This window comes from Bicyclus anynana, chromosome 11, assembly GCF_947172395.1.
Source record: "Bicyclus anynana chromosome 11, ilBicAnyn1.1, whole genome shotgun sequence".
In the NCBI taxonomy this organism is placed as follows: domain Eukaryota; kingdom Metazoa; phylum Arthropoda; class Insecta; order Lepidoptera; family Nymphalidae; genus Bicyclus; species Bicyclus anynana.
The window spans coordinates 15,774,662-15,918,840 of NC_069093.1; the positions used below are offsets into that span (position 1 = coordinate 15,774,662).

Below are 144,179 nucleotides of genomic sequence, written 5' to 3' on the forward strand. Positions count from 1 at the left end.
AGCTTGGCGACTGGACTGCACAGGAACTCCTCATTTCTGTTTCGATCACGCGGAGAAACTCCAAGCATAATTCGCTCCATCGACCACTCTAAGCATCGACTTTGAACCTTCTTATGAGGTCCAAGATAGCGGCCAGGTCTCAGATCCGTAGATTATCATTGGCAACACGATCTGTTCTAAGACTTTCGTCTACAGTACAGTAATAAGTTCATAATGTGCGCAGGCGTGGGCGGACGCGTCGATGCGACGCAAGAGATGCTGACGCTGGGCGTGTGCAACATGGTGGGCGCGCTGGTGCGAGCGATGCCCACGTGCGGCGCCTTCACGCGCTCCGCCGTGTCGCACTCGTCGGGCGTGCGATCTCCCGCCGCCGGCCTCTACTCCGGTCAGTACAGTCGCTCATTGGCGTAGCGAGGTACAGGGTGTGGGGGGGGGGCAGGGTGCACGGTCGGTTATTAAAGAAATTATTGTTTTGACTAAAAAGCGGAAAGCTGAAATTGGGTTTCGATTTCGACAGGAAAAACTATAGTTTGGTCCTACAGTATCAATTAGTAATGTGAGATACTCAATTTAAGTATATCTGCCCCCCCTTCCCCCTAGATACAATGCTGGGTACGCCCATGCAGTCAGTCGCTGTGTCAGATAAAGACGCGTGTGCGACGTGGTGGGCGCGCTGGTGCGAGCGATGCCCACGTATCCAACATCTCTATAATATAATCGCTAATTTGTTCGGTAAAGTTTAATAGGAGTAGAGCATTTTTGACAGAGTTTGTCCGGCGCAATAACCACAACCTCCATGCTTATTTCTGTTGCCTTACAGCATTGCTCTGAAAAATATGGTTGCTAATTGCAGTGAGAGAAGAAAAGGCTCATTGTTAGGGTAAAAATGTAAAAAGACAGGCGAGTTTATCGCCTGTCTTTTTATATTTTTGCCATTTACGAGCGATCGTTTTGTTCAATTTTTGTTTTTTGTTTAATTATGCGAATAAATTATATTTTATTGATTAAATAATGTCTCTATTTCAGGCATTATCACGCTGCTGGCTCTCAACTACCTCACGCAGTACTTCTTCTTCATCCCCAAGGCTTGCCTGTCGTCCGTGCTCATCTGTGCCGTTATATTCATGGTGGGTGAAATAACAGGCAAAAAGTGCCGTCGAGGGGTCAAACGTTTTAGAGTCAAACATTCGCATAATAGGTATTTGCCTCTGCAACAATTATTGCCAGATGTCAATGTATCCTAACCGGGATCGACGATTAATTAACAGACTTTCCGAAGCACATGGGAGTAAAACCAGCTTGGATATGACTGGATGGATTAACATAGACATCCTTTACAAGCCTCATTAGTCCATTGGATTCTAAATCGGGCTACAAAATTATAAGGTTTATCTTTTCAGGAAATTCTCAGTAATAGCCCGATGTTGAAAAATGTATCTATGTAGCCAGTTTTGTGATCAGATCGACGTGAGCGGGCTGCTGGAGCTGTGGCGCGCGAGCCGGCGCGAGGCGGGCGTGGCGCTGCTGACGCTGGCGGCGGGCGTGGCGCTGGGCGTGGAGGCGGCCGTGCTGGGCGGCGCGCTGCTCAGCCTGGCGGCGCTGCTGCGCGAGCTGCTGCGGCCGCCGCGCCTGCTGCTCGCCAGGGACAAGGTACCGTCAGCTGCGGAGCTGCAAATGTGTCTCATAGATAGGGAAAATGCTGTTTTGTAGTTATTGAACTAATTTGCCTCTTACTTCATTCTAAAACAACTAGTATACTGGATAGAAGCAACCGTTACTTTGCGGAAGTTCATCATGAATATATATAATAATTTATTTATCTATTATCCGCAACGTTGCTTTGCAATTGCACGTTGTGGAGTCATTTCCTGAGGATGCTCCGGTTTCGGGGTGAAACGTACGTAGAGAGTATTTTGTTGGACCTGGGTGACGTTGTCGCATGGGTGCGTCGGCGTTTCGCGGTTGATAGTAAGATAAATAAATTATTATATATTAACTAGTGTACTAACATAAAAAAACAGAAAAGCATGGCCATTGGGAAATGTCGAGCGGCGACAAATATTTTCTATGCTTAAAGTGCATTACTAGTATTTTGTCATTACGATTTTTGTGGAAGTATGCATCAAGGCAGCGATGCTTGTTGCAGGCGAGCGAGTGCAGCGTGCTGCGCGTGCGCGTGCGGCGCGCGCTGGTGTACCTCAACGTGGAGCGCGCCGCCGCCGCCGTGCGCGCCGCGCTCGCCGCGCCGCCACGCGCGCTTCACCGCGCCGTGCTGCTGGACTGCGGCTCGCTGGCGCTGCTCGACCACACCGCCGCACAGGTGAGCACGTCACGCGACAGCGCCATCTATGAGCAACAGCCGTAACTACACCGCAACTACAACCACAAAATGGTTTGTTTCAAAATTCTCTGAGAACGCCATCTACTGGTAGTTTAAAATAGCAAATATTGTTTCATTGTGCCTGTAGATGGCAACATTTACAACCCAATTACATATTGGATAGAAGCAGGCGTTACTTTGCGGAAGTTCATCATGATTATATAATGATTTATTTATTTTGCTATCATCCGCGAAAAGTCGACGAACCCATGCGACCTGGACGGACCTGGGTGACGTTGTCGCATGGGTTCGTCGACTTTTCGCGGATGATAGCAAAATAAATAAATCGTTATATAACCCAATTACACTTTTAGTAACGAATTCTTCAGACTCCCCAAGTCAAGCGTGAGTAAAGACGTGTTTTGCATCATGAAAAATTTGAAATTTCTACTTTATTAAACTGTACTTAAAGGTGGTAACTAGTTTCGCACATTGAGTACGTCATCACTCGTAACACATTTCTCTTTATTCATGTTGTGGCTTGTGTTTGTACACTTCCAAAATTAACACGTAGGCATAATTAAGGGAATAATAAAAAAAACAGTAAATATTTTTTTTAAGTCCACTTCCACTCACAGCATGCGCTTGTTACGTACTAAGATAAGATGTGCGTGCACGTCTTTGGGTAATGACATAAAATTGCGCGTTCTTTAGTATGGCGGGGCCCATCTAACGATTTATATCAAGCTTATACCAATACCATAACTCGCAGGTGCTGGAACGTCTGGCCAAGGAGCTGGAGGGGCGCGGCCACTACCTGGTGTGCTACAACGCGGGCGGCGAGGCGCTCAAGGCGCTGCAGCGAGTCCCGCGGTTGGACGCCCGCGCACTCGGCGCCCGCTCGCTGGCCGGCGCGCTGGCGGCGGCAGCTGATCCCCCTCCACCCACCATACCCGCCCCACCCGAGCATTTGCCGCTACTGGAGAAGACTCCTCAAACAGAGGAAGTGTAAAGACTAGAGCAAAGGCCTAACCTTAAGAATAACTAGATGTGTGCCTAGCATAGCTTCGAAGGGCGCTCGCACGGAGTGTTTAAACAAAGAGAAAATTTTTAGCTTAAAATATAAGTAAAATACACTTGCCAATACAAGTGACGCCAAATATACTAAAACCAAACTGGTTGCGCAATGTTTATCAACAAGCAAATTAAAAATGAAGGTAGAAAACGCATGCAATTTCATAGCTAATTTATTTAAACTTGCGGACGCCTGCGACTTCGTCCGCGTGGAATTCAGTTTTTCACAAATCCCTCGGGAACCATGGATTTTTCCGGCATGAAAAGTAGCCTATATGTTAATCCAGAGTATAAAATATTTCCATTCCAAATTTCAGCCAAATCGCTTCAGTAACCGCAGCGTAAAAGAGGAACAAACATACTTACACACTTTCACACTTACACACAAACTTTCGCCTTTATAATATTAGTGTGATAGTGTGAAGTGTGACTAGCGACCCGCCCTGGTTTCGCACGGGTGCTATATTCAGTCCGTTAGATCTGCCTCTGTACTAAAGGCATATACCTACAAGGTGCTATTTCCCATAACTCTAGGGTTATATTCTTTAAGGAAAATTACCTATAATGTGTAAGGAACATGTGTTTTAAAATGAATATTTTCGGAGTAAAAAATATTTCTTTTGTAAATAGATCTTCATTCATTGATTAATTTTAAATATCATGAAGTAGCTTACTAGTGAAGTGCGGAGTGCCAGTTGGAATATCTCGTTCACCTCAACCAGAGGAGATGTAGCGTGCTAATACAGACCAGCTGGCCTATTCACTAATTTCGTCTTTATTGACAACCTATTAAAATAAACATCAAATCCTGCGAAATGTACCTACTGTATGATATAAGGGTGGTCACAAGGATTAGCACCGATTGTTACATAGAATTGACATTTGTTACATAGAATCTCAATTTTGTATATTTCAATTAACATACGTCAAAGTGAATTAGCCTGCAGTTATGAAGTACCTACAGTTCGTTTGATGGAGAATGGTGCGGGTGACAGCTCGTTTCACTCTTAAAAGTTTGCCGCGGTTCACAATAATAGTACGTAGGTATTATGAACGTCATACAGGCGACTGTCACCGTACCTATGCTATCTGAAAAATACTTTTTCACTACTCTTGCTCAAAAACACTGTCATATTACCACTCCACAGCGGGGCTAAACAAGCATTTTAGCCTCTAGGGGCTAAAGTAATTTTGTTTTTTTAATTCTTGTCTGTTACGAGCACTAGCCAAACACTAGCCTACTATAAAACGGAGGAGGTTTTATTCAAAAATAGAATCATTGTAGGTAAGGCCCTGATTGTTTTGAAAAATAAATAAAAAAACTTTAAATTAGAATGAAATGCAGCGTTCTTGTCTGTGGAATGCGTTCATTTTTTTATTTAATTTTTGTTTGAGTTGCGAATAGAGCGAGATTTGAAGACATGGGACATCCTATACGGTGTAATACCTTTGCCTTTTTCTCGTGAAAGAAAAATAAAATTAAAAAGCGAGAATTTTAAAAACAATATTGCCGTGAATAATCCATACTTGATTTTTTTAATGAAATTTATTGTAAATTTGTGACCGTAACATACATATTGTTCAACGTTAATTGTTATTGTTGTCTTCATCTAGTGATAATGGTGATCCTAATTTGGAGATGGATGAAATTTTCAATCTGTTACCATCAAAGTCGAGACGCATTTACTTAAATACCTACCTAGGTAAAGTGGAGAACACAACAACGAATGGATTCACTTACGAAAGGAGTTTTTTAATCTATTATCTCCCACGTTTACTTCAAATAGTCATTATTCATCTTCACAGGAGTCGGAAATTATGTTGCCGGGTAAAAGCATCTCCCTTAATATCCAAAATTGTAGACTTTGTACAATTCATTTTCAATTAATTTAAATCATTGAATATAAACTATTTTATTTTCTCGCAATCGTAGTGAAAAGCAGAGTGTAACACGTGGGGCTAAACCCATTATAAACTCGGTTTCTATTTAGGCGGCCCTCGCCTTCGTCTCGGGCCCTAAAAATACCTCGTATATAATGGGTCTTTTTAGCCCCTTGTATAACAATCTACTATAGTGCAATGACAACAAAGTCAAAATTCATTTATTTTAATTAGGTACACTTACTTTACAAGCATTTTTGAAGCATCAAGTTATGTTATGAGATATGAAATAATAATGAAAGTCGTAAACTAAAAAAAAGTTACGAGGGTTACAAACGCCTTGGTCCGTGAAGAGCCCACAACAAATTGGAGAGATTTTTCAAAGCCTAGCATACGTCAGCGACATATCTCGTGAAGAAAAAAAGACCAAATTGTCAACCAATAGCGGCCGTCTATAAATATCGGTCTCTACAATGATTAAAATGTATATAGGTACCTAGTATTTATTGTATAGAATAAGCTTATCATAGTTAAATTTTAAATAGGTATTTCTATGTTATTGTTGTAATTTATACGAAGTTAGCGAAATAAATTGATGTATGATGTCTATATATAGTTTTATTATTTTTTTATATAATATAATGTATCATTGGATAAAAAAAAACAATACAAGAAATTAATTTGAAAGCATGTTTTGTGTTTGTCATGAATTCTCATTACCATTTTTAGTTAAGGTCAAAATATGTAAATTCACACTTTCATAGTGTCTCAGAGCTTTTTTCTTAAAAAAATATTTAATTTGTTTTAAAACACGTACCTCTTTTAATTTTGCCGCTATAATACGCCACAGACAAAACTAATAAAGGCACCAGCACTGTTGGCGCCATCTGCGTTTAGCCACAGAAAACATATCTTTCACCGGCCAACCCCATTTATTTTTTACATAGAGGAATTAGATATGGAGATGCATAGCACCCAAATTGTGAAACAAAATTTGTCTGTCGTTTTCTGAGGGGAACGAAGTAAACTCACATATCAAAAATATTTAACACCCATAAATATTACCTGTCTATGCACTACACACAACTATAAATTTGGTCAGAATACTGAAACGTTTAATTTTTACACAGACTAACAATTACATTACTACACAGGATTTTCGGTCACTTGATCGATGTTTAACTGTTCGGTCAGAAGAATCAATTCTTTTTAAATAAGGGCGTAGCTACCGTTGTATCAGCCGTATCAATGATACGGGACTTTGTGACTACAGGGGACACATACGTGTGAAAGTTAAAATGGTGTTTCCCGTCAGTGGTGGTCACTTCAGAAATGAAAATTCGGAAAAAGCACTCTCATTTTTCCCAAGTTAAACATGCGTCCAAAAGTGTAAACATCATACACAGGTTAAGTTACTGTCTTATAAACTCTATTCAAGCGTTTTTGTTTCTATTGTGAGAAATCTTTATCCTTTTTTGGGCCCCCCAACTAAGTCTGATACAGACTTCCTAAGCACGCCCGTCCAAGGCACGCTACGCCATTGTTTTAAAATGTTGTTATTACTTTAGTGCACTAAAAGTTTGACTGTGTTATATGCTATTCAACTACACAAAACGGCATTTTTATGCAGTTCTTTACACGACGAGTACGATTACAACTATGAAACATCGATATTATAGCAACAGTCTTGATTGATTCTTAATATTTGAGATGTGTTTAATCTGTGTGAAAATTTCTTGTGAATGATTTACGAATTAAAATAGTGGTGTGCAGTATAAGGTCACCAAATAGATTTATAGATGTTAAATATTTTCGATGCGTGAGTTTACCTCGTACCCATCAAAAATGACATTATTGATAAATTTTGGTGCGATACAAGTCCACATGTGTTTGGTCTGACAGTAGTCCATATTTCTGTTATTCTCTTGTCTTTCGTGCAGTTTATGGATCGAACGGTGAGCGAGAACATGTCTTAATAATCTGTGGCGAAGACCGGTCTGATAGCCGACCACGGTCGACTTCGCTTCGCTTCGTCTCGTCGATTAGCGATCGACCGTCGTCCTCGTCTGTCACCGACCGATCGGCGATCGCCGAGCGGACCGTCCGGTCGCGTTTATATGCGTATTTTTAAACATAAAAGACATTAAAATTATGACTTAAATTTTAAATTGAAAAGCAGATAAGTGTCAGTGAAACACTGTTTTTTTAACTAAAAGCTCAAAATAACACCCGATACAGAGTTAGCTGTGAGTGATCTATTGGTGTTTATTTATGTTTGGCAAGTGGGTATCTTTGTGCGTTTGTTTTGCAAACAAAAAGTTTACCCCGGTGGCTCGGAGTCGGGCGTGTACTGTGTAGTGTACGGTGCTGAGGGAGTTCTTTGTGTTATGCGGTGAGCGGTGAGCTGTGCGGTGAGGTGTTACAAGATGTGGGGAGTGCTGCTGTGGCTGGCGGCGGGCGGCTCGCTGGCGGCGGGGCAGGCGTGGCTCACCAACATCACTGACCACCTGCGCGAGGGCACCTCCAGTGTGCTGAAGATGTCGGAGGTGAATTACTCCAAGCCGCTAATCAACGCGACGTACGTGGCCAGCGTGGAGTTCGACATGCGAGCAATGGGACACCTGTACAACTCCACTCACGTCATCATCGACATCATCGCCAACAAGCAGGCATATCCTGAAGGTAAGTCAGTATAGTTTGAGTCAGTCAGTACTGCAATTGCCATCAGAAATTGGCTATTTTAATTTTAAGCGATTTTGTTACATCACTAGTTGAAGAGATTTCTGCATCATTTACCAGGTCTGGGTTCTTGCATGGCTTGTAAAATATGCTGCAGTATTTAATGTCGGTCCTGCAGCTGCTGTTTGTTCTGTCAATATAAATAACTAAATGTTCAAGATGGTCTTTGTTCATGTGTTGTTTGGTTAAAGACTTGTTTTAAATTTAGATTTAGAGCAATTATAGGTGTTCTATAGCTTGTCAGGTATCCAATGTATAAAAATCTTGTTTTGCTCTTACATTCCTCTGAAATGACTCAATCCATTTTAATTATTTTATGTATTTGGTATGGTATACTTACTTATGGTTGCAAAGTTGTTGTCACCCTCTTATTCCCAGAACTCATTTTTCAAATCACATTTTTAGTATTTTTGTATGAAAGTATGTAGATAAATATTTGTGGGGTTGGTTTGTATTTTATATACTTCATTAATAATTTCCTACTAAAACAAGCTTAATTAATTATATATAAGTATATACAACCAAATCACAGGATAAAATGTTTTAATAATCAAATTAAGTACTTAGTCTTATTAGTGTTTGAGGAAACCAATATTAATTATTATTTTCATTCACTCAAATACTTAGGTTATTGTATTTCCTTATGATACTTTATGTATAATATAAATCAAAAATAAAATATCTAGTTTGGACAAAAGCAATTGCAACTGTTGTTTTTGTGAAATGAATAATTTTGGAAAATTTGCTTATATTTTGTTGGAGGCCAAATCTTATACATAAGATTCTGGGAGCAGAGCCATGATAGCTGAGTGGGTATGACCTCTGCCTCCAATTCTGGAGAGTGTGGGTTTGAATCTGATCTGAGGAATGCACCTTCAACTTTTCACTTGTGTGCATTTTAATATCACGTGTCTCAAGTGATTAAGAAAAAACATTGTGAAGAAACCAGCATACCAGAGAATTAAGTGTGTGTGTGAAGTCTGCCAATCCGCATCAGGCCAGCGTGGTGGACTATTGGCCTAGCCCCTCTTATTCTGAGAAGAGACTTGAGCTCAGCAGTGAGCGGAATATGGGTTGATAATGATGATAAGCTTGAACATAGGCTTCTTTTTATCCTGAAATTCTCACAAGAATTTGATCTGTGTAGGTGAAACTGGGCCTTCATTCAAAGAGATCATTCCAAAAACATCAGTGCTGAGCTAATATAAAAATAATAGTACAAAACTAATGACCAACACTGTCAAATTGATTCTCAGTCGAGTACAACTATTAGAAAGTGAGCTGCAAGGTGAACAGGTAGGCGCAGAGTGTTTGTGTAATATCAAAATAGATCACCCACTTTCAATATTTGTTCACTGTTCTGCAAATATTGCAAATGCCTCATAGAAATTACAATGTAATTGATAAGTAATCAAAGTTTGTAAAGTGTGTTTGTAACCAAGTAACATCACTTGCTTAAATATCTATTGAAAATTAGGTTGTGAGGCTAGAAAAGATTGTCTAAAACCCTTAAACGCTTCAGGTATGACTTGAGAGCACTTATTGATAACCAGCTTTTCAAATACAGTCAATCTACTCCGGGAAGTCTAGACTCTGCGAAACGAAAAAAGTCCCGAAACCTGAACAAAAGTTCGCAGCGCCTTAATGACACTGCGACAGCCATTACCAAATGACAATGAGCATCAATAAGACATTAACGCCGCGTCTACGGGACTTGCTTCGTGACGCGGAGTCTACTTGACTTTGGATGTAGGTGTAAGCTTGACACACCAAGAGCATTTGCTTATGTAATTTACACATATTATAACCAGTTTCATACACCACCATGCCCATCAAATGCTTGTCTGTACCCCTTACTGCCACATCCTAACCCAAAGACTCTCAAGAACAGATTGAAAATAACTATAATATGTCTGCTATCAAATTATCACAAGTTCCTGAGGATGTGTTGAGCCTTGTAACTTTTGAAAATAGAACTGACACATTTTTATCTGACTACCCACAACTTATTTTGCTTTATGCTATACAAATTATAATAGTCTCTGACACTAAATAGGTACTATACATAACAAACAATCTCCAGTCTACTAAAAATTGCTATGGGTATGGACATAAATATAAAATTTAAAGGAATACAGAATTTATGCAACCTGCTTGTTTTTTTTTGCATAATCAATTGGTTTAATACAGATAGACCTTATTTTTAGTACTTTATATACCAGATACTTAAATGTATTCTTATTGAAATACACATTAATTTCCAACTTATGAAATTAAATAACAGAAATTAAATGTAAGATTACTATTGTGACAGAAAGGCAGTCAACAAGTCAAATGTTAGTAACCTCCAGCGTCGAGTTACAATGGCACAATCAAGACCAGATTAGCACACAATGGTGCAACACAACAATGCTTGTTGATGCAGTCTGATCAATATTGTTGCCAGAACAAAGCACACGGACATATCGCAGAGAGATGGAAGATATTATTCCAGATATCATTTTCTTGTGCTTTATAGTAAGGTTTAACCAGTGGTTCTGCAGTTAACAATGAAGCCTTGTGATCGCCACTGACTAGATATCCCCTCCAATACTGGTTGCTGCCAGGTACAGCAGCAGTTGAAGCCTTGTAGTTGTCTTGGTCTTCTGTCCACAGTATATCTCAGAGGCCATTGTTCAAATAGGCACTGCTCTGCCATTGTCAAATTTGAAGTACTATATTATTTGTTATAAGCAAGAGCTTGACTGTCTGATTGTAAGCAATACTAATGCAATTTAAGATGCAACTTGCTTATAGAAGACCTCATTTACCCTAGACTTGAAGATACTTGACTTTAGAAGTTAAGCCTTATATCCCATAATTTACTGTACCTGACTATAACCGGTGATTTACAGACGCATGATAAAAGTACTCGTATTATCCTTAACAATATTAAACTGACTGGCTGTCATTCAGCACACGTACGAGACTCAAAGAGTCGTCGAGTCAGTTACAGTTAGTTGTCAAGAAATGCAATACAAGGGAACCCGAGCGTGTGCAGTGCGACACGGCGCGGCCGTCGACCTTGCGTGCCGTGTCACGCATCCCAACTAGCCGCTTCACACCGCTACTTGACGAGACACCGTGACGAGACGTGACATTACATTATCCTAGACGTGACAGACCCGAAGTTACGCGAAACCGCATCTAGACCAAACGATTCACACCACTACTCCGCAGGTTGACGAGACACCACTGTCCGCATAATCGTAGGCGTGAAGTAAAACTTCTTTACAAACGCTTGACTTGGGGAGTAAGGTGGTGGGAGCTACGCAACGCATTACGAAAAATGTAATCGGGCGAGGTAAATTAACGTTGAGAGAGATAACTAAAGAAGATAGAGCAAATACTTCAGTCGTGTGGCCTAAAGTACACTTGTTTTTTTTTATTCAATGATAAGTTATCCCTTGACTGCTATCTCACCAGATGTTAAGTGATGAGTCTTAAGATAGCTCTGACGGTGTCAGAACGTTGAACGTCAGAACTATAGCTTGGCAAGTTCGTTGATTACATTCCCATGATATGCGGACCACGGGGGGAAAGACTACGCGACTGTGTAACGAATTGGGGAACTCTGTTGAGATGTATAGTACTATAAATTGTCAGAGAGGTCGTCAAAACTGATTCCAAATTACGCGACAATGCATCGTAACTAGTCTCTTCGCACCGATATTCCACGGATTGACGAGACAACGTGTCGTGACGTGACGTGACCTGAAGTGACCTAATCGCAGCCGTGACTGACCCCAAGTTACGCGAAAAGTGTCACCACGATGACTCGGCATTATTACTTTGTGAGATCATTTAGGACGTTTGCTAATTCGTTGATTTTCGATTTTACGTGTTTGTTTGTGAAATATTCATTTGAATTTTAATACAAGTTATCCCCAATCGAATGAGTTGAAATTTTGCATAACGTCATTTGGATTTGGATGACTATGTGTGGTTAGATGACATCATTTTTAAAACAATTTGGGTTTCCAAAGTCTGTGGTTGTTTTTGCAGGGTGCCAGCTCAATGAAAGGGTTTCTAAGTTAAGATTATCAGTCCGAAGTTGTTGAGTTGCTGGTGCTCATAACTCACATACTTACTCAGCCCGATAATTATCATTAACATATAGTCAAACATTATTATTAGTTTAAGTCCACAATGTAACTCCAAATCACTTCTATAAAGAGGGAGGTCACAGACTTTCTAGTACGCAATTGAAATTGGCTGATATTACTTGGCGTATCTAGGATTATTTCCTAGGGTGGGCCTGGCCCCGGACACCAAGTCTATTATTATTATCATAATATAATTCCATATCGGTAGCCCAGAATTCTAGGGTGGGCACAGGTCCATTATAGGGTCCGCTAGATATGTCTTTGCTGATATTGACTGTTTCTTGAACGGCATTCCGGAACGTTAAGTCACTAGGCGGTACGTCTTTACAAGTAGTACTTAAGTAAAGTGTTGTAGAAGACTTCTCGTCATCAACCCATATTCGGCTCACTGCTGAGCTCGAGTCTCCTCTCAGAATGAGAGGGGTTGGGCCAATAGTCTACCACGCTGGCCCAATGCGGATTGGCAGACTTCACACACGCAGAGAATTCAGATAATTCTCTAGTATGCAGGTTTCCTCACGATGTTTTCCTTCACCGATTGAGACACGTGATATTTAATTTCTTAAAAATGTACACAACTGAAAAGTTAGAGGTGCATGCCCCGGACCGGATTCGAACCCACACACTCCGGAATCGGAGGCAGAGGTCATATCCACTGGGCTATCACAGCTCTTGAAGACTTCTAACTATTGTCTGCATATGAACAGCGAGCTCTATTCCGATTGCATCTATAACAGCTCGCAGCCCCCAGCGAATGCCTGCACTCTCACCGCGCCTGCGCGGCTGACTGCACACTGCACATCCTGGCTCCCGCTGGGATATTGTGAATTCAACAGTTCATACGTCAACGTGGACTTGCAGCCTGCTGTAACCAGACATACCACATTTTAAAAAGGCCTGACCTAAAATGATTACCAGCTGAAAATCAATGTATGCTTCGTCGTGCTGCATACTACTGAGCTGGTACCTTTTTCAAAGTTGTGCCGAACATAATCAAGTGGTTGATGCTTCCACTAAGTACTTGGGTTATGGTCTTGACATGTTCTTGTTATGTGTGGCACAACTTTTTATTATAAACGTCTCTTCTTTCTTTCTTTCTTTCAAAAGGCTGAAAACTTGTTAGCCTTACCATGATCCTATATGTAGCCAATTGTTTGAAAGGTTACAAGGGGCCAGTTACAAAATAAGTCCGAGTTCAAAGCATATTGTTTTAATATTTTCCTCGATATGAAATGATAAATCATGTGTCCAGTCACCAGTTACTTAGCTTTGCGACAACCCTTCGAAAAATACCGTAATGTGGTCCAGGCCAACAAAAAATACATTACTTAATGGGATTTTTCTTGCAAGAAATATCTTAATAGCAGCCTTCAGCTAAGAAATTGGCGGTGTTGATATATTCCCGTGTCTCGGAGAGCCCGTAAAGCCGTCGGTCCTGCGCCTGATCTTTCACCGGACTATGAGAGTGAGGGAAAAGAGAGTGCACCTGTGCTTGCGCACACACTTGTGCACTATAATATCTCCTGAGTACATAGTTAATCTCAACATGAGATTGGCTACAATGGCTACCTAATAATCTGTCGTATCAAAAGTGCTTGTAAACTAAGCCTAATTTAAACAAATGAAATTGGTTTTGATGTATCCATCAACTTTGAGCCTTTGTAAAATGCGGAAGGTCTGGCTATAGCAGGCCCTCGTTCCAACAAATGAGAGTTTTTGTGCCACAGGCCAACGCGAATATTCATAAAGCAACAAAGCCGTGCTCCATTTAATGTTGAGACAATAGTTATTTGTGCCTGCATGCAGCAGGAGCTCTCGACTGGAGGAGCTGCTTCTCGCTAACAATACTATTATTTACTTGTGAATAAAAGAGTCATTATTAGCATTTGAGTCGAGTTTCCTTAGTACGAGTCGAGTTCTACTCGGAAGCTCTCTATTGAAAAAAGTCGTTCGAATTAGGTACTCAATCGTTCGAATAAATGTGCCGCGAGATGCAATTTCTCTTTGAGGTTTAATGATAAATTAGTCGTAAAAGATTATCCAGCCGTTTGGTTGACAACAATTAAACTTCAATATTTGTTGTGCGGATGTGACGTCACAACTTTTCAGTAAACCCTTACATTTTAATCCTAATACGCCATTTAGAATGATGTCATTTAGCTTACATATTGTATTGATATACAAACTGCCAAACCAAACTAAACGTAAACCCTAATTGAGCTCAGTACAAGTTTAGTTTGGAGACAATTGATGCTATAATTTATATTTCAGGGAAAAACAAACCACCTTCAAGTTCCATAAAAAAATACTTTTTAAAAATACATTTACCTAAGTGCAAACACGTAATATTCTGCTTTAACCATGTTAAGCTAACGGATTAACTATTGTTATCTCATAATGTTAACGATAGCAAGATGCATCGACTTGCGACGGGCGCGCACGACCGTTTGCATAATACAACCATAACGCGTACGTAATTGTCTACGCGAATGTACGCTCGTGTACGTTGTTACGTTAACAGCTTCCGTATGCTGAGGCTTGCCAAAGTCAATGCCAAGTTTGCTGTTTACTTACACTCGTATCACTGTTGGGGGAGTTCCAGTAGTGAACAAGGGAAGTTGGGAATGAGGGAAATGTTGGTTCAGGCCTTTTAAGGCAGGCGTCTACTGATCCGCATCAAACGCCTACCGTTAATCGTGGAATTATTGAGGAGTAATAGGTGTAGATCTCAGACCAATTATAGAATGACCTGTATCGCACTCATAGTCACGAACAAAATTGTCTGTCATTTTCTGAAGAAAACGACCTTAGATTTGGTATATATCTTATACTAAACTAGAAGTTTTTGCCCGTTTTTTAAACAATTCAATTACACAAAAAGGTATTTTTACGGAGCTCTTTAACCGACGAACAAGATTACAACTATTTAACATCGATTCTATAGAGACAGTTTTTATAATCGCATTAGATCGTCGATCATATACTTTGACAGAAAAGTAACGTCTAGCGAGGCAGGTCCTATACAATAATTGGTCTGAGGTGTGGATACAATAGGTAAAGCTGGTTTGCTTGATCTTACCATTATCTAATGCACAGAAAAGCACTTCATTGTATACATTCCAAGAACACTGGCTACAAGCGCTGCACTTCGCCCGTCAAGCTGAGACAGTGTTAAATTACTCGACTCAGGTTCCTGTGATTTGAGCAGCAATTATTGAGCATACGGCAATGCGGCTGTAATATCATGGTGGTAGTCTGGGTACATCAACGAAGGTACTAGGTATGTCACAAAAAGCATCTACTACCTGCTATTCTAAAAATAAATTGTTACACTTCTTAAATTTTCTGTCAACTGAATAATTTTGTGATGCACCTGTAATGTGGTATCGCTTATGATCACCTCACATAAAACACCAGGTTGTAAGGGAGAAGCTACCAAAAAAAAATCAAAATTTTTTTTTTTTAAGTAGGCTCAGTATACAAGCACTTTTGATACGTCAGTTGACTATTTGTAAAGATTCTACCACCGGTTCGGAAGGCAGATTCTGCTGAGAAGAAACCGGCAAGAAACTCAACAGTTGCTCTTTTTAAAAAAAATCATACAATAATTTTTTAACATTACAATTTATGACGACATTACAATTTCTTATACTTTTACTTCCTGTGTGAAGGTGGAAGCTGATCCAACGGCCTCCAAGCAACTTTGTCATTAAGGAACTCATCGATGGTGTAGTAACCTTGTCTAAGAAAATGTTTTTTAACACATTGCTTAAAGCTATGCATTGGCAGGTCCATCACAGTCTTGGGGATCTTGTTATAGAAGAGTACACCCAAACCTACAAAAGATTTTTTTACTCTTTGGAGACGATATGCAGAAATAACTAACTAATGCCCGTGTCTAGTAAGACGTGGGTTTAGAACTCCTTTTCGTTTGTACAAATACCAGTCAGCCTTCCCAACTGCCAACCTCACCTGCTCGTGGTGTGCCCTGCAGATGGACAGACGAGACTCTGGAGACCGATAAAAGGCGGTATAACCATTTCAATTAGGCTAGACTCCACAAATGTCACAGACCGATATAAGGTATCAGCGACACCGGTGCGTCTAGACCTGCGAATGACCAACCCGCATTCCCAGCGTGGCCATTTACGGGTACTTGTAGTGTATCATCAAGCGTCAAGCGAGTTGCAAGGAGCCGCTGGACGTTGGCGGCTCGAGACCGTGGTGTTTGGAAGAGGCCTGTGTCCAGCAGTGGACGTCGATCGGCTGTTAATGATAATAAATGACGATAAGACACTGATTATGAGAACAATCTACCTACTATAATATAAAGTGTCTTATTTTTTTATGTATGCCTCATATTTCTGGGGCATGAAGCATTACAGAAGGAAACACTAGTGCTGCTTGGCGGTAAAAATATAAATGATGGTGACTTAAATCAAAGAGGGACACCAACCATTGAGACTGAGCGAGCATATTCACAATTTTGTGTTTAATTACATTATACATTTATGTGTATATAATATGCATATATAGTTTTTTTACTTCCTGAACACACAACTCGACATTGTATACATTATTTAGGTATTATTATGTTTAAATAACTTTCGTTGTTAACTATGCGACTAAATGAAATTAAGACAATCAGTTTGTGTCGTTGGTGTCATATCTTATAGTTCAAAATATCGTTGATTGAGACGGAAAATAGGATTACTGAGATTCGACAATAGTTACTACTAAAACTCTGTAGATTACTCACTAATGTAAGCGATAACATTATGAAGGCTGTTCACCCGATACTGCGGTTTGTAAAATTGTACGTAAACGTTTGACTAACACGAACAGATCGAGAATCGCTTCCTATATTTAAACCTACATTTGAATGTACAAGGCCATCCGCCATTTCCGGATGTAATGAATGTAGGTTACAAAATACTATGTATTACACTTATTCAGCTAGTATATCTTTGCTAAGTACCATTGTGACTAAATACTTGCTTCGGTGGACTTCAATATTAATTACTTTCGTCACCTTCTCATATGTCGAACTTTAGTCTGGAATACAAGTATGTGTATGCTGCTTGATAGCAATGTATGCCGATGAACGTTGTAGTCCCAAGATGCTAGACTGGCGACCCCCCACCAGGTGGACTGACGACATCAAGCGAAGCGCAGGGATCGTGATGTTTGGAAGTCTCTACAAAAGGTATATACCCTGCAGTGAACATCCATTGACAGCTGATATGACGATGTAAGCTATTTGTTTCGGTACTTCCTAAATGTGTATCTATCTGCCCACTTATGTTACACGTACTGTTTGTTACAGTCTCTCTTCAACATTCTGTACGTGATGTTCGATGAATAAATTGTTATGATTGACCTTTTGCTGATGACTCACAATTGAAATTAAATATAGATGCGGTTCATTCAAAGGTCGATCCTTGACATTTGGTGAATCTCGCGGGACTCGGGCACGCCATCAATCAAATACTCGTAAGTTGTTGAATTTAATCACTAGCTTCAGAATCGTATGGAACTAGTCACTAGTAGATGTTTGTTATATTGTATTAGTTTATTTTGGCTAATTGGAAAAAAGTATCAAAATCGAAGCCAAACATGCTTTGGCTGGAACAAAGTTCATGAAATGGTGTTGTCTTTCCTCCATTTATTGGTTTTCCATACAACACGTATGTAAACTAATTTTATCGCGGTTTTCCTTATAATTTTATCATTAACTATAATTATAATTGACCTAAAAGAATTTCACGCGTTACCACTCGATATGAGGCGGTGTTAATCATGTTAAAAATTACATCATATCTCTAGGAAAAAGTATTTTCTATACTAATATTATAAAGCTGAAGAGTTTGTTTGTTTGAACGCACTAATATCAGGAACTACTGGTCCGATTTGAAAAATTCTTTCAGTATTAGATAGCCCATTTATCGAGGAAGGCTATAGGCTATATTTTATCCCCGTATTCCCACGGGAACGGGAACCACGCGGGTAGAACCGCGCGACGTCTACTAGTCTCTGGATACATTTTAACCAATATGCCGTGTTTTAGGCTTATAGTCAAGCGTTGCATAGCAATAGCCAAAGGTCAGCATAAATTGTAGGTACTTCTTTCTTGTATGTCCTATGGTTTTTCCACTTAACCACCCAACTTATCCAAACAGCTGTACAAATGTCCACGTGGGATGGTGGCAATAATACTGGTGGATATAGATAGGCGTTCACATATCCGCATCGTACGTATCGGACGTATCGCATTAAACGGAATTTTAATTTTACGGTAGATTACTACTAAGAAAACTACGATTTGATGCGATGCGGATATGTCGATGCCTACCATACTTTCGCTTTGGACAGGCGCTTATCCTTTGCGCAAAAACCGGCCCTTCTGTCACCAGTCGAGGCAACTGCTGAAGCCGCGGTGAAATCATTTAGAGAATTTTTTGGCACTGCGGCTCCATAGTCCTTAGTCTCATTTTACTTTCATACCACATGAAATATATAATGCTTGGCTTCGGAAAACCTAATTTTAATGCCTCTGAGGTCGTAAAAAGGTCAGGATCAGCATATCTGTAGAGGCTGTATTAAATGGGTCACCGCGTATTTAGGGCGCCGCGACGGGAAAAGTATAATTATTGTGTGAAGAGCTTTTGTGTTTTGACTTTTCTGGCTTGAATTCTGTATTTTTAACCGACTTGCGAAATGAAGGAGGTTCTATCGGCTGTATGTTAATTTAATAATTTAAATCAGTCACCTCTCGGAAGTTTTTAAACCATAGGTTTAGCAGCTAGTAAGGTCCTAAGAAAAAGTAATAATCTTTCATATCTGAATGACTTTGAGATTCTTATAAAGCCCGTAGTTAGCTACCTAGTAATCCATACAAGTAAGCCTTTTTACGGCTGAACCAAAGAACCGATTTGGATGGTCTATGGTACCTATAGAGATAATTCAATTAGACCTTACAGTAGACTTTACGGCTATTTTTAGTCCAAAAAAATCCATGGATCTCGTGGGATTTGTAAGCAATAGAATTTCATTCGAACGTACTTGTAGTCGCGGGCGTTTGCTTGAATAACAACTATAGAATGGTATCCAACGCTACCGTCAACGCCATGTCAGTGTAACGTGTCGGACGATGTCAGGGTCGGCCGCTCTTTCCATCCGCAGTGCTGAATCGTTGCGCAAACGCCTACGGGCTGCGTTACTGCTCGCTTACGCTGTGACCCCCACATCTTGGCTTGACATTACTCATTACAATTCTAGTAATTATTTATGTTATATCCTACACCAAATCTGCTTTCTTGGTCCATTGGTTATGTGTCTTCGATTTACAAAATCCTGTATGGGACTACAAAACACTCACTGTGCTTTATTTCTTCTAAGAAATCCTCTTTATCCATCAGTATTGTGTCGTGGCCCAATCGCCGCGTCTACAGGCCGCGTCGCTTACGCTGTGACCCCCACAGTTATCTTGTCTGGCTATAAAATACGGAGCTTTCTTTCTTCTACGAAATCTTCTCTGTCCATTCGTACTGTGTGGTTGTTCAAACGTCTACGGGTTATATTGGCTCGGCATGATGCATTACTTTTATTACAGTTATAGTTATTTGTGCTTAAGACATCTTACACCAAGACTGCCTTCTTGGTCCAGTGGTTAACCATGTATGTTACATATATGAAATTGAGTTTCTATGTAACAAATATCAATGCCTACTGATAGCCCCTCGTGGATATCCTACAGTGGGTAGATGGCATTTCTCAGTTGATTTGATGTTTGTTTTACTTTCGGGCTGCGTTGAACCAGCAGGGCGATACGGAGGCACAGAAAACATAATACGAGACAAAGTATTATTACCTACTTAAAAAGTTCATTTATCTCGCAAAAGTCTGTTATCTTTATTGGTTTGTTCATGGACTAACCGGTAAAGATAAGAAACATCATTGTGGGGCTTCTATTGAAAAACCCTGTAGCACATTTGTTAAACTTTTCTTATTCAATTCTAGTTTTTTCCCAAAATCTAAATGGATATACTGGTTATTCTCTACTATTCTTTGAACAAATAATAGTAAACAAGAGTCTGTTTCATGTCTTTTTGACTAATAAGACAAGACAAGAGTTTTCGTGTTGTGATGTCTGTAGTTCTGTCTGTGGCTACTGCACTAAGTGTCCCGCAAACGCCAGATGCACGCACCTCGTGTCGACGACCCGTGTCTCACCTCACTGTGCTAAATACATGTGAGACGAGGCCTAGCGCTTGGTAGATACTTCTTTATTCGTCGTGTGATGACACGTACAAATTATGCTAGATTGAGTAAAATGGTAGGGATTCGAAGCTAACCTCTATACAGTATAAATAATTTAAAAAAATTTGTCAAACAATTTAATTGTCTGCGGCATTTGTTTGCGGTATTATTTCACTAAAAGTTTGATTATTTCCAAGGCGCATATTCTAGTATTCAGAATCTTAGTAATGTCGGTTTTCAAATCATTCCAAATATGGTGATGGTGTACCGCTCTCCGCACCGCCTATACGTCCCTTAAGTTTTGTCCCTTCTTTACTTAATTTTGAACTAGCCGATGTACCGCGGATTCACGCGCCTAGTTCCCGTTCCCGTAAGAGTAAGGGGATAAAATATAGATATAAGTAAATTTAACATGGCTTTCTAGTGGTAAAAAAATTTCAAAACCGGTTGAGTAGATCAAGAGATTAACAAACTTTACCTCTAAAATAATAGTATAGATAGATGACAAAGACAAAACTTGTGAATAAGCTATCCGACACTTATCAGAAGATGGTAAAACCGGCTCTCAGAGTTCAGACGTCTCGTCGACTGAAATCTTTAGCCACTGTCGTGTGTTAGTTAATAAGCTGAAGCATCTCAAACGCTTTGTCTATATTCCGTGTTGGTAACTATTCAGCCACGGCCCAAGTGGTAAATCCCATCGCATCTAATCGATCGCCAGTCATTAACAAACTTCGTCGCTGCAGTGTTGCAAACTGTATCGATACTCGATCGTAACTCGTAAAGTGAACAACAACCGGTGAGCGGTCGATGCCCCGCGACGCGCTTATCGGTGCACTCTGCTCCCTTTGTGATGCGCGCTGCCTGTGCAGTTCACCAATACTGATAACATATATAAGTCAGCACCGTGTCATATTAGGGAGACAGAATCAAGACCGGGAGCCGCAGCAGAAAAAGCTGAAACCGGTAAGTGGCTCAAGTATGCCTCTCTGAGATAGAGTTACATATTTGTACCTTTTGCCGTGGAGACCCTAGGGCCGAGGGTAAATTTTCCGAATCATTTCACCGCGGCTAGTTGCCTTGACTGGTGACAGGAAGGGCTGGCAAATTTTTTGCGCAAAGGATCAGCTTGGCTGTCCTGCGAGGAAATGCAGCCAGTATTCTTGCCACCATTCCACGTGGGCACGATTTGTATAGTTATTAGGATAAGTTAGCTTATGTTCCTTAATGTATTCTTTCTCAATAAAAAAAAAGTTAGGCAGCGTTTCTGATAACCTTAGTGTGATTAGTCACATTTTTGGGGAATTCTACCAGAGAAAGATTAACTCGAAGTTGTAAACAATCGTTTTTAATTTAATTGCCTCTAAGTATACATGTCATGAACTAATGTACGTACTAATAAGGGAATTTAAATAGAACTTACCTACTTCAAATTGTCCATGTCCCGCCAATTGCGGATTTAGTTTTGTTTTCATGACAATGATTAGTTTCGCAGTCACTTTTATTAATTTTTAGGGGTTTTTTTTATAAAATTAATGTCAGCCCTATTGTAACATAATTGGAAATTAGTAAGCTATATCTCATGTGTGTGTACCTTCGAGTACTGTGTGTTTAATTTGTAAAGCATTCTAGGTTTTGTTAGACAAAGGATTGACGAACATGGGAACACAGTATGTATCCAACTCTAGCAAAATGATAACAAAATTAAATAAATGCTTTCCTTTTTTGCGTTTTGATCACTTTTCATAAGTTTTATCAACGCTTCAACGGCTTGAAAAAATTGTCGTAATGTCGTGCAGTCGACAATTGGATGGGAACAATGTTGGCTTTGTTCTTAGAAAAGAGAACAGTACGCAATTGCGTTAATTACGCATTGTCGGTTTCAATGAAACAATTAATGCGCACGTCATAAATCATCATAACTATACATCATAAACCCATAATCGGTGCGTCGTAGACAGAGAAAAAAATAGACAACTGTTTGACGTGTAAGTCAAAGATATTCGATTTTGACATCACAACTGACAAAATACTACGCTGAACCTCTTATTCACTAATATATTTTAAGCGGACTTGTTTCTTGTAATTTGTTGCTAGGTAAGGATGTAATTTTGAGCTAACAAAAGTATAAAAATCCGTTAGTAACTGACAATTGTCAAACTTGTTTTTTGTACCGTCGTTGTGCCTAAAAACTTACACTCTTGAAGACACCAAATATCCAATCGCCTTGTTTCATTTCTTTACAGAGTACAGATAGATTGTGATGGAATATTATTGATGATATCTATTAGTCTATTTACTTTGCTATCTACGCGGTGCGAATTCGCCAAGCTACAATGCATGACGTTTGGTTTCGCCTTTACCTATCTAGCGTCAAGGCTTGGCTTATGTTAGCCCACCAGTTTATTGGCTTCATAATTAAAATAATACTTAATTAAGTGATTGCCGTGAAGCAATTCACTGGCACAGGGCGTTCGATATTTTAGTGCTAAAACAGAATTGAATACAATGCAATAGCAAGTTGGTGAATATTCGTGTAAAATCAAGCGCAAAATTTACTTCCAATAAATGAAACTAACTCCAATAGCTAAAATGGTGCAGACATGATTTCATTTTTTATTGAAATCCACATGAGAAAGTAGAAGAGTCGAATGAAAGTTGTACTTTTAGTAAAATGTAGTGCACTATTTTACTAGGACGACATGAACGGTTAGAGAGTGGCGCAAACGATCGGCCGCGCCGCGTCGCTGATATCTTATCAATGTGTAACGTAGTCAAACACAGATACGGCGTCTACGTCACGCGCGTCCTCCGCCCCTGCCGCCGCCCCGCCTGTGCTGATAACAATGACTGCCATCGGCTCATGGTAGCCTAGTACTTTTTCAGCGAGCGCACCGTGAAAAACGATTTTCATTATCCTCACTTCCCTGAAAATGCCACTCCAGTAAATGAATTTTTCCAGCAAAATTGGACGCAACAATTTAATTTTGGTTTTAATCTAGAATAACACAATATATAACGAGTATTGAGAAATATTAAGTTATTTATCATGTAATGTGACCTATTTACAATAACTAAATATTATTATTATCTTAAAAAGTTACATTAACTTATTGTACGTTGACACTTATTATCTTTTCTGCCTTATTCAAAAAGTTATTATTTCTAGACGTCCACGTGCACTTTAACAAAGTTTTTTAAGCAATGTAATTTACGTTTAAAATGGTTTTTTCGAAGATATTTTATTCGGATTCCCTCAGCCGTAAAAAACAAATCATTCGCAATCAGTGCAACAGAACATAATAATCTGAAAACAGTTTCGTATTTTAAAAAGGTTTTAAAAAATCGTCGCGGCAATATTCCTCTGCATAGCAACTGCAACACGAATCAGAGGCGGTTAATCAGAAGTGGGATACGCGGTGCTGTGGCGGGGCCGTGGATCTGGGTCGCTCTGCATTGCGTCGGAGCTTTCCTAGCAGAGTTATATCATCGATGACACGTCCTAGCCCATTCCCTAGCAGTAGCAGGTGAACGCTGCCAAAAAGTTTGCATCGGTCGGTGAATAGGCCGAGGATTCAGGTCACGCTGCACTGCGACTCAGGGCGCCCTACATTGCACACTTGACTTAGTTTGTTGCGGTGATGTTTCTACAGGAACATTTAGAACATTCGCGGCTTTAACTTCGAGACAGCAGTTGATCATGATGCACTCGACTTACACGTAGTTTGTTGCGGTGATGTTTCTGTAGGAACGTTTGGGACCTTCGCTACTTTAACTTACAAGAGTATATATATATCTATAACGTTTCTCATTTATTTTTAGTTCATAACTTTTGTTTTTCAATATTCCCAGTTTTAAATAACATCCAACAACTCCTAATTTGAGTTGAAATATTTAAATTGAATTACTTAGTTTGTTATAATTTTGATGTATCAAAAGTTTTTGAATAAACAAAGCTTCTTGAAATTAACGCAAGTAATTGAATTTGAATATTCGTAAATAGTTATTAATTTTGATAAGTACCTACTTCGCTGACTTTTTGGTTTTTGACGGCAATATTTGGATTTTCATAGAGTGAAATACTGTTGCGTCATCTATTTAAAATTTCAGATGTTCATGTTACGTTTGATCTATCAAATGTCGATAGTTTCAACGGAATACATAACTTAGTTAGCCCAGTGGATCTCTCTGGCGATATCTCTGACGACGTAGTTGAGGGGAGCGTGGAGGTCGAATCAATTGCATTACGATGTAGACAACCCAGTTAGCATTGCAGCTTGATTTCCTATTCTAGCGTGAACGTGAAGGATTGATTTAGTTTATCGGTGTGACTAACAGGAGATTCAATAACCCACCCAATCTGCGTGTCCACTTAAGGTGTTTTAGTTGTGAAGACGAAGAGACAAGAATAATTTGAATGAGCGAATATGGGTAATCCGCGAGGAGTTTAACATCCGTTAAAAGATTTATTAAATCAGCCTAAACTTCACCAACGAAAGTGAAACAGGTAATGATTGCGAGCACTGACCTTGAATACAGAACATTAAAAAAAGTAAATATGTTCTTTAACAACGTAACATACCGTGTCTACTATGCAGCTACTATTGCAGCGTCTTCACAACACTTTATAGTACAAGATACTAGTAGCTACTCAAAGTGCATCTAAATGATAGAGCTTTCTTTAGCTTAATGGATTCATCAGTACTTTCGATTGGGAATTCATATGCCAGTCAATGATTACTTTAAATAAAATAAATAGTTAATATTTATTTTTCTTGGTTTACTGAATGTTTTTTTTGTTCTCAATTCCAAGAATTAATTGATGTTTCATAGCTCTTATCAGTTGACAATTTGTTACCGCGATAGCGGCCCAACTTATAAGTACCTACTTTAAACTAACTATATCGCTAAATGTATATTTAAATTATCATAACTATTCCAGTCAATTTATGATGTTTTTTCAGCCGTAGCAAATCTAATCGGAAACGTAGTTAATTTTAGAATAGTGATTATTTAATTAAGTCGAATCTGTTAGTCTAAGCGTTTTTTAAAGCAATTTACACAAAGGATCTACTACGTTGCATTGGTAACTATTGATTTTACGTGATCTTAAGTCGATGTTGCCGTTCCGAATGCCATGAATTGAACAGCGAGTTTCTAAAGCTAGATACCATTTCGCTGTGCCAAAATTAGACTCCAGCTGCGTTGGTTTGTGTATCTGTGTATGTTATCAGCAAGTAGTTCACCGGGCCACTGGCCACTGGACACTGCCTCTGCGCCAAAACGAGCATTTCCAGTTGCCAGCCTGCGCTTGCGAAACGCAACGGTCGCCATGCTGACTCACCAGACCGTTGCCATTAGATTAACGACCTTGGGATGCTGCGATACAGTCTAATGTAGCTTGTCTCGATGTTGCATATGAATTTGGTATTAACAGTTGACTTGACAGATCCTTATTGAGGTTGTAAATGTCACGCAAAATAGTAACGGACTTTTAGATTCTCTACTACTACTACTATTTATAACTCCTCTTTATAATGGCGTTATACTTCTTAAAGGTTTTATTATTAAGGATATCTCCTTAAAACATTTTCCTGTTTCTGTGGGTGGCATGGGTTCGTTATTCCAAGAAAGGGTATTGTTATTGAGGCACATATTGTAAGGGTTAGTCATCAAGTACGACTGCTGGTTTTCTTTGTTTATGGCAAGCTTTTACGACATTTAAAAGTTGCACGTTATTGCGTATAGTGAATTTTATTGTATCAAATTGTGAATATGAAGACACTATGAGTTATCGCCAAAAAATCAATTTCGCGTTAAACTAGGTTCAAAATCTACGAATAATAATGATCGAATCAGAAATGAAGAGATCCGCAGAAGAACCAATGTCACTGACATAGCACAGCGAGTCGCAAAACTGAAATGGCAATGGGCAGGGCACATAGTTCGAAGAGCTGATAGACGTTTGTGTCCCAAGGTGTTGAAATAGCGACCCGGCACCGGAACTTGGTGTTTTATTGATGGTTCATAGGAGAAACTTCAATTCTCTAATGTCAAATCTAAGGAAGAGCTTGTCTGTTTGACTTGTGACGTCATCAAGTTTAGAAACGAAGTGTGTTCATATCGTCCGCCAAGCGACCACGGACATACAGTCGAATGTGTGACAATGATAATATTATGACCAACGGCTGAGTCAACACCGAGTGCTGACCGATATTGGTTTCGTTCACGGTTAAGTATACTGAGATAAGCTCATACGTAATATTTTATCTTTAGTAAGGCTTTAGCTATACTTTTACAATGATTAAGAATCGAAAGGAACTATACAGCTGTATTTGAATTGTTCTAATTAGGTTTATAAGTAATCTAATTTACAGAATTTCGCAGTTTCATCTGCGTAGTTTTCGTTCCCGTGGGAATACAGGGATATAATATATACTTATTCCTTGTTACTGCAGGTTTACATTAGTGAAAGATTTTCTCAAATTGGCCCAGTAGTTTCAGAGCCTATTTAATCCAAACAAACAATCAAATATTTCCTCTTTATAATATTAGTAGATAAGTATTAGATAAAGGACTTGAAATCTGTCTGAATTTAAATGTAAATTATGTTTCTTGCGTATTTGGATAGCACTGCAGTGGGGCAAATATGGTACATTTGATGGCATGGACATAATCACTTCTGTCAATCATCTGATTCGTCTATTGTTGGAATGCCTTGTCTATTTAACAGACACAGTTAAAAAACTAAAGTAAATAAAGTTATAATACGAAAAAGAAACATTTGTCACATATTTTGAACTTCACTGAAAAATAAACATTCCTCCTTTTTTAACAGATAAGAGGCTTTTGCATTAATGGATATAATTTTATTGCGGTTATGTATACTTATTTATTGTACTTAACTATTTTATTAGTATACTTACTGCATATCGGTACAATCTATCGTATCAGACACATAAAGATAAAACTGACCTTGTTTGCCGAAAAAATATCGTTGCAAAGTGTATGTCACTTAGTCACGGCTATGTTTATCGTTCTAACGGATACTGACAGACTCGACGGTTGGCAGCCTACTCGAAAGATGATTAAATGATTTGACAGTAAAAGTTACAAATAAATATTGGATTTAAGTCACGTGACTATTTTTTTTGTATTCCTGACAGAAAACCCTTTCATTTGATATCCATATCGTGGGGGTGGATTTCAAACAGCCAGTCCGCCATCTTGGGAGGCCGCTTTGTTGGATTTGTAATGTCGTTTCTTAGCTAGTCATGTATTGTCATCAGAGCGTGTGCAAAATTTCATCCTAATCGAAGACCGGGAAGTGGGTCAAATTAAGATTCCAAAATAATTTGTAATACTTGCTACAAACAAAAATATATTACTATAGACTTTGCAAATGTTAATGAAAATTGAAGTACCAACTGAAATTCAGTCAATTGTATTGTTAATAGAACTACGCAACTACGAGTGTAATATCCGATTGCATCGTCACCTCACCTCATTAAAAAGATAATTTTGTCGTTGATCTAAAAAATAAATCTGTTTACGACCCTCGCTCGAGATCATTTTATTACACAATTGCTTATTTTCACTCGTGCCGTCCCATTGTTGTTTGTGTTCTGACGGCATACTTCGCATCCATAATTTATTTATGCTAACATGTTTCCTGTCGCTCCATTGCCTATACGACAGTCATCGCAACTTGATAACACAATTTACCTTTTTCATTATCTGTAAATAACTTTGATCTTCTTCTTCGAGTATATCTCGACTACAGAGGTTGGCGATATTTAGGGTTATTCATAGTTTGCCAAGTCGCATTGAAGTAGCGAAGTAGATATATGCCTCAGACTAATTCGAGGACGAGTATCGCACCCAAATTCACAAACAAAATTGTCTCTCGTTTTGTGAGGAAAACTAGAAGTTGATGACCGTTTTTATACTATTCAATTACACAAAAAGGTATTTTTACGGAGCTCTTTAACCGACGAACACGTTTACAACTATGAAACTTTGATTCTATAGAGACGGTTTTTATAATCGCATTATACTTTGACAGAAAATTGCGAGGTAGGTCCTCATGTTATTAGTCTGAGGTCTATGCTCCAAAAGCCCTCTAAACCCCTCTATTAAGAAGGAAGTTCTGGCTCTGCGATTGGCTATTAAAAGTTGGTTGACAATAATGACGGTTGTTCTAACTATTCCAAAGACCGTTTGGGACAATTTTGTGTTCATATATATACTATTTTGTGTTCATATTTGAGCCAGGGCGTCGTCAGCTAGGTCCTTGTTTTTCTTGCATCAAGATGCATTATGCATAAAGTGATAAATAATTTCTTCATTTGTATATCAATTGAAGTAGATGTTTATGAGTAAACAGAACGTTAACCACCGAAAGTTTAACGACCCGTGACTTCATTGCTGCACAGTTTGCAGTACAATCTCATTAATTTTGTCCTCTACAACGCAGTGATATCTAACATGGTCGACTGGAAACCGCGTTATTTATAGTAAGTAAATAAATATTTTTGAAAGCTAAATATTCTTTCTGTATTATTCGAACTTCAAACTAGTATATCCGAATCATCGATCTCCTATTTATTATGACAGGTCAATGTACCGAATATTTTAGGCTAAGTTATCTTCTAGGCTAAAAGGCTAAGTTATCCTGAGTTCATTTATTCGACTAGCATGGAACAAATAATATGTTAACAAATCCTTTTTAATTTAAAATTAAAAACAGAGTAAAATACTTTGTTACATGTGTTAAAATGATTCACCGTGATAGCTATCTTTCATATTCATGTAGCTACTACACCTACGGGTTTGCCGTTTAAATTAGCAGAGGTGCGGCGGCAAATTGGTCGATACTTCGCTCCGCAAATAGGCATTGTCGCTCCCGCGTCCGTGTCCCCCACTAGTCCCCACTGTGCTCTCCCCACTTGTCCCCACTCGCTACATTGCGATTATTGCCTTCCGGGCTGTGGAACAGTCATCTGGTCCATTGGCAATCACTAATGTAGTAACTACAAACAGCTAGAATTGAATTTTCAAAAGGCCTTGTAAACTAGGTCTACTTAAATAAACGAATTAAGTTTAGATTTTGCAGTTCTTGATTGATCATCATCATTATCAGCATTTATAACGATCCAAGACAGGGCTAGAACTCCCTCCTTATAAAAAGGAGGGAGTGGTGGGCTTAGGTTGATTATATTGAATTCTTTGACGACTACTATCAGTGACATTAATCTTCTGCGTTGTTCCCGGTTCCCGTGAGAATACCGGGATAAAATATAGCCATATAGCCTATGAAACTCACAAATGTGAAATAACGTGTCTACCTAGTTGTAAAAGAATTCTCCAAATCGATTTAGTACTTGTAGCCAAAGACCCACCATACTGTTGTAGGTCTGCTACAACAGTGTTAGTATAGACTATAGATAATGACCAGGATCGACGGCCTACAACTCATTTGTCATTATTACTAGACGTAATCTTGTTCTGGAGCGCGCCGTTAGGTTTGAGAAGCGCTGTTTAGCGCTGTGTTGATGTGTTCCCATCCAAGTTGGCGTAACTGTGATGTCGCTCCCAAGGTTTTTGTGCCCCATCCAACGGCTCTATATCATTCTAGCTGTTCTTAATTGTAGGCCTAATGACTTCCTTGTAATATGTAAGTTTGCTCACCACTTCTTGCTTTGATGTGTTTTCTGTGAGCTGACCTTTTCATGTTCACAGTTGCACAAAGAATTCTTAAATAAAAGATATCTTTTTTTTGTTTCTATCTGGAATTTTTGCGTTCAGTTTTTAATTTTCTTATTTAAGTACATTGTATTCTGAATCAAGTGACACATTATTATTTTATGTCTATGTGTCATTTTTCTGACTGCTCAAAAATTATTTACGATGCAAAGTACATGTTGAAATACAAATTTAAATGAGTATTCGTTTGGTTATAATTACTGTACTTTAGTAATTATAGCTGAACCTTCTCGATTATTCACCTATTAGTTTATAGAAAGCGATATGAAACTACAGGTGTGTAGTCTCGATGATATATCGGCCGGTGCTCCACCTGTTGACCACAGGCCGCTGCTACTAGAAAGTGGGTCGTCGTGCCATCAACTACACACCATCGGACAATGTACCCGACGATGCGTAACGGATTTCCTTCAAAAAACCTGATTTGTTCATAATTTTTGTCGAATTTTTGTTAGAGACAGTGTCAAGGTGACTTATTTATACGATGGAAAGGTACGATCAATAGATCTTAATGAAGCTACGAGTCTTCATCATCATTATTAACAGCCGATAGACGTTCAATGCTGAACATCTGCATGCCTCTTGCATGGACTTCCAAACTTCACAGTGTCGAGCCGCCAGCATGCAGCGGCTCCCTGTGACACGCTTAATGTCCTCTGTCCATCTTGTGGGTAAGCTTAGAGCTACGCAATCAAAACGACAAATACAATGTCCTTTATGATCCTGACCACATTAGCTTTAAGCGATCTCTGTTCCTGACGATGTCATAACGAACGACAATGCTTCCCAAGCAACACAAACACAATCTACTAATACGCCCAATACTTATTTGTGGAATTACCCGGAGGTGGGCTTTTTTAACTCACAATCTCGCGGGCATCTGGACTGATACACTCAAGCCAGAATAACCTTTCCGAACGGACCTCTAAGCCGAGGTTCGAATCTCAGAGGAGACGCACTTGGAGAGTCGTTCCGCCCATCTACTCAACGTCTGACTTCAGGCCCCATCAGGCGAGGCTTCGGCGCTGAGATCTTAAGGAGCTTATGGCACTTATGCAATCAAGAAAAAAAAAAGAAATCAAAATGTGTACCTATCTATTTCAACCTAGCCCTCTTTATAGAATCCACATTGTAAGATTTAACGTCTGGTGATTATATTTCATAGTCAAAGTTTCAAAGTCTAAATTGTTTGTACTTAAATAAAAAAAAATGTGCCGTGAAAAGCACGGAGTGTTTGACCTTCGTTACGCTTCATTTTAGGACAGAGGACAGGTTTGGAGTTACTTTCACCCGCGACTCGTTCTAGCCAGAGAGGCGTCAGATGTTAGTTACGAGTAACTACCTAACTATGTATCTTCTATCGCCGTGTATTGTTGAACCGATTTGGATGAAATTTGATGTAGAGAATAAATTACTTTTAATCCTGGAAAAATCCATGGTATTTAATACTTAATATGGATCTTCAAACTACTGCAATCAGTATTTTTTTCGTCCTTATACCATAATGAATATTTTTCACGGAGGGCATAATAAGCCACACTTTTTTTTAATGAGGTATTTTTTTTTAAAAAAATCTGGATAATACAAACTATACCTACTTACTCATAATATTTGTATTTCTATATTTGTTCTACCTACTGATTATGCAGGGAACACGTCCTCTATTAAACATAGGTATACCCGTATACGGTAGATATATAATAGGTGCTCTACCATGATAATTTTAGTACCTATGCATTTCCCATTTCTATCAGAAATATTTTCTTGTTTCGTCCTTTTAGACTACTTCTTTACGTAGTCGGATTAAAGTTTTTATTCAATTTAATAAAAAAGAAAATCTGAAAGGAAAACAAAATATATGTAGTATTAAAAACGTTTACTATTCGAAATTGGTGACCAGTTGCATATAGGTTGAGTGTAGCAGGTCATAGATCCATATAAGTGACTATGCCTTCTACAGTGTAATTAAAATTACATATAAGCGGCAGGAAGTACAAATCTATTACCATGTAGGTAGGTGATTAACTAACGACCTATTAATTATACATTACTTGATAATACGCACATTTATGTGTATGTGTATTAGAATTCCTTATCAGTTGCTGACTGGAATCGAGAAGTCGGTAAGCAAACGTGCCTTGAAGAGCAGTGGCGTCTGCTTACTTACTTCCGGTTCGACTTACAGACGGGAACAGAGTGTGCACTTGCGCTAACGCACACACTTGTGCACTATGTATGATTATCTGGGGGCACGGCAGTGCCCCCGCAAGTCGAGCAAAAAAAAAGGGCACGACCGTACTATACTTTTCTCGAAGCAATTCAAGCCATTTTCAACCCCCTGTAACTTCATTTTGGATGAAATCATAAGCCTGAATTTTGAGTACCCAAGCAGACATTGTATAGTCAATCTATTTATTTAAAATATAAAAGATTTTTAATATCGATATGGTCACTGTAAGATGTTTTTAGGTTAGCTAATTACGTACTTGAAACAGAAGATCCCTTAATTACAGACAGAATAAGGTAATCGACTTGGTATTACATGGATCTCACAACTTTTTGCGATAGAATAACTGATTGCGAGAACTGCTACATTTTACAAGTGTTGTTTTTTATGGTATATCATATTTGGTTATTCTAAAGATGAAATAGAGCACCGTGGCTGAAATTCACATGTGCAAATGTCATATTAAATCTATACTAATATTATAAAACTGAAGAGTTTGTTTGCTTGCTTGGTTTTACTTTGTTTAGCCCATTTATCGAGGAAGGCTATAGGCTACATATTATTCCCATATTCCTATGGGAACGGGAACCACACGGATGAAACCGCGCTGCGTCAGCTAGTGGTAATAAATGAAGGAATCCAGTTATAGTGATTTTATGTTTTTTTTTATTAGATGAAAATAAAATTAAAATCATCAAAGTCTATTTACTATAACTGGGCTTGGGTTCCGAGGTATTTGCCCCCATATCTGTTAATACTGAAAACATTTAGTATTGTACCTAATGTTGTATTGGATGGCGATGTAATTGAATTGAAATTAAGAAATGATTGTTTTAAATCTACACACAGAACACATCAGAACATTGTTTGATGTCGACATTTTAAAATCTACTTTAAGTTAAAAGGATTTTCACGTTAATGTGGGAAGCCCTCGGCTGCGGATTTTTTAACCCGATTTACGTTCCATTGCATTTTTCTTCATGGTTAAACTCTTTATGGCAAAAGGTTATTCTATAAATGACGCTGAGAATTTACTCGCCTACATAGGGCACCCCATATTAAGCAGTACGTTTTAAATGTCACAGTTTTTCTCATACGTTACACATAAAAGATGTAAAATGTGAAGTGTTTGATGGCGCTCTTCGTTCTCGCAACTTTGTTAAGGGCCTCTTGGTCTGTGACGTTGTAGGTCAATGGTATTTTAAACAACTGTGTCAGTCTGTGATGTTGGGAAGCCTGCTATTAATATTTTAAATTTATTTTATAAAATCCTTACAATTCGCTCTTATGAAGATTTTCAAATTCAAAAGTTATTTATTCGTATTTCAAGTAGATACGCTTGGTATTTTTTTTAATAACTTTTTAAACTAAAATTTAAGAAAGACTGAATCAGGAGTGGGTACGACAATAGACTAACGGGGCGGGGATCGAACCACCATCTCAGATTGATGAGTTCGACCGCTCTTACCGTAGAGCAATTGCGGCGTTATAGTTTGTTTGTTTAGATATGACTAGTTTTTCTACCACCAATACACATACACTAAATTTTACACACGGAATTTTTACACGGAAGGCAGAATTTATTCTGCTGAAGTGCCAGGTTGAACAAACGTCGGAGACAAATTTAGCAATCTGGGTTTTCGAAAGCCCTGAATAACGACAGAGCGTTTCAATTCAACGCGTGAGTTTTATCGAACTTGTTGACGTTATTCTCCTTCCTATGTACCTATTTCAGCCACGGACCTCTAGGAAATTGAGCACAGTTTTCACGGACAATCTTAATAAAATAAACAGTAAAAAAATACGATTAGGTATTTATTTTAGTTATTACAGATACAAAATAGGTACTCCTTTATACTTATTAGCTGTTTATTATGAAATTGATTTCAATGCTGAATCACATGATATTTTTATTAATTGGTTTTCCAGTGCCGCTGTCAAGCCAGTAGTATCAGAAAGATCCGTGTTGAAAGGTCAGACCCTTTCAATATTCAAATTAGTATTTCAAATACGAGACATTAGCATTTATGTATGGTCCAGAGATGACACCGCGGACCCCCATACATATACTCACAACACACTGGATCACAAGTTGGGAAACGATGATTTAGATGATGATCAAAGATACGCTGCTAATTCAAAATTTCTACTCGAACATCATGAAGTGATGGTTTTAATTTAGCTTCGTGGATTTGACCGACCACACAGTTAAATGAAAGCTTGTAATAAACATAAACCAGTCAATAGAGCTCGCACCACATTTTGTAGGTAGTTTAGTCTCGTGTTAACTGTTTGTTATCTTTTAACGGAGCAGTTAAGCGGCTGTTTGAGACAACGCATGACATCTGTTCCGTTTAATTCTCCGACTATAAAATGGAACATTGTTTGTCTCGGAACTGTAGGCTGCTGTTGAGGAGAACTAGAGGTAAAGTATCTGTAAGCGATAAAGTATATGGGTCACACTAATATTTTATAGGCGAAACTTTGTGTGTATGTGCCTCCTTTGCGCTGCGGCTATCGAAGCGATATGGCTGTTTGGAATGGAAATAGATTTTACTAGGGAATAACACATAGGCTACTTTTCATCCCGTAAAAATCTGTAGTTCTTGTGAAAAACTGAATTCCACGCTGACGAAGTTGCGGGCGTCCGCTAGTTTTACATAAAAGCTGAAGAGTTTGTTTGTTTGGTTGATCGAGCTAATCTCAAGAACTACTGTTTCGAATAAAAAGATTAGATGTATATTTAAGTATTATTGCTTAATAGTTACTTATACATATTATTATTTACTTACTAATGGATTGCTGATCCTTTGTTTATTACAATTTCTGTTCCGTAAAATGAGAATTATGGCAATATTCAAAGATTTTTCTTACTTATCTCCTTGGGACTTAATAATTTTATCTTTTAATTTGATACGCTTACGTAAGTAAGAATTTTCGTAAGTTACATAAGTAGGTACATGTTTTATATTTCTTCTGAAGATTTTGTTCCAATTTTTATTAAATTTCTGTAAGAAAAATGTAGATTAAGAATAGAAACTATTTTAGACCATAAATCGATAAAGAAAGTATAAGTTTTGATGTGAAATAATACAATGAATAATATTTTATTTCGGATATTTCCATGAGATTGTAAATAGCTTTGTGACACATTATATGTGACTTGTAAGATTATTTCGGGGAAAATTGAGATGATAACAGAAAGTCCGTCAACGTTTATTGCGTCATTGTCTTATTAAACATCCCACTTCTGATAACAGCTGTAAACATTTAGTAGCTGATTGTTTCAATTAATATGATTAACTTTGTAATATTATGTTATTTTTTATGTGTGGGTCAATTCTTGAATGTTGAATCAGCTCAATTCAGAGCCATTTCCTGGCGTCCAAACCGGTGGTAGTGCCATTGCAAATAATCAACCTTAACGTTGCAAAAGTGCTTGTAAACAAAGCCTCATCATCATCATCATCATATCAGCCGATGGACGTCCACTGCAGGATATAGGCATTTTGTAGGGACTCCCAAACATCACGATCTTGAGCTGTCTGTATGCAGCGAATACCTGCGACTCGCTTGATGTCGTCAGTCCACCTGATGGGGAGTCGCCTACTTGAAATAAATGAACTTCGAATTTGACGTTCCACTGGACTCAAGTTTGGTATACTTTATCTTTGTCAGCATATACGCTCACTACAAAACCAGACTTCTCATTATTATAGTAGAGGCGGTATGGGGAATATACCTCTATAGCTCCAATGGAAAGCTTAGGTAGTATGATAATGACTTTTTAATGATCATGCATCAGATGTTGATTCTAACGACCCGGACCGACGGCTTAACGTGATACACGTGGCACGGGGGTGTAATACCATTTTCTGAAATCTGGGCTGGCTTTTACTGAGAATTTCTCAAGAGAGATAAAGCTTAGTGCCACCCATTTCATAACCTGGAGGGCTATATGTGTTGTATATCTCGCAAGTGCGAATATCGAATTCACCTCTATCTTTCTCTTTCTATAGTATCGTATTAGACAGAGTGTTCTATCAAGGATTGGAATTATGAATCTCGTGATCTGACGCCACTCAGCCCAATGAAAATATATAGCATGAGATGTGTATAGTTTGCATGTGACAATACATAAATGTGTGGCAAATAATTTGCATGTACCAGGATATCATAACAATGTAGTACATAGCCGCTTGCACCTGAGAGGTGGCAGCTCGTTACGTACAGCGCAGGTTGTCAGACGCGCCGGGAGTCCTGGCGCGAGACGGGACCGCGGGCGGCGGCTATCGATCCGTGTACCGTTGCAACGCTATCTACACACTACACACACTGCCGACTCACACTACGATTTGAACGCACACAGTCGTCACAGTTCGATGCAAACTTTATATTAACTAAACATCGTGCGTGAAGATGGGCAATGCAAAATATTACATCAGCGTAGCAATGCAGGGACAGGACATCACCCCGCGCGCGCCTCTTCCTATTGGACTGTACCTATAAACGAAAGTATAGTTTTGTTAAACTGATAACGATGACTAAAGATAGAGTGTAATGTCATGGCACGGCAGCATGTAAAAATTGATTTGGATGCAAATTTTTGATTCGCAGTGCAAATACATACGAGAGAATACACTTCCAACCTACAACCTTTAATGTGGGTGCCTATTTTCAATTCGAGAAATAATAGAAGCTACCTATAATAATAATATATTCCTTCGTTGGGAAAAAATAACCTTCATAAATAATTGCAATTGGGTAAAAAATAAAGTAGCTGTTGGGAGTTGGTCTCGTGTGTAGTCATACAAGGGCTGCTGCTCCCTAATCCCCCTCCCACCGTCCTGTCCCCCCTGCCCCCGCGCCGCGCATCCAGCGACAGACGTGCATGCGATGCCGACATCCTCTCGGTGGCTTATTTATAAATTGAGATTTAAAAGTGTCTTCAGAACGTCTAGCGACGACGACGTGGACGTTTTGTCAAAGAGAGTCGTTTGAATAATTCAAACATCCATCACGAGGAAATGCTACATTTATTCACGGAATAACATTAATCTGAGGTCATGTTCATGATGACTATAAATCTTCTTCATTTCTTTAAGTACTTAAAAATTAATTGGTGTCTAGCTCGTTCGAATTCAAGAATTAACTGTAAAAGAAGCTGAAAAATTTGAAATCAATAAGTATGACAATTGTTTCTTTGAATCACACAGCTCTACTATACCTTTTATACTTACGTCATGACGAAGGTAGTACGAACTTGACAAGTCTGGTAGTAAATACAAAAAGTAAAAAATGAACTATTTTAACTTCGTCCGGTAAATTCGCTGATGACACTCCCATGACATGCGGTCGACGGGGGGAAAGACTGCGCGGGTGTGAAATCGTGCGTGCGGGGAACTGAAGTGAATCAGTCGTGGGTTTTTCATTCATCGCTACATGCCCCCGGCCCACGCGGACCATTGGGAGTGTTACGAACGAAGTTGCCAAGCTATAGCTATACTACAGAAAACGACAACTAAACACGATAAGAGATATTCTATGCTGATGCTTCGTAGAAAGGTTAAATAATAAATTATGTATCTTAGATACCGTACTATCTTATCTGACGGCACCAATAAACTGTAACCAAATATTTATTGCTCTTAAACACAGCTGTTAATATTTTATTGGGTTTTTGGGGCTTTCCGTCATGCGATAGTGAATTTATACGCGTGATACTATATCCCGTATGGTCTAGTGGCTAGGATACCTGGCTTTCACCCAGGAGGCTCGGGTTCGATTCCCGGTACGGGAAGATTATTTTTATATTAGGTTTTATTTTGATTTTATTTAATTTTCCTTTGTCCAAATTAAATAAACTTTAAAATAAGAGCCTCAATCTCGTCCAGTCACTTGTGCCACTTATCGTCAGGTGAATCATTGGGTTACTCCGTGAATCTTTGTAAGCACTAATCAGTTTATTAAAAAATCTGGACGCGTGGGAGTCGTACTCGCCCATCGAGGGTTCCGTACAAGTCATTGTATGTAATTAATCGAAAACTATACATGATTAAAATGACTATACAATATGATTAAAACGACTTACATTGCATTTTTAATTCATTCAATTTTTCTGGGTTTCACTTGTAACGCAGACGTGTGTTTGATTTTTTCTATCCGACTTCCCAAAGAGGGTTATGTTCTTGTCAATATATATTTCATACATACGTCATACATATTTGTATTGCATGGTTTTACAGTCTTAACCGTTTGACCGTGCGACGTGGGATTTACTATTTACGCAGTCAGCTTATACCGACGATGATACGGATGTGGTATATGCGTTTGCGATGAAAGGATGTAGGTGCAAACCAATGTCGCCTTTTATCTCCAAAACTACAAGTCTGATTTAGATGCGATTTTCAGTGATGTGTCCCGAATTTATTAGATTAGATTTGTACATGTTCTTATTGAATAATTTATTTCAGTCTCGTATTAAAGAATCCCTGACCAATTACAGTTAGTGGGTCGAGCAATTAACCCCGCAGTTGCGTGCGCTCAGAGCGGCTAATATCGTGATGTTGCTCTATTTCGCGTTCACCTCGCTCCGGTTCGGGCAACGCTCGCGATCGATGCGAACAATTGTCTTCACGCCTTATCGCGATGCGATGCACAGACGCTGCCGTTGGCAGTGGCGTGCACTAGGGCTTTGACTAGGGTTGGCATGTACGTACAAATTGTACAAGATGGAAATTCCTTTTACAAGTATGTACATGTTCGTAACTAGTCCTTAGGGTAGGCAAATGGGCAGTAAGTTTTCTATATTAAGTTCATGCAGTTTTCACGAAGTTTCAGTGTTTAGAATCTGTCGCATTTTATCATTGTCCGCCAAGCGATTTAGCGTTCCGGTACGATGTCGTGTAGAAACCGAAGAGTGTGGATTTTCATCCTCCTCCTATCCTCCTGATTACTTACCTTCAGGTGAGATTGTAGTCAAGGGCTAACTTGTAAAGAAAAAAATTTATCTTTGGGGAAGAAATATTTTGTCCCCAAAGTATCGAAATTACAAAATGTGTATCACTTTTGAAAACGATACCTCTGTAAGAAGTCGTGAAATTCGTGTGAAGTAAGAATGAACGCATCGCTTGCTGCGTGCGGCGTGATGCGGTAACGCAGGCCGACAGAGCGCGACGGCCAAGGTTTCCTCGCCTCACGCGCATATGCCCAATGATATATTATACTAGATATATGGCACTATCACATCAAAACTGAGGCGGACAAATGTGCGTAATTGTCTTTATTTCATTTAGACGCTTGTTAAACAACGAAAGTTTTTTTAATAACTATAATACGTAAATATTGTCTACAATGTCGAGTTGTGTATTTAGGAAGTGTAAAAACTATAAAATTGTGCATGTGTGCGCTCAGTGGAGTCGATATATTCGTATTACGTTTTGCGGTGATTTTGTAGGCGCGTAACATATCTTTAATATAAAATAATCATTGTATATACCATATTATTTAATTATACCTACATTTATGTTTATACACCGACTCAAGCGCATATACCACGTAATTTTAATTAGGTACGTTTATAGTATAATTATACACTTTAGTAATTGGTAGCTACTTTATTTCGTCTGTAATTTTGTATAATTTTGCAATTTTTATATTTGGTTTATTTTTATATATTTTTCAATGATTTCATTTATGGTATGGTAAAATATTATGTGTATTTTTTTATTTTATGTTTATTCTTAGTATGCTCATCATTATTCTCCTAAGACTTATTTGTTTAAATTAGAATTTGATTTCTCTTTAGATATGACCAATGATGTTTGTTAACAGATATGAACAGACTAGCTGACACCGTGCGGTTTTACTCGCGTGGTTCTCGTTCCCGTAGGAATACGGGGATAATATATAGCCTATAGCCTTCCCCGATAAATGGGCTATCTAGCACTGAAAGAATTTTTCAAATCGGACCAGTAGTTCCTAAGATTAGCGCGTTCAAACAAACAAACTCTTCCTCCACGGTTCCTCAATTGTCATAGTTCGATTGGTCGCAAAGACATCAGACACGGTTCCGAGGGCTTTATTTGCCCTTGTGCTCTATGTCATCATCAAAATTATCAGATGGACGTCCACTGCTGGACATAGGCCTTTTGTGAGGATTTCCGAATAAAACGATCTATAGCCGACTTCCAAAGCAATCCAATAACTTTGCTTAAAAGGCCTAACTCGACACTCGAATGCTAGACCTTGTGAACTAGTTTACTAATAGATCGACCAGTCAAAACGATTTATAACGAAATGAACGTCCAATTAAGGGCGATTGGTCTCATCTCAGCCACATTCTAATTTCATCCAATTAACAACAGTTAGTCCAACTTCAGACTATCTAGTTCTAGTGTTTTAGTGTAAGGCTAGTGTTCTAGTGAGAGGCAGAGCCATGACGTCACACGTTGGTATAGATGATAGTTACTAGGCACTATACTTACAAATTCCACAAAATGGAAAATTCCTACACCAATACACTACCGTAATTGTGTCCTCAGGATAGGCAGCGCATTTGTGCATATATGAAGTGCACTCTTATAGATAGTACTCATTCCTCAGTCTTTACGACTTATTAGAGGACGGGAACGGGAATATTGTTCAAAAATAAAAAAAAACGGGTTAAATTCTTTAAAAAATATCGTACCTACTTTTAAGCAATTTTCTTGTACGATACCGCGACTCAATGATTAAGCGGCATGCCTTACAAATTAGCACCGACATGTTAATACATTGTTAATTAACATTTGCAGATGGTTGCAGCAAGGCGCTAACTTTTACTTAACTGTACCCACAAGAAAGGATGTACTTACTCAATCTAATTTCCTAGTTAGTTATGATGACTAGTTATTAGTTACAAACTTAAACTATTTACCAGAAGTACTTATTATCTGCTATAGTCCGTTAAACTCTCCATGTCCAGTTTTATTGAATGCATTTTTAATACATTACATTGTTTTTTGAGCTGATCTTTTTTTGTTCGTATATTTTCTAACAAAATTCTCACCTATCATTTGTATCTATCTGTAATTTAATAACGCACCCAGTAATTTAAAAGAAAAAAAACAAAATTAAAAAGTCTTACAAAAAAGATTTGGGCTCGTCCGGGATTTGAACCCGGGACCTCTCGCACCCTAAGCGAAAATCATACCCCTAGACCAACGAGCCGGTTGGTATGACGGTCGAAATTATGGACGTAGTAATAGGTACTCTGTGTTGTATAAAACGTTACTTTCACTGTTTATAGCTGAACATAATTACGATATAAATAAAAAAATCGGATTAGACTAGTTGGAAAAAACATATAGTACAGTTTAATATAATAGTAGAACAATAGTTTAGTAGTCAATATTATTGTGGAGTAGGTAAATTGGCACATCATAGACTAATTATTCTGAATTAATATAATGTCTTAAAACTTTAACTAAAGTGTTTTTAAGTAATACGTACTATTATCGTGAATCGCGACAAACTTTCGAGTGTGAAACGAACTGTCACCCGCACCATCCTACATGAAACGAACTATAATTCACCAATTTCAATAAAAACTGATACTTATTGTACTGTACAACTTTTTTGTTGGGTCTGTAGGCTTATTCACTATCTTTGACGTATGCTAGTTGACAAAAACGAAATTGAGATTCTATTTAAAAATGTCATCCGGTGCTTACTTTATCACACAGTAGGTAAATGACATTTTGTCAATTGATTTGATGTTTATTTTAACAGGTTGATAGTAAAGACCAAAATAGTGAATATGCCAGCAGGACTAGGATAGGACTCCTAGACTCTGTGGTACGAAGCCGAAATATCCAACCACTCGACCAAGAAGGCAATTAACAAGTACATGACTACTAAGTTCACGACATCCGCTGAAGACGGACAGTTTTATTGGCTCAAACGGGCTATCGCTGGCCCATATACCTCTGCTAACGAATTATGGACCCTAATCCTATAGTTTAGGGTTCCAATTTGATAGTTTTCTTTCCGTTATCGTTTATTAGGGCAGGCATAATGAGAGGCAATTGAAGTCTTGTCTCGGGCCGGCGATAACTTGTCGTATTAAATAACTGAGTGGTAGCTCGTTAATGAAGGCGCAACTGTTGCTGTTTTAATGGCCAGATAACCGTTACATCACTTGATGGTCCGGTGGTTAGGATTATGTGGTTTCATGGTTCGACTCCTGTGTTGGAATAAATACTGAGCCTATCTTTCTTATTGGAAGTTTTTCGGTAAAAGTTGGCCGTGTTGTTAAGATGGTGATCTCGGGCATTATCTTTAACATCTAAAGCTTAAATAATTTAACCTTAACACTCTAAACCGGCCAACCCGCATTTGAGTAGTATGATGGGTTAAAGCCCTATATCCCCTTTCTTATAACGAGGGAGGTTTGGCCCTTTGAAATAGGAAGTTGGTTGTGTTGTAAATACGATAAGTTGGTTCCGGACAATATATTATCAATAACACTTAATAGTTAAAGAATTTAACTCTAAATCGACGCGTCATAGTCGATATGAAGGGTGGCCATTTTCGGCACTAATTTATTAAATAAAGTAAATAGACTGGTAATGAGGAAGATGTAGGTACTGTTTGTAACACTGAACATGAATTTTCTTTGTTATTTTTCTCATTCAATAATAACGACTATAGGCCTTAAGGCTCACACACACGCTTTGGAAAAGGTATAGGGCTTTATAGGTCCAGCAGTGAACATACCTTGATAATGATGATGGTTAATAACCGTTACATGTGCACTTGATAGCGTCTCCCGTAATCTTCCAGAGCTACTGCGAGACATACCATTGGTTGCAGCTATTTGGCCAACATTGGTTGATTTTGGGCTGGACACACCCGTCACCAAATCAGTCACCAGTCACTTAACTTCGTAGCAACTCTTCGCCTTAAACTTTAATCTTCCATTTTTACTTCTTAATGTATAAGTTTCGATGTGCCACATTTTATACTAATTACATCTCTTTGGGTGGTCTTTACCACCAATAAAGGAAGTAATTACCGAAATGATTTCGCTTTTGCGATCATTTTAAATAGTCATGCTTAATACATTAAGCACGTGTTAATTAGGTGGGTGTTAAAAATGTGGGTGTTTCCCGTAATAACAAAGAAACAAGTTTATCAATAGTAACGAGTACAAAGAAGTAGGTCGTTGAGAGTCAGCCTGACCTGATTTCGCATTTTCTTAGCATTCTCATATGCTAAAATGTACAGTTCGACAAAAACCAGTTTGACGAGATTTCGATGTCGTTTGTACGTATTCAGCAAATTTATTCGCTGATATTAACCCAAATGGTTACATTTATTTTTTGGAGGTACATGCTAATTGGTAATTTATTATCCCTTTTGAAGAAAGTTTATGTTTAGTTTCTTTTCGGCTCAACAGTTGGTGGTCAATCAGGACAATGTGATCCGTTCCATATGATTTACTTCTTTTCTTAACAACTACATTTCTATTTAATTAATGATTACATATTTCTTTTGTCATTTTGTTGTCACCATTTCTATGACAGAACTATTTACGTACTTAATTATTATGCAGAAGCGGTTGAAAGCTTTTCAACTTTCATTACTGATTATTTGAAAAGGAGGTAGCAATTGGAAAACTGAGGACATACCTTATATTCTTTGTTGGAGGCGAGAGGTTGTTGGTAAAATACATAGGTAGTAGGAGTCACGCATCTTGTCTTAACTACGATATTCCGGTTTGAGGGTTTTAACTGAACGAGTTGGAGCCGTTACCGTTACTGTCTAGGTATATCTGTGATATGTTATAATTTCTTGATTTTGATAAAAAAAATAGAATAATAAGGGTAAGCACTTATCAGAAGGTGGTCAAACCAGGCACCAGTGTTTTAAATATGACTATGAGCAATATTTCCAAGCTTCTCCAATTAGTCATAAATACTCTGTTAATAATACACAATAGTCCAGTGTATCGAATCCATGACCTCTCGAGAGTCTAGCGGGCCTCTTGATCAAGAAGCTTATAAAGCTTAAGAGTTCTTACAGTAGATTTGCGTGCCTTGGAAGCGCCCTGTATCAAAATTAGTTGGGGGGCCAAATTAAGGGTAAAGATTTTTCACTAAAGAAAAAAATATGCTCGCTTAAAATAAATATGACAGTGACTTTAACCTATTATGTGTGTAGAATATTTCCAACTTTTAGGCGCACGCTAAACCGGGGAAGAAAACTGTATTTTTTAGATTTTTTCCTTTCTGAAGTGAAAACTCTGTTTTTTTTTTTGGGAAGCACCAGATTTACATTTTACAAATTTTTGCTTGCGACTCCTATGGTCAGGAGGCTCCGTATCATTGGTACGGCGGTAGTTACGTTCCTGAGTTCTAATGTGATCATTGTTTCCAGGCGTGGTGACTGTGTCGGACGGGCATGTGGAGCTGGCGTCGGCGCGCGACGAGTGGCGCACGCTGCTGGCGCACTACGCGGGGCCCGTCGCCGTCATCGCGGTGGTCGCGCTGCTGGTCGCCGTGCTGCCGCTCGCTGGGTATGTGCTCATCCTACCATCATAGAGCGGGGGCAAAGATTTCATCGTGTCAGCGGGCACACGAGCGGTGCGGCGCCGCAACGTTGTTATGTCGCATAAACAGCTGAGCGGTGCCGCTCTGACGTCCCTGCCTCGTCTCGGTGCTTGCAAGTCCGGTGCGGTGCCGGAGTGCATCTTATTATTGTACATAAGCGCGAATAATTCCGATGCTGATACACCTTTTTACTGAGTAGAAGACTGCTTCCAAGTAATGACTGCCTTACTTTGCTTAAGTAATACATTTATCAGCCTATTTTAACGGCCCACTACAGGGCCACTCCCTTCTTAAACGAGAGGGGATATGGAGCTTGGACCCACCACGCTGCTCCATTGCAGGTTGGCGAGCTTAGGGTGATAATGTTAAATTAATTAACGAATGATATTTTAATGATAATGACCGGGACCGATGGCTTTTTAATTAAAAATTGAAAGAAAAAACAACTCAATGTCTCATAGTCAGGATTCGCACTTGATACCCCGTCATCGGAAACTACAGAGGCTAATCAGTGGACCTTCAAGGCAGTTTCGAGGGGCCTATCTATCATCATATTATTTCCGACGTTATCTTTTTACTGAGTAAAGGCTGATTCTAAGTGTTACTTTGGTATACAATCATGATATCATTATTTGTATGTTTCAGTTTATTCTGGTGCTGCTGTCAGTGGTGTCGTGTGGGGCGGCGGCGCAGGCCCTTCGACCGCAAGTATGACGCCTGCCTCAAGGGCATCCTCGCGATCCTGTTCATTGCTCTGCTCACTCTGTTCTTGTGAGTATATCATCGTTTTGGGTCAACATAAAATCAGGTTGTGTCTATAACCAAACTCAGTTTAGCCTCCGATTCTATCTTTAGCCGTAGGCCTTCATATAGGGTACATTCTAAGAAGCCTGTCCTCCTCGAAAAGTCCGCAATGGCATGCGTCCGAAAATTCAATTTGGTGCGGTGAGAATCCGCAAAGTTTATGACACGAAATGGAAGCTAGAAATGAATTTTATTATAAACCTGCTTATTATTCATCATCATCAGCCGCTGGACAGCAACTGTTGGAAATAAGCCTTTTGTAAAGATTTCCTAACAGCACGGCCTAGACCTGCTTGCATTCTGCCTTTAATGTTATTGTTGTACCTAGTGGTGATAGACCAACTCTGGTGGACCACTTTCCGGTGCGCGGTCGCCATTTACATCTTGGGACCCCAGCATCCATCAACTCTGTGATCCATGTGCCCGCTTCAGCTTTACAACCGGTTGAGCTATCATTAACTTTTGTTTTTTTTTCACTCTTAACAAGTCAGCCCTTGACTACATCAATCTTAATGGACAGTGATGGCTGATGATGCAATCTAAGATGGAAGCGGGCTAACTTGTTAGGAGTTGGATAAAAATTTACACCCCTTTCGGTGGCTACACGACATCGTAACGGAGCGCTTATAATCACAAATGGATAATCCGAACATAGGTAGTTTGCTCCAATGCTTTGATGTAAAGCCTCAAAATCATTGAGTCTTCTTGTGTAAGTCTATAAGAGCCGTGATAGCCCAGTGGATATGACGTGGAGGGTGTGAGTTCGAATCTAGTTGTGTGCATTTAAAAAAATCAAATATCATGTGTCTCAAACAGTGAATGTAAAACATCGTGAAAAAACCTTCATACTAGAGAATTTTCTTAATTCTCTGCGTGTGTCAAGTTTGCCAATCCGCATTGGGTGGTGGATTATTGGCCTAACCCCTCTCATTCTGAGAGGAGACTCAAGCTCAGCAGTGAGCCGAATATGAGTTGATAACGATAATAGCAGTATCGCTAATCTATTGTCTGTGGTTCCCAGGTTCGGCGTGGTGTGTGCCTTCGCCACCGACTCGCAAATGGAGAGCGGCTCGGCGGCTACCCCGGACGCTCTGCGGGCAGGAGTCAAAGACGCGTGCACCTTCCTCAACAGCACGCAGGCCCACGCGCGCCACCTCCTGGTGGACAACTACCGGGAGCTGGAGGCGCAGCTGGACGCCACGCTGACCACTAGCGGCCAGCTCGTGCTGCGCCAGCTGGACGAGTTCACCAGCGCCACCTCCGTGCAGAAGCTCAGCCACATGGTGGAGCAGTTGGAGCGCGTGCCCGCCAAGCTGCGTGACGTGCAGCGCGCTACTGTCGACCTGCGGACTAAGGCTGATGAGCTCAACACCGGTACTTAACTGTTCTATTGATCATATATTCTTTGCCAGTAAGTAGGCTTAGGGTGCGTCAACGACATTTTCCATGACAAGAGATATTGTCGTCCAATAGTTAGGTACAGCTTTTTTTATTTTTAATTTTTACAAGTTAGCCTTTGACCACAATTTCACCTGATGGTAAGTGAGTTCAATCTACGATGGAAACAGGCTAACTTGTTAGGAATATCCACACCCCTTTAGGTTTCGCTAAATCGCTTGGCGGTACGTCCGACCAGCTAGGCTATTCAGTAACGATATTTGTATAACGCGCAAGTGCGAGTTTCGAATTCACCTCTATCTCTCTCTGTTTAACACGATACTATAGAATGATTTACTATAGGTGAATTCACTTGCGAGTTATACAAAACATCGTTAGAGAATAGCCGTGCTGGATCAAAAAGAGAACCTAAGAAAACCTAATCAGCCCAGTTGGGGATCGAAACCAGGACTTCCTTGTAAATCCACCGCGCATACTAGCATACTACTGCGCCACAAAGGCCGTCAAAAATATATAGCTCACTCTTTCGCCGCTATTGGTCGACAATGTCTATATCGCTATTGGTCTCAAGTAATAATGTAATGGCTGGTATGCGCAGGTCTGCGGCAGGTGAAGACGCAGCTGCTGCGCACGCTGGCGCGCTGCCAGGAGCCGCAGTGCGTGCAGCTGCAGGAGAAGTACAAGATCGGCCAGCTCGACACCGACATACAGTACGACAAGGTAACTGCCTCTGACATTTACTGGTAAAGAGCGTACAGATGCTGTTTAATCTCCCATATTTCCTCATTTTCTCCATCACTATCGTATCTATCTCATGTTGTGTATTAAAATCGTTGATGTATGAGATGATCTAGTAATACCATCTCTAGTGATTGCATCTCTGATTTCCACTAAAAATGAACCGTTTGTACAACACTTGATGGTGAAATGAAGTAGAAATTCACAATTAATGATATAGCATAATATGACTACTGTTGTATGTATACATTTAGATAACAGACACAGATTTGACATAGCATTAGATTTTTTATGTTCAGATCAACCTAACAAAAAATTGTTGTTGATTTTCTCATACTTTATGGAATTAGCTCAGTAAATACATGTACACAGTAAAAATATTTCATTGATGTGATATTCTAGTTTTATATTACGTGTTTGTGTTTTCACGCTGCTATGGAACAGATGCTTGACAAATATTTCCCAACGGTAAGTTACATGTTTACATGCAATTTCACAGCTTTGCCAATCCAGAACCTTCGTAACAGACTGACTTTTCGAACTTTTCATGCGTTGACTTTAGAAGCGAATTTAATGGGCAAAGCACTATTATTGAATAAAACAAAAAAGGAATTCCCAACAAGAATGTTAACAATAAACCTTCGAATGGCAGAGAATAACCTTCAGTGAATTCCCGGACTTGTGACCGAAGGATGTAGGGTTAAAGACGTCTTTTAAAATTAGTTAACTTTCCCCGTCTCCATTGAAATCATTCTCCCCGTCTATACCAAAATAATCCACGAAGGGTTCCCCACCTAACTCACGGAACATTTCGTACTATCTCGGCTCATGACGACAGGAGTCGACTATCGAATGAAAAGCATGGAAAGTGCATGAAAATTATGGTTTTCTTTAGTGATATTGTTATATGTGGTTTTTCACACGTCTGTAGATCCCGGACGTGTCGGAGCTACTGAACAACGTGACGGCGCTGGTGGACGGCGCCATGCGCGCGGAGGTGTCGGCTGGCCTGCAGGTGTTCTCCGGCATCAAGCGCACCGTGGACCAGCACATCCCGCGCGTGCGCGACGCCATCACCGCCACAGGTAACTTGCTAGTGGCTAACTGAAGAACCCATACCTGTATACCAAGAACCAATACCCATACCATCTGGCCTGTTCGTCAACAGGCCAGATGGTTACCGCTATAGTACTGAGAATACGAGAACGAGGATCTACTGTTCGTTCGTGTAAAAATCATCATATCGTGTTATGATGATTTTTACAACGTCAAAGTTTTTACACGAAAAAGTTATGCAGTGTGTTATTTTGTGGTCAGTGAAAACGGTGCTGTATGTTGACGATTCAATCAGTTAGTTATCTAAACTAATATTATAAAGAGGAAAGATAAGGTTGTTTGTTTGTATGATTTGAATAGGCTCTGAAACTACTGAACCGATTTACCAGTGGACCCGGTCTAGCTTCGCTGTGACTTATGTGCGCTTGCCTACCCTATTCTAAACAAAACACCGTAAGAAATCGTAATTCAAGTAGTATTCTAAAAAAACTTGCGCAACTCGGTTCAGTCGTTCTCGAGATTTGCGCTGAGAAAGATTTAATATTTATTTTTATATTATAATTTAACGGACCCAGTCAAGCTTCGCTAGCAATCACAAGAGAGCTATTGGCGTTTATTCGCTTTTATATATAGGTTATAGTATATTTCATGTGAGAGCCGTGATAGCCCAGTGGATATGACCTCTGCCTCCGATTTCGAAGGGTGTGGTTTCGAATCCGGACCGGGGCATGCCTCCAACTTTTCAGTTGTGTGCATTTAATGAAATTAAATATCACGTTTCTCTATCGGTGAAGGAAAACATCGTGAGGAAACCTGCACACCAGATAATTTCTTAATTCTCTGCGTGTATGAAGTCTGCCAATCCGCATTGGGCCAGCGTGGTGGACTATTGGCCTAACCCCTCTCATTCTGAGAGGAGACTCGAGCTAAGCAGTGAGCCGTATAATGATGATGATGATGATGATGATGATGATGATATTTCATGTATGTATCCAGGTCAGAAGCTGTCGCGTGTGGCAGACAGCGTGACGTGGGCGGCGGGCAACGCAAGCGAGCGACTACGTACCAGCGGCGCGCCCGAGCAGCTGCAAGACGTGCTGCGGCGCTACGGGCCCTACCGCCGACACGTCACGCGCACCGCTGCCGCTGCGCTGTTGGCGGTGAGCGACACACACTTTGACTTATTAGTCAACTAGCTGACGCCGCGCGGTTTCACCCGCGTGATTCCCGTTCTCGAACGAAGAAGAGGATAATATATAGCCTATAGCCTTCCCCGATAAATGGGCTATCTAACACTGAAAGAATTTTCCAAATCGGACCAGTAGTAGTAGATTAGCGCGTTCAAATAAACAAACTTTTCAGCTTTATAGTATTAAGTATAGATTGTGTCTTGCATGAACGCAGTGTTGAAAAGAACTTTTGTGTTTGTGTGTGCAGATTGTGTGCTTGATGACGTGGGGTCTGCTGTGCGGCGTTTGCGGCAAGCGGCCAGACGCGTACGGCGCCAGTGACTGCTGCAACAAAGGCTCGGGCTCCTCCTGCCTCATGTGGTGAGTGTCCATTAGTCCTCAATGACCATTGGTTAATGGATGGATATTTCCAGTTTGGCGCTTATGGTTGATATGTCTTGGTGCGCTTGTTAGGCCAACAGGTATGAAGAAGAGTTAACTATTTTCTATTTGTATGACGTACGTGACATAATTACAAGTATGGGCAAATGTTGTAAAAAGTTGTATATGTCGACAGTGGCATGGGCGTGACCTTCCTGGTGGGCGGCGGCATCGCTCTGTTGCTGTTGCTGTACTTCGTGCTGGGCGTCGGGCTACAGCGCTTCGTTTGCGACCCGCTCACGTGAGTGAATTATGTGCTTATCCGGCTCGAAGGACCATTTTGATCAATACTTTTTATGTATGTTTGGCTTTGGTTGACGTATTTAGATGAAAGGACAAGCGCATTTGTGTCTATTAACTGAAGCGCTTCATATGCAACTCACTGTCGGAATGAACCGTGCGCTTATCCGGCTCGAAGGACCATTTTGAGCCATATCTTCCCTTCTATGAGGAAAGTGGCCTGGCCCTTTAGTGGGCGTTAAAGTAGACTGATGATGATGATGAATGTGTTTTAAAGTTATTTTTTCTGTATCATAATCGTGGCATGCGTTCGGTTCCGCAGCGAGCCGCGCGACAGCCGCGTGTTCGCCGACGTGGAGCGCTTCGTGGACCTGGAGCGGCTGCTATTCAACGAGCGCGCCGACCCCGACTTCAACCTCACCTACGTGCTCGTCAACTGCCACCGCAACCGCACCATTTACGAGGTATCTGAACAATGTCTCACTGACAGTGGATCCAGTCGAGCTTGTTTCGGCAGTTACGCTAGTAACCAGTCGCAAGGAAGCTATCATGGACAAACAGAGTTTTTGCTCGCTTATAATAAGAATAGCTTAACAGTAAAGGGGCTGGATTCAACAAAAAGAGGTTGGCTTCGATCTTTTGGCGTATCTTTTCCTTTCCTGACACAGTTTTTTTCCGACTAATTGGAGGGAAATGCAATTTTGGTCATATTTTTTTTTGTTATAAAAAGCAAAATAGCCTTTAAAAAAAACAAAAAAAGATTATATCATTTATGGCATAGTGATCGATACAGAGTCCATTTGAATCATTGAAGCAACGTTTTAAAATAAGCTAGTGATGTGAATGTGTTATGAGTTCCAAATAGTAACTGTGTGTTACTGTACATGCCCCTTGCGTGTGTGTGCGCAGGCGCTGCAGCTGCACCGGCTGTACGACCTGGAGGCGCTGCGCGGCGAGGTGGCGGGCGAGGTGCACACGCGCGTGGCCGCACTGCGCACCGACTACCCGCCGCGCGGCCGGCCGCTGCGCATCCTGCCGCCTGCGGCGCGCCGCAAGCTCGACCTGCTCGCCGAGACCGGCCTGTCCGACTTCAACTTCGACCGCATCCTTTACGCGGTGAGTTGTTACAAGAACCTTGATTATAGGTGGTACTAACATTCATCATTTATGTTATTGTGGTATCAATGTTGGTATAAATAAGAGGGTATTTGAGGACTTGAGTACAGTTGTTTCTTAGGCAGCGTGAACATCGTCACGCGTCACTAATCGCGTTCGCGTGATTTTGTGCAATAATGTTTTGTGTTGTAATTATTGATAATGTTTTCTTATGTAATTATTGATCTAAAATTATTTAGTGAGTGCATGGATAACATATAGGGCATAGGGAGGTCAATGCATTATAAAGGGACTCCTAACCCTACACCCAAGGTCAACAGTCCTGGGACCTATTCGAGGTGATTCCTCTACCATAAAATAATGGTACAAGCACTGTCGCTACTACCCGTCACGTCTTAGAGTAGCAGGCAATAGCTGACGTCTGTAGCGCTATTCATCTCCTTATCCCACTTATGGGGTCGGCAAAATATGTCTATCTCCTTCATTCACGTCTATTACTCGGCGTTATATAATCATCGTTTAGTGCTGAAAATACATTCTAATAACGTTAAAGAAGCACCATAAATAATTTGCGCACTACAAAAAGTATCACCCTGTATATGTTATTGTTGCGCACTTGCAGCTGGAGACCAACATGACGTCGCTGTCGCTGGACGGGCTGGCGGCGCAGCTGCGCAGCACGGCGCGTGCGCTGGCGCCGCGCGGCGGGTTCGCCGAGGTGTGTAACGACATGTTTTTATAGGCTTCAAAAATAATTGGGCGTAGAGGAATTAGAAAATGGAGATGCATCGCACTCAAATTCACGAACAAAATTGTCTGTCGTTTTTTGAGGGGGACGAGGTAAACTCACGCATCGAAAATATTTAACACCATTAAAAATATTCTATGTCCATACACTACACACAACTATAAATTTGACTCGCAATACACACACGCGTAATTTTTACACAGACTAACAAACAGATTGCTTAGACTATTCACAGATTAAATACATAGAATATTCGATTGCTGATCTATGTTTGGCTGTTTGGTCAAAAGAATCGATTTTTTTATAAATTGTTTTTATACAAATTTGATAAAATCAAGGTTTAAATGGAATGCTTCAATGGTGTTTTGAAAACAATTTAGATTTAAATATAAAAAAATGCTCACATATTAAATTTTCAAGAAAAACCAATGTCATACCCTCGACGTATTTATTAGGTAAAAACTGCCTTACTGAAGTGAGTATGGTCAGGGACCTGGGCGTACTTATAGACCAAAAGTTAACTTTCATTCCCCATATTGACAACATTATTAATAGAGCATCAAGAGTTTTGGGATTTGTGATACGGAATGGAAAGGAATTTTCGAAAAGCAAAACAAAAGTACTTTTATATAAATCATTAGTCCTAAGTATTTTGGAGTATTGCAGTACTGTTTGGCGTCCACATTATTCTACACATATGCTTAGGATTGAGCGGGTACAGAAGCGTTTCCTTGGACATCTTTCGTTTTCAGTCGGTAAAGCTAAAATGTTAAGAAGCTACGCTGACCGTCTCAACTTTTTTAACATGGACTCTTTAGAAACCCGAAGGAAAAAGCTTGACCTTATATTTCTGTATAAAATATTAAATCATAAAATAGACTGTTCCTCTCTCTTAAATTCTTTTAACTTAAAAATTCCTAAAAAACGAAGACGAAATGCTTTCCTGGCTTTTCCACATCGATCTACAGTTAATGGGGCTAACTCACCAATCCCAAGGTTGTGCAAATTATATAATCAGCTGAGTGCCACTGATATTTATATTGGCTCTTTAGCCAAATTTCGCAAATCGGTAAATTTAGAATTAAGTAATAAGTAATCTGATTTCTGTTGTATAGTTTAAATAATGTATATATGTATTTTTTAACCATTTTAACCATTTTGTATTTTAGATTAAGCATCCTAATAGTTTAGTATAGTTGTTTAAGGTAATGAAATTAAATTGTATTAAATTAGTAAATTGTGTATTTCCGCACCAGTCATGATTTAAAATATTAATATTGTAAATAAATTTTAGACTTTAGTTTTAGACAGTTGCATGCGGTGTTTACCTATAAATAGATTTGCATTTTATCTTTCTGCTCCTTGCATTTATGTTTAATAATTGTATTATTTGTATGTCTGTTGGTAGACCAAATAAAGAGAAAAAAAAAAAAAAAAAAAATACTTTCAAGTGAAACGTTACTCCATCTTTTACTAAACTACAAGTTTTTGGCCGTTTTTTATGCCATTTAACTACGAAAACCGGCATTTTTAGGGAGCTCATTACACGACGAAAACGATTACAACAATGAAACATCGATTCTATGGCAAATTTTTATAAACGCGTTAGATCATAGATTTTTTATCTTTGCCAGAGGGGTAACGGTTACCGAGGCAGGTCTTGTTATTTAAATGGTCTAAGTAATTGGACATGTTGCCCCATACTTATTAAATACTGCTTTGGTGTGTTTGGTGTGACGTCACACTGACAAAAATCATCATCGTGGGCGTTCAAACTTTTTGTTGTTTGTGCGTCTATGTTTATAGGTACTTTTCATAGTAAAAAAATTTCGTATTTATTTTACAAATATTCTTGCCAAGTTTATATTGACTTTATTTTCCGGAATGTCTCATAAAAATCAATATATTCAGAGGTTCCCAACCCGATTCCAATTCCTACGATTTTCTGATAACAACTTTGAAAAACGTTATAGAACAGGGGAAACACTAATGTTACAGGTGGCTGACAGCTTGCAGCGCGCGGCGGACAAGCTGGCCTCTCTACACGACGGCGTGGTGCGGCCAATGCTGGACCGCGTGGCGCAGCTCAACGCCACGGCGGCCGAGCTGCGCGACGACCTGCGCTTCAACCAGTCCTCGCTCAAGGAGGCCATCAACTCGCGCATCCGGGACACCACCGAGGTGGAGCTGTTCCTCAACACGCAGGGCCCTGACCTGGTGCAGAACGTGAGTACATCGCTTGCTTGTTTACGCTCACTGACTTTGCTTATGCTGCTGTCTGAAAACGGGTTGACTTTGGAAGCCGATTTAAAGAGCAAACAATGATTATTGAATGAGAACTTATCAGGTCATTTTCCGCTAAAAATTTTACCAATAAACCCTCGAGTGGCGAGAGGTTGAGCGAAGTCCCGGACTTGTGACCATTGTATATAGGGTTAAAGTTTAAAGTGTTTTAAATCTTTATTATCACTCCTGTTCTGTCAAGTTATTCTCCAAATAATCCATGAAGGATTATCCAACTAAAGGTGTAGACGGATCGAACGTCACGACAAGGATGACCTCAGCTGATCGAGTGGTCTCCCACTACTCCCCACCTAATTCACGGAACACTTCGTACTATCTTCGTACTGACTGATCGAATTACTCACTGATTATCGAATGACGAACGATACAAAATGTGTCGCGAATATCATCCATTTATTTTTGTTTAAATTCACAATCTCCAGAAAAGTTAAGTAATTATTTTGGTGGTGCAGTTCTTTGTGGATAAATGATTGAATGACTAATAATATTGTTACGATGGACTCTACTATTAGGCGTATAAGGTTCATAATTGCATGCCTTCGAGTAGTAAACAACTCAATTTATTGAACCCCATAGTTATAAAACATGCAAAAGTTACGACCGTCTTAACGTTTGTAACAACGTAAGGACAGGGACGATATTTACGAAAATATTTTGGAATTTACTTATCGCCTCCTTCATTTACGTTTTAAGAAGTGAACTAGCGCCAATATTGAAGTTTGTAACGGCTCCCCGCAGCTGACTCGCGAGTTCGCGGAGGCGATGGGCGCGCGGCTGCAGGAGTACCTGGAGCTGGTGGTGCGCGCGGCGCGCAACGACGTGGGCGTGTGCGCGCCGCTGTCGCACGCCTACAACGCCACGCGCGACTCCGCCTGCCGCGCCGTGCTCATGCCGGCCGTGAGTATACTTCTTCTTCTTCTTCCTCTTCTTCTTCCTTCTGGGCCGTTTCCGCACTTGTCCATGTGATTGGCCGTTGCACGTGGGTCCTTCGGTGTAGGTTCCCAGGTTCGCCCAGGTCGCCGATAGCGTCATGGAGTGCTGAGGAACCAATGTGTAGCGGTGTCTCGTTTTCCTCCATGCAGTGTGAGTATACTGTACTACCAGCGACATACCGACAGCATTTCATCGGTTCGATTTCATCATCATCATGATACCAGCTCCACTTCTTCCACTTCTGAACATAGCCCTCTTGCATGGACGTCCAAATAAAATTCGAGCCGGCAGCATCCAGCGGCTCCCTACTACACACATGATGTCATCACTTCAACGCTCGCTGCCTATGAGCCTTTTTATGAGGGCCACAGTTAGCGACCAGGTCTCGGGTCCGCAAGTCGTCACTGGCAACACGCACTGTTCGAACTTGCGACTTCCAGGCATTGAGAAATTTTGGTCGAAAAGATGTCGCAGAGTTTCCCGAACTGTGTCCAACCGAGTTGGAATCGACGGCCTAAATACCTTCTCAAAATTAGACTTACCTAACTGGGCCGTTTTGGTTTATTGTACAAAAAATGTGCTAAATTAAAAAGTTACTGCCTTATGGTACGGCCAAAACGCGGCGTCAAGCGCGCTTCTTCGTTGTGATCGGATGAATGGGCCCGCACTACACTCACATTTCGCGCCATGAACGGTGTGAACTGTGAGTGCAGAGTCGGCGTTCACGTTCACGTTTCGCGCCGTTCCTCGTTCGGTATCGGTTTTTGTCCCGCTTCGCGCAGAGGTGTAAAAGCTGTAATTGTAGAGTGGGTATTAGAAATCACAGAATGTGTCGATATGAACACGTTGCTACAAGTTCGTACACTACATCTGACCGAACCGCCACGAACGCGAGCTGGACACAGCGGTTTGCCGGAAATATCTTGGCATCCTCAAAATGCGACAATAAATCAGTCGTACACTCTGTGATTGTAATAATAACTAATCAAGGAGGTTGGTGTTTTTCAGAACGGCTTCTGGATAGCGGTGTCGTGGTGCGTGGTGCTGTTCCTGCCGCTGCTGGTGGTGGCGCAGAAGCTGGCGCGCCTGTACCGCCACCCCGACCCCTACCCCGGACCGCTGGTTGAGGCGTACGTATCGCATCACTCTCGCACACCCGCGGCACACCCCACGAATGACAGGGACAAAACATGTGGACTGCACGGACACGAAACATGACATACACATACACAACACACGATACATGATAATACACGCACACAAAATATGACTGAAGGTATACGAGACGTGATACGCACGTACACAACATGTGTCGCGCACGTACTCGACGCGTAATACACATCACGTGACATTGATGATGAGGGATATTACACTTTTCAAAACAAATTTTATACTCTTCTTCTTATGAGTCCTATGAAATTATTAAAGTCAAATTTTAATAATTGCTTTTGTGCATTAAACGCATTGAAGGTTCATCTAAACTTAGAAGTTTGTGATTAAAAAGACGAGTAGGTACACAAAAAAACACAGACTATCACCAAACACATATATTAACAATTGAATGGCCTTAAAAGTCATTGTATCAACAAGAAACAACTTAATATATTACTTAGCAAGAGGTACTTTTGTCTTTTTGCGAATTCCTCAGTAAAGTACCTTGATACAGACAATATAAAGCTATCTGAATTGTTGTTTTAAAAAGCAAATCGCATGGATAGAAGTGTTTTTGACTACGTCACTGTTTGTTGTTAGCATAATAGGTATGTCTTTTAATTATATAACAGTTTCTCATATAATTTACAAAAAAATCAATCGATTTATATTTCAAGGCTTTAAAGCAATTTGAAAAAGTACTAGTCACAACACTTTTAAGCCAATCTTTTGGAGTTATAATAAATTGTTTTTAACCAAACAACTAAATGATAAGGTCTGTGCAGTTTTATTAATAATGATTTTTATTAGCGTTCAACAACATACTACGGTGACTAAATCGCTCGGTCTTAGATGTAAGATGTCATCCATATACCATTGTTATTGTTCTTTTGGAATCGTCTGCAGTTGTGTGTGATATTTTATAAATTTATTTAGTACTGGCAAATAACCGAACTTTTGAGTAGAGAAATGACTTATATCGCAGATCTAATGAAGGCCGAGATAATCTATAAATAATTAAAAAAGAAACATTTTTTTTACATTGAGATACAAAAGGTCGAAAGGCAAACTAAAACAGAGGAGGCACATCGGATCGTCAAATTCCATTTAAATTCTAATACTAAAGGCCTGATTTCGGATAGCTTATTCATAGATTTTGTCTTTGCCACTTGACATAAAGTAAACTGATAAAACTCAATTTAGACTATAACTATGAATCTTAGACTTGTCAGAATCAGGCCCTAAAACTTCTATGTCGGTTTCTCTTGCATCGGTACTTCATGTTAGATTTCCTATAATATATACGCAGTTGCGGATCTTTTTTGGTTAAAAAATTGTGCATTGCTTTGTAGAGATTCAATATGATATGCATAGTTTTTGATTGACGCTACATTTGTACTCTGCGCTACTATAAACTGAAGATTATGAAGGGTTGATGCTAGACTGTGACACAAACCGTGCCATAACGCGGATATGTTACATATGCAAAACTTCAAGAACATTTTAATTCGTTTACGTAGGCTAAGTTTACAAGCACTTATGAAACGCCGTGTTTGACTAATGCCAGGGACTCTATCACCTTGATCCTTGTCTAAAAATCGATTTACGATTGACTAGCTTGCTCGCATCAATGTCTTACATGAATCGACCTTTATAATGTGACACAATTAATATAAGCCTAAGCTATGATCTCTAATAAGTCATTTGCCAATGCTCAATTAAGGACCGGTTTCAACCAATTCTGATAAGTGTCCTTATTCACAAACTGTGTCTTGGTCGTTTAATACAATGGAAGAAAGTGACTAAACTTACCTGGAACTTATCAGAAAGTGGTGAAAACTGACCCTTACTGTTTGTGAAATGCTATAAATAATTACAGTTATTACTTGATACTATAAAAGTTAAAAACTGCAGACGTTCCTTTTATCTGTTACGTTAAATTTTACTTTTTAAAGTTAATTTACAAATTGTTTTATATGATTTGAAGTCTGTTTACCGTCCCCTTGGTTATGAATGTCTGGATTTGTCGATGTTTTGTCTTAACCTTTGGGTTTGTTGTGCACCCCATCCCCGTAGTGAATGGAATCGCCCCTCGGCCGCATATCATTTACCGGAGCACCAAGTTTAGTTGTAGTTATTACGGTAGGGATTTTTGTTTATTCGAGAGAGCAGGAAAATAAAAAAAGTTCAACGTTGATAAGCGAAATATTACAGTATTACCCCATTTCTAGCATTTTATCAAACTCTTGTATAAGACTATAATTTAGACAATAAATGTTCTTTTTGAATAGTTAATAAATAATAAATGTTTTTTTTTTTTAAATAAAGGCTAATCTATCTAAAGGTGATATCTAAAGTCTCCTAAAATTAAAGCTTTGGAGGTATGGAACACGCCAGCCTGAAAAAAATCCTATAACAAACTAAGTCAAGTTGGCTGACATCAATCACAAAAATAATTATTTAATCTCCTGTTGAATTAAATAATAAAAGTTTAAGATAAATCTAAAATCTTAGAAAATTTATTTGACTCGATGATAATTTTTTGACGGTAGTTTAGCGTACGTTTATGGCGACTTACGGGCTTTTTAAAATCGTTTTATTTCAATTCACTTCAAGTCCTGTTTCAGAGTCGCGTGAAATATTTTATGAAGGTCATAGACACATTTTGTTGTTGACAAAACTTGTTGGACACATTTCCTGCTCTTTCGCATTGCAAGCATTACTCATAATCGACCCTTATACGACAAGACGGTAGGAGCCATACGACGTTCGCCCCTGTGTGGTTGAAGAGCCAAAAGACACGTTTGATTAGTAGAAAAGTAGCAAAACTAATGTAGCGTCACGTAAATATCAATCTGGAATGAAAAAATATTTATTTATTTTATACTTTTCGGAGGAGTAGACTTACACAGTTATAAAGGGAACTTTTAATAGACGGGCGATTTATTTAAATAATCAGTTAGATTTAGATTTTCTGTTAGTTGTTACAAATTAGTTTTTCTTTATTTTAATTCACCGCCATTTTAATATAAATACTCTTGTTTTGTGGGTTTATTTGTAAAATAAATCTTTGTGTCTCAAAATTGTAATTTAGGGATTACTTCTATCAACTGTTTTGGATCGACGATTGAAAAAAAGTAAAATCTTGTTTGCGCTTAACTATCTTTGGGTATTCCGACTTGGTTGTGTATTGTAGGTGATAGATAAAAACTGCTTAGAATACTTTCAAAATACATGGGTTATTATAAAAAAAATACTGAAATTCACCATTAAAAATTCAGCATATAATTCTTTATGCAGCTTTTATGCTGCCGATTCGTTCACCAGTTTAGTGCCCCTGTACTCGGGTTCATCGTTAAGCCAGAAAATTAGATGAATGTAAGGCAATATGGACGTAAGTGGGTGTAGGGCAATATGTGGGTGCGTGGGGTATACGTGGGTGAGGGTGAGACAGAGTGAGGGTGAGTCTGACGGAGTATTGTTCTCGCAGCGAGTGCGAGGCGCTGTGGCGGCGCGGCGCCCGGTGACGCGACGCCCCCTCGGGTAACACGCGCTCCCCGCCATCCTGCCGACCGCAGATTGTGCCTTCCTTACTTTATTTGTTAGCACTTACGCCACAATTCCCCCTCCCCCGGTACCATTGCTGCTGTCCCCTGCCGTAGCCAGCAGCAATAACATGATTATCAGCATAGTTTAACGATCCACTTCAGGGCCAGGAGTACCCAGACTACAAACCAGAGTTAAGAGAGAGGATACAGCAAATACACAAGCAGAAAAAAAATCAAATCCCGCTTGTAAGGCCTACTACCTATTCCTTGTAATCAAAACACTTATTCGTGTCCGTATTCTGTAGTTAGGAATTTTAAAACGTATCTACGATAAAAAGCTTATAGGTAGCTTAATAAAAATGTTGCTGCTCCTACTCTGAGCCTCAAATACTCCAGAACTGTGAGTGTCTGAATAATGTGAGAACATGATTCGAAAACAGAGATTCTTAAACATATTTTAGGATCCTGTTAAGAAAGCATTAATAGAACTTCGGAAAACTGACTTTGAAACGACTGTTAATACTGCATCGATAAAATTTTAATCACTGCTTTAAGTGTTTAGACTGATAATTGACTCAAATATTGAAAATTCTGCGGTCAAATATACTACAGGGAATTGACTGTACACTTGTACAGGGAAGTGGGTGTACGTGATACAAAATTAGCTATGGTATTTGTAATATAATCGAAGGCATAATCGATCTGGTCGGCACGGTGGCGGCGGCGTACACTGGTGAGGCTCGGACGTGTGCTCTTCGACCCATAGCGGCTTGCACCAACATGCTACGTTGACTTTACCCCCATTAACCCCCATTGGCTCATTGGAATCTACTTCACAAACACTTAAATTCACGTTGTGACTTAATGGTACATTCTGTCCCTACTCTTCTGTATTCACTTTTGTTTTGTTGACTATATTGCACTTTTTTTATTTGATTACGCCCTAATTGTCTTATTTCTTATTTTACAAACAATTTTACAGAGTCAGAGACATTTGAGTTAGATTTTCCCTGGCCTTTGAATTATATTAGCCTTCTTTTTTCCCAAACTGGTTCTTCTGTCAGTTCGATTAAATAGTTTACTATCTATGAACTAATAAAAATATACGAACTGGGATTTCAAACTCTTAAGGTCTCTGATAATAATCCTATATTTCTTGATTTCATTAGCATTTATTCCATATATATTGTTTGTGTTTATATTAATTTCTTTTAGTACCGTTTTAAGATACATATTTTTTCCACTGACAATAGCTTAAAGTGTTTCAGTATTCGTTGTGACGTTACTTCAACTTACACCCTATATATAAAACTTTTGAATGCTGTAAAAATAGTCAACGGTAATATCTGAACACACCCTTTACAATGTAATGATGTTGCTTGCCTCCGAATATATTCTGCATGCATTCCAATGAGCCATGTGTTGAGTATTGATCGTTCGTTGTTGTGCGTAGGCCCTAACCATAGAACGGGCTTGTATTTAGCTCGCTAGTACGTACATTGCTTGCGGTCGACTCATTGAACACACACTTGTCCCTTTGAGACCCTATTTAGAGCGCAGTGTATTGCGAACATAATAATCAGACCGATGTATGATTGACGCGGAGTAAATTGACTGATTCAAATTCATTAATTTCCGAATAATCACAACGCATGTCACTTTACTTCACGCAATCATAAATCGGACTTAATAGTTTGTATAAAAAGCACTAATGCATAGAGGTAATTTTGGTTTTTTGGATAGTTTTTTGGTATTTTGATTTTATTCATGGTACATCAATATCATAACGAGTTTATTTTCAGTGCCCTAGCGCAGTCAGCTAATTCCAAGTAAGGTGTCATCACTGATTAGTTGAACCTTGAAGCTAGACTTATGTGTTACCTACCTAGCCATTTGTACGATATTTTATTATGATGTACTTTTAACATTATGAACTAAAAGCTCAATCTTGTGTCTTAGTGTTATTTTGTAGTGATAATAAGGTTTATTGGTAAATTATTTTAGGCACACAAATTATCACTTGTGCACACTCACAAATATTATGTGAATAACTCATTAAACTGATTTAATACCATTAATTTTAATTATAATTAGTACCTTTTATTAGTGACAAGGCGTTTTTGATCTTGTGAAAGTTATGAACCTTGTTTTATACTTATACATGTATGAACTGAAAAATATAAGTCTGTTTTTGTAATTTTTCAATCTAGTTTAATATATCTAGATCGAAAGAATAATTTTAATAATTTGATGAATGAAAACAATCATATTTATTCACATTCAATCCCCTTTCTGGAAATTGCTTCCCTTGACAACTGTGGCACAATCGTCCCTTATATACAACCCTACCTATTGATTTCGATAGTGGCGATAATATAGCTTTAGTCTGCATCCTGAGTTGGTGGAGTTGAACCCCACTCTTTTATTCACCAAATCAGAATTCACGACGCAAAGCCAAATGTCGCTCTGAACCGAAACCGAGGCCACTGTACCGAGGGCTTAGGCTAATCTGTGACTTTGATATCGTAACTTTGCGATGACGTCAATTGTGACACGTTAAGCTGTCACGTTGGTGTCACAGTGCAGTTGCGACATGAACGTCACAGCGTCGGAGGTGTCAGCAGGCGGCGCGTGGTTCGCTAACGCGTGTGTTGTCTGTTGCAGCGAGTATTTGTATGACGCGTACGCGGACCGCGATAACGTGCCCCTCGCCAAGTAAGTGCCGCCCCGCACCCCCTCCCGGACCCCCTCTGGCCTGCTCTAACGCCTCTTACACTCCACGCATGCTCGCTAACCGCTTCCGTGCGCTCGGGCTTATGGACGACGCTTACACGAGGAGAAACGAAGAATCATTTGACAATCGTATTGCACAAACGTTAATTTATAAGTTCAAATCACAATGATCACTTACTGGGTATTCTATCACATTTTACGGCCTGGGTGAAAAACTCCTTTCGGAATACGGGCGAAAAATAATGTTAAATAAAAAAATATGAATGCCCAAAACAAAATTTGGAACTTTAATAGAAAGTAAGTGCGATGCGATTGGTAACGGATGATTTACGTCTTTTCTCTTAGTGCAAGTTCAAAACAAAACAGTGTAAAAATGTATAAATAATGAAACGAGTCTTTGTTTCTGAAAATAGCAGATCGATTCCTCAAAACGTGAAATTAATTTTAATCGATTTTCATAGTTTTCTCTTCTTGGTCGGGTGCACTGGAATGATCAATTGTACTGCCCAAGCATTTAAAGTAAGCGATTATAGAATACCGAGGTGGCTCATAAAGCATTATTGATTTTTGTTTTACTAATTACTTGTATGTTTAATGTCTGAGTGACAAGTGAATAGAGCCGCCACTTTGTCATCACCTTTCTTTATTTGCCTAGGTCAAGTCACATAATGATTTGTTAAGCCGAGTGTACATATTCTTTTTGCATGTGTCCTTGAAATGTCTTATGATTTTGCGATAATCCTGTTGGTATAGGATATCTATATGAGGTATGGTTTAATGTAACATAGTATTAAGTTACTATAACTGTTATATATGAGTAAATATTGTTATTATTGTATTAACTAGATTTAAGTGAGCATGTGTATTGAAAAACGCATGGCATGCGAGTCCCGCACGTGGATATTGACAGACTGTTAAATTATATTGTTTAGTTGTTTTACAATTTTTAGTTGTTACTTTTTGTTTCTGGGTTAGGATATAGGATTGAATTGGTCACCTGAACTTAGTTGTTATGAGAATTCGAGGAAATGATTCTAATATTGTTCTAGTTAAGATTAAATTTTGTCAAGTCTTTATTATTTATCCATCCATAGAAAATATCGTCGAAATCGCGCATGCCATTTTACATAGACTTTAAAATAGAAATAGAATGTTTTAGAGTAAATATAGAATTTTGAAGGTGAATACTTTTTGAGGAGTTATTTAAAAAACGCAAAACGCTTTCGCGGAACGCGAAGTTGACGCACAAAAACGGGTGTTTGAAAAAGGCCAACATTGAGTTAACGACGAGGACGGGAATTAGAATGCGTTATAATCTGTGCTGTACTATTTTAAAAAGTCAGCTTAATATTTTAAGGATTACGGCATTCTGTACAATGTCTGCGAAAATCACAAAAGTTGCGTTGAGGATATTTTACCAATATTTGGTTCGTCGGCTTTTCGCGGATGATAGCAAAATAAATAAATCATTATATATTACTAGAGGCATTTGATGTTCAGAATGTTACCCGTTTTTGACTTGTCGGTTACACCCTCAAACGCTTTGCGTGCAAAAGTTAGTTGGCATGCGCGATTTTGACACTGACGCGATACGCAGCGGATCCAAGCGCAGCACGCTGGACATCGAGGGTAAGATCGCCGAGTGGCGCGGGCGCAACGCCGCGGACGGCGCGCTGGGCGGCGGCGTGGCGGGCGTGGGCGCCACGCGCACGCAGGTGGTGCTGGACGGCGACGGCGTGGTGTGCCAGCTGCTGGCGCCGCCCGCCGCGCTCATCGACGACCTCAAGACGCGCCTCGACGCCAAGGACGAGGACAACGAGTCCGGCATACACGAGTCCGATTAGATCTTCGGGAGTTTACGTACAGTGAATAGGCCGCCATAACAAGACAATAAGCGATCAAAATAAGGAGTGAATATTAATTTTCGAGCGCCACCATATAAATCTTAATAACCAGTCATTAAGCAATTAAATCTTAATAGTTCCATGGTCGGAATCAAATCCATTCGACTCCCGGCCATTGGGCCATTGTCGTGTATCTTTCTAAACTTTTCGTTTACTTAGATGGGAAGAGGAATATTGGTCATATTTCAGAGACCCTAGATAAATTCAAAAACTATAGAGAACAATGTCACCGGCTAATACTAAGTGCGACGTTTTCCATCTTGTCTATGTGCCTTCCAAGTTCTTCTCTAACTCTGTCTATTAGAGATGTCATGAGCGACAAGTTCTCGCATACACAAAATTCCTATTGACATGTCATTAAGATTTCTATGAGAGCCACTAACTTTAACTTTTAACTTTTCCATCAAGCAAGATTGTGGCACAAGCCTATAAAGAACACGTTAGTGATGTTAGATGCGGTTTCTTCCCTATTCATAATATTTTATGTAAATGTATTTAAAACTTTTCGAATTATTGGATTTTGCATAAAATTTTAAACTTGTGAATTTACCCTTTTGTCATATCTGTATCTCGTTTGATGTTGTCTCGTATTTGTAATACAAATCATTTTTGGATATTTATATGCGGTAGGGTAAGTTTAATCCTAATTGTAAGTCGTTACGAGTTTTGGCGAAAGGAGCTTTTGCCAGGTCCAAAGTGTGGCATCGCGAGTATGTTGTGTTTAGTCAAAACGACCAATTTATTCTAGTCGAGACGTAGTTTCGGTTTGTTCGTCTTCCACGTCATTTGTCCATGAAATTGTAAATAAATTATTTAGCGAAATGATACATAAGTTGATAATTTGCTTTTAAGGACATTACTCGAAACTATATAAAAAGTTTGCATATTTATTCTCGAAGTATAAAATTTCTCTTATGTGTGCCATATTATCTGATTACAAATTAGTTATTAGCTTTTATAAATCGTGAAATTCGTCCATTGCTAACCTCAAAGACCGGCTTGCTTCCTATTACAAAACTAATTCTCTTAAACGTACTCGTATGATTGACTGCAATGCAAGAGATTTTTTATAAAAAAATTTATAAACAACAAACGAGTGACGTCATAGTACGTATCGCACACGCAAGCACGGTCCAACGCTTTTATTCCTGTGATGTATACCAAATTGATCTCAATAACATAAATTAGTGTAAGCAGCATTCCGACCAAAAGTGCAGTAGACATTTTGAGCAGATTTACCTCAAAGTATTGGCATAGTTTTGATACACAGATTGTACGGTAGTGTTCGCGTTTTATATATGCATTTTACTGATGTTGGAAGCTTTGTGACAGGGTCGCGTGAATAACGTAGTAAACACCTCTTGGTATGATACGACTGTGATGTAAATAGCTTGATGAAGTAGCTTTTGTACGATTGTGACTCTGTGTTCCTTGAAACAGTAACTCGCTCGCAAACTGAACTATCACACAGGAATCTTGTTTATAAAAAAATCAGGGTCGTATTCAGTATTACAACAAATTTTCAAGGCTTTTATTATTATTTTACATCATATTTATTTATCCAGAGAAGTCAATACATACAAAATGCACCAAATGTTAATGAAAATACCTAAAATTCAAAGATAAAATATATCAACCGAACTCCTACTTACCTTGTATCATCTCAAATTTTAATTAAAAATACCCAACATTCAATACAATATATCGTATCACCTCCTTACCCTCTTTCATCACCTCTTGCGGGAAGCGTCAATCTTCCTAGCATAAAGCTAAAAGTTCTTGTGAGGATTTACTTTTTTTTTTTTTTAAATAAAAAACGTCCTGCACTTCTTTACTGGCTGGCTAAGATCTCTGAATCCGGTCCTGTTTGAGTTACGTTTTGCGCGCAGTTACGATTTCAAAATTCATAGAAATCATCCACAGACGGCTTTTTATAATTTCTCCAAAATTTAGGTTAAGAATTTGTAAATGTGTCTAAATGTGCTTCACAATTATAAAGCTAAATGTTATCAAATATATTTACGGGACTAGAATATTGGAACTCATATCAAATTAATATACTAAATTAAATCATACTAAATTTAATCGTTATAATATCAAGTGATATAAGTATGGTATATTGAAAATTTATAAGGAATACTAATATAATCCATGTATTTCACATTAAAAGAAGCATCATAATCATAGTTATTAGATGTCAGCACTGCAGTGAATTGAATTAGTTTTAACTGAAAGGAATTCATCGGAATTTGAACTGTATTTATAATCCTAAATTTTGTCACATATTATTCAATAACTCTTCTAGTATTATTGTTAGGTGAATCAAACCATATTATATACTCGTATATACTATAAATAGCAGTAAGTTGATTTATAACGCAAAATACATTAAATAAACATTCCTATGCAGATGATACTTATGGTTTCGTACTCATAATATTATTTCTTATTTTTCGACTCTTTCAGATTTTTCCTTTGTAAAAACATAATCCATTTAATTTCCATATTTTTATACGTTTGTGTAACAATTTAAATGTCTTCTTAAATGTTGTATTTTAAGAGTATCTCGCATTTGATGTCTTGCTTATAACTCAAATCTGTAGGGCCCGGTATCATGGACCTTCTGAAAGGTGTCTGATAGCTTATTAATATGTTCTTTGTCATTTGACATAGAATAAAATTTTTGGTTTTACTATACAACACTTATCAGAAGGTGGTCAAACCGGCGTTTAGTGTTATTATTGTTAGAGTAGGTAATTGTAGTCAGTAAGTCATAGGAAGTAAATCATTATGTTAGCGATAAGGCAGTTGTGACTCGGACGCGGTAGCAGCTGACACGCGCGCCCACCTGTCCTGTGGTAACTAACTCATTCATTTCATTCATTTGTGTTCTAACCTATCCCGGGTTGTTTGTCTCTTGCACATTGCTGGGCGTTTTGTTGCTCCTTTCAATATTTTGCACACTGTTTAGTGCAACACCTTGCACACTGCTTTGTGCAACACTTTGCACACTGCTTTGAGCAAAGACGATTCATGAATAAGTCGATGTTTGAAAGCAATCGGACTTCATTTTGTAACATTAATTCTTTGTATTGAGTTTCTTTACGACTCTTTGTTGCCTTCTAAACCAGTAGCCAAATTTTTGACTAAAAACGTTACTTTAAGACAGTGTTTGTAATTATAACACTCACAATAATTGTAATGAACGATTTTGTATTCAAATGCAAATTAAATTAAGGAGGTAAATGTTTCTTATTAGACGAATGATTAATCTAGAGATTTTGATCTTAAAACCCGGGTATTTGGTTATATTTATGGCGCACAAAACGCTCGGCATTCTATTTCATTTATATGTTTGCATGATCTATCACCACTCTTGTCTACACATTGGAGACACTTGACTCTATCTGCGACGAGGAGACCTTCAGATCGAATACAGCCTAAATTGGCTCCAATATGAATAATCTTTATCCCCTTTCTGTCTATTAGTTTTTTAGATTTCGCTTCTTTTTCTTTGTGATTTAATGAAGTGGGATTATATTTTACTTGGCTATCTACTCAGGGATGTGCGAAGATGCGTAGACGATCTGTGTGGTAACCATTACCTTATCTCAAGGAGTTTTACCCCCTTTCGGAAAAGATTACTAAAGTGCCAATGTCATATGGAGATGGATTAGGGATGCCACTAACAGAGTTCACACATATCGATCCTACGCTGTTTCTGCACTCGTACATTCCTAGTGTGATAGCCCTAGGCAGGCTAATTTTTCGAGCTTTCAAACTTGATGCATGACCGTTTGCTATCGGTGTGTTATTTTACGAGTGTAATGTCACTTGTAGCAGGATACAGATGATAATTCTCGAGTGGTGTATGCCATACTTGATATTTTAAGTTTACTAATTTAAGACCTGGAAATGAAAAGTATTCATCTGAATCCTGCTAAAAGTATTTTATTTTGAATTCAACTATCAGAGCCGACGATGTTATGAAACATTTTATTTAAAATTGGATTAGTTTGATAGTCATAGACAAAGCGAGAATTCATGTAGCCGGTACATGAATGCTCGCTTCGATGTCGATGTGTCGAATGTCGGTTAATCGATATGCTTGTTGCGAATGATAAACAACACTTCGCTGAGCATTGCCGGTCAACATTTAAACTCTTGAAACTTCTATATTTGCATTACTAATAACTATTCCGGACAAAACTGCTACTAAATACTACACACTCGTAGTCTATCGTCGGTTTTGGTAGCTTTATGTATTCCTCCGCCTCCATTACTAGGTAGATCATCATCACCAATTTCAGGTAAATCTGAGATTGCTGATGATCTATCGCATCGAGGTGTTTTTCCGCGTCTGTCTATAAGTAACTCGTGAGCTATGCAAACAAAAAAAACTAATTATCTTGACGAAGAGAAAAAGCAAAACGTACGTTGTAGTGACAAATTGGTTAATTAGATAATAGCAAACCACATTAATATAACAAAGATTCGCTTATGGTTTTATGACATATAATCACAAAAATCTCTGTAAACTATTAATATAAATCCCCCCCCCTCTCCTCATTTTGGCCAGAAAGCTCAACAGTGAGCCGAAAATGGGTTGTTAATGCCAATACTATTTCGGATAGTTACTACAAGTTTGCAATAGTTCGCGAGGTACTCGGACGGCGCGGTAGAGACGTGTGCGTGAGCCCGTGTGTCGTTGCAGCGCTTACAAGGCCGAGAAGCGTAGCGCCGGGGGCAGCGGCAGCGGCGGGGCGCGGCGCGCAGCGCGGGGCGAGGAGGGCGCGGTGGCGGCGCCTGTCGACGCACAGCACGCGCGCAGATATAATGATATGGCGCCAAAGTGAGTCGCCGTCATGCCACATTGTTACTCGCTTCCACTTTCGTATTCGTTGTGCTTACGTCACATGCCATTTACGTCACGTACTCAAGTCATGGCTGGTCACTTGCGGCTTAAGTTTATGTCAACAAGTCAATATCCTATAGGGAAATCTTGTGCTTTTTCGAGCTATAAGCAATGTGACAAAATATTGCAATTTGCACTTTGCTATTCAGCGTGTAAAGAACTGTCAATAGGTTTCATAATTTCTTTACACATTTCTTCACTATTAACTCGCATTTCACTGACGAAAAGATTTATATCAGCATCATATTAGAGAGTTTCATTTATACGAAAGCCTAAAATATTTGTGACATTTTACTTTTTATTTTCATTATCCTAGATGTACTGTTAAATCCACCACATATTCTACAATTTTGTGTATCACTTACTTAAATAGGTACTCTTAGTAGTATTTTAGTAGAAGTTTCATATATCTGTTGGCGTTCAATCACGAAATCTGCAATGGGGCTATATGATGTAACGCAGGCTTTTATACAGGGTGTCCTATATTTAATGGATCAAGCGCAAGTGAAAGATATATCATTGTAATATGTATCTTTATATTTGGTTTACCCTGTAGATGTATATTTGGTTTCAAAATTCATTATTCACTCATGCGCAAATGTTAGTCCAACCGGAATCTGAAGTAGCTTCCCACGTGCACTCACTTGGGGTGGTGGTTGCAGGCACTGGGAGGAAGGACCCCCTCGCTACCACGGACCTACGGAGTACGAGCGTCCTCCGCCATACTACTATCCCGGACCCGCGTGAGTATTTGCTTAGTTTGTTTGTATGTTCGTTTTACCGCCGAACGTTCTATCATTGTATGTTGTCTATGTATCTGTCTCTGTAAAAGTCATTTTATTTTGTAAAACAAACTACGTATCAGTGATAAGTGTTTACTTTTATAATCTTTAAATATTCAGGTAAAAGGTTAAATTCCCTCAAGGATATTTTTTTGCAAAAACTCCTGTATTTCACTTTTGAGATATACCTAGGGGTTGATTTACCAGTCAGCTATTACAATCGGATATTTTGTTTGTATAGAAATAGTAATTATTTATTTTGTCTGTATTACTATTTGCTATGATGAATGTTTTATGAAATTTAGAACGTGACAGGTCTCTGTTTTTATTCTTTTGTAAAGTTTCTTGCTCTCTTTTCGATAGTGGATACAGTCAATGCAAATCCATTTAGTAATCAATTAGGACAACAGCCATTTATATTAATCAAGTGCTTATGATTTCATTTTATTTCCAGTGATAGACAGTAAACTGGCGCTCACGGAACTGGACGACGACTTTCTGAAGTACTGAGCATCATCACTCTACCGCCCGCCGTACATCGCACCCATCATATACGTACTCTTTGATCCATTCAAAGTATCCATACAAGTGTTAGAATACACCTATTCTCAAATGAGAACAGCTATAGGTACCCTAGTATACTCCATATGAAACAATCTTACGGGCCGTGCCACATATAAATAATTATTAACATAGACTAGGAATAGAGGAAGTAAAATACAAAAAGCGAAAAAAAAAAACAACTATTTTTCTAGACTAATTAACGAATAGGATCCTCTATGCGTAATTTCCGGCCCTCGTATGCCATACTGTTAGTTACAATTAGGATAAGGAACGGATGAATAGGACGGATAGGTCTCAGTGGGTAGAGTTTGCTCTCAGTGACGGTAACTGCCATATTTCGACTGTCTCATAGTTTACTCTTTTTAGTGATTTTTACCCACGTCGGGCGGCTTCTGTCGAACAATTCACTCAGTTCCTATTAACCAATTTTACTACGAATAAGCTCATAACCTAATTGGACACTCTGAGACATTGATATATTTTGACTCCTTTTCGCTCTCGAAATTGTCATCCTGTTGACATTTTTTGTGCCAACTGCGCGTTGTATAATTTTATTATGTTTATATATTTACTTTTTTGGCTCGAGACATTGATCTTCTTCTATCTTTTATGAATTAATTCTCGAAATATTTCAAGAGGTTCAAAGTTGTGTTCGGTAGAAGCCGCGTCGATGGTTAACGGTTTATAATATTGTATTGTAGTGTCGGGCTTTAACTGATTCCCGAGTTATTCTCTACGTTGGTGGCGGACACCCGCACAAATACACGGGAATCTGAGAGATTCATATATTATAGTATGTTGTAGATTAAGTTAGTCTGTTCTCACGCGAGATAAGCACGCATCGGTTCGATGTGGTACACTTTGCGGCAAATTGTTTCCAAGAATATTCCGCAAGTTGATAACTTGAATTGCCATCACAGTCAGTCTGAAAATTGTGTCAGTTTTCTGTCATTTAAACTGTGACGCGTTCACAATTTTAATTATTACGAATGTGCACAGAATTGGTTGCTGATTTTCTCGTGTGAGAGCAGACCAAATCGAATCCCTTTAGTGTATTGTTTTGACTTGGAGCACTAAGAGTGATAGGAACGAATTTAGGTGTAATGATTGTAGGAGTTGCAACGGTTCCGAGCTCGCGACATGCCTCACCGCGTACATACTCTGACACTCCTGTTTGACTTTAGCAGAAAGTCCTGAACAAATTAGGAGTGTGTGCGTTGTAGATGACGACTTGCCGAGCGAAGTGACGTGTTTTTATATCCTATGATTATGATCATGAAAAGAAGTCTATTATTATTAATAAGAATTTATTTCTGGCTTCTATTGAAGTTTTTTTAATTCTGTATATCTGCCATGAAGTTTAGTATATTGCTGCGACTGTAGATTTTATTTTCTATGACTATGATATTATATCAATATCATAATCAAATTTTAAATGTATTTGAGATGTTTGTGACATCATCAAATAATCAATGTTTTCTACTAGATGTCCCGACTTCTTTTGGGATAGTGACCAAAGAAACAGGGCTGCATAGCCAAAGATATGAATGCCAGTGATTCGCAGTTATTCTCACCTTGGCTAAGTGCTAAGTGCACTGCTTCGCCGGGCAAGTCGTTTGGAGTCGATGTGTCGAGTGTCGAGCGTGTCGTGTCGTACGGGTGAGGACGCTGCGTGGAGCGACAATCTCGTTCGGTGGAACATCACGTTTTCGAGATTCTAATGCATTTATATTGTGAACTTAGTATTATGAAATTTACTCTCTGTGTAATGTAGAACGTAAGTTTAAGTGAGCGAGGGCACCACTCGCGCTACCGCGTCTCGCGCCTTGTTCCCTGTGACGTACATTCGTCACTATTAGCGGTTCTGTATGGTCTTTGACGACCATTTTATTGTCATGCCTTGGTATGAGATTTCACAAGAGACGTTTGTGTGACCACACAATGAAGCCGACTGCATCTATTGCTGCATGTTTATACAGTCTATGAATAACGGCTTATAAATATGATCCGTGGTTTGATTCATATGTAAAAATCGATGATGGAAATCTCATACTAAGTGTAGAGGGCGCTGATATACCTATGTATTATCTATTGACAGGAACAGAATGTCTTCAACTCATTACTATACATTTTATCTAATTCAAGTTCCTTTTATGAAATTGTATGACACCATTCCAACCTCTGATCCTTTTAATACGCAGATGTAATGAATTGGAAGGAAGGGCTGAAATCAACAATCTAAGTACCTATATATTTATGCGTTTCGGTCTTGGAGGTTAGAAAGGTGTGATATTGACACGACAATGTCTGCCAATATAAAATAAAATACTCTAAGACGACGTCACGTGAAAGAATTGTCGAGTTAGTGCTAGTCTGTATCACTGACCGCTGTATGTTATTTTAGATTAATAGTGATTATCCGATTAGCTAATTAGTAAGTTTAAATTGTTGACTCGAAGTGCAAAAAGAAATTATTCGTTTAAGAGTTGTGTCATATCGCATTAGTTTGTGGATGTAATGCCAAATAACATGAGGTTGCATCTCGGTCGCCTGCAAGGTGCCACGTATTGCAATGGGGCGTCTTACGCCGAGCTGAACGCTATGAAGTTGTTGAGAAAGCGCTACCGAATAGAACGTAAACGTGTCTAAACTACTGGAACATATTTTACCTTTCTACCATCTATCGGTCAAATATACTAGCTTCTGCAGTCTTCAGAATAATTAAATTAAGGCGTCAATAATAGAAATTAGTTTTTGGTCCTACATTTGATATCTATCACCACTGAAGTTCTGCAATTTACTCTGCTGCATTTCCCATCAAAAGTAAATAACTTTTATATAGAAATGCAATTAATATCAATGAGAATCTCAATAGACTTCACGTTTACGTTCATGTTCGTGCTTTCTAGCGGAATAATTGACGTCTAAGATTACCTATTGGTTAGTTTATATGACGTATATATTGTTAGGGATAACATCTGCGGGTAACTTAGTCACCGTGATGTTATTCTAGAATTTTTGATGATAAGCTGAGGAGCATATTAGTTAATGTATCGAATTTATTTTCTCGTTGCATTATGGAAGTCACATGATCAGAACTTGTTCTTTGTGTTTTTACACGTTCAAATGAAACTAGTTTGCATTTGCCGCCATCAAATAACAAAAAAAAAATGGCAGTTTGGGCTAACGTCATGTTGAATGTAATTTGTAAATTATGCCACAATGCACGTTATATTTGTATCAAAAGCGAGTTAATGCCGTGGAGTTATCAGAGTCTGCGGAATATCGCATAACTAAGTGAATTGATCGGCATCTATGTGAGAGATATTCCTTAGAAAATAGAAGATTTGTTCATTGTCTAAATGTCTTATATCACCTCTTTTAAAGTGTAGTGTAACTATCCGAGTATTTGTGACATTTCCTGCTTCTTACACAAAGTTATTTAATAGTGACTGTTAGCATAACTTGACGGCTGAACGTGTGACCTCCGTATAATGTGAATGAATTTTTAACAACAGTGTACCACCTTCTGCTCACTCGGTGGAAGTCTTCCTAACCTCGTATCCTCACGAGAAATTTCGCTCATTTTTCGTAGTAACTTTCTGGCGATCTATAATATCTCATGAAATGAATTAATTCTGCTCAATATATAAATTGTTCTGTTGGAATTTGGTGCTAATCGAAGCATCTCTTTAGGGTTATTTAGTTGGAATTATTAAGAAAAAATATGTATTGTATATTACTTTCGTGTTTAGCGAAATTAGGTATCAATTGGCGTAGGTATATATGATAATAATATGTAATTTTTATTCGTAACATTTTAATATTGAGACTGCGTACAGACTGACAATGTTGTAGCGAGATTCAGTTGCTGGACTGTATTAGCCAATTAAAGCATTAAAGCGAAAACAAAGCATCGATTAATTATTCGATACATTGTGCAACTAGTTTTTGTTATAAAAACAGCAGGACAAATGGATCCCGCTGCAACTAACCAAACAGTCCAAAGTGTATGAAACTGTATTGTATATTGGATGGCGAACTTATTGGCACATTTTATTATAATTGTATTAGTGTTATAATATATTCATGTTTAGTGATAGGATTCGTTAGCCAATTTACTTTAAAACAATTATATTAATTGCGCAAAGCGTTCATAATATAAATAAAAATCAGCAAAATTGTACTGAGACAAGATTGGACTGTCAAAATCGCTTGCGAATTATTTGCGCAATTATCTCTGCTGCTATATTTTAAAATTTCAAGTGCAATATTGGTGTAAAATTTTTCAAAAAGTCTTTTTTTTGTCACATTGGCAAAGATATGATATCAATAATTATAAAGCAGTATTTTTCAATTTCCAATTTAGGTATGCCAATGTCTATTGAAATCATATTGAATATTTGATATACTTCAGTAATTCTGCTGTACCATGCCAAAGCGGCTGTCTGCCGCAGATCTGGACTGTCTCGACGATTGTAAAATAAATATTTGATTATCTCTAAATTGGTATTTTATTTATTTGTTTACTTTTTAAATTCCAGCAAATGGCATTACGAACCTTAAGTGGAACGAGATTAACTAGCTCCACCCTAAACGATAATGTCTTGGTAGTTGCAGTCCTTTGCAGCGTTTTTGTATAGGTTTTACCTATTATTTTTAACCGACTTCAAAAAAGGAGAAGGTAATTGGACCGGTATTTTTAAAAAATGGATTCAATATAATATTGAACGTATAAAGGAAAAAGTCTTGGGCTTGCCGAGGCAACCACAACTGCATTAAAGTCTCTTATGCTTCCTACAAATTACAATATATTGCTTTGATTATGACTGATTGATAATATGACAAAAGCCTCTTTGTTCCCAAGACATAAAAGATACACTTTTCATCTCTTATCAAAACATTTTATTTTCTAGTTCGGCTGTATATAATATGTACAAATTAGGATAGTGTTGTCGCGCCGCTTATTCAGTCAATGCATTCAAACAATAGTAAACGCAAACAGTGGCTATAAAGTGAGTTGTCTCGCTCTCTCCTATAGAAGATAAATAAGGAGGAAAATAATGACTTTGTTATTGAAGTAAAACTTATGCACACTTGCTTTGGAAAGTAAGCTGGTAAATACGTTACGAAATGTGTAATCGAGGTCGAGGCGAATTGAAATTAAGAGAGAGAGAGACCTAACGAAGTTTTTCCTCAGTCGTTTAGCCTTTTTGGATTGAAAATAGTTATTATTATGTACTTGAAATTACTGGTTATTATTCATGCTCAGTATCTAGTAAGGCAAATTTAGAGTCGAATTAGTTTATGGCAACAACTGCCACGTGGTTTGCGTTTACTATAATGTTCTTTCATTCCTTTGTTTATTCTCAAGAGATATAATAATATTTAGAGATCTTATTCAATATGTATTTTAGCCATGTATAAATATTTTTTTTTAACAAAGTACATTAAATATTTAAATAACTTTCAGTAACATCTAATACTGTGGTAACTACTCTGCTGCTATATTTACCTAAATTAGTAACTATCTTTATGTTACATAAATATACAAATTACAATGTAAGTAGGTACCTAACTAAAATACTGTCAATTCTCTTTCACATCTTCACAAATATATAAAACTAGATCGCATTTAAACAACATTTTGTAAAATTATATAAAAATATTGACAAATACTCTTCTGGAAATAGTTTTGTTGCCGATATAAAAACATTTTTGACTACTTTGTACGCATCGCATCGCTGCATTGGAGATCTTGCACATGAATTGCATCCCGTCTCATTCTGAAAGAAAAGTTTCAAAAAGTCAGCAAAAGGGTCGATTTGATTAATCATATCACTTTCAGAGATTCAGAATACCAGGTAGATTCCGGTTTTGACCGATTTACCGATTTATGGATTTAACTGTTCAATTACTATCGATTTCAAGTTGCAATCTATCAAATGTTTTGAAATTAATTCACTAGATGGCACTATGCAAATTGCACTAATAAGAAGCTGAACCTTTTCTGAACATCTCAATATCTGGTTCTCAATAACAAAAACGTGCCAGACCCTCGTTTAGGCCACGAGCACACCGGAACCTGACCTAGAACGTCTCGTGGACTCCAATCTAGAGCAGATACCCACCAGGCGACCTGCTGCTTGGACTTGCGCTGCGCCTCCAGCAGGAGTCGCTCCAGCTCGGCGCGACACGAGCAGTGCACGAACTCCCGCGGCTTCACGCCCTTGAACACCTCCGCGATGGACGGCTTCACGTTGTAGAAGATGATGGTCTGACCGCGCGCGTGGAAGTCTTCGATCAGAGATTTTATGCCCTGTAAGTTTCAACAATGCTTTATTCACAGAAACAGTGTGCTTTAGACCACTCGACTGAAGTAAAAGTAAAAAACCAAAGCGCCATCTATGAGCCTCAGGCTTAACTGCATCGCAGCAGATTCTTGAAATGTACAAAAAGGGATTGTTTCAAAGTTTTATACAAACGCCATCTACTGGTAGTTTATAATAACAACACTGTTTCACTACATCTCTAGATGGTAGCTTAAGCGGTTCCCAAAAGGTGTTCCGCGGAACCATGAGGTTCCGTGAAAGGCCGTTAGGGGTTCCGCGAAAATTCAAGATATTCCATATTGTAAATCGTTTCAATTGTGATAATATTAATTGATGTAATTTGTTATTCATTTTTAATTAACTTGTTTTAAATATTGCATTCCAAAATTCCATGGATATGCTTCTGGCGCGCTAACACACGTCAGGAGACGTAAGAGTATTTCCGTCTTTATATTACTTCTTTCTTAAGCTAGGGTTCCGCCGAAAAATGGTCAAACAAAAAGGGTTCCGAAGTCAAAAGAATTCGGGAATCGTTGGCTTAAGCAGTATGAGTAGAAGAGTTTAAGATGCCTTAGATACTGTATCTAAGGCATCTTAAACTCTTCTACTCCCCAGATGAAGTTTAGGTTATTTAGAGAGACAGATATAGCCGCGATGGACTTGTATGCACGATGTTATGATAAGGTGGCCAACCGTCCTGTATTCTGCGGGACCGTCCCGTAATGCTAGATGTAATCCCGCTTTCAAATAATTAGTAAAAAAGTCCCGTAAAACGCTGGATGCGTCCCGCATGTTCCGCATTTTCTACCACACGACACACACATACACAACACCCACACGCGCGCAAGAATAATATGCATCTATACGCGTTGCGCGCGGCAAGCGTATCGCGCGTGATTTCGTTCTCTCTTTCTCTCTACACACATGAGGCTTAAGAGCGGGAGAGGCGCGCGCGAGTGATTGAATTGTTTTGATTTTTAAAATTAGTGTGATATACAATAGCATTTGACCTTTTGTACCTAAGTTGTATGTTTTTATGTAATTTTGAATAAAATTTAACACACACACACACCCTCCCTAACCCTAATTATCCACAAAAAGTCCCGCATTCAATTTTATGATCTCTTCTCACAAGTTGTACCTATGGATAACGAGCGAGGTTATCATGAATTGTTATAACCAGCGTGTGGCGTACCTTGGCGGCGGTGAAGTCGGCGGCCTGCACGTGGTGCGCGTCCAGCACGAGCGGCGCGTCGCCGGCTGCCTTGCGCAGCGCGCGCCGCACGAACTCCGCCGCGGGGAACGCCAGCGCGCGGTCCACCGACGCCACCGCGTAGCGCACGCCACCCTCCGACTGAAACACATCACTAAATCGATTAATTTTTTTAGATAGGTCAAGATGTAATTTTTGTAACTACCCGCATTTATAGCTGTTATTGAATTGATTTTTTTGTATGTAAAATTAAAATCTAATTAGTCTGTACACTCGTAAATTATCTTAGTTTAGTTAGTTGTATTTTTCATATAAGCGAATTTGATGTAATTCTTTTGAGAAAATGAAGATCTTAAACCATCATCTAGGGTATCTACAAGAGCAATGATTCCCATTTGGTATCTATTGTGTGACCGAGTTAGATATGGGGAGATCCACAGAAGAACCAAAGTTGCCGATATACCCGTAGCGCAACGAGTTTCAAAGCTGAAGTGCTATTGAGCGGTGTAAGATCGAAAAGTTAATGAACGTTAAGAGTTTCACGGTGTTGGTGGACTCCACAGTGCAACATTCTAACTCGCACTGTCAATCGAAAACATCAAGCGGGTAACAGGCAGCCGCTGGATCCAAGCGGATCACGACCGGAGTGTTCTCCGGAAGTCCTTACAAGTATGGATAATATATTATGTCCAGTAGTGGACGCCCATTGACTGACAATGCAGATGATTGGTGATCGATATTGTGGATGACGTACCACGGCATGCGTGACCTTGACAGCGGGCCTGGCGGACGCGTACAGCAGGAACAGCAGGTTGACGGCGATGCCCAGCACGATGCCCAGCTCCAGGCGCGTCACGAGGCACGCCGTGAATGTCACCACCGCTGGGATTATGTCCACCTCTGCAAGAACCAACATTTGCATATAATTCAATTCCATTAATCTATTTGCGAACAGTAAGTACATAAAGAGGTATTCTGGATGGATCAAACTCAAATGAATATACAACGTTGTAGCGTATTCATATAAATATTATTAAATAATTATTTCTAGCGTATCCATATTAACATTTAGTTCGTAGATTATCTCTAACATGACAACGTACCAAATTGTAAGTCGACATGTGGCATGCACATGTGGTGTGCACATGTCGACACAAACAACTCCAGAACACGTTCTGAGCTTTACTAACCCTATGTATTTTGTAATATTAAGTTAGTTGAACAGCAAACGGTGATCGATACACACGCTTTTCTTTGCCCCCTTTCATTCTAACCACACGCGGCAATACTTTATTCTGTAACGACGTCAGAATTCGTCTGTCTTTTGCGAAGCATAGCAAAATCAATCAATCATTCTCTATTCCTATTGCACTTTAGCAAAGTAACGCTTCTATTCAAATCTCAAGGAAGAGAGACAACTCACTTTTCGTCCGCCAAATAGGCTTGAACACGTGCAGTTCCATCATAAACACGACGGCTGCGATGATGACGGCGGCCAGCGACGCTTTCGGTATGTAGTAGAAGTAGGGCGTGAAGTACTGGGAACACAAATACTTGATGTACAAAGGCCCAGAACTTTATAACTAATTTATTAAAAACTGTCAGTTTTTCTGTGCTTCTATCATAAGAGTACGGGAGACAGCTGTGGAAGTAGGACAGTGGTGGGTTTTGGGAGATTGGAAATTACAAAGGTCACATCTACAATCCAACTCCAAACGTTGTTCTTCAGGAAAAATGTCCTGAGTTTTCAACGCGTGGTTGACGGCGCCACGCGACAGCGCGTCCGACACCGGCATGGACTTCACGAGTGACACAAGCCACGCACACAGTTACGAGTGTACCTGTAGCGCCAGCAGCACCAGCGCGCCGGTGTAGAGCCCGCCGGCGGGCGAGGCGCCGCCCGACGCGTGGTTGACGGCGCCACGCGACAGCGCGCCCGACACTGGCATGGACTCCACGAGTGACACAAGCCACGCACACAGTTACGAGTGTACCTGTAGCGCCAGCAGCACCAGCGCGCCGGTGTAGAGCCCGCCGGCGGGCGAGGCGACGCCCGACGCGTGGTTGACGGCGCCACGCGACAGCGCGCCCGACACCGGCATGGACTCCACGAACGACGACGCTATGTTGCACACGCCCAGCGCCACCATCTCCTGCGTCGCGTCCACGTACTTCCCCTCCGCTGCGGAACAACATCCAACATCAACGATTGGTTGAACGAGCTAATCTCAAGAACTATTGGTCCGATTTGAAAAATTCTTTCAGTGTTAGATTTATCGAGGAAGGCGATAGGCTATATATTGCATATTCCTACGGGAACGGGGACCATGCGGGTGTAACCGCGAGGCGTCATTACTGATATTGAAGAAGCCATCCGCGACTCTAGGCGTGACTTGATACAGTTGTGCGTGATTGGAATAATTCATGACAGAAAGCTGTTTCATTATGCCAGCACGCACCGCTCGATTACAATTTTCGTAACACATTCACCAACTTACTCCTAAAGTCAAGCGGGCGTAAAGAAGTTTTACTTCATTAACTGCAGCCCTCAGTTCGTAATGCGGTTAAATTGTACGGTAAAAACTTACAAAAAACCTTAGCGAGTGCGATGTTCTCGAGTATGGAGAGCAGTGGCACCACGAAGATGGCCGAGCCGAGCGTGGAGGCCATCTCTGTGAAGGTGTAGGTGTGGTTGCCCACTGTGGCGAAGAATGGCGGCGGCGCCAGCTGCGGCAATCCTGCCTTCACGTCCCCTGGAAACATCCAATAAATGCTACAAATAAATATCGTCTGAGACTGAGAGTATTAAGCTTGGGATGGGACGATGAAGTACCGAAATACCGCTTCATACAAAATACATACGAATGTATATACGTCGGCGCTCCGTCCACGTTCTAACCCCGTTCCATAAGCCCTTAACCACTTGACTCCTAAATGGACGACCGGTCGCACGTATAAAAAAATATAAAGTAAACTAAGGGCAATAGGCGAGCACAGTATCATGCTCCACCCGATAGAGGAATATAAAGATTTTTTTAAATGGCTCACAACGGTAGATTAAAACCGCAATCCCTGACTGCCGGCTTCTTCAACGCAGACGGGCTTTTCGATAAAATACTCGCGGGCAGCGAATGGTTAAATCCCGTTTGCGATTAACTATTTCGTTAAGATACGAAAGATTAATAACTTTCATCATCATCATCAACTGATATTACAAGAAAATTTTAATTACGCAGAAGACGTAAAATTGCAACATTTTATCATTTTGATCTGATTCTTCTATTTATAGTTGAGTTACTTCATGTAATTGTTAAAAATGACGACTGTATTTTAAACCACACGACTAAAGTAAAACTTATTTCGGAAATAAAAAACAAAGCGCCATCTATCATCAAGACTGGTATGAATGCGTCGCAAAAGTGTACAAAAACGCAGTGTTGAAACACTGCGTTTATGCACGCAGTACGTTGTGTAGTTCTATAAGAACACCATCTACTGGTAGTTTAAAATAACAAATACTGTTCCACTATGCCTGTAGATGGTAGCACGTGTCTTAAAGCCTCACCCGATTACACTTCTGTAACGAATTCACCCACTTACTCCCCGAAAATGCGTAAAAAAGTTTTACTTCAACACTAAGCTCGATCCAGTCCAGAGTACAAAGATTTACCCGTAAGAACGAATGGCTGTTGGTTCTTGGTGTCGAAGTAGTAAGCCAGCGCAGCGCAGACCAGCACCACGAAGATGTTCCGCGTGGTGGAGAGGAACCACAGCGTCTGCGACACCGCCGCCTTCAGCCGCGACCTCTTCTCCAGGCTGCCCTCCTTGTAGTCCTCGTCTGAGCCGATCTTTATGTCCTTCACTTTCTGCAATGTGTAATTGTATTTGTATCAGGCTCTTTATGTGTATTCTCATCATATAGTTAATAGAGGTGAATGGTAGGCGTCCACATATAAAAATAATAGAACTTGAAATTTTCATTTTGGCCATGTTCATTTTCAGGCCCACCTGTTGATTAACTCTACTGAGGTCATTGGGCATTGTACTACGGTCATCAAGAGTCTGCCATGATGACTACATAGTCCGCGAACCGTAGTTGAATGATGTACTCACCATTGATGTTGATGCCAAGTCCGTCCCAAACTACGTTAATTTACAAGTAAGGTCGCAGACTTACAATTTAATTACATCTTTATATCAATTAACTTACTAATTTTCCAAATACTTTTCCACAGTTGGAAGTTTCGTACATTCGTTCGATAGTTCAAAGAGCCGATGGACATTGGGGTCCCAAGGTGTTGATCGATCCTACACTAGATGGAAGGTATCAAGCGCCCAGCGGGTTGGGTAGCCGCTGGATGCAGGTGGCTCAAAACTTATTGTTTGGACGCAGTGGACGTCCATCGGCAGTTAATGAGGATCGTTACAGAATCAATCCTTATTGTCCTCTCTTGAGGAGGAGGAGATAAGTATAATTCCAGGATAGTCAAAAAATTGGCAGTCGTTGATGATGTAATTAATCAATTCACAATTAAAGTCTAACGAAGTGAACTGACGTCATCTTTAACAGACGACAAATAATCATTGTTCCGGTAAACGGCTGTCACAATAGCCGTAAACAGGATGCATTTAACATCGATAACATCAGTATAGGTATGCTTCACATATTTAACAATAAAAAAATGCTACAATAGATAATCATCACACACATATTATTATTGCTCTATTGTTTCGTTATCTAAAGGTACCTTGAGGATGAAATTAGCTTCGGATAAACAATGGGCAATGAGTATGAAATTCTTCTTATTTTCGACTGGTCACAGAATACAATATACTACTAATACGCGCGCTGCTTCAATGCGGTAGATAGGCTTAGGATGTTTATAGGATGTAGGATGTTTGACTCTGTAACTATTTGACTAAGAGACTGACCCGGCAGCCACACTATGCTCCTCGTGCTGCTCCTCGCGCTGACGTGATTTCGTCTGCCTGGCTACACACATATCTACTCGCGGAAATATTACCACGAATAAACGCGGCAGGACAACGGGGCTGCTGTGTAGTTGCCCTGCCTTCCTACACACGGATCTACTCGCGGAAATACTCGCGCGAATATCTTCTAAATATTTCCACTAACATTCGCGGCAGGATGAGTAACGTGGCCACACAACTTCGTGCAGTGTGTGGCAGCGGTATGAGACTTGACGACTTAACGTTAACCTACTCTGAGGCATAGCCACTAACAGTGCACTACCGCCGACTTCCAAACTCTGCTATCTACATATCTATAAATTTCGTGAAAGAAAATCTCAATATTTCATACCGCGACTCGAAAGTCGAAGTTCTAACACAAGGTCTCATGTTACGAAGCACCATAGTTTCACAACTGGATCAACGCTTCAGGTCATTTCTTCTTCTAAATAGGCTATTGTAACGTAACTAACTCTCACCCTAAGCAGCAACAGCACAACGATGTAGGATACGCCCAGTACAGTGTCCCACAATCTGGTTTACCCGATACAGGCTATTGTAACGTAACCAACTCTCAACCTTAGCAGCAGCAGCACAACGATGCAGGATGCGCCCAGTACAGTGTCCCAGATATAGGCTATTGTAACGTAACCAACTCTCACCCTTAGTAGCAACAGCACAACGACGCAGGATACGCCCAGTACAGTGTCCCACAATCTGGTTTCCCCGATATAGGTTATTATAACGTAACCAACTCTCACCCTTAGCAGCAACAGCACAACGATGCAGGATACGCCCAGTACAGTGTCCCACAATCTGGTTTCCCCGATATGCTCGTACATACCCGTCCACACCTGGAACAGAGACCATATATGTTTCTACAAGGCACTGGAATCTCAGATCAATTACCTCATATAGGACCTACTTCTCTAGATTTACCCCTCTGTCAATAATATATGATCATGATCAAACATGTTCATACAAACTGCATTTAAAGAAATGATGAAAGTATATTATATTAAGAACTTATTAATAGTACGTCTCTTAGCAAATTAGTAAGAATAGTATCGAAACCTAAATTGTCAATTTATGAAAATGGAAGTCTGAACCTAGTGGAAAAAAGTAACAGAGTAGTTATACGTAACGCATTTCATCTGGTTATAACTACGTGTAGAACTTCATGAAAACATTACGATAGGATGGTTAATGGTTTGACAAAACGAGAAAAAACGCAATAACAGTAATAAAAACAGATGCGGAATTCCAAGCACGAGAAGGCCTTTAAAAATGTTAAATCAATGTAGTCAGGTGCATGTCCGCATATCGCAGATTAATTTAAGAGCAAGGTGATAAAAGTTTAAGTACCTACTGCCTAGGTATACCAGCCAGTAATAAAGTTAATGAAGTCGCGAAGGTCGATAGAAAGTATGACTGGAGCAAAAAGCCAATCCAGTGCTGTAAAAACTGATGATTACTACTTGAGTTCAGTTTCAATAAAAAGATGACAAATAAAGAGCTGAACATTTTAAAATAACCAACATTAGATACCTAGCTATAAATTTATTTGCAACTACGTGGCATTTTGGTATTATCACAATAGAATGCAACTCCTGACTTTTTATGCATAAAGAGCTAAAGTTATATGAGACATTTTAAGAAATTTGTGCGATCAGGTCCTAGCATATGAGCAGAAACTAATTTTTTTCCACTTTTGTGTAGTTATTCTTGTTCTATGACAAGAATAACTACGGAGATCATATGTTATTATCAAGTGTTCAAACCATGAAGCGTGTAGAATGATTTTTGCACGATTTAGATCTTTTTATAATTCGAAAGGACACTACAAACAGGTAATTTTTTTCCTGGAGGTATATAAAATGTCACAATAATTATACATGCAACATTTGTGATTATTGTATCACATAATAATGCTTCGAAGAACTTGTTATTATTGTTCTTGGTATCAGAGATCTGATCGAGCTAGTCCTCACGATTAACAAAGGTATAAATGCAGCACTTAGTGCTAAAAGTTACCTGTTCGTATATTAAAATTCAGTCAGTATGAGATCATTAATGTACCTTTGTTAACTACGAGTAACCACTTTACAAAACGAACAATCCTCTATAATGAGTCTTGTTTCATTGCCTCTTCAGCTTCGCGACTCGTTGAGCTATGTCGGTGACTTTGGTTCTTCTGCGGATCTCCTCATTTCTGATTCGATCACGATGATTCTGAGCCTTCTTATGAGGCGCATAGTTAGCGACCAAGTCTAGTAACCATAAGCAACACGCACTGTTCGAAACTTTTCTCTTCAAGCACTGATGTATTGCGGATTAAAATATATTGCGTAGTTTCCCGTATGCTGCCCAGCCGAATTGGAATTAAACAAAAGTTTAATTTTATCCATTACAAGTTAATTAATAAAAGACATATCAAAGAAGAAATAGAAGAGAATAGAGGAATATAAAAGAAAAAGAGAAGAATGCAATTTGTATGTATCTAAGCCGTTTGCAACATTGAAAGAAAGTCACCTGTAGGAACTTTCCGCCGGGGAAGCTGAGGCCGAGGATGTCCTTCACCTGCGTGGTGGCGATGATGATGGCTGCCGCGGATGTGAATCCCACCGACACCGGCCCACTTATGAAGTCGATTAGAAAACCTGTAGACAATCATCATCATTATCAACCTATTTTAATGAACCCCCACCAGGGCCAGGCTAATTTGCTTTTAAAAAAGAGGATATGGAGCTAAGACTTCGATACTTGAATGTGGGTTGGTAGGCTTAGGGTAGACAATACTTTATAGTTATTAAACTGTTGTTTGCTAGAAAAGGGATTGTTGACCTCTTTGAATCATGTCTAATATTTTGAAACGTTGACCGTTTGAGTAGAAAAGCAGACAAATCGCTGTTCTTGTTTGCTCCGTTTGGTCGAGATATTTAGGTAGGTGCCATAGTGTTACATTATAACTAGGTATATACTTATACCAACATTATTTCAGAACTCTAATTGTATGACCGATACGATACATGCACATATTGAGCACAGCCAATTTGAGCTATTAAAGTGTGCGTAGACAACAAGGATGTAAGGCCTATTGAAAGAATGTCTTCTATCTAACATCTACGCATTACTCCAGCAGATATTTACATTTGTTTTCAAAACACTGGCACAATACAACACGCTATAGAAACCATTTCTGTAGATGTAAGAGAGACCTATAGCTCTGTTGAGGCATTCTTTAGTTTGTTTGTTTCAATAGCTATTGAATAAAGAATACGACATGGTTCTTTCACCGGCTCGTGCTCTGAAAAACAACAGGCTTCTGTGCATTGTCATTCATTCAACTACATGTCCATTTTACAATCATATTTATAATAGGTAGGTATATCACCTTAGGCCGGTCATACACGGGCAGCTCGAGCTGTTAAGTAGTTATCAACATACTTAGAGTCAACAGCTTGAAACTGCCACTGTTGACTCCTCGAAGCAACTGCTCCAGCAGTTCATGTATAATATCAGGGGCGTAGCTATAGCCGTATCAGCCGTATTAATAATACGGGGCACCCGGACTATAGGGGTATTTACATGTAAAAGCAAAAATTAATGAAATGTCCTCCACAATCATATCGAATCTGGTGCTTTCCGAAAAAAGAAAACAAAAAACAACTGCCTTCAGAAGTTTCACTCCAGAAATGACAAAAGTAAAAAGAGCAATCTTTTTTTCCCTGGTCAAGCGAGCACCCAAAAGTTGGAAACATCTTACATAGTAAACTTACACTTAGTATATTTATTTTAAGCAAGACTTTTTGTTTCTTTTATAAAATATTTATCCTTCATTTGGACCCCTCCAACTAATTTAGATACATGGCTGAGGGCTTCTTCAAGGCACGCTACGCTACAGGTATACATATATGTACATAGAACTCTGTAGTTCACTATGCAGTCGCAGCTTATTTATCGCATTCGATTGTCTCCTTCAATATGTGTATGTATTCCCGGCCTTAGTTATATGCTAAAGTTGTTCAAAACTGAAACTGGTCTGCCCTGTCAGGGTGTTGTAATTGGGAGATATGCGGACTTCATTTTATTCTTCTAAAAAACATTTAAGTACGGCTTTTGTTTGGAGACAAAGTAGCGGGGCATAATGCCGTTTATTGTTTCAGCAGATTTCAATACTCTGAGGTCATGGCACGCTTCCGACTCGTTGGCAAATCAAGACTGAGTCTTTAAAGTGTACTATTTTTTTACTTTACTTCAACTTTAATATTTTTAAATACTAACGTTTTTCAAAATATTTAAGTCTCAACTCTTATTTAAGACCGACTTCTTGACCTATGTCACTTTTATTTAAAACGGTCAAAAACTTTAAGTGACATTGGTGAAATACAAGTAGGTATGTAGGTACTACATCTTTCTACTATAATACTTATTTAGGTCACGTTTACGTTATACGTTTTTAAAGTTTTATTTGCTAACAAACTTAACTATTCTTTTATGGTTAATGGGTAAGTTTTTTCTACATTCATATACCTAAAATGGTTAGATAACTTAACTTTAGAAATGTTAGTAGTTAAATGATCTTCCTTCTCAATATCCAAGTTATGCAGCGTTTATTCTGCCTTTTTACGTCTTTGATATTCTTTGATAACAATTTTGCGCATCGATTAAACGTCACACATTCTTTCATTGTCACGAACATTCCAGCAGTGACACGAGACGCTGTTGTGCGGATTGCGGAATGTTTTCAATAAACTTCTAAACAACGGTAGTCGGTTGAAAGATTGATCGTCCATTCGATCACGACCTGTCAGAAATGCAACCTCTGCAGGGCTAGCACGGGCAAGGGAGAAATTTATCCACGGGGAGAGGATAAAACGTTTATCCCCCACACTCGTTTTATCCACTCACCGCGCATGGGCACGTCGGTGGATATAATATCCCCGGTGGATAAACGGAGGGAAAGACTTGTCAACCCATTTGTATATATCTTATAAATTGGCATTAGGTATATTAATAGTCCGAAATAAACGTAAATTTGATAATATTTGGTTTTTTTGTGCATATTATTTATCTGTTTTCTGTTGGCATTGTTTTGTTTGGTGATTGTTTTTTGCGGTGGTTTGTAGTAGGTATCTATAGTATCTATCATACTAGCGGACCCGGTCAAGCTTCGTTTTGACATAAGTGCACTTGTTCTCTATCCCTACTCTACCCTTCTTTACCTCTACCCCTACCCTACCCCTGCCCTACCCCTACCCCTACCCTACCCCTACCCTACCCCTACCCTATCCCTACCCTACCCCTACCCTACCCCACCCCTACCCCAACCCTACCCCACCCCTAAACCCCCTCTCCCCCCTCCCCCACCCCTACCCCACCCCTACCCTACCCCTACCCCACCCCTACCCTACTCCCTGTCTTTCCCTTGTGGCCATGCTATGACGGGTGGATTTATATCCTTAGTCAGTGGATATAATGGGTGGATAAAAATTTTATCCCTTGCCCATGCTAGCCCGGCTGAGCCGTTAATGATAATGATTGGGACCGACGTATACACTCAATAAGTTGAGGATGTCAATGAAGAACTACAAAAACATTATTTTTAAATGCAACTTTCATATATCATGCAGTAATCTATTTGTCGTACATTAATGACATACCTAACCCTTGCCTTGAGGAAGCGGAAACAAAGAATTACACGACAATTACAGTACCTACTCGGTGATCATCTGCACATCTTTGCTATACCTACTGGAAACAAAGAACGGTTTCTTCTTGCTACCCATCAATTTGTCGCTTACTTATATCACATCGTCATTTGGTTGTTAAAATATTGAGTGATTTGCAAAACTTACGAAGCGAAACACGAGAACAGTGTTGTACCAACGTTTAGGGTGGTTTAGGTCTCTGTCTACGATCAAAGATGAGAATAATACTGATAGCAAACCACAAATTCGACAAACAATCAGACTGCAGTAGTCACCCTATGATTATCTTTCTCCATTTCTAAGCTTATCAGTCTGTGCTGCAATAATTTAGGTGGTAGCTACTTACAATCCACAACTTATTAACGTTCATGTACCTATAAAGTCCAATTTTTCTTAGGGATAACATGAGAAATCTTGATCGCAGTCACTGGAAATAGCTTCACGACAACTGTTAGGCACCGTTGAACATATAAAACGTCAGCTGTTATAAAATAAGCTAGGCCTGGCTGTCATTAGCTTTTGTAGACTTAAATCGACCTATCGATTTTGTTGTACTGTATAATGTATCAGTTAGCTTACCTAATTGAAGTATGCCCATAATGAGCTCCACACATCCACTCAGAAAGGACAGGAGCACAGCGAACTCTGGGCCCAAGCCGTGGAGGTTCTCCCGCGTGAGGATGGCAGCGATGGCGGTGGGGCCAATGGCGGAGTCCTTCACGGAGCCAAACACCGTGTACACGAAGCACGCCATGAAGGAGGAGTAGAGCCCGTACTGCGGGGGCAGCCCTGCCACACCCGCGTACGCTATCGCCTGTGGTATCACCGTCAGCCCCACTGTCAGACCTGAGGACAATATGGTGACTTAATCCAAGCTCTCCAAAGTCTTCTAGTGTAAACATTTAAGCAACATTGTAAAACAAATCGTTAAATAGAAGAGGGCAAAATCGTTAGAACTTCTCATATAGTTTTCTATATGTTAGTTAAGTATAAACTAACGTATCATAATTACTATAAATCATGCCCACGTGTAATGCTAGCAAGAATACTGGCTACATTTCCAAGTTGGACAGGCTAATCCTATGCGCAAAAAATGCGCCAGTCCTTCTGGCACCAGCCGAGGTAACTAGCTGTGAAATATTTCAGAGATTTTTTTGGGACAAAATAAACGCAAGAAATGTACTTAATTGAAAAAACATTTTTTCAATTAAGTACATTTCTTGCGTTTCTTTTTGTGAAATAAAAATGCAGCCATTTTTGACATCTAAATTTTATAAATAATATAACAACAACATTTGTTTAAAGAGTAGCACTATGTTTTGAGCTTGAAGGTTTAGACATATACCCTTCTTGAGCCGCATGCGTCGTTAAAATTACTGTAGCTTACGGCTTAACGCCTAGGTTTGTCTCAAGTTCACAGGCAAGGCATTGTAGAACTTGTTTCAAGGGAGTTCACTCTGCATTAGATGAAAGATTTCAAATGCGTTTCTGATTGTCCCAGCAAATATTAGTAAAAACTAAACACTAGGATACCTACTCAGTACTCCGTGGAAGTACAAAAAACTGTTTACATCAGTATATTTCGCGTATTGTATTTGAGCATCGAATAATCAGAGGGGGAAGGATCTTACCTTGTCCGCAATTTTAATTGTGTTTTCGTTTAAGCCCTTGAAGGCGGTAAATGTTAATGTTACATGTCAGGGTTCTTAGCTTAATTTAAGTTTGATTGATAAAGTACGTGAAATAGTTAAATACCTTAATATTTGATTAGACAGTTCTAGACCTAGTTCAAGATCTGGTGTTGCGAGACCGAGTGGCGACAAAGATACAACAAATTAAATATCTCTAATTTCACGCTCGATCGGTGCTACGTTTTTTGAGAAATTTAATGCTTAGTGAACTATGTAGGTCGTTATCCTATCTTATGTGTTGTAAATTTTTAAACGATGAAAACGGATTGTTGTGACGTGGGAGTAGGGACACCTCACACTCACCTCGTTACAACAAACTGTTCAGTCATTGAGAGTAACCCATGGTTTTTTAATTGAAAAAAATATATATTGTCCGACAAGGTTATCATTTGCTTTAAGAATTTATTTTAATCTTTTCTGGAAAAAACAGGAAAGGTTTAAATATTTATCAAGACTGCAATTACACCTAATTTAAGCAATGAAGCAGCCTGTAGTGAAAATTACAGAGAATAGGAGTGAAAAGAAAAGTAAGAAAGGATGCTGAGGTCCCATTAAGGAGCCTACGGCACTTATCAGAACAAAAATTTATTAAATCTGCCTATTTACTTGAAATGAAATCTTGAATTGAAATGAATTCCGTTTCCCTAATATCTAAATCATGGCTATCTAGCCATGATTTAGATATTAGGGAAACGGAAACGAAAATAGAAAGAACTAGAACTAGAACTTTTACATGCCACAATGTGCTAATGCCTCAATCGCAAGGGAATTATTTTGACGGGCGTTAAAAAGCTTTTAAATATAGTGTAAAGTTAAATGAAGGTGTATTGCCCCGCCCATTGCCACTTCAGCTTCGCAACTCGTTGAGCTATGTCGGTGACTTTGGTTCTTCTGCGGATCTCCTCATTTCTGATTTGATCACGGAGAGGTACTCCAACACTTTTTTAACGTCAGTTAAAATTAATGATGACGGCTTGGAATTGAAAAAATTATATCAATACAGAATGTGAGTGGCGGTGAAGTAAATCGAATCCTTTGCAATCGTGCTGATAACTAAGCGGTCGGCCAACCGTGACGAGCACGCGTCTGGCGTAGAGCATTGCTTAAAGAGCGATGTTTCTTTTTCTAGCCTTTTTTATTAATATTTTTTATAGTAATTAACGGATGAAGAAGATGAACCACCGCATAAGTGAAACCATTGCCTATAAACAAAGTAACACTTTACAGGAGCATAGAAGAAACAAGTCCAACAAAGTTTTAAGTTCTGGCCTATCAATCAACCTGAGATGTAATTGTTAAGCTTGATTGTAATAGGGTAGTTGACTCATATCAAATTTAATATAAACAATATTTATTTAATATTATAGTACATGGAATAAGGGTCCGAAATATAACGATAATAATAACATAAGTTAAGGATTTGTGTTATTTGTACACATGGATAAAAAAAAGGCGGACAAAAATGGAAAAAAAAAGTTAAGGATGTCATAAAGAAACTTAATTTTAAAATTATGTATTTTAAAATTTACTTCATGTCAGTAGAGGAATAAACTTCAAACTAAGGCATGTCTAATTTTTTGCTTTTCTCAGTTTTGTTAATATAGGTACGAGTAGGTTTATTAATAGGTGTACATGACTTCATGATGACACAGATAAAATATAGACCATCATAGCTGGGAGCGTTCTGGCTTTTGTCAAAAATACCAAATTCTATTTTTTTTTCTATTCTAACAAATTAAAATTTTTATTTTTCTTCAGCATGTCTCAAAACAAAATGATGATGTTTGTTTAAATATAGTGTAAATTTTTAGAAAGGGCGACGTTTAAAAAAACGAAAATAAAAATCAATATAATTCATGATCAAGTCAAATCTTTGTCACTCCGACCAAATCAGTAAACAGTGTTGGTTAGCCCGGAGCTAGGACATCTAATTGAAGCAAAAAACACACGTCGTAAAAGATTATTCTCGGATATTTTCGATAAGAAAATAAGCGTAAAACATCGCAGAAGTAGCTAATATCTGCGACTATTTCTTATTGAACTGTTTTTACAGAACTCCGGCGGTTAGCTTTTTCTGATAATTAACTAATAGATTTGTAAAAAACTTCACGATGATTTAAACAGGTCAGAATTTTTCAATCATGCTGTGACGATTGTTATCTTTCCTTTCGTTTTCTATTTAGGTTCATCTTTACCCTTGAATTTCAGTAAGGACTTTTACCTAAGTCTTTGAAACCATATTTTTTTTCAAAAACGTAGGTAAAAGGACTTCCAAGATTAAAACCGTGTCTAATGATGTGTTTACTATCGATTGGTAAGCGGTACGGTAAACTCGATCATCAACGATTGATTGATTACTTACCTATTTTTAACCGACTTCCAAAAAGGAGGAGGTTCTACGTTCGGCTGTATGTATGTTTTTTTTTTTTTTTTTTTTTTTTTATGTATGTCCAGCGATAATTCCGTCAATTATGGACCGATTTTGAAAATTCTTTTTTTGTTTTGTAGGGTTTACTTTCAGGGTGGTCCCATTTTTTTCATGTCAGGATCTGATGATGGCATCCTGGAGAAATTGAGGGGAACTTTCGAAAGTTGTAGAGACGGCTAGTACATTTGTTAGTGTTTCCATAAGGTATTTTAAACCACTACAACTTTATGAAGGTTTGGAGTTGGTCTGATGATGGAGCCGAAACACAGACGATGGAACTCATCAAGGATTTACAGCAGTCACCTTTTGTTTGGGCTTGATTAATTTGTATTGATGAGTACTTTCCACCTATATGGGTTGTGACTGTATTAAAGGTCTGGTGATGAAGACGGGGGACAGTGAAGAGAACTCCTCGACGGTTCACAGTAGCTACCTTGTGTTTAGACTTGATAAACTTGTATTGATGAGAACTTACCACCTAGATGGATTGTGACTGTATTAAGGGTCTGATGATGAAGACGAGGGACAGTGAAGAGAACTCCTCGACGGTTCACAGTAGCTACCTTGTGTTTGGACTTGATAAATTTTTATTGATGAAAACTTTCCACCTAGAAGGATTGTGACTGTATTAAGGGTCTGGTGATGAAGATGAGGGACAGTGAAGAGAACTCCTCGACGGTTCACAGTAGCTATCTTGTGTTTGGACTTGATAAATTTGTATTGATGAGAACTTTCCACCTAGATGGATTGTGACTGCATTAAGGGTCTGAAGATGAAGACGAGGGACAGTGAAGAGAACTCCTCGATGGTTCACAGTAGCTACCTTGTGTTTGGACTTCATAAACTTGTATTGATGAAACTTTCCACCTAGATGGATTGCGACTGTATTAAGGGTCTGGTGATGAAGACGAAGCACAGTGAATAGAACTCCTCGACGGCTCACAGTAGCTACCTTGTGTTTGGACTTGATAATTTTGTATTGATAAGAACTTTCCACTTAGATAGGTTGTGACTGTACACACGCAGTGGGTATTCTAACACTAAAAATAAAAAAATAAAAATTTTAATAAAAAAAATTCAACCGACTTCCAACTCAAAAAATAACTTTAACTAAAAAGCAAAAAATAACATCCTACCTATGTGCTACCTTCTGATCAGTTTGAAGGCGGTGCCAAGCCAGTGTCGTGTTTTAATTAAAGCTGTTTTTGGAATAACCACTGAAATTTTGTAGTTTAAACATATTTAATTAAAACATCACTGGCTTGGCACCGCCTTCAAACTGATCAGAAGGTAGCACATAGGTAGGATGTTATTTTTTGCTTTTTAGTTAAAGTTATTTTTTGAGTTGGAAGTCGGTTGAATTTTTTTTATTAAAATTTTTATAATCTTCAAATTATGCAGGCAACACCTCAAATCTAGTCTTAAGAACAATTATTTTATGCTATGAAAATTTTTAAAAACCCCTGAAGGTCATGAAATTATTAATTACACTCTCGATCATCAAGTCATCAATATTCTCTTTCAATGGGCTTTCATTGCTAAAATATTCGTCTCATAGCTGTAGTGGCAATGGCCGGGGCACATGGTTCGAAGAGCTGTTGGAGGTTGGGTACCAAGGTAACCTCGCACTAGAGAGCGTAGTATTGGTCGACCCCCCACCAGATGGACTGACGACATCGATTGGTGTCGCAGGGATTCGCTGGATCGTGGTTTTTGGAAATATCTACAAAAGGCCTATGCCCTGCAGTGGACATCTATCGGCTAATATAATGATGATACTATTACGCTAAGGTGTTACGGTACCTGCTATGATATCCGCGAGGCCGCTGCGGAACGAGTAGTTAGGCAGCCACGCCAGGATTGGTATCCGTCGCAGCAGAGTTTTCTTGGAACAGCAGGCACGCAACCGCCGCACAGCGTCGCTCTTCCATTTGCTCTTCTTACTTGTTGGGGGGTATGGTGGGTAGCCTCCGTTGACCACTGCAACCAAATATTATTAAGAATTAGTTGTCCAGTGACATGGGTTCCTTGTAGGGATATCTATAGGTATTCTGAGATCTTGAACATTAGATTAACGCGACCCTTGGATTTGCTTGTAGGCTACACTTGCTTACCAACTGCGTAACAACGAAGAATTTATTTATTATCCCATAAATATGATTACGATTCTTTAAAACATACCACAACGGATAGAGCAATTTTTTTTTTCATGATGGCAAGACATGGTTAATTTAGCGATATCATTCCCATCTAATATTGCAAACTCCTAGTCCAATAGGCTAGTCGAGTGCTATGAAACCTTCGAAAATTCATTAGGACGGAAGATGAGACAATTTCAATACTAAAAAAATTTGATAAAATGTTTGACAAAGTTTTGGAAGGACATTTTATAAACATGATGCAAAAGAACTTCAAGACTTATTCCTATAATTCTTAAAATTCTTGAAAAGCCAAATACCGTAGGAAAAAAATCTCTCTTTGATTTCCTTATTTTCCTTCTATTGAAAGTAGTGAGTCCAAAAAGAGCTAGAATAACCATATTGGTAGATATGTAAATATGGTAATAGAATATTATTACTCACAGCTAACGAATTGATCTTGAAAATGCTGGTAAAAGCAGTTACAAATATTAAATAACATTGACAACACCTGTTTAGGTGTTTCTAAAAATAATACACGTTACAAGTTCATATTGCATGAAAGGAAGGAAGTTAAATCAATCATTTTTAATAAAAATAGCAACCTCCTACCTACCTCCAAATATATTTTTAGTAAGCAATATAGTAGTCAATCCGCTATCAGCTTAACTATAATAAGAATCAAAATAGATTGAATTTCCAAGAGGTTAAAAATTATTGGTTATTACGGTGCCTGGTGAACGAAAACATCGTGAGGAAACCTGCATACTAGAGGTAACGGTGAAGTAAAACATCGTGGGGAAACCTGCATACCAGAGAATTTTCTTAATTCTCTGCGAGTGTGAAATCTGCACAATCCGCATTGGGCCAGCGTGGTGGACTATTTGCCTAACCCCTCTCATTCTGAGAAGTGAGTCGAGCTCAGCAGTGAGACGAATATGGGTTAATAACGAAGGACGATGGCGCCAGGTCCATTTTGAGGCAGGGAGAAAAACTCCAGGTAAATTCCGGGACTTTGTTGACTTTAAATTAAAAGAGCTTCTTCTTAACTTGTTGGTACTCCCCTTCTTGTTGGTACTCCCCTTCTCTGTTCGTAGTGTTCCCTCTACCCAGCCTTTGGTAAGATCCTACTAAAGTACCGTTAACATAGAACTTGCTACAGTTATAGTGAAGTTTTAAGAAGAATTAGGAGAAGAGAGTTTAAAGACAGAGATTTGGCTGGTATTAATTTTACACCCACTTCTTCGACAAAGCAATTTGAATTTGTTGTCATAATATTTGTTCACTATTATACATATTATAGTCTTTCAGGATGTTTGTCTCCCACGGCACTGACGCACAGTAAGCTCTACAGGTAACACGTTTTATTTATTTGGAAAAAAGGAGACTGTACAGTCTAGATGTCAAATTACCACACCTTTTTGAATTCTATAATGTTTTCCATACGCATCCAATAATATAGTCACAGAAAACATTTGTACAAGGTATAATCAAGTATCCTATGATTGCATTGTAGTATATAATGCCACATCAGCTTTGACGAAGTCAGTTGGTCTTTATGTGTAGATACGATACATATTCCTTTTTGATCTCTAGCTACTTCAAGTCAAGACAAAACATTTCCGTAGTTAAGTAAGTTACGTACTTATCGACTACCGAGCTTTAAAAGGTAAGTAGGTCACAGAAAGTGAATTTATTTATTGAACTAAACGTGGAACCGGTTGTCGAGGTGCCCAGCAGGCCTATTCACTAAGTACTTAGTAAATATACACATTTACCAACTGGCTATTGTTAGTAATTTTCAAGTCACGTGATTTCGTAATCACTATTTATTTATTGCTAAATGATCGAAGATACTTACTAATGTACAATAGAACACAGTCTATTCTTAAACAAGCACTCTAAGTTATTTTAAAATTCTACACTTATGTAAAAATTAGTTTCCGATGTCTACTAACAACCCTTTGTGGCTATCATAGAGTACCTAGGTATAGTCAATATTTCCCAGTTGACATTGTAATCTTCGTTAACATTGGGTTTCACGGAAATCGATAAACGTTATTGATTTGATGTTAATGTGGCATGTGGCAAATATAAAGCATTACTAGCGACTTGGTCGCTAACTATGAGCCTTATTAGATGGCTCAAAGTCACTCAGCGGGCGATAGAGCGATCTATGCTTGGAGTTTCTCTGCGTGATCGAATCAGAAATGAGGAGATCCGTAGACGAACCAAAGTCACTGACATAGCTCAACGAGTCGCCAAGCTGAAGTGGTAATGGGCACATAGTTTGAAGAGCCGCGATGGACGTTGTGGTCTCAAGGTGCTGGAATGGCGACCCCGCACCGGAAAGCGCAATGTTGGTCGACCCCCCTAGTGGGGGGTTCGGTCCAGTTCTAGTGAACTGGACCGAAGACATCAAGCGGGTTGCGGAGCTGCTGGATGCTGGCGGCTCGAGACCGTTTTATTTGGAAGTCCATGCAAGAGGCCTATGTCCATGTCCATGTCCTATGTCCATGTCCATCGGCTGTTAATGATAATGATGGTGATGATGAATATAAAGCAAAGTTAGTGAATAGACCAGCTAAGAGTGAACTTGTCCCCACTGGGTGAGCCTTGAGCGTTTGTGCACTACGAGTGTGTGTCACAGTGAGAGTGGGAGACGTTTGTGACCTCAACATCGGTGAACTAACCTTCAGAGGTCAGGTTTATATAACATATTAACTGCTTCTTCGCTACTGTGGTTAACTCGGATTAAATTCCGTTTATGTCTATAGACATTTAGCGTGTCAGACACGTGCCGTGGCAGACAAAATAATATTCTTCTATACAGTAAAAACTTATTATTCGCGGGATACGTTCTCTAAATGTTTCGCGAATACAGAAACCTTGAATATGGAATGGTATATTATATGGGATTGTAAGGAATACGTTCTTAGGTGACAAAATAAATAACAAATATATAAAGAAAAAACAATTAATTGAAGTTATTGATTAACTATTATCTTCAGGCTTAGACAATGGTTTGAAGAATTTTGAAATTTTTTTTGCTTGACATTTTTTAATAGCTTCGTGATTTTAAGCTGTAGCATTCTTAAACAATCCATTCGCAATTTCGGCAATAGGTATTTGCAAGTTAAAGTTGAAATTTGCAGATTTTCTGTCAGTTTCGTTAGTCAGATCCGCGAATAACGAAGTATTTAGCCGCGTATACTCGTATAGCCATTAGGACGCAATTTTTTAATCCACGAATAGTGAAAGCGTGATTAAAGGAAGCGTGAATAAGGAGCTTTTACTGTAGAGTGTTTATTAACGTATTTATATCTATCGTAACGCGGTCGCGCAGACGTTGACAGACACAGGCCGCGCTCGGCTAGTATTCGCGGAAAGAATATTCTGTCTGAGCGGTTCATGTCTGTAGAATCCTTTTCAGGAAACCTGAATTAAAAAAGCGCCTTACACAAATGACAATTCGACCGCCATTACCGAATGTCAATGAGCGCCATTTAGACATTAGCGCCGCGTCTGTGGGACTTCTTTCATGAAAAGGACTTTAAGTATCTCTAGCTAGGTAGGGACCTGCTAGACAGTATGATTAGACGGTGTCTGTGGGTGTCTGCCACGCTACTTGTCTGTGACGCACTGTGTCTGTAGATATAAACGGACCATTGTGGTTACGTCCAGGGTAGGAGTCTAGTATCGGGTCTAATCGGAATATTTTTCTATACTACGAGCACAGAGTAATTTATCTAGTAACTATGTTAGCTACCAGAATCAATAATTTTCGTAAATGTAAAAAGTCTCATCAAGCAACTCACGAGAAAATTTACTTGATAGTAATCAATTAAAAACAGCTCTCCACATCCCTAACTAACTAACCCTTGTTTTTCTGCTCATAATTAATTAAATTTAATTTGTCAATTTATCTACCAAGCAACTAATAACATAGAGATAATAATTAATAATACAGATTGATTTATCATTCATAATTACATTTAATTTGTGGAATGCGATAGTCAACTCAACAAAAACATAAAACCTAGACCTAAAATATAACAGTTTATGACTATTTCATGCAAGCAGACAATAGTTTAGTCATCTGCAAGGACTTGCGATTTTTTGCGTCGATTCTCACCGACTTGTACGGCGAGATTGCTGCACAGCTTCCTAGTAAATAATTAAATCTTAGCAACGGTCTTTTTGTTCAGTCTCTCTGTCATTCGATGATCGACAGCTGATTCTCTCAGTCTTTTGAGACGATTGACTTGATTGCATTTTATTGATTCACTAGGTGACGCTGCGCGGTTTCACCCGCGTGGTTCCCGTTCCCGTAGGATTGCGGGGATAAAATATAGTCTATATTCTTCCTTGATAAATGGGCTATCTAACAATGAAAGATTTTTTTAAATCGGACCAGTAGTTCCTGAGATTTGATTTGATTTCCTGAAGAGTTTGTTTGTTTGTTTGTTTGATTGAACGCGCTGTTCAATCAAACAAACAAACAAACAAACTCTTCAGCTTTATAATATTAATATAGATATAGATTATTTTATGACGCAAGAAATACTTAGGTTGGTAATCAGAAGTCACAAATATTTTCTTTCATATTTTAATTATTATTAAAAGAAAAATATTTATATGTATAAATTGTTATTGTCATATTTATAATATCTAAGATTTATTACACACCAAGATTTTAACTTTGCAATATAGACTTTAATAACGAGTATAATAATGGTGGGATAGCGGACGCCTGCGACTTCGTTCGCGTTAGCACAGTAAAAATAAATACGAGTATTTATTACAAGTTTACTGTGGCGTTAGTGCGTTAGCCCTAAAACTTCATGTAGACGACGTCGCAAACGCACTGGCGTCGCAGCTAACACGCACCGGACACGCAGCTAACACGCACCGGCGTCGCAGCTAATATGCACCGGACACGCACCGGCGTCGCAGCTAATATGCACCGGACACGCACCGGCGTCGCAGCTAACACGCACCGGACACGCAGCTAACACGCACCGGCGTCGCAGCTAATATGCACCGGACACGCACCGGCGTCGCAGCTAATATGCACCGGACACGCACCGGCGTCGCAGCTAACACGCACCGGACACGCAGCTAACACGCACCGGCGTCGCAGCTAATATGCACCGGACACGCACCGGCGTCGCAGCTAATATGCACCGGACACGCACCGGCGTCGCAGCTAACACGCACCGGACACGCAGCTAACACGCACCGGCGTCGCAGCTAATATGCACCGGACACGCACCGGCGTCGCAGCTAATATGTACCGGACACGCACCGGCGTCGCAACTAACACGCACCGGACACGCAGCTAACACGCACCGGCGTCGCAGCTAATATGCACCGGACACGCACCGGCGTCGCAGCTAACACGTACCGGACATGTACCGCACCCGCATCGTCGCCGCAATTTTTTGACGTCAAATTCTAAGTACTGTACACACAGCATTCTTTCTATACAAGCAGTGGCCCACAGTACTAAATCGTACAAGTTAAATTTTTAAAATTTTGCAAACCCCGTTCTTGTCTTGAATTTTGCTAGAATAGAGCGCAAAAACATCGTTCTAACTTTTATGGAATAAGAACAAAAAATATATATTTATCAGTATAGTGGTCTGTAAATGCAGCGTTTGTCATCTATTTCGAGTTATTACCAATGGATGTAATATTTAGGTATATTAAACACTAGCGGACTCCCGCGACTTCGTCCGCATGAAAGTAGATGTAAACTTTTAACAACCCCTACCCTGCCCTACCCTAACCTACACTACTCTACCATTACACATTAGGCCGCACACGTGACGGAAGCTTAAAAAATGGAGTAACTTCTCCCGTTTTCCCAACATTTCCCTTCACTGCTCTGCTCCTATTGATCGTAGCGTGATGAAAAGTATACTATAACCTGCCCAGGAGTTTGAAGAATAAATGTACCAAGTTTCATTAAAATCCGTCGAGTAGTTTTTGTTTCTATAACGAACATACACAGACAAAAATTTTACTGGTTGCATTTTTGGCATCAGAATCGATCACTAATCACCCCTGATAGTTATTTTGAAAATATATTTCATGTACAGAATTGACCTCTCTACAGATTTATTATAAGTATAAATGTAATTTAACTGCTTCGCCGCCCGTTAGAACGTCAATAGGTAGGTATGTATGTGATGAGATTTATGGGCTTGCTTATCACATTACCACATAACTGTATTGTTGACCTGATTTATTGCAGTCCTGAGGCCGTTAACATTGTGCTGTTTTGCCATGAATTGCAGTATGCACTATTGCAACTATATTCTATAGGCAGTTCGAATACTTGTAAGTATGTCGTGACCTCAGTAACCAAGATAATTCTCTCGCTTGTTCAAGTCGTCGGATTTATTCTTTTTTTCAGACATGTCAAAATGCCCATGGTAGCGTTTATCTTTTACGTTAAAGTTACAAATCTAAAAAAACAACACTGCTCTAAGACGCTACATGAAATTTAATTAGGTACCTATTTTCTATTGCGAGAATATTAAAAGGCTACGGCTCAATTTACTCGTATTTACCCACACCAAAACTAATCAAAACTAACTACTACATTTATTATGTTAGAGCGTGAAAATATAGACCGATAGGACAAGTAAAAATACCTATAATTATTATAAACCTAATACCTACTACCTTCGCATTTCAAGTTTTGACGGCGGTTCCAAAAAACAAAATAAAACTGTGGCTTGGCACCGTCTTCAAATCAATCAGTAGAAAAGATATAAGTATCTAGGAACGGTTTTGTGTTTTATGAAGTTAGTTATGTTTTTCCCAAGATTTAATTATATTAACATGGATTAGTATTAAATGGACGTGCTTGAAGAGGAGAGAGCTTCAGTTTCCGCAAATGTTGGGCGAGCGTTATCGTAGCGACCATCACAACGGCATAACATGACTACAAAACAGGAGAGGCGGAGAATCACGTCCATTTTTAACCGACTTCTCAATGTATTCGGTCGGTATTTTTTTTTTTTTTTTATGTATGTACACCGATTACTCGAAGACGCCTGGACCGATTTCAAAAATTAGTGCTTAGCCAGATCAATTTAAGCCATTTCTGACAGGAACAACTTGAAAAAACACTGTCTGCAAAATCTAAATCAGAAGATATTCTCACATGGCTTAAATTAATACATCACCGGCTTAGCACCGCCTTCATACTGATCAGCAGGTAGAGCATATTATGATGTTATTTTTCGCTTTTTAGTTGTTTTTTTTTATTAAATTTTTTCAAAATACCTACTGGTTACGTATAAGAGTGAAACTCTAGAACGTATTCTATGGGCAAATTATTAGGTATTTATTTAAAAAAAAGTTATTATTTATTTTCTGAACTAATTACCTAATATTTACCTACTATTCTCTACCAATTTGTGGAAATGTAGAATAAATTTCGGGCGGAGATCGAACGCAAGATCCATGATCTATGTAGTCGGAGTTCAACTCTTTCACATACATATCTCATCAAAGAATATTGGAACCTTTAAAAAGGTCTAATAAAATAAACCTGTTTTATTAGACCTTCACAAATAACAAGGCGAAGTTGAAATGCGTGCACAATATGCATTAAAGAATAACTACATGCACCATCTAACAGGGCGAACGTCACCAGCTTCCATTCATACGAAATGTGTCACCGTTATGGATGACTTGACTTGTTGTAGGTTAGGCGTCCAATACGTTTATATGTGTATCAGTACATTCTCGTACAGGCCATTTTTTATAACGATAGGTAAAGGAAGAAACATCGCCCAACGGCCTTCCGTCTTCTGACATATTCACTAATTTGGTATTAGCACCCTATTAAAGTAAACATCAAATTGACCCAGAAATGTCAGCTATACCTACAGTCTTGTTCACATGTGCCATTTAGGTCAATTTTTTTTCTCCGTCCGGTACTTTCTTTAATCGTAATTTAAGCAAGATTATATTTCTAACAAGAATTTTTGTCAGATTAGAAATACCCATCTTTAAATATTCATATTATATTATAATTTTATTGATGTGCACGACGAATGAAGGACAATGGACATACCAAACAAATCCTGGTTGCAGCTGGTTTGAGCCCACGTTTAAGGATGCGAAGAAGAGATAAAAGGAGTGGTACGACAACAATCCAGCGGGCAGGGATCGAACCACCACCTCTATATGATGAGCCCTTCACTGATGAGCTATTGAGACTTTTGCTATACATGTGTTACAGGAGTCTTGGTCATTATTATGACTGAAGCACCCATTACACTTCTCACATGCTTCAAAATACGAACGAAGTGTTGATAAAAAGTGCAGAAAAAAGTGTAGCTCAGTAAAAGGAAGGCGCACTCGGATGGCTGCCTTGAGCGAGCGAAAAAGTTAATTAAAATTAGCTCCAATCAGGCGCAGTTCAGTTTTTCACAAATCCCGCGGGAACCATGGATTTTTCCAAGATGAAAAGTAGTTATGTGTTAATTAAGAGTAAAATCTCTTTCTATTCGAAATTTCAGCCAAATCGCTTCAGTAGCCGCAGCGCAAAGGAGGAACAAACATATACACAAACTTATACATACTAATACACAAACTTTCGCCTCATAATATTAGTGTGTTTAGATTAGTCTTCACGCCCAGTCCCATGAACTTGTGACAAAATACATTTTTTTTTAAAATTAAACGCGTGTTACGACACTCTCAAGAGAATCACAATTCACATTTCCGTTGACCTATGAAAAATGAAAATACGGAAAATCATCGAAAGTTGTCAAGCGGAACACATAAATACGAAATCAGAAAAAAAGGGTAAAAATGCAAAAGGTCATCGATCCTATCAAAAAGGTTCGCAAAAATAGGAACTGCTTGCTTATTGTTGATGAAATAAATTGTTGTTACGTGAATAGGAAATGCCTATTATACAACGCGGAAACATTATCTGCGATTTGTCACGTTCGACGCGTTTTGGAAAATATCGGACAAGCTATGAGAAAATGTGCCTAATATTATACAACGCTGTTACGTATGAGAAAACATAGAGACAAATATTTTATATCATTAGATTTGTCACGCGTATCGAAACTGAGGCGAACAAGGTGGCTAATTGTCTTAATTTGAAGTCGCATAGTAAACAACGAAAGTTATTTAAATAATTAATACTTAAATATTGTCTACAATGTAGAGTTGTGTGTTCAGGAAGTGTAAAAACTATTTGTAAATATACACTTTATTGTGAATGTATACATTATCAATCCATATTCGACTCACTGCTGAGCTCGAGTCTCAGAATGAAAGGGGTTATGTCAATAGTCCACCACGCTGGCCCAATCCGGATTGGCAGACTTCACACGCAGAGAATTAAGAAAATTCTCTGGTATGCAGGTTTCCTCACGATGTTTTTCTTTCACGATTTGAAAGACGTGATATTTAATTTATTAAAATTCACACAACTGAAATTTTGGAGGTGCATGCCCCGGACTGGATTCGAACCCACGCCCTCCGGAATCGGAGTCAAAGGTCATATCCACTGGGCTATCACAGCTCAATGTGTGCAGTGGAGTAGCTATATTCATATATCATGTCTAATATTATAAAATCGGTAGAAGGGGAAAAGTTTGAATTTCTTTTGGTCCAATTCGAAATGTCCGTTGAGGGGTTTTATCGGATTTGGGTGACGTTATCACTTGGATTCGACGGTTTATCGAGGAGTATCATTATTAAATCATCACATCATCATATCATCATCATAAACACAAAGACACTGCACCGCCGCTGGTTACCTGCGGAACGCCCAAAACTTTTTAGTTATGTGTATTTTAAGAAATTAAATATCTCAAACGTGGAAGAAAAAACATCGTGAGGAAACCTGTATGTACATGAGAATTTTCTTAATTCTCTAAGTGTGTGAAATCTGCTTATCCGGAGTGGGCCAGCGTGATGGACTATTAGCCTAACGCCTCTCACTCTGAGAGGAGACTCGTGCTCAATGTTGAGTCAAATATGGGTTGTTAGGTAATAATGATGATGAAAGCCATAAAGTTCTGTCTCATTTTTATGCGAAAATAATAATTAAAGTCCGTCTTCTTTGCTTCATGAATGAAAAAATAATAATAAAATAAATAAAATTTATTAATATATAATAACTTTCTAAACTTTACATAAATTAGTGCGAGTTTGTAACCTTCTTTTAGGAATAGTAAAAACTACCTCATGAAGTACCAATGAAGCCTTATACACCGATATACAAAGGTTTTAACAAACAATGTGCCTAGTGGGAGTTTTCAATATTTTCATACTGTTACTATCGCGTTGACGTAAACGCGAATTTATATGGAATTGAAACAGTTGTGCAGTAATGCCACTAGATGGCGTTGTCTCAATTCCTTGGAAATACGCATCGTTACAGTATCAAACTGCCACTAGGCCCTCAGTTATTCGTACAACCTCTGAACATCGTATAAAATAATAAGTAGGGATTAATCAGCTTTGCTCAGTGAAATTTAATGCCGAAACCTTACTAAAAGTTAGCGGACAGAAAAAATAGCAGGGGTTCTATGTTTATCGGTAAGTCACCTTTGACATATGTGGAATTTTAGATGTGAAAATTTGTAGGTTTGTAATTGGATGTCCTGGATCGATCCCCGGCTGGGCCGATTGAGGTTTCTTAATTGGGCCAAGACTGGCTGGTGAGAGGCTTCGGCCGTGGCTAGTTACCATCCTTCCGTGTAGAAACATCCTCCTCCTAACAAGTTAACCCGCTTCCATCTTAGATTGCATCATCACTTACTATCAGGTGGAATTGTAGTCGTGGGCTAACTTAACCTGTAATGAATAAAAAAAAAAATAACTAGCCATTGTTAGTTATTCATAAGTGACGTGATTTCGTAATCACTATTTATAACTAACTGATGAAAATTGTGTAGATCAAAAATGTCATCCGGTGATTGCTAACAACCCTTCGTAAATACCATAGAGTTATTAGATGACATTGCTCAGTTAACATTGTGATTTTTGTTAACAATGGGATTTACAGAATACGTCAACGAAAACTATACTTATGTAAAAGTTAGTAAATTGGACGGCTGGCTTTCTATTAATACTGATCGACGATAATTCCTCTTTAAAATAATTCGCTGGGCCTATTTCTCTCGTGTTGTATGTCCCGCCAATCACAGCAAATAATTTAATCCCTAAACTTATAATATCACTCGCGCACATTTTAATGTCTGTCTGAGAAATATTATGAAAAAAATACAGAAATTAGCTTTTTACTTGAAGATTTGTGGAAAAATTTGAAACTCTGAAATATTTTATAAATGAATCACTTTTAGGGGGCAAGATGGAAAATACAAAAAAAAATTGCATCATGTGACCTTGTGACACATCAAATGAAAGAACTTGTAAAGAGGATAAATCAAATATATATTTTTTGTAATTTTAAAGCAAATTGTTATTTAAAACGACGAAAATTGACCATTCCCCCCTTATCTCCGAAACCAAGCCTAAATTTTTTAAAAAAAAATGCAGAAGTTAGCTTTCTATTTTAACTTCAGAACTGAAATTTCTTAATATGAATGTCATTTTTGAGGGGCAAAAATATTCTAACTGCATCATGTGACATCAAATGAAAGAGTTTGTTAAAAGGATCTCAAATATATATTTTTTGTAATTTTAAAATATTTAGTTACCAAGTAATGTAAGAAAAGACGTCGAAAATTAATTTAAAACAATTTCAGGTCAGTTTTCAGAAACATGATAGATCAACATCTTTCGGAACCCTCGTCAACGAAATCAACTCGCACTTGTCCGGTTTTTCGCATAATTCGCTGGAACTATTTCTCTCTACGTGTTGTTAAGTCCCGCCAATCACAGCTAATAAAATACCTTAACCGATTTTCATGTAATTTTTACACCTACATAAAGCTCAATCTAGCAAATGTTTTATAACTTTGTTACTTTAATGTCAGCCTTCATAACTAAGTTGCTAAGTTTACGATTAATTTGCCCTTATTAATAAATCCAAGGTGCAAGAAACATGAACGAGTTTATGTTAGTACATTATATTGTCATTATTTAGTTGTAGATAAAGTAGGTATAACTAAAGCGATTGTTCGCGAGGATTCCACAGTTCGATTACGATCATTATCCATAGCATCAATTACGTGGTCCGTTGGACCTCGTCACATCCATGCTGTCTAAACGTATCTATTAGCGTTATTTATGCAACTTTGATGTTATGTAAGGGCCGGCGTATAGACAGTAAGTTTTCAGACGGTCTGAGTTCTATATATTATCGGACTCAGAAAAGATTACAAAAATAAGAAAACTAATGTCGAACAAAGGTTATGATTCACAACATTTGCCAGGACAACTTAATTAACAAATCAAACTGTAACCAAAATAAGACCCTAGAATAGCAGAGAATGACCTTGAGTGAAGTCACGCACTTGTGAACGTTGTGTGTGGGGTTAAAGCCGCCTTTGACAGATACCTAACACTCCCCTTTTCGACTCAAGTCACTCTCCCCGCCTATCCCAAATAACCCATAAAGAATTACACAACAAGAAATGTGGACGGCTCGAAGTTCGAACGCCACGAGCACACTGAAACCGTCCGTACTGCAAGTCGTTGTGACGCGGCGATAAACATATAATCTTCGCATTGTTTTCAGGCCGTGCCCCTACTATGGTGACATAGAGGAATTAGATATGGTGACGCATCACACAAAATTCACCATCAAAATTGTCGGTCGTTTTTTGAGGGGGACATAGTAAAGTCAGACATTGAAAATATTTAACACGAATAAATATATGTTTAACATACATATCGCTTAGACTATCCACAGAATATTAGTCAGGGGAATCGATTTTTTTTAGATATTATTTATATTATAAATTGGTTATACATAGTTAAGGTAAAATATGAAATGAAGCGTACGTTTATCTGTTGGTAAACTACAAGTTGTTGTTTTTATGCCGTTCAACTACACAAACCGGCATTTTTAGGGAGCTTTACACGACGATAACGATTACAACAATGAAACATTCATTCTACAGAAACAATTATTATATTAACACGTTAGATCGTGATGAGTGATCACTTTATACTTTTGATAGAGGGTTAAAGACTAGCGAGGCAGGTCCTAAGGTAATTACTTTTAGGTCTAAGCAAAGTAGGTACCTAGTACTTTTTTAAAGCCTTGTTTTATGGGTAGGTATTGTAGTGGATTTTATCATAATATATATTTATTTGCTACATCTATACAAATATTATAAAGAGGAAGACTTTGTTTGTATGTTTGTTTGTTTGTTTGATTGTAATGAATAGGCTCAAAAACTACTGAACAGATTTTAAAAATTCTTTCACCATTCGAAAGCTACATTATCCACAAGTAACATAGGCTAAATTTTATTTTGGAAAAAAATGGGGTTCCGTAAGATATTTGGGTTTTTCGGACCCAAGGTGTAAGAAATCAACCAGAAAAGTAGGGTAGGTGTAGGTAGGAGTAGGGTAGGGGTAGGATAGGGGTAGTTGAAAGTTTACATCGAGTTTCACGCGGACGAAGTCGCAGGCGTCGGCTAGTAATAAATACTTATATAATACTTATAAAACAATATATTATATAATGAATACTGTTATATAAGGACTTATTTATAAATGGAATTTTTATTTTAAACGGTTTAAATAACATGACAATAGTTATAAGTAATAAATTATGATTGTTAGCAGTTTCTTAGCAAACGTATTTTTAGTTGAAGATAAACATTACATTAAATTAATGTAAATGTACATATATAGGTAGTTATCTGTTGTAGGATCAAAATCTGAAGTAATGATTAGCTATAAAAATGTCGGTTTACAAATTTAAAATATTTCTTGATCCTATAAGTTCTGTTCAAATATAAAATCCTCTAAGCCGTTTCGAAAATATCAGCGTTATTTTTTTTATTAAACACACACAAATAATAATAACTATTGAGGTTAATAAAATTATTATAACCTGATAAATGCAGTTGTCGTTTCTGGAATATTATATACTAGCGGACGCCCGCGACTTCGTCCGCGTGAAACTCGATGTAAACTTTCAACTACCTCTACCCTACCCCTACCTATCCCTACCCTACCCCTACACTACCCCTACCCTACCCCTACCCTACCCTACCCTACTCTACCCCTACCCTACCCTACCCTACTCTACCCCTACCCTACCCATACCCTACCCTACCCTACCCGTAAAAAAAAGTAAAAGTATCCCATGTCCTTCTCCTGGCTCTAAACTACCTCTCTGCCAATTTTCAGCTAAATCGGTTCAGCCGTTCTTGAGTTATAAGTGGAGTAACTAACACGACTTTCTTTTATATATATATATATATATATATATAGATTAAAGCAGTACTTAACTACTACGTACCTATGGATCATTTAATGGTATTTAACTTCTTTTCACGCCTAAATGGGGATGATGACTAGGTTTGAATATATTGATTTTTATGATACATTCGGGTAAATAGGGTCAATGTTAACTAATTTATACATAAAAAGCAAAGATTGTCTGGATATTTGCAAAATAAATGAGATTATAAAATTTCAAAAACTACTAAAATTTTTTTATCGTAATTAGATGAAAATTCATACAGTTTTAGCTTCCTTGCATTAAATGTGACATTTTTTAATATATGAACTATTAAGATAAACGCACAAATAACAAAGATATTAGTAATTTTGTTTGAACGCCCATACAAATCTAACGATCATTACATTGCCTATGACGTCATTTTTTCGAGCCATTTTGTATGGGGCGTTTTTCAGGGATCCGCGGCAGCGCCGCAAATCTGACTCTTTAAATCCCTGTAGCTCCGAAAGTAATGATCGCAGATACCCTGTTCCTTTTACAAAATTGCTTTACTATTTGTATACTCTTAATTTATATACAATTTAAAAAACTGTCATCATCCCTATTGTTCCATAATTGCTTTATACTCGTAGCACAGCCCATTACAAACAGCAAGTACGATTAAAAAAAATTCCAACAGTCATGCATAGCTAATATATAAGTAAATACCTAATAACGTCTTTATATACATAAATCATAACACTTCATTTCCATAGGGGTATGCAGAGATCTTTTCCATGAATTTCTCAATTGATTCTTCTCTAATTGCATCAAACCTTAAAGTTCGACCTTTTTTGATAGGAAAGTCCTGAAAATGGCCCAGGCACGTTCGCCTTGGTCTTCCACTTCCACATCTCTGCCCTGGGCATGCTATGGTGGCACGTCGATTACCTTTCTACAATCGCAAACGTTTAGAAAACTTAAAAAAGGGTTCATCAAGTCCCTTTTTTAAGTTGTCGACAACTTCATAACGTGACCTGTCAATAGCTGCTATGTTTTTTTTCATTTTCGAAGCGTTTGCGATTGTAGAAAGAGAATCGCAGTGCCAGAAGGCTATAGGATTTCGCTGGGGCTGTGTCGATCCAGTGCCCGACGCAAATATAAATAGTTTTGACTAATATAAATACCGATAGATGGCGGGCGTTTTTATATACATTTACATATTTCGAAAATTTTTAAACAAGGAATTTTTAATTTTGTACGATTTATGTGTAATGTACTAAATGTTCCCAGTCAAAAACATTGTGCACCTTTCATTATGTTTAAAAAAACGGTTTTTTCCCCAAAATTTAATTTGTCGTCCGCCATCAAAGAACAGAATATAAACCGCTCGGGAATTCAAATATACAAAAATACTTATTAATATTTGAATTAAGTATTATATTTGTTATTATTATCAACCCGTTTTCGACTCACTGTAGAACATGAGTCTCCTCTCAGAATGTTTGGGGTTTGACCTTAGTCCACCACGCTGGCCCAATTGGCAGACTTCACATACGTTGAGCATTTAGAAAATTCTCAGATATCTAGGTTTCCTCAAGATGTTTTTCCTTCACCGTTCTAGACACGTGATATTTAATTTCAAATGCACATAACTGAAAAATTGGAGATGCATGCCCCGGACAGGATTCGAACCTACTCCCTCCGAATCGGAGGCAGAGGTCATATCCACTGGGCTATCACATCTCTTACTAAAACATGAGACAATTAATTCCCAATTGTGGGAATCGAACCCACGCCACTGATGCAGCGGGCAGGGTCACTACTTACTGAACCAATGGTTAGAATGGAAGATATGCGTGAAGTGTTGTCCACTTTCACTTGTGTAGCAACACTTGCATAGTTACCGCCAAAACAAGTGACACCTCTAGACAAAACAATTTGCACGTATCGCGGAAGTTGAACCGATCGATCGATAGTTTACAGATACCTTGAGACACTACCGAGTTACTGACCGGTTTATTGTAACCAATTCAAAGATGAACCTGATGGACACAGCACAACTGTGTAGGTTGAATTTATTTATTATTTTCAAAACGTAAGTAAACGTAGGCAACCGAAACGAATTTAGGGATTTCCATGAGATGAATTTACACAAAGGTAAATTTATCTTATGAAAATCCCTTTTGCTCTATAGCAAAAAATAATAGATAGAAACGGAGAGCTAAAGTAGATAATCTACTTTTATTTGACAATGTTGTTTTGGATAAAGTGGCAAAGTTAACAGGTGCGTTTGTATATGAATCTGAAGGAGCGTCGGCAAATAATTCGTTTCTGTTATCATTAGTTTAGAGACAAACATATTAGTGCTTCAACAATTCTTTCTCTATTCTGAGACTACTGCCTACATCCAAATTCCCATATACGGATTAAGAACTTTAGTTTACTAGTATTACTCGTATTATGGATTATGTGCTAAAAATGTCATTGCAGTTAATTAAAAAAATATTTTTTTTAGGGACAGCCAAACCAAACGAAAAGAACAGATTTTTTTAATACAATCAATATAATTATTTTAGAACAAATAACGGTTAATACGTTATCAGTACTGTAAGTCGTCGATGAAGTTTTTGCTAGCACTTTTTGCTCGGCGCAGTAAAAACTTACTACGGCATCGATTTCATTGGGGTTTTCACCGATAGAAAGTTCAAGATCAAGGGCTCCTATCAAATTGAGGTTTTATATAACAATGGATCTGCTTACCGGGGTTCGGGGTTCCGCAGGAGGGTCCATTGCAGGCCAAGCAGGCACCTTTACCATGGCTACCATCCATACTGAGAGTCAATGTTGGTGCTAAACTGGGTCTTGGGCACAACTTACAGCCTCCGTTGTATTTCTCACATAAGCACCATCTTCCTAAATTCTCCACTTTCAGCTCATTCAGGCTGTATTTATCGTATCTCTTCTCCAAAGAAGCAGCGATCCTACCCGGTTCCTGGAGGAACTCGCAAGAATTCGGACATACATGGCACTTCCCATCGTTATTAGATTCCGATATGTCGTCTTGTTCGTTAGAATCCATGGGGATCTGGTAATCGTCCTTCCTCTCGCTGTCAGTTCCCATGTAAGAAGTAAGAGTCACCTCAGAGGAAGACCGCGCAGCGTTGTTCAACTTATATTTCGTCATTGTGGGACTTTAGAAATACGTTTTGAAGGAGGACGCGCGAGACATCACGTTTTGTTTAATGTTTTTCAGTCACAGCACTGTTTAGTCTTTCGTTTATAATCTTTGGGGCAAGTATCACAGTCGGTAGGTTCGCGTGCTTGTGTCGAGAGCGAGCGGTCGAATGTCTCGTCTCAGACGTGGTAGCGAACTGGCTGATTCGGTACGAATGAGCCCAGAGTTCGCTGTCAGGGAAATGGCGTGAAATGATCGCCGAGTTTATTACTTGGAAAAGGATTTGTTTTACATTTGTTGAATGTTATGATTGTTAATGATAGCAGGACGTAATGTTTCTTATTTCTAATATTGTTGAGACATTTTTATGTTTTATAATACGAGTTTAACTAACTAAACCGATGATCTTCTTACAACTTTATTGACAAACTTTCTCATACAAAATAAATACAAGTAGGTAGTGGAAATTGTTTCGCTTTTTCAGTTCTGTCTACTCAAATCTTTGTACCTAATGACGCAATCAAAATAAATAAATAGGTTAGCCATAATATTTTTAAGAATAAAAATAAAATTTCTTTTACTATTAGATTATTTTTTAAAATGCTATAAAAGTTTAATATTTATTGTATTTATATTATATTAAAAGTGCCTAAATAAAAAAAAAAAAACAAAAAAAAGAGAGCCGCCCGAACAGGGACTTGAACCCTGGACCCTTGGATTAAAAGTCCAATGCTCTACCGACTGAGCTATCCGGGCTCATGCTGGTTTATCGAAATTATTGTATACCACCTTTACAATGTCTTTATTTTGTAACCATCTTATACTGATTCGTTATTATATTGATCTGAATAAACAATTATTTTAATAACAAATAAGTAGGTATTATGTAAATATTTTCAGAAGTGATGTAATGGACTTCGAGATTCCAGTATTTTTAAAGATTGATACATCTATTTACACAGTAGAATTTTATTGTTATTTTATAAAATGAAACTAATGCCAACATCATATAGTTTTTGATGTAAGTTTAGATATTCATAGAAAATAATCCGCACTCCTACATCATACTTTCATATCGTGCTACTGTATTATTACCGTAAAATTAGTATAGTCACAGAAACATGTATAGTAATTACTATATATATATATACACCTACTAATATATTACTATATTTGTAGTATACTTGCTAATATAGTAATAAATAGGTAAATAGGTTTTTGTAAAATAATAAGTATAATTTCATACCTACTATGCCTTCCCTTCGAACCGATTTTTTGTGAAAATTCTATGAGACCAATCTGGATTAGATTATTGGCAAAGTTGGTGATGATCGCATGAGGTAGGAACAAAAATAAACCTTTTTTGATGTCGGTTAAATTTTTAAAATTATTTTCGATCTATACTTGCCAATAGGAAGCGCACTCATAATCTTTTTCGGATAAAAATAAAACTACGAACCAGAAGTGCGAACTAACTATTCAATCGATAAACAGAAATAAACCTATTCAATAAGACCGGGAACAAAGCTTCCTTTTTTTGTCGGATATCATGATCTTTTGTATATTTTGATAGTTCCATGAAAATTCTCCGTTATAACTTCTTAGAACTGTATTTCTGGAATCCAGAAGTCCTACCTATTTGTATTGGCTCGTTTTGAGAATGTTACTTGCAAGAATAGTTTTCATGAATTATCTTGATCTTTATTTTATTAGGTAGGCACTAGCAACGCACGCGACTTCGTCTGGTAATTAATGTAAACTTAAAACCCCTATTTTACCACTTTAGGAGTTGAATTTTAAAAATTCTTGAATCACATTATATTTAGTATTTTTTTCATGATTTATGAATAATTTTTTTAAACTGTAACTCTATAAATAAACAACATTCTATACAGACTTCCAACCCCTAATAATAAAAAGAATAGAAAACCCTTTTGTTTTTATTTCGAAGTCCCATTTTTCATGATACCAAAATTCATCTTGATCGGTTCAGCCGTTTAACTGTGAAAGGTAACAGACAGAAGACAGACAGGCTTTGCTTTATAATATTAGTTTCAATTGGTTAGAATAGTTGATAGAAAGTTGTATTGCAAGCCCCCTTTACAGTAATTGTAAGTTGGGGGATTACACCTATTACATTACCTACCTGCAATCTCGAGGTCCTTTAAATTTTTATGTGGTGTACCTACCTACTAAGACATAGATAAAGATTCATCGTCATCATTAACAGCCGATGGACGTCCACTGCTGGACATATGCTGCCTCTTGGATGGACTTTCAAAGAAAACGGTCTCGTGTCGCGAGTATCCAGCGGCTCCCTGCAACCGCTTGATGTCCTCGGTCCATCTAGTGAGGGGTCGACCAACGCTGCGTTTTCCGGTGCGGGGTTGCCATTCCAGCACCTTGGGACACCAACGTCCATCGGCTTTTCGAACTATGTGGCCTGCCCATTGCCACTTCAGCTTCGCGACTCGCTGAGCTATGTCAGTGACTTTGGTTCGTCTGCGGATCTCCACATTTCTGATTCGATCACGAAGAGAAACCCCAAGCACAGCTCGCTCCATCACCCGCTATGAGGGCCACAGTTAGCGACCAGTGTGCCTAGTGGGAGTTTTCAATATTTTCATACTGTTACTATCGCGTTGACGTTAACGCGAATTTATATGGAATTGAAACAGTTGTGCAGTAGTGCCATTAGATGGCTCTGTTTCAATTCCTTAGGAACTCGCGTTTACGTTAACGTGACAGTAACAGTATCAAACAGCCACTAGGCCGGTCTCGGATCCGTAAGTCATCTCTGAAGCTTAGTCATCCGTATGTCATCACTGATTATGAAACCCAAATTCCTTGCCTCACACACACGTCTCATTATTTATCTTCTTTCTTTTCTTTCTCTCATTTACTCGCAAAACTACGCCATCGTTATTCGTAAATAGATTACGCAATAATAAACTGTACTTACCGTTACTTATGTACGTAGTACCTTAGTAGATGGCTACTAGGGTTGCCTTTTGTACGAGTACTATCAATCATAGTACCGTACTATATTTTCATCATTCAATATCAACCCATATTCGGCTCACTGCTAAGCTCGAGTCTCCGCTCAGAATGAGAGGGGTTAGGCCAATAGTCCACCACGCTGGTCCAATGCGGATTATTTATGCAGGTTTTCTCACGATGTTTTTCCTTCACCATTTGAGACATGTGATATTATTTTTTTTAAAATGCACACAACTGAAAAGTTTGAGTTGCATGCCCCGGACCGGATTCGAACCCACACCCTCCAGAATCGGAGGCAGAGGTCATATCCTGGGCTATCACGGCTACTATACTATATTTTAGTCAGATATATTATTTTAGAAACTTTATTTTTTATTTTATTTGTTTATTTGTAATCAGCAGCGTTAGAAATAATATTAATATTTTGTCTAAATAAATTCGATCAATGGCGTCGGTTGCGCCGGTATTGGTCGACTTTTGTCTATCTCTATCACTAGATACGGCATTTGGTAGCATGTTAGGTGTTCTTCAGCCTCCAAAATTCTAGAGACTAGAAGTTTATGTGACAACCCTAGTAGCTACAGCAGAGGGCGCGCCCTTGCACAATGAATTGTCGGTCGAGGAGTGTACATGGCTCGTAAAATGTATGATTGTCATCAAATACGTAAGTATATCTCGATAGATAGATTACAGTGGTTAATCAATGCGACTTCGGTTCATGAGGTCCTGGGGTTGAATCCAAAATATTGAGGTATTTTTTCCAAGATTTTTTTCAGGGGCAACTCAGAGTTGGAATGTTGGTGGTGTTTTTATTATTAACATCTGGAGGGCTATTCCGTAACGATGCTTTTGTAACTCGACAGTGTAAGTCTCGAATTCACCTCTATCTCTCTCTGTCTAACACGATACTATAGAAAGAGAAAGATAGAGTTGAATTCAAAACTCGCTCTTGCGAGTTTAAAACATCGTTACAGAATAGCCGTTCACATAGTGATTGGTATAGTACTAGACTTACAGAGGCAAACTGGCTCTTTGAAAACAAAGAGCTTGAGAACTTTGGCTGTTGAGAGGCTTCGGCCGTGGCTAGTTACCATCCTACCAAAAAGGACATACCCCCAAGCAATTTATCGCGCCGGTACGATGTCGTGTAGAAATCGAAAGGGGTGTGGATTTTCATCCTCCTCCTAACAAGTTAGCCCGCTTCCATCTTAGATTACATCACCACTTACCATCAGGTGAGATTGTAGTCAAGGGCTAACTTTAAAGAATAAAAAACAATATCACCAGCTCACCAATCTGCACTGTGATTGGTCTAAGCTCCAATAAGGAGATAATCTCCTATGATCTCACTCCTTGAGGCGTTCGGCGACGTGGGCGGCCTGCTAAGTTTCTGGAGCGAATTCTCCCAAGTTCCATTCTAACTGCCAAGTTAGCTGGAGTGATTCTAATGGGGATCTACGCACAAAAGCCAACTTTAGTGACCACAGAAAAGGCCCTGTGAAATAAAAACTTTAATGGGCCTTTGCTGCACTTGGCATTTAGAACTTTCTTGAAGAATAAGAACAGAGGTCGGGGCTACTGTTGTGTGGGCTATAAAATTGACTGATTACAGTTATATTTTAAACTGTGATAGCCCAGTGGATATGATTGTGGGTTCGAACCCGTTCCGGGACATGCACCTCCGATTTTTTAGTTATGTGCATTTTAAGAAATTTAATATCACGTGTCTCAAACGGCGAAGGAAAAACTACGTGAGGTAACCTGTATACCAGAGAATTTTTTTAATTCTCAGCGTGTGTGAAGTCTGCCAATCCGCATTGGGCCAGCGTGGTGGACTATTGACCTAAGCCCTCTCACTCTGAGAGAATATGGGTTGATAATGATGATATTTTGAACCCCGTTTGTGCGAAATGCCAACCCGATTCGGTGTCGACACACACAATTTTGGGTGCCCATTGATTTAGTAACAAAGCGAATCGGAAGGCACAAATCATCTATGGATATAACTGTAACAAAGCCTGCATCCGGTAGAGTGTCGGCGGTGGCGGTTTTTGAGGCGGAAGACGCGAGGCCGGCGAGTTTCCGCGTTACCAGCAAATTGCCGTGAACTGCGCCGTGACGAGTTATTGTGCTACTGGGTGCGCTGCCGATGGAGGTACGGGAACCACGGGTTTGTTGTAATGGGGGCAGCTTACCTCATAACAAGCGTTGCCAGACGTCCCGATTTTGGTGGGGCGTCCCGATTTTTAAATCAATATTAAATATGGGACATGCTCATTGCTCAGTCCCACTTTTCGGGAATATCTCGACCGTGCATGCGATGTTTTTTTTATTCTCTACAAGTTAGCCCTTGACTACAATCTCACCTGATGATAAGTGTTGAAGCAATCTAAGATGGAAACGGGCTAACTTGTTAGGAGTAGGATGAAATCCACACTCTTTTCGGTTTCTACACGACATCGTACCGGAACGCTAAATCTTGGCGGTACGTCTTTGTCGGTAGGGTGGTAACTAGCCACGGCAGAAGCCAGCCAGCCAGACCTGGACCAATTAAGAAAACCTCAATGGGCCCAGCCAGGGATCGAACCCAGGACCTCCGTCTTGTAAATCCACCGCACAAACCACTGCGCCACGGAGGCCGTCAATCACTGTATGTACGATGTTCCGCTTTCGATGAAAGAATCTTTTAACTATCGCCGATACCACCGCTGATTGTAGATCTAGACGCCCAAAAACGTCCTTTACGATCCTGACGATGACATAACGAACGACACTGCTTTCCAGGGGCACAAACACAAGCTACACAGCGTCTTCGCCGGCGAAGACGAGGTCCCCGATATCTGACGTCACCCAGACGTGGGCTTTTTAACTCACGATCTCGGGGGCGCCCGGACTGATACACTCATGCCAAAACACCCTTCCCGAACGGCCCTCTAAGCCGAGGTCCGAGTCTCAGAGGAGACGCCCTTAGAGAGTCGTTCCGCCCGTCTACTCTGCTTCTGCCATCGGGCCCCATCAGGCGATCCTTCTGCGCTGCTCAAACCCCCCGGTGACGCCGAGTTCCTAAATTCCGACTTGGCATGAAAAATCTGGCAACGCTAACAAACCATCTAGCTTAGTAGTTGTTAGCTTGGTGTCTTATTCTGAGGGATTAAGGAAGATTTATGTAGTAAGGATAAACAGGGGAAGCTGATAGCCTATTTGATGCAGTACACACCTTTAGTTCAAAAGTTTTAATGGCTTGGGGTCTTATTTATATGGTGGATTTTTTTTTGGAGATGATTGAAGAACTTGATAGTAAGTGGATAACCATTAACCATAAACAGAGCAACACGCAGTGCATGATGCTAGAAAGCTTTCTAAATACTTGATTTAAAGTAAACGAGTACTTATGTATACCTACCTACAGTCCCTAACTGGTTAAAATACGTATGTCGTTAAGTAAAAGTTGCTAAAGCCCAGTGGCGTAGCTTGCCTTGGGGCCCTGTATCTAAGTTAGTTGGGGGGCCCAATAGCCGAATGGCAAATTCCAAAAATCTTTTTAGTAGTTTTTTTCTTCGGGAAGCACCAAATTACCTAAGTGGGTTAAATTTTGCCATTTATTGCTTTCACACTTTAGGGGCCCCTGTGGCCCGGGTTCCTCGTATCATTGATGCGTCTGATTTAGCGTTCCGGTACGATGTCGTCTAGTAACCGATGGAAATGTGGTTTTTCGTCCTCCTCCTAACAAGTTAGCCCGCTTCCATTTTAGATTGCATCATCACTTACCATCAGGTGAGATTGTAGTTAAAGGCTAACATTTAAAGAATAAATTAATAAAAAAAAAACACTTCTTACCAGACTGCCAAGAAGGTTTATTACATTTTATTATCTTTTATATCATACTCTTCTCGAAAGTATACGATCCTACTGAACTAATAAGCTACTGATGAGGTAATATCCATCGATTATGTGTTCGAGGCTTGTTCAAGGGCCGCATTACTACCGATCAAGGTAATTGAGCGTTTCCTTGGCGCCGGTCAAGAGCGAGCTGCGTCAATTGGGCGTTGACGTAGGTAGGGACGAGCTACGTTTGAGTATCAGCAACTTTAAGTTAACTACTGCCTACTTATTAAGGAGATATAATAAATACCATCTTTATAAGTATTTTCAATTACATAATGCTGCAAAATAGCGTGAACAGAGGCGATGGTCTTATTGTTAATAGGTAAGTAGCCTGTAAAAAATCGTAAGTATAGGTACCTACCTACATAAAACAAACAAAATCACTTCGTTATTAAATCTATTAAGGGACTATGCAGTGGATTTTTATATATTGTAATTAATGGGTATTGTTTATTTAATTATTATAACGTAGGTATTTTTTTAACATTTTCCAGAGATTTCATCATTAAAAAAAATTATATTTTCCTATAAATTTTATTATAGCGCCATCTATTATGAAGTAGAGTAACTGGTTTGTGAACTGACAGCGCCATCTATAAAGAATGTAAATAACTATGTTGATCAGTGCCATCTAGTGTAAAATTATCGAACTACGTTGTAAAACTAAGCAACTTTACTCTTTTGTTGGCAGAGTTCGACAAAGTGATGACAGGTGGCAGGTTTATTTTTTAACAGCGTTGTTGCTCTGAATCGTTTTGTGGTTAATAAACGCGAGTACGAGTAGCTATGAAATCGGATTTTAATATTGCATTTGCTTTCATCTATTTTATGTAATTATCACAACGTAGGTGCTTTGTGTAACCGACACAAGCTTTGATGTGGTGTCCTTTTTATAGGTAGGTGTAGCTACATTAATAAAAAAAATTAAGTAGACAAAAAATTGGGGTTTTCATGGACCAAAGTAAAATATCTTCTTACCTTTAAACTTAATTTCCTTGAGACATTTCCTTAAAAAGATGTCCAGTCATTCAAAATGACTCATTTCGGTTATGATTAGATGTTAATATTTCGCTTCGTCATCATTTTCCCCATGGTTAAGATTATGAATGATGTTACCTGATGCAATTACAAGATTAGTTAACTAGCTGTAACTACCTACCGACCTACTAAAAGAACCTTTAAAGAGTTTAATACTTCTCTAGCTATTCTTATAATAAAACTGCATCAGGTCCAATTCTGTAGGTACATTGAAGATATTTTCAAAAATTTTATTCTGAAAATAAAATCAGAACGGTGAGAAATAGGGGTTGAAAGTTTGTATGGAAAGTGAAGTTTTGTAAAAATTTGTATGTTTAGTCTAAATCTATGTGGCTTCTGATCACGAGGTCTTGAATTCGAATTCTGGAGGAGTCATAAAACAGGTGTGTTAGGTCAAAATTACAGAAATTTTCTGTAATTTTGACCTAACACAATAAGCATTTTGCAGAATGTAAAATTGAAAACTGCGTACCTGAGAATTTTCGTATGTGAGAGGAGACTCGTGCTCAACAGTGAGAGTGAATATGAGTTGTTAATGATGATGATAATATCTTCTGGAAATGGTGACGTATGTTAGGTGCAGTGCTGTACGCTGAGTTTCGGTCAGAGATTCTAAGCGTTCGAAGTTTGTGTCAGAGATTCCAAGCGTTCGCAATCGTAGACGTGTGCTACTAAACGTGACTCAAATTAATAGCTTCTTGCCACCGGCGAAGAGTCCATGCAAGCCGATACCCGCCGGGTTATCTTTAAAATCAATGCATATTCATTGTTGCACTGTTTTCCATATATCTGCAGATACATTTGTAGATATATGAGAAACCAGAGTTAGTACCTGAATGAATTTCCCTTACTTTGGGACAGCTTACCTTCGTCTAAATTCCATCCTTCGTCACTGCTTCATATTATTATTTTTTTAACACTTTTTATTTATGCGTGACCCCTTATTATGTTAAGGTCCATTATGTTACGCAGGACCTTAGAGCGGTCGTTACTTATACAATTATTCAGAGCGGGCCCAATTGTGCGGCCTCGCTCGCCTGCAGTGGTTCCCCTTGTGGAGCTCGTGCCCGCCATGCTAATGACGCTATTACTGCTTAAGATGCGCGGGCGCAGGCGGCGTCCATGAGGTGGCGGTCAACACATCCTTGCTTGAATGGTAGCGTGAGTCAACGGCCTACGGTGTGAGGTTCTTGGGATTTACCAACATTTTAGTTTGGTTGTAAAGAGACGCTTGTAAGTATGAATAGTCCATTAGAAAGTTAAATTTAATTTCGCATTAGTCGGAGGACGCAATTTTATTTTAATAGATAAAGTAGATAAGAGTGTAAAGTTAAATCTAAGTTTGTGGGGTTCTCACGGCCGCCATCTTGAATAAAGAGATACAAATGTTTTCTACAGTAAGAGCCGTGATAGCCCAGTGTATATGACCTCTGCCTCCGATTCCCGAGGGTGTGGGCTTGAATCCGGTCCGGGCATGCACTCTCCAACTTTTCAGTTGTGTGCATTTTAAGAAATTAAATATCACGTGTCTTAAACGGTGAAGAGACCTGCATACCAGAGAATTTCTCAAGTCTCTGCCAATCCACATATTGCAAGCTCGAGCCGAAGGCGAGAGCTATAGTAAGGAAGCAGAGGCTGTAATTATCAAAGCGCACGTATGTCATACGACGTTTTATAACAAGTTGGAAACACATTTTGAACACACTTTCTGAAAATTAATTTGCATATTTGCCTGTTTTCCATATGATGACATTTTGATACGCTTGTGATCTTTGTACAGATAGCGAAGAGAGTGCGTTTTTTTTATTAAAGTATTAATATATTTTATTTCAGTATTACTAATAAAGTAAATTAGCAAGTAGTGGGTTTAATTATTTTAGGTTACTATATTTACATTAAATTGTTTACATAATTATAGAGATAATATTATTGTTACATTGTTTGTGCCCCCCTAATTGGCATATAATTAGCTGCAGGGAGGTGTCGCCGCAAATACGTCAGAGATAGGTTTAGGAATTTACGTGTTTCAGTATTTTTACTCATTTAGCAATGTTTATTTTTCCCGTAAAATGTTTTGGACGGCATCGCTATGGATGGTTATAAAAATGATGTAACGAGGCGATGTATTGCTAGTTTACATGACGTGTCCCCTTAGATCAAAGAAAAACGAAAAGTCTTCACAACGTTGACCTTCTATTAAGCTCCCGATTGTCTAATATATATAGCAAAATTTCGCAGGGCATGCAAATAACATGTTCTACAAAATGAAAACGCCCAATATCACTTGTTACAAAAGGAATCAGGAAATAAATAAATTAATTAAACAAATAACCCGACTGCATAATTGTTTCGACTGTTTTCTAATTGCTTTCTATACTTCTGGACTGAGCTTGTTTCTTTCTTTTCAGTTTTTTTATACTTTATTTGGTTTTTTATTTGTTTAATTAATTTATTTATTTCACACTTTTTAGTTACGATATATGGTTAATTTCGGTTTTATTTATTACGTTTATTACAAAGTACGATAATTTACACGTTCAACCGCGGTTAAGAAAATATTCAAAAATTTTACGGAACGCTCGGTGGGCGAATCCGACTCGCACTTAGCCGATTTTTATAATCAATATATTTAATTTAGTCTATTTTATAACTTCACTTCACAAACCTGCTCTCACCTATAGTCGTCCGCCTCGCGTATTTTGTATTGACAACTAATAAAAATAACGTTTTTCTAATTGTAGTTTTTTTAAAACATGGCCATGATATACCATTTTAGAATCCTCACAAAAAGTCCTTGAATTTGATACCCACATTGCAATATTAGAAAAAAAAATTTTTTTTTCACCTCGAGTCTATAGCATCTCACAGTCGTCTTATTATTTTTTTTTAGTTTCACCTATCTAGGAACACTTGGGTTATTGAGACAAATCTAACAATATCCTAATTACGTAAATCCGTTCAGTGGTTTGGAAGATATGAGGTAATAAAGAATATTACATACATACATACATACATACATACATACATACATACATACATACAAACATACATCATAATCCAGCCAACAAAAACCTACAGGTTAGTATCAAAAATGCCTATAAAACAACCGATACGTATTGAGAAACTTTCTGAAGCTTGTTACGGGATGGAAGCTTATTTAACCGTAGTTAATTAAGCATTAATATAATATTGTTATGGCGTCCATGGCAATTAGAGCACCACCAGTTATCATGGCGGCTATATTTACACTTATCGTGCGTCAACGCGAGCGGCGGCGATATGTCTAATTAGTGCGCTATGTGGTCAAATTATCGAAAATTTGTTTTATGGTGTTCCATGGTTGTTGTCAGCAGTCCAAGGTGATATATAAGTAGGTACGGTGTTAAGTTATTGTGCGATTACACGTGTATTTACAGTTTAAACACCCGATGCGAGCTACCAGAGATTCTTTTAGATAGATCTTCTTCTTATAGTGCCATATCCTATCGAAGGTCAGCAATCATTAAGGCTAATTTAACTTTGTTCACTGCTTCCCGAAAGAGTGGTCTGGTACTCATATTAAACCATTGGCGTAAGTTCTTGAGCCAAGATGTACGTCTACGTCCCCTTTATCTTTCCCTGGATAATAAGCTGGAGCTGGTGATATTTGGAGTTTAGCATTATATGACCCAGGTATTCGAGCTTCCTCCTTTGGACTTGTTGCAGAACTTTTGTTGGCTACCCCATTTTTCGCAACACAGTAGTATTGCGTACACGACCCTCCATGATATTCGCAGTATCCGCCTGTAAACCCACATCAAATGCCTCAAGCTTACTACACATCGCTTACGTTAGTGTCCAGGCTTCAACCCCATAAAGTAACACAGAGAAAACGTAACATCGCGCTACTCTCATCCTTAGAGATATTTTTACACAGACAGATAGTTAGTTATATTCTTTACTGCTATATAAAACAATATACATAGAGTAATAAAATAAGTAAGTAGAAATATGCACAAAAGGCGGTCTTATAGCTAAAAGCGATCTCTTCCAGACAACCCGCAATGTAAGATTCAAGTTACAGAAAACGGATAGTGCAATTAGCGTCAAATTATGGCCGAATTATTGGATCTACTGATTCGATTTTAAAAATTCTGTTGTTACCACTAGAAAGCCTTTTACATTTACATCATAAGACTTTTCTATAAGCTTACGTAGATTATCTTAATACCTAACGTAGACCCAGATATAAAGTCACCGTTAGGCGCTACGTTGGATGTATCAACGCAGTCAGTTGTGCAACCATGGGTTTTGCCCAATGATTTCGTGTTGAAAAATTAAAAATATCGCCGCTGGGCTAACCCCAAAGCTATAAATATGCTTAGAATACTAACATAAGATCCTACACTAGTTAAAGACAACGGCTTTATTTACATCCATACTAATAAAGCTGAAGAGTTTGTATGTTTGATTGAACGCGCTACTCTCAGGAACTACTGGTCCGATTTAAAAATTTTTTTCAGTGTTAGATAGCCTATTTATCGAGAAAGGCTATAGGCTACATTTTATCACCGTATTCCTACGGGAACGGGAACCACGCGGGTGAAACCGTGCGACGTCTACTAGTCTAATAAAATAAAATACTAAAAAGTTTCTTTGTTTGTTTTGAACGCGAATCTACTTTAATTAACCGACTTCAAAAAGGAGGAGGTTCTCAATTCTCAATGAAGGTGGTGCTTAGCCGGTTTTGTCTTAATTTAAGCTATTTCTGACAGGACCACATGAAACAACACTGTCTGCAAAATCTAAATCTATAAGATATTCTCACATGGCTTGAATTAATACATCACCGGCTTAGCACCGCCTTCATACTGATCAGCAGGTAGAACATATTATGATGTTATTTTTCACTTTTTAGTTTAGTGGGTACGTTTTTAGGTTTTGAAGTCGGTTGTATTTTTTTTTTTTATCTACGGGACCGATTTTGAAAATTCCTTACACTAATAAAACGTCACGTTATTTGTGAGTGATATAGCCTATACCTAGGTATATTATCGCGCTACGACTAATAGGAGCGGAGCGTCAATGAATCAAAAATGTAGAAAAAAAACGGGATAAATATTTCTTTTGAAAGTTTCTGTTGCAAGCGCTGCATAACATAAACCGTTTACCAGTTGCGGAGGTGGTTTGTATTTTGGATTTTCTACTATTTATGATTCGGTCATAGTTTTTTTCGCTATGGACAAAAAATGCGGCCAAGCGATTATGTTTATGATGCCACGTGGAAGCCAAGCTGCCAGTAGGCAGTGTATGGGTGAATAAACTGTTGTTACACGTGCCAAGTTGGCGCCCTATACCAATGTTTATTTTATACTATAGACATGCTACGTGCTTATAAAATCACCGCCAAAGTGATCACAGAGTGCCTAGTGGGAGTTTGATACGGTGACGATCGCGTAAACGTAAACGCGAATTTATATGGAATTGAAACTGTTTTGCAGTAGTGCTACTAGATAATGCTGTTTCAATTCCTTAGAAAATCGCGTTTATGTTAACGCGATCGTCACAGTATCAAACTGCCACTAGGAACACCGAATTTAGCGACTCCACTGAGTGCACACATGCATAATTTTGTGTTTAATTAGGTTAAATATTTATGTAGGTATATATAGTTTTTCACTTCCTTAACACACAACTCGACATTGTAGACAATATTTAGGTAGGTAATAAATATGTGCTTATATAACTTTTGTTGTTTAATAAGCGACTAAATGAAATTAAGACAATTATACACTTTTTTGTCCGGTTCAGTTTTGTGCCTTATCTATAGTTTATAGTATCATTGCCCTATACTATGTTACGAGTAGATCGGCCGTTAATTATCACGTGTCAAACGTTAATTTATTGTTAAATAAAAAAAATTGAATTTATGTAAATTATTGTTAATTTTTTTTTGCGTTTATAAGGTTTTTAAGGTTCTGTTTGCCGTGATTAGTTATATTATAATAATCATCGCTATGTTGCGTCTTGAGAAGTAATGATCGTTTAAATTACATGTCGATAGGTGAAGAGTGCCTTAGTCTTAGTCTAGACTGGAACTGGACTTGATCAGAGTCCCATAGTGGGTGCTAGACTGGGCTATCCTTTTTTTATTTTTTACAAGTTAGTTAGTTACTTACATTTGCTATCGACAGCTCACGTGATCAAGATCAGTCATTCCCATACATTTTTCTAGTTGTCGAAGCGTTTGTGATCGTAGAAAGAGAATCGACGTGCCACTTGGTTAAAACTGAACTGATTTGGAACATTCTTTTACCACTAGAAAGCCACGTTATTTGTGAGTGTCATCCTACTAATATTACAAACGCAAAAGTTTGTTTGGATGTTTGTTACTCTATAACGCCGCAACTACTGAACCGATTTGGCTGAAATTTGGAATGCAAATAGATTTTACACATAGGATACTTTTTATCCCGAAAAATCCATGGATCCCGGATTTGTGAAAAAGTAAATTCCACGCGGACGAAGTCGCGGGCGTCCGCTAGTAGGCTATATTTTATCCCCGTTCTCACGGTAACGGGAACTATGCGAGTGATACCTTATAGCTAGTTTTGTTTTTTTTATTCTTTACAAGTAACCCCTTGACTACAATCTCACCTGTTGGTAAGTGATGATGTAGTCTAAGATAGAAGCGGCTAACTTGTTAGGAGGAGGATGAAAATCGACACCCCTTTTCGGTTTCTACACGACATCGTACCGGAACGCTAAATCGCTTGGCGGTACGTCTTTGTCGATAGGGTGGTAACTAGCCTCGGCGGAAGCCTCCCACCAGCCAGACGTGGGCCAATTAAGAAAATCTCAATCGGCCAAGCCGGGGATCGAACCCAGGACCTCCGTTTTGTAAATCCACTGCGCCACGGAGGCAGACAAATATAATCATAAGCAGGTAAGTATCATGCTCGTAGTCTATTACCCCGGCAGCGAGGGTTTCCCAAATGATTAACACGTGGGTTTTGTGTGTCTCAGGTTGCATCGCTGACGCAACGTTGAATATCTCACTGTCAAGGAAAAAGAGCCGACTTTGAGTTTGGGTAAATACTATTAGATAATTTGCAAACAAGTAACAGATACTTGGCAAATTGTTAGGATTGATTGATTCTATTCTGAATCATTTTTTTTCAGTCTCGTGCTAGTAACGCCAACAACCTTCAACTGCTTCAACAATAATTTTGTGGGTCCAGAGAACATAATATTTATTCATGCATACATACATAGAGCCGTGGTGGCGCAGTGGATATTGAGCTTTGCCTTCGGTTCGGAGAGCGGAGGTTCGAATCCGGCATGCACCTCCAGCTTTTCAGTCGTGTGCCTTTTAAGAAATTAAATATCACGTATCAAACGGTGAAAACATCGTGAGGAAACCTGCACACCAGAGAGTTTTCTTAATTCTCTGCGTGTATGAAGACAAGCCAATCCGCATTGGGCCAGCGTGGTTACTATTGGCATAACCCCTCTCATTCTGAGAGGAGACTCGAGCTTAGCAGTGAGCCGAATATGGGTTGATAACGACGAGACATAAAGCCGTGATGGCTTAGTGGGTATGACTTCTGCCTCCTATTCCGGAGGGTGTAGGTTCAAATCCGGTCCAAGGCTAACACCTCTAGCTTTTCAGCTGTGTGCATTTCAAGAAAATAATTATCACGTGTCTCTAACTGTGGAAGAATAATATCGTGAAGAAAACTGCCTATCTGAAAATTTTACGATTCTCTACATGTGTGAAGTCTTGCTTGACTGCATGTCTATACGCATTGGGCCAGTCAAACCCCTTTCATTCTGAGAGGAGACTTGTGCGAAACAGTGAGCAAATCTACAAAATACATGTTGAAATTAGGCCTAACCAAAGTGCAAAAAAATAATTGATATGAACTCTGCCTCCGATTCCGGAGGGTGTAGGTACGAATCCGGTTCGGGGCATGCAACTGCAACTTTTCAGCTGTGTGAATTTAAGAAATTAAATATCACGTGTCTCAAACAGTGAAGGAAAAACATCGTGAGGAAATCTGCATACCAGATAATATTCTTAATTCTCTGCGTATGTGAAGTCTACAAGTCTGCATTGGGCTAGCATGGTGGACTATTGGCCTAACCCCTCTCATTCTGTGAGGAGACAAGCTCAGCAGTGAGCTGAATATGGGTTAATAATGATGATGTTTACATCAACTAAACTAACCTATAGTGTGTTTCACTTTTACAATCTTCAAAATAATTCTTTATTGTGTTAGGTCAAAATTAAAGATAATTTCGTTCTTCAAAACCCCGTCTGTGCATACGATGACCCGCAGGTTTGGGGCAAAAAGAAGAAGGCAAGACACCGGACTGACTGGTTTGTGCCAGATTGAGTTGGTTCGCGATACCTGCCTCGCTTTAAGGTCAGGGTCTGTCGGTACGGGCTTGCTTGTACGATTTATTTGCTGACGTAGTCATGCTCGTCGCAGGACAGTGCATTGTAGATATATATGTTACTGTTAAATTGTAAAGTACGTAAGTTTATAAACTCACTCGTGATATTATAATCTGCTGTCATATTGTAAACTGAAAATACTGATTATAATTTAACGTGTTATCTATCGGAAGTGAAACTGTTAATTAAATCTTAAAACGTCAACCGTCCGAACTTGCCCCTGATTGGTTGTATTACAGCAGACTGTTCTGTGTCCATAGAGTTAGGAATGAAACACATATGTCAGTCAAATAAAATACTTCAAGAATTGTGACATCACATATTAATTTATTATTTACTATACTTTAAGACTGACATAAGTGCCCGAATTGTCATGTTCTAACCTAACCTAACCTAACTTTAGATTTGACTAAATTATACTTATAATTAACAATAACAACATTTTACTAATGCAAGAACTGTGTTTTTAGTAAAAAATAGGACCTCTCTCTAAAAAAATAGGACTGGCCACCCCTCCGATTTTCTTTCTTTTTCTTTTTTCTTCGATTTGTCCATTGTAATTTTTTACTATTTTTATTATGCCCGCTGTAATATGTTGTAACTCTATGGTAAATTTATCCTGCTTGACAATTTAACTTCCGATAGATTATAATATACCGAAAAATAACACGTTAAATTGTAATCAGTATTTTCAGTTCACAATATAACGGCAGATTATAATATCACGAGTGATATTAAGTCCACGTTAACTTCAGTTTTTCACAAAAACCGCGGGAAACCGGGTTAAAAGGCATTATTTTGCATGAAAGAGTAACAAGCATCCATAAATTCATCTATATATCTTTCACGTTTTACTAAATTAGCACGTTTATAATAAATTAGCAGATGCCCCGTGATTCCCGTTCCCATAGGAATACGGGGATAATGTATAGCCTATAGCACTCGGGGATAGTGTAGCTCCCCACAAGGAAAAACATTCAGTTCAATTCAAATCGGTTTAGTAATTTCAGGGCCGATATAATATTAGTATAGTCTAGAAGACGCCACGGGACGCGATTCCATCTATAAACCTACAAAATAACCAAAATACAAGTTACCTTTTTGAAACAATTAGTGTTGCAGAATAATCTATACTAATATTATAAAGCTGAAGAGTTTGTTTGTTTGTTTGTTCGATTGAACGCGCTAATCTCAGGAACTACTGGTCCGATTTGAAAAATTCTTGTGTTAGATAGCCCATGTATTTAGGAAGGCTATAGGCTATATTATCCCTGTATTCCTACGGGAACGGGAACCACGCAGGTGAAACCGCGCGGCGTCAGCTAGTGGACCTAGAAAAATAATGTCTGTACCTACTCGTATTCGTTTCCTACCTACGTTGTTTCATAATTTTTTGTCCGCGTATTCAAAACTACCAACAGTTAAGTACGTAGTGGCGTGTGATTTTAAATTAATGCGTTTTTATCAGCTCTATGGTAATAAAACTAAAACGTGTATAGGACAATGCAGTGTGGCCACTAATGTATGGCTACATATTCCTGGAAACAGGGAATTTATCACACCCATTGGTAAGAGAACAAAGGAATGATAAAGCTATTTTGCGTCAAACTTTTATACAATAATTGGACATGTAACTTTGTAAACATATGCTCAAAGTTCCACAGCATATATTGCTATGAAAACAAATTTGTTTGTTTAAACATCGTTTACTGTTTCTTTGCGATGTGACAAGCAAGTTTTATAATAATTCTATGCGGCTATCTATACTAATATTATACAGCTGAAGAGTTGGTTTGTTTGAACGCGTTAATCTCAAGAACTGCTGCTCCGATTTGAAAAATTCTTTCGGTGTTAGATAGCCCATTTATCGAGGAAGGCTATAGGCTATATACTATCCCCGTATTCCTACGGGAACGGGCCACGCGAGTGAAACCGCGCGGCGTCAGCTAGTCTTTGATATATTGCTATAACAAAGTGTTAATAGATTTTTTAATGTTTTTCGAATCAAATAGCATTGGTTACTGTTTTTTGCGATGTGACAAGCAAGTTTTATAATAATTCTATGCAGCTCTCTAATAAAATCTTTAAATATTTCACTGTGTGTGTCACCTTATAAATATTTAAATTATTATAATATAAATATACCGTTCCCGTAAGAATATGGGGATAATATATAGCCTTTTTTGATAAATGGGCTATCTAACACTAAAAGAATTTTTCCAATCGGACTCCTGAGATTAGCGCGTTCAAACAAACAAACAAACTCTTCAGCTTTATAATATTAGTATAGACTAGATCATTGATTTTTGATCTTTGCCAAAGGTGTAACGGTTAGCAAAGCAGGTCCTGTTATTAATGGTCGAAGGTTGAAACTCAACATCAAGCATTTCGAGCGAAAGGACGAGGTAACCATAGACAACAATAAACTGAAAGTGCTAGTCGTAAGGGGGCGGAAGAGTAACACCTACCTTTCCCCGCCTAGCCGCCGGCTGCGAACATGGCGGACATTCACCTTGCGTCCCCACCACGAGTATTATTTCATGTAAATGTGAAAAAGAGTTAAACGCTCGGAAAATCATTCAAGTGAAACTACTGTAGCGCTATTTTTTAACCAAACTCGAATGTATTATATATTAGGGATGATGAAGGTTTTTCAAATTTTATATAACATATGATAATAGTAAAGCAATTTTGTAAAACAGGGTATCTGCGACCATATTCGGCTCTCTGCTGAGGTCGAGTCCCCTCTCAGAATTAGAGGGGTTAAGCGTGGTGGGGTCCACCACGCTGGCCCAATGCGGATTGGCAGACTTCACACACGCAGAGAATTAAGAAAATTCTCTGGTATGCAGGTTTCCTCACGATGTTTTCTTTGACGTTTAAGACACGTGATAGGTATTTAATTTCATAAAATGCACACAACTGAAAAGTTGAAGGTGCATGCCTCGGACCGGATTCGAACCCCACCGTCCGGAATCGGAAGCAGAGTTATATCCATTGGGCAATCACGGCTCTGATGTATTACAATAACGAAATTAAAAGGAAAACTAAGATATTACCTCACTAAGGATAATACAACTTCAACCCCGTTTGTTGTTTTACTCCGTGGCGCAGTGGTATGCGCAGTGGATTTAGACGACTGAGGTCCTGGGTTCGATCCCCGGCTGGGCCGAATGATGTTTTCCTAATTGGTCCAGGTCTGGCTGGAGGGAGGCTTCGATCGTGGCTAGTCACCACCCTACCGGCACAGACGCACAGATTTAGCGTTCCGGTACGATAACTTACGGTCTGTACGGTCGTGTAGAAACCGAAAGGGGTGTGGATTTTCATCCTCCTTCTAACAAATTCCATCTTAGATTGCATCATCACTTCTCAGGCGATAGTAGTCAAGGGTTAACTTGTAAAGAAAATAAAAAAAAATAAGTTGACCAGCTATAATCGACACGACCAATCACATGTACTTGTAAACTTTCATACAAATTCTGCTGAAATTATTAACGGTGTCAGTAACGAGAACCAGAGCATACCTAAGCATTCCAAAGTTTTTTAAACTAAGTCAAAATTTTAAACAATTTATTACACGAGGACTATTAAAATACGATAATCTCGCTATCATAAGAACCAATTTGGGTGGTTGTCGGAATGGACTCGCAGTTAATTCAGGTTCCCCAAGGTCGGACTTACACGTGTAACTTGCGGACGCAAATTTGAGTGACCCACGAGCCGCGCTGGTGACCTCGGCCTTGAAAATAACGGACCTTGACCAGTGTGATACGATCCTAATGCCGCTGACGTGCCCACTGAACGAGAGCATATTATTATTGAAAAAAAAACAGGTGAGCTGTGATGGAGAGCGCCTGAATGATTAAGACAGTGTGACAGTTTTAATCCAATGGGGAATGCCCATCGGCCATTACTATGTTTGCCGCGGGAACCCAGGTATACTCCCGTGTAAAAGTATATAGAAATGATAACATGATGTATAAATAAGGATCTGGTTAAATAATTGACTTAATAAAAGAATGTTTCTTGAAGAAAAAAACATTTTTTCATCACTCTTTTGCTTTGCTTTACTTTTGCGTTTGGGCAAAAAGAAAACCAATCATAAGTCTTCAAAAAATGTCATAAATCTCAGGTTGTATGGTTAACGATCTTTGCTTGGGGACAAATTAAAAATGTCGTACAACGTCGTAGCAAACTTTTTTCTTTAAATAATGATTTCGCATTATTAAAGTAGAATAATCAATTATTTTTTGATATACGAGTAATATGCCGGGTAGTTAGGGTAGGATGGGCCGAAGATGGGCATTCCCTTTTCACTATTTAATTTTATTGTAAAGTTACAATAAAATTAAATAGCAGATACCTTGTTTAACCCACGTACTCGTAGTTCCCATTACCCGTGGGGATACGGGGAAAATATAGCTTATTTGACACTCACAAATACTCACAAAATAACGTGAAAATCGGTTTGCGAAGCTAGGTGACTGGCTATTTCACATAATTATCATCATTATCAATAACAGCCGATGTACGTACACTGCTGGACATAGGTTCTTACTTAGGTATGGACTTAGGTTTTATAATTTCTGATTCGATCACACAGAGAATCTCCAAGCATAGCTCGCTCCATCGCCCGCATATGGAAATGATAAGGAAATTATATCAACAGTCTCAGTATAATACACTTATACTTGGACTGTTGAGGGCTTGGAGTTGGACCCTCAATACCTGATAACTATGCTACCGTACTAACTTATGATAGAAGCATGGGCTGAGAAACTGTCAGCCTTGCTGATTTTTTTTTTTTTGGGAAAATGAAGTTTGTCTGGCTAATACAGGCTCTCTGTCCAATAGTTTCGTGTTGCTATTGTTTTTAATATTTGATGTCATTTGGCAAAACCGAATAGGTATTATTTGAGTCAGGGCATTACGTCAACAACGGTTTTAATTGATTCGGTCTAATTAAAGCTATTTTATGGTGTGGTTGTGGCTGGAATTAAAAAAAATCCGTTACTAATATTTTAACCAGGTAAAGTTTATAGTGTAGGGGGTAATCTGACCATTATTTCCATTCCCCTCCCAACATAGTCGGAAAAGACCATTCCATGTTGGGTACAATAATAGCCCAACCGGCGGGAATCGAACCACGACCTCTCGGTGATGGGTACACCTTCTTTACCGTTGAGCTATAGAGTTGTAAAAGCCCCAGCGGTCTGCGGTGACCCTAATGCACCTCAACTCTAATTGCGCTGCAAGTAGTAACTGGTTGAGGTAGCTCGCGACAATTATAACAGACTCCGAACACGTGAGATATAAGGGGAAAAGGTGACTTTAATCTCAAGGTTGCTTTAAATACTACCTACTATTATAGTTTACTATGTAATTATAATTAGAACAGTAGCCTGTGGTAAGTAAACTTTACTTCTTTTTTAATAACCGAAACTTTACTCTAATGACAAACTTACACCACCTGGGGCCGGATGAGTTGTAGAAAAATCGTCAAGGTGTTTTTTAATGCTAAATTTTGATTTGAAGACTCAATAGCTTAACGGTAAGGGCACTCATAACCAAAATTTTTGGGGTTCCTTCCCTTAATGCAAAATGAAAATGAATTTTTTATCGTCTATCCTATAGTGTGGGGTATTGTTATAGGTATTTGTGTGCATTACATAGGGGATTAAAGTGCTAACTTAATCTACGGAACCTTACACTGCGCGTAGGCCGACACGCACTTGGTCAGTTTTTTCCTTGTTTATGTTTTATTTTTCCACGTTTTTTAAATCTATATTAATTCCTTTTAATTTACTACTTATTTTATGATAGTTTATATAGGATATTGAACTGTGTACGTGGCGACACCTGAACTGGGTTCCAACTGAAAATCAATGCTGCATACTTTACTTTTTTTATAGGAAATATATGGCAAAATGGGTCCTTATTTTATGTTATGCCACACTTCGCACAGTTAAGCTATAATAATTGTATTTTAGAAATTCTTAAAAATAAAGATTTTTCTTTCCTTCTTTTCCCAGTTCAGTCATTTATTTTCGGGGCAATTCTTTGAAAAAAACCATTTGAAATCAAGATATCGGCTGACATACTTTAATAAATAATAAGGATGGTCTAGCGATCACACACTCTTAGTCTATCATACCTACAGCATACCTACTTGCAATTTTATGAAACGTATCGTATCATTTATTTGTAAATTTATGCAACTTTGTTGTCAGTTTTTGATTGGCGTTTATATAACCGCTTGAGTGTTAATAAGACGGCTTAACTGCCAATTAATGTATTTAGAATTTTGGTACTTGTGAGTATAACTTTAGAGTGCAAGTTTGATTGCAGTGACTAGAGGGGTAGTGGGGATGTATTTTCCAAATTATCACTGGTATTTAACTGGCACGAGCTAGACGGAAAAGATCTAAAATTTAACTTAACAATGTTTTAGGTAATTATTTTAGGTTTTTATTTGATGTTTTTGTTGTTAATTCAATATTTTCCGAATCTATGGATTCGAAATCTGAAATAAATGATTATTATTTCCATTAATTTTACTCTCACGTCCGGTACATAATAAATATTTATAAGGTCAAAAGGAAAATAAATACCGCAAAATTAATAAACATAAATACATATACATAATACCAGGCGAAGGACCCCGGCAGGGAGACCAAACGGCTGGGGGTCAGGGCGACAGGTGCAGAAACCGGCGGACTATCCTAGCCGAGTCCAGCAAGACCGCTTTTTGCATCTTGCCTGCGAGCGAACTGCACGGAACAGGGTAGTTTCTGTGCAGATACACGGTGTAAACATAACAAGGGTACATAACATCATAATGCGTGGTCATACTCCAACTCGCACTTTTTTGAAGGCGTGTCTATATTGCTGCTAAGCTATACATATATATGTATATCCGGAGCAGATTTACGCGTTACTTTAAAAAAAATATACTTTGCCTATGTATAAGTTGCTCAAGGATAATCCCTAGAGAGCACTTAGCAGTTCGCTACTATTAATAGACAATTATTATCGTAAACAGATGTAAAGATTACGTGTGCTTGCATATTAATAAACTAAACGATTAACCTCACGAGGGTAATCATCGGTACTGTCCCGTTGTTGATTGAATCTAAACACGAAACTATTAGTAATTTCAACAATTATCCATGTTGTATTAAGGACCTATAACGATCAGACATTTTACAGTTTATTAAAGCTGAAAATTCAGCTTACCTATATAAAAATATAAGAGAGAGGGCCGTGGTAGCCCAGTGGATATGACCTCTGCCCGCGATTCCGAAGGGTGTGGGTTCGAATCCGGTCCGGACATGCACCTCCAACTTTTCAGTTGTGTGCATTTAAGAAATTAAATATCACGTATCTCAAACGTGAATTTAAAGGTGAAGGTGAAGGAAAAACATCGTAAGGAAACCTTACACATACCTGATAATTTTCTTAAATCTCTGTTGTACGAGTTAGCCCTTGATTACAATCTCACCTGATGGTAGGTGACGATGCAATCTAAGATGACAGCGGGCTAACTTGATAGGAGGAGGATGAAAATCCACACCCCTTTCGGTTTCTTCACGACATCGTATAAAAACGCTAAATTACTTGGCGGTACGTCTTTGTCGGTAAGCCTCCCACCAGCCGAATACTTTGCTTTCACACGTAAGGGACTTCACACCCAGACGTGGGCTTTTTAACTCACGATCTCGGGGGCGCCCGGACTGATACACTCAGGCCAAAACACCCTTCCCGAACGACCCTCTAAGTCGAGGCCCGAGTCTCAGAGGAGACGCCCTTAGAGAGTCGTTCCGCCCATCTACTTGCTTCTGCCTTCGGGCCCCATCAGGCGATGCTTCTGCGCTCGCCCAAACCCCCCGGTGACGCCGCTGAGGTCCCATAAGAAGCCTACGGCACTTACACAATCAGGAAAAGAAAAAAGTATCATTGATACGGCCGATACGGCGGGTAGCTACGATCCTGATCCTGAGCAATGGGGTCTTAACTAATACCGACAGCATCAGTGTTCCTATCTTTTATTTATAGGTCATCATCATCATATCATCATATCAGCAGATGGACATCCACTGCAGGACATAGGCCTTTTGTAGGGACTTCCAAACATCACGATACTGAGCCGCCTGCATCCAGCGAATCCCTGCGACTCGCTTGATGTCGTCAGTCCACCTGGTGGGGGGTCGGCCAACACTGCGCTTACTAGTGCGGGGTCGCCATTCCAGCACTTTGGGACCCCAACGTCCATCGGCTCTTCGAACTATGTGCCTCGCCCATTGCCACTTCAGCTTCGCAACTCGTTGAGCTATGTCGGTGACTTTGGTTCTTCTGCGGATCTCCTCATTTCTGATTCAATCACGCAGAGATACTTATAGGTACAAAATGTAAAACCCACGTACACGTATTGGTGTTTTAACCCAAGCACGCTGGACGCGCATGGGTTTGGACGACGATGATTACATTTATTACCTATGGTCCCCATTTAGGTGCTCATATATAATTATCTGACATTTTATAGGTAGGTATTAATTATACTTGGTCTATTCACGTGTTGTGTTACGAAGGAAAATTGTTAAGCCAATAAAATAATTATGTATATCACAGACAAGATCATTAGTGTTGTGATATTGTTGCTGATTATACTGGGTGGTCCTGTTAAATACCTAGTTGGCATTATTTGATGCTAGCCGACACTCCGCGGTCTCACCTGCGTTATTCTCGTTCCCGTGAGAATACGGGGATAAAATATAGCCTATAACACTCACAAGTAACGTGGCTTTCTAGTGGAAAAAGAATTTTCAAAATCAGTTGAGTAGACCCTGAGATTTACCCCCTATAATACCACACCTCTTTGCAATATTACTATCAGATGCCCTGCGGTTTCAACCGCATTGTTCCCGTTTCCGTCAGAATACGGGGATAAAATATAGCCTGTGACACTCGCAAATAACGTGGCTTTCTACTGGTCCTCAACAACGTCAAAAGCTTTACCTCTTTGTAATGTTAATACAGACTATTTGTTATTATGGAATTGGTTTAAGTAAGCTGTAGGGGATGGACATCTGTGATAGACTCTGTCTTTTTTGTTAGAGAAGTGAAGGTTATGTCAGTTTCTTACTCAGTCTCACAAAGTTCCATCTCACTATGTGAGTTATTCGTTATCAACCCACATTCGGCTCACTGCTGAGCTCGAGTCTCCTCTTAGAATGAGAGGGGTTAGTCCAATAATCCACCACGTTGGCACAATGCGGATTGGCAGAGAATTAGGAAAATTGTCTGATATGCTGGTTTCCTCACGATGTTTTTTCACACCGTTTGAGACACGTGATATTAAATTTCTTAAAATGCACTCAACTGTTGGAGGTGGATGTCCTGGATCGGATTCAACCCACACCCGCCAAAATCAGAGGCAGAGGTTCTATCCACTGGGCTATCATCACAGCTCTTGCACTTCGAATTCCGCCAGCCAGAATTAGAAGCCACTAGCCACGGCTGAAGCTTCCCACCAGCCAGACCTGGACCAATTAAGAAAACCTCAATCAGCCCTGCCGGGGATCGAACCCAGGACCTCCGTCTTGTAAGCCCACTGCGCATACCACTGCGCCACGGAGGCCGTCAAAGGCCGTTTTTTGTTGTCTGTTTTTGTGTATGTATCTAAGTCTGTAGCATCGTACCTCCTGAACGAATCCACCAGCTATGAAACTGATGGAAACGATGAATACAAAATGAGTAATGTCATTTTTAACTCCAATAAGTTTACTCATCGAATTACTACGAATCTACATATAAGTACATTATTATTTGTCATTTAACATTACATAGGAAATGAAAGCTAAACGTGGTTTTCATTTAACACCACAAAGTTATCCTTAATTAATTTTCGAAATATTGGAATCCAATAAAAAATGTAATACTATGTCATATACATAATAGTGTTATAAATAGCTGTTCAATGCAGAATTCGCAGGAGGAAAACTTCAATTTCCTCCTCGCTATGATATAAATGTGTCGATCAGGATTTCCTCAGAAACATGTTATGGTGAGGCTCCGAAGCGGTGGTACCTCAAAACCACGGACTAATTAAATATTGTGAAATCTAACTGTATTTTTTCTACCTAGAATGACGTCATAACCCGGGCTACAGATCTGCAATAGCTGTAACAGTGGATCTTTTCAGTTAAATTGTCCGTGTTGTGTCCGTCAGTTTTAACTGTATAGCTAAAACTGCACAGTTAAAACTGAAGGTCTGTCGCGCCTCTACGACTTATAAATGTCAAAAAATACACAAAAACGTTAAGTTTTAAGGGAAACTAGATAAAGATCATGTGTTACTTACTTAGATATGTAAGACAAATCATCCATTTAAAAATGGGGACACCTTGGAAGTAAGTAAACTTCCAAACAAAAAAAATAATATTACGAAACGACGAAAATATTGCTGGACATACATAAAAAAAATAAAAATACATACAGCTGAACGTAAAACCTCCTCCTTTTTGGAAGTCGGTTAAAAACTAATGCGCCAAAGTAAAGTAGAAGAGAGTCAAATAGGCGTAAGCGACTAATAATAAGTGAATAATTTTAAAGTTACAATAACTTAATCGTTAAGAGACCAGTCATTTGTCAATATTGACTAAATCGTACCTACTTCTAGCATAAAATATTCGCTGGGTTAAAGGGAACACAATTAGATGGACAGTTACGGTATCTATTTAACTTAAAGTCGGCAAAAAATAAAGTCATAAATAGTGTCATCCATTTTCCAAAGTTACTTTTAGAGCGATAGTTTAATAGCTTAGCTTAAACGTCGCTTGCAACTGATCTTCGTCGCACATCTCTGGTGTACAGTCTTTATCTAACTATCTTATAATTGCGAGCTCACGTGTTCCATGTCGGTAAACACGCGATTCATATGGTACGTGTATCCAGGACATGATCCAATCATGTTCGGATACTTGTACCTACTAATAAATAAAAATAAACTTACCTTTATTCTCTGCTTCCTCCTCCGTATTCCTCATTTTTGAGGGTCGTGACCCCTAACACAAGCTTGTTTCTTGACGATGTCGCGCCATGTGGCTCGACTTTTCGCGACTTGCAGAGCCTCGTGTACATTGGTGTCGAGAGTGGCGCGGATTTGGTCTGATCAAAGCATCGGGCTACGTATCCTATCCTCGAGATCTCTTTCCTTCCACTTTGTCAGTGATCTCTAGTCTCTCCAAGTTATCTCCTTCTGTCCTGGCAATGTGGCCGAAGTACTCGAGGATCCTCTGGTGGACAATCTCTTCGAGATGTTAAGTTGTTTTAGCACCGATACATTGGTTTTATATGTAATTCCTCTAATGCTGATTATTTATTCATGAGGACGATAATTGGACAGTATTCAATTGATCCAGCTCACATAATGGAACACTCCTTATTGTTATTTGATATGATGGAAATAATATCTGGCATAAAGAGTTGTTATCTCATCATCATCATCATCATCATCATCATCATATCAGCCGATGGACGTCCACTGCAGGACATAGGCCTTTTGTAGGGACTTCCAAACATCACGATACTGAGTCACCTGCATCCAGCGAATCCCTGCGACTCGTTTGATATCGTCAGTCCACTTGATGGGTGGGGGGTCGACCAAGACCAAGAGTTGTTATCTATAGGTACTTAATATTGCGATTATGTAAAGTTTGTGAGGTTGAAGGCGGTTATCTCTTGAGTAACCGATTTCGAAAATTCTTTTACCAATAAAAAGCTACATATTCTCCGTTTAACCGCACCGTGGAACTACGTGGGTGAAACTGCTAGACATTGCTAGCTAAAATTCATGACTGTCGAGGGTTTTTCAAGATTTTCAATTTGTTGCTTAAAAGATATCATCAGTGTTACTGTGTGATTCATCATCATCTCCTTACCCTTATCCCTTATTAAGTAGGGTCGGAAAAATATGTCAATCTTTTCCATTCGTCTCTATTACTCGTCAACTTATCATCCACTCCTTTTACACACATGTCCTCTTTCACACAATCCAACCTTGGCCTTCCAAAGAAGAGATGGTTAATAAATAAATTTTCATTATTTATTTTTATTTAATAAATAAATTTTATTTATTTATTTAGTTATGTGTTATTCTATAATAATGAGATACAAATACAAGGATTATTTGTATCGCACTGTATGGTGTATTTTAATAGCCACAATTTTATGGTCATTAGGTATTATCAGGTTGGAAGCACGCCGGTATAACCAGCGGGGCGGGGCCACGTAGTGCCGCTACGAGGAAATTGTTACGGAAACAACAGAGTTCAGGCCAAGTTCTACAGATATTGTGTGAAAACTATAAACTTGATTTTAACTCCAAAATCAATCTGTCGAGTGGTAAATATTGTTCAAACTTAAGGTACACTACATTAAAAATATTTGAAAATTGTTTTCCTTTTTAACCGATTTTAAAAAAGGAGGAGGTTCTCAATTCGATGCGTATGTTTATTTCATTCTTTTTTGTTTTTGTTACCTCATAAATTTATTTATCAATTTTAGTAAGGTTTAGTAGTAATTATGTGTTAATATCAAATTAACTGAAATACGTCTTTGAAGTCGGTTCCATTTTATGTTAAAAAGATTATAGCACCAAAAATTTTACAAAATTAGAATATTTACTATTTTTTTATTTTTATGAAAACTTTTTCCTTTTCTTTAACGATTTCTGTATTTGAACAAACGAAACAAAAACGCACCCATAATTAAATACTCGTAAAATAATCTGTAAACGTCATAATTTGGCTCTACCTTAAAAAAATATTTGACTATCCTACTTCCTACTAATATTGTAAACCCGAAAGTTTGTATTGATGTTTTGTTTGGATGTTTGTTACTCTTTAACGCCGCTACTACTGAATCAATTTGGCTGAAATTTGGAAATGGAAATAGACTTTACTCTGGATTAACACATAGGCTACTTTTTATCCCGGAAAAATCCATGGTTTCCACGGGATTTGTAAAAAACAAAATTCCACGCAACGAAGTCGTGGGCGTTTTCAAGTACCGTAAGACCGCAGAAAGCACATTTTTTCCTATGACAAAATAAGTCAAGAACTTGGCGTTTTTTTGCATGCGTTAGTCATTTAATGACATACACCTTTGGCACGTGCGCGTCTGCGGGGAAGTCAGGTCGAGTTTTATATAATAAAGGAAATACCAATACTAAATGTGCAATACTTCGCTGTTCACTTCAGCTGTACTGCGTCGTTAGGTTAGTGGTAAGCGTATTCATCTAGGAGTAATTAGGTTAACTGCCTCTTGGGCTAGTGGTTTGTGGCTTCGGATTTCGAGGTTTTGGGTTTAAGTCTTGGGTACTATGAAGTACCGTGCTGTTTTTTTCAATATTTTGATAGGTGGCTTCGGCCGTGGTTAGTTTTCATTCTCCTCCTAACAAGATAGCCTGCTTTCATCTTAGATTGCCTCATCAATTACTAGTTTACCACCAGGTGAGAGAGAGTGAGTTGTATTCAAGGGCTAACTTGTAAAGAATAAAAAAATCCGTTTATTCATACCAAGTTTCACAAATACATTATATTGTATAGACTGTATTTATGTTTCATGAAAAAACTTGAAGTCGTGCGAATGACAGTGATCATCTATACCTTGGCAACTTCATTCGTAACACTCCCGATGGGCCGAGGGGCGTGTAGCGATGAATGAAAAACCCACGAGTGATGCACCTCACTTCCCCACATGCACGATTTCACACCCGCGCAGTCTTCCCCCCGTCGCCCGCATATCATGGGAGTGTCATCAACGACCTTGCCAGACTAATAGTCTATGTACCGTAGGTACAATGTATGTCGTTGAATTTTCAGCTTTATTGGAATTAATGTTATTAAATTGACCGGGCTATGGCAAATTGTCAACTTTTATAAAATGTCGTTGTCTATCTATACTAATATTATAAAGAGGAAAACTTTGTTTGTATGTTTGTTTGTTTGTTTGTTTGATTGTAATGAATAGGCTCAAAAACTACTGGACCGATTTTAAAAAATCTTTCACCATTCGAAAGCTACATTATCCACAAGTAACATAGGCTAAATTTTATTTTGAAAATAAATAAGGTTCCGTAAGATTTTTGGGTTTTTCGGACATAAGGTGTAAAAAATCAACCAGAAAAGTATGGTAGGGGTAGATAGGAGTAGGGTAGAGGTAGGGGTAGGCTAGGGGTTGGCTAGG

The 144,179-nt window shown here is 38.7% G+C and overlaps 3 protein-coding genes and 3 non-coding genes across 7 annotated transcripts in view; 3 read left to right on the plus strand and 3 right to left on the minus strand.

The window, feature by feature from the left end:
- LOC112043777 (sodium-independent sulfate anion transporter-like) overlaps nucleotides 1-3,692 on the plus strand; it is an 11,584-nt gene extending 7,892 nt beyond the window's left edge. The window contains exons 6-10 of the mRNA XM_024079352.2: nucleotides 224-385; nucleotides 1,027-1,127; nucleotides 1,462-1,650; nucleotides 2,147-2,320; nucleotides 3,093-3,692. Coding sequence (XP_023935120.2) covers nucleotides 224-385; nucleotides 1,027-1,127; nucleotides 1,462-1,650; nucleotides 2,147-2,320; nucleotides 3,093-3,332 — 866 coding nt within the window. The 3' untranslated portion in view covers nucleotides 3,333-3,692. The remainder of the gene's footprint in view (nucleotides 1-223; nucleotides 386-1,026; nucleotides 1,128-1,461; nucleotides 1,651-2,146; nucleotides 2,321-3,092) is intronic.
- Nucleotides 3,693-7,681: 3,989 nt separating this feature from the next.
- On the plus strand, nucleotides 7,682-76,054 carry LOC112053800 (prominin-like protein). Of its 2 annotated transcripts, XM_052884385.1 has the most exons (19): nucleotides 7,682-7,957; nucleotides 44,831-44,969; nucleotides 45,649-45,774; nucleotides 46,829-47,181; nucleotides 47,804-47,925; nucleotides 48,875-49,028; nucleotides 49,996-50,159; nucleotides 50,437-50,549; nucleotides 50,746-50,850; nucleotides 51,172-51,313; nucleotides 51,759-51,965; nucleotides 52,588-52,683; nucleotides 54,712-54,939; nucleotides 55,756-55,914; nucleotides 56,959-57,080; nucleotides 63,315-63,365; nucleotides 70,002-70,139; nucleotides 70,865-70,945; nucleotides 71,439-76,054. In XM_052884385.1, the coding sequence occupies exons 1-19, from the start codon at nucleotides 7,702-7,704 to the stop codon at nucleotides 71,449-71,451; spliced, it is 2,769 nt and encodes a 922-aa protein (XP_052740345.1). In that variant the 5' UTR covers nucleotides 7,682-7,701; the 3' UTR covers nucleotides 71,452-76,054. The 2 variants fall into 2 exon arrangements, with proteins under 2 accessions (XP_052740345.1, XP_052740344.1); XM_052884384.1 differs by lacking the exons at nucleotides 70,002-70,139; nucleotides 70,865-70,945; nucleotides 71,439-76,054 and adding an exon at nucleotides 64,981-66,748.
- On the plus strand, nucleotides 38,139-38,210 carry Trnae-uuc (transfer RNA glutamic acid (anticodon UUC)). Its single transcript has one exon. It is a non-coding gene; the product is annotated as a tRNA-Glu (tRNA).
- On the minus strand, nucleotides 41,549-41,620 carry Trnap-agg (transfer RNA proline (anticodon AGG)). Its single transcript has one exon. It is a non-coding gene; the product is annotated as a tRNA-Pro (tRNA).
- Nucleotides 76,055-76,429: 375 nt separating the features above from the next.
- Nucleotides 76,430-113,788, minus strand: LOC112053801 (sodium-independent sulfate anion transporter). Its single transcript, XM_024093366.2, has 13 exons — nucleotides 113,152-113,788; nucleotides 95,698-95,874; nucleotides 90,355-90,621; nucleotides 86,597-86,724; nucleotides 84,826-84,918; nucleotides 82,764-82,959; nucleotides 81,682-81,846; nucleotides 81,088-81,275; nucleotides 80,517-80,631; nucleotides 79,848-79,993; nucleotides 79,076-79,234; nucleotides 77,680-77,867; nucleotides 76,430-77,334 (listed from the first exon to the last, which is right to left on the minus strand). Coding segments are annotated over exons 1-13 (2,247 nt in total). The 5' UTR covers nucleotides 113,576-113,788; the 3' UTR covers nucleotides 76,430-77,333.
- Nucleotides 113,789-114,249: 461 nt separating this feature from the next.
- On the minus strand, nucleotides 114,250-114,322 carry Trnak-uuu (transfer RNA lysine (anticodon UUU)). The gene has a single exon. It is a non-coding gene; the product is annotated as a tRNA-Lys (tRNA).
- Between the last annotated feature and the right edge of the window lie 29,857 nt (nucleotides 114,323-144,179).

Bases quoted from the DNA above. Each gene is read 5' to 3' on its own strand.
- LOC112053800 (XM_052884384.1), top strand. From the start codon at position 7,702: ATGTGGGGAGTGCTGCTGTGGCTGGCGGCGGGCGGCTCGCTGGCGGCG. The intron at 49,029-49,995 runs GTAACTTGCTAG...GTATGTATCCAG, and splicing joins CGACGCCATCACCGCCACAG to GTCAGAAGCTGTCGCGTGTG. The intron at 57,081-63,314 runs GTACGTATCGCA...TGTCTGTTGCAG, and splicing joins CCCGGACCGCTGGTTGAGGC to CGAGTATTTGTATGACGCGT.
- LOC112053801 (XM_024093366.2), bottom strand. From the start codon at position 113,575: ATGACGAAATATAAGTTGAACAACGCTGCGCGGTCTTCCTCTGAGGTG. The intron at 82,960-84,825 runs GTGAGAGTTGGT...TACACATTGCAG, and splicing joins TTGTGCTGTTGCTGCTAAGG to AAAGTGAAGGACATAAAGAT. The intron at 79,235-79,847 runs GTACGTCATCCA...GATGTGTTTCAG, and splicing joins TCAAGGTCACGCATGCCGTG to TCGGAGGGTGGCGTGCGCTA.